This window comes from Nelumbo lutea, chromosome 1 (assembly GCF_056320005.1).
Source record: "Nelumbo lutea isolate HS-2025 chromosome 1, American lotus-T2T, whole genome shotgun sequence".
In the NCBI taxonomy this organism is placed as follows: Eukaryota; Viridiplantae; Streptophyta; class Magnoliopsida; order Proteales; family Nelumbonaceae; genus Nelumbo; species Nelumbo lutea.
In genome coordinates this window covers 76,093,676-76,204,244 of record NC_142684.1, presented here as the reverse complement: position 1 = coordinate 76,204,244, position 110,569 = coordinate 76,093,676, and the positions used below count along the sequence as shown (strand labels likewise).

General features: G+C 37.0%; 2 protein-coding genes across 2 annotated transcripts; one reads left to right on the top strand and one right to left on the bottom strand.

Moving 5' to 3' along the window:
• The first annotated feature begins 37,188 nt into the window (after positions 1-37,188).
• On the top strand, positions 37,189-39,062 carry LOC148875453 (early nodulin-like protein 9). Its single transcript, XM_088946387.1, has 2 exons — positions 37,189-37,509; positions 38,252-39,062. Exons 1-2 carry the CDS (start codon positions 37,302-37,304, stop codon positions 38,737-38,739), a joined length of 696 nt encoding a protein of 231 aa, XP_088802513.1. The 5' UTR covers positions 37,189-37,301; the 3' UTR covers positions 38,740-39,062.
• A 1,064-nt stretch (positions 39,063-40,126) lies between these two features.
• Positions 40,127-91,701, bottom strand: LOC148875452 (protein disulfide isomerase-like 5-4). Its single transcript, XM_088964767.1, has 16 exons — positions 91,432-91,701; positions 90,279-90,369; positions 89,539-89,633; positions 86,582-86,639; positions 73,812-73,996; positions 73,584-73,641; positions 66,071-66,111; positions 65,849-65,923; positions 55,692-55,748; positions 45,098-45,164; positions 44,458-44,604; positions 43,903-44,127; positions 40,958-41,119; positions 40,746-40,823; positions 40,538-40,670; positions 40,127-40,361 (listed from the first exon to the last, which is right to left on the bottom strand). The coding sequence occupies exons 1-15, from the start codon at positions 91,470-91,472 to the stop codon at positions 40,593-40,595; spliced, it is 1,458 nt and encodes a 485-aa protein (XP_088820893.1). The 5' UTR covers positions 91,473-91,701; the 3' UTR covers positions 40,127-40,361; positions 40,538-40,592.
• Between the last annotated feature and the right edge of the window lie 18,868 nt (positions 91,702-110,569).

Genomic DNA, 110,569 nt, shown 5'->3' with positions numbered 1-110,569 from the left:
CAACTTTTAGCTACCTCTAGTGGCTCCCTCTCAGAGACAAAAAATAAAGAGAACAAACAATAAATCTATTGTTACTAACCTAATTATCATGTTGATTGCATACCTTCATTTATATGATAATTTTATATACCTAAATATACGATCAAAACATAATTAGCCAATAAACTAAAGCAATAAAATGTATGAAAACAAATAGTGCCAAGTCTTAATGTACTAAATGGCCATAAGAAAAAGATAGGGAAACTTATACAAACCTTGTGCAGGTTTCCCTACCTTTTCTTTAAAACCAAACACAGCCTTTAGTTACTTACTGTCTCAAAAAGCTGTAGTTTTAAAATTGAAGTCATAGATAGAACATCAAATTGTCTATCATAATTGTTTTCATTAGTCAAAATTGAAATCTTGCACAGAAAATGCCATTAATTACCTAATATTGATCTTGCTATTTGGGGTCTTAGGAGGGGTGGACTGGATATAGACCTAATTTTCAACCTTTTTGCATCAATAATTTATCTTATAACAGAAAAGACTTCATCAAGCTAATAATCAATAAAAATATTTAGGAAAATTCATTTTTATAATGGGATTCAACTTGGGCAATTCCAACCCAAGGGTCCCAGCTTTTCATTTTGGATTAATAATAGCCATCTAATTTTTCAATTATTAAAAGAAAAGCTATCCATAAATAACGTAGGGCTTATCTAGATTATATGATAAGGCTTTTGGGGGCGAACTTTTTCTTTTATGAGCCTATGGTGGATAAGAACGCAATTTGCTAAAATACAACCAAAACCAGTCAACTAGATAACGAATGGTACCGGCTTGGTAGTTCAAAGATGTACAAAAATTGATAAAACCGATTTACTTTCAAGAAACCCCATAATTCAATTAATCGAAATGTGAGCATCTCTTGTTAAATCTAAATCTAAATGTATGTATACTTTCTCTCCCACCCCTTTCCTAATTTCTTAGAATTTTGAAATTTCTATTTTTTAATTCACGTAATTACTATGAAAGCCAATCACACTCGAGAGACATTTGGACTTCCAAAGCATCTCTTGCAGGTTTTCGTTTGGACTTCCAAAGCATCTCTAGGAGGTTTTTGTTTGAACTTCCAAAGCATCTCTTGCAGGCATGGTTCAAAGTATTGACACGATATGCTCGGTATGAGATGTATCGTAACGTATCTTTTGAAAAAGATACAATCCAAAATGCCTATTTTTAAGGTTTTGGACCCCCAATTTTTTAATAATAAAAAATATCTTATAAGTTTCCCAAAAAATTAAACTTTGAAAAAAACTAAATATATATATATATATATATATATATATATATATATATATATCGACCATTTCTAAGTACCGAAACTCGTATTATATCGATACTTTGAATCTTGCTTGTAGGTTTTAGTTTCAAACCTTAGGTATTTCAAACATCTGAGATTCTCCCTCTCTCTCTATCTCTCTCTCTCTTTTTCTTCTTCATGTTTGTTGAGATTGTTGCATAGACGGTTTCCAGATAGTTGCAGGGTTGGTTCCAAATGTATGAGATCATCTTCTTTTTTTCCCTCATGTTTGGTTTTTCTTCTCCTTATTCCAACTCTCAAACCAATTATTTTTTGTTACAGAATTCGTTTGAGAATATTTTTGCAAGGTTTTCTTCATTGGTTGCAGAGTTAATTTCTTCTCCTTATTCAAACTCACTTTCAGGTTTGTTTTTTCTTTCGTTGGATTAACATTCTTTTTCAGCTTTGTTTTTTTTATTTAGCATTAATATTGCAGGTTTGTTTCTTCAGGCGCGTTTTGGAGTTAAACTTTGGTTCAAGTTCGGTTCTGGCGTTAAAGTTGTACAAGAATAAATCAGGTATGATTTCTTCAATATATAACGTTATTTTGTGTTAAAATTAACAAAAAAACTGTTTCTGACATCCAAACCGGTTCATTATAAATAAATAATAATAATAAAAACAAACATAAAATAGAAAAAAAATAAAAATCGGGTTGTCACAAGACCCGTTTTAACGTGCGGGTGGAGACAATGAAAATGGGTTGTCCTTGACCCGTTTCGAATAACCACTCGAACCCTATAGCTCTGAACCGTGTAACACACAGGTTGCTTAATATGTTAGCAACCCGTGTAAAACACGGATTACTTAATATGTTAGTAACCCGTATAGTACACAGTTGCTAAATATGTTAGCAACCCGTGTACTATAAGGATTGGTTTTTATTCATTTTAATAAAACAATAGCAATAATATTATAGAAATAATATATTAAACTAATAATAAGAATAATAATTAATTTTTTTTGCAATTAATAAAAACAAATATTTGGAAAATTTAGGAAAAATTATTAGTTTTGTGCAATTAAAGAAAATTATTTAATATCATAATTAAGTTAGAATAAATTAATTTTCACAAAATTCAACAGAAGTCCAATAAATTAACTTAATAATAATTTTCAAAATTATAAAAGTTAAATAAAAATTCCAAAATTTTGGAAAATAAAAGATAAATTAGTATACTTTTGGAATAATAACAGTATTTTTTAATAATTACCATATTTTTAATAATTACAGTATTATTAATTTATTTAACAGTATTTGTTAAAATAATATATGTATTAATTACCAATATTTTATTAAGAAACAATTTAACCGTATTTATTAATAAAATCATCAGTATTTTCATAAATACTGAAAATTAATTATGGTATTTATTTACATATATAATGTATTCTTACTGAAAACATGTTTACGTTAGTTTTATAGTGAAAATTAATGAAAAATGACTAATAGGCAAAAAAAAAATGCTGAAAATAAAGAAACTTACAGAATAATATTGAAAAATACCAAAAATTAAATAAGAATACGGAAAATTCTGAAAAACATAAAAGTTAATTAAAATACTGAAAATAATAAAAAATAAATTAACAGAATTTTACTGCAAATTTTTTTAAAAATTATTGAAAAAATACTGAAAAGTAATAGTATTATTATTAATTCAGTACTTATTTATTATTTAATTTATATAATTAATTAACATTATTAATTCAGTATTGTAATAAATACAGTATTTTGAATAATTACAGTGTTATTCACTAATTAACAGTACTTAAATAATATTAATTAATAAATACTGTAATTAATTAACAATATTTAATTAAGTACAGTATTTATTATTTAACAGTATTGTATTTAAATATTTGGTTTATTAATTTGAAAGTGGTGTAGATTATTTGTGTTTTTGTTGTTGCCATCTATTTGAAAATGTTTGGATTATTTATGTTATTTATGTGATTGATGTGTAATTAAATTTTCGTTTGCTATTTTCAATTTGTTGTTGAAATTATTTCATAAAAAATATAATAATAATAATAATAATAATTTAAAGTATAATTAGTTGTTAGACAGTTTAGTATGCCCTTAGCTCCAATCAATTTGATGTACTTATGACATTTATTGTAAATGAATAAAATACATATTTGATTCATGTTCCAATGGTGTGTTTCTGAGAAATACCCTTAAACTAGACACTTATGAGACTCATGTTCCAATGGTGTGTTTCAAAGATTCATGTTAGTTTAGAACGTTCATAGCCAGTGGGTCGGTCTGAGAAGACCTATCTTAAAAAGGCTGACACTGATGTGCTGACAAGTCGGTTGAGGTGGCCTGTCTCTGCCACCAGAGTGAGACCCGAGGTACATGCAGTGTAGGATTAATTGAATCTTTGAACCGGACTAGATTTCTAATATTGCCTTGGACCTTGGAGATTGATGAATAAAACTAGAAAATTACACCTGACCCCTAAATTGGATTATGATACTGCACTAGGTGTCGGATTGGGCTGTCTTTGATATGCCAATCAATGAGATACATAACAGGGGTCAAAACCTAGGTATGTTGGGACGGTCTGAGAATTCATTTGAGTGGGTGATCATAGTGACAGGATCAACCCCTTTGTCGAACAAAGGTAATGATCGGGGATGCACTCTCTCTGATGGAAACCAAGACTACCAGCAGCAAATTTCAATCGTTGAGATTTGTTTTGCAAAATATATTTTATATGATATATAAAAGTATATATATTATAGTTTCCAGACATTTACAAAATGTTTTAATTCCCGGGATCCATGTGAGTAAAGAGTCCAGCACTGTTCCTCACAGCCGAGGGAGAGGTCCTCTCTTATCGGATAGTGTTTGGTCATTATGGGCTGAGAGGTTAAGTATAAGGCCATTGAGGGTAATACCTGATGGACTAATCTTGCATCTGCCCACAGTCCATGGGTGTTACAAGGTGGCTTGGCCCAAGGACCACTTAGGGTAAGTGTTGGGCCCATAGAGCCCATCTGATGGGTTTTAGGGGGTGCACTATCCATAACAAGTGTATTCGGCCAGGCCTTGTAAAAAAGCTGGGTTAAACCCATGTGGCTGATATGTAGATCAATGTTTGGGTCCCACGCCATACAAGGAAGCCCAACTGGGCAGCAGTTTGGAAGGCTAAGTGAGCACATAAACATATTGGGCCTAAAGCCCATTTCGAACTAAGCTGATTTGATCAGTTTAATAAGGAGTGAATTCTGAGATTAGATTAGCAAGGATTGGGTCTTAACCCTATCCACTCAGAGAGTCCAGGTCTGAATGTGATTTAGATATGGAAACCTCCTAATAGGATTAGGAGGGAGCTGATCTAATCTGCAGATAAGTTAAAGGTTTACCCTTATCACTTTAAGCTTATAAAAGGAGGAGGGGGCGGCAGGCTTTAGAAGACATACATATTCACATCATCTTCAGAGCTGAAATCACAGAAGAAAGAACTCAGCACCTCTGCGAAAATTCTTTCTTGCCGCCTCCTTCTTGCCGCCGCCACATCTACCAGTTTGTTCTCCTCTTGTCAGTAGGAGTGATCAAGATAGGATCTTGGTATTAGTCCTTTGTGAAAGGGCTGATTGCAAGTGGTGCTCACGTGCCATCCTATTGATTCTTACGAAGGATCCGGTTCTTGTGAAGAACGCTGCTGATTCTGCTCCATCTTGCACTGTGCCATCTTCAGTGGAAGCAGGTATATCCCTCTCCTACTGCTTTTGTTCAGATCTAGTTCGGTTCTTGGTTCAAGATTGATCATTGAAAAATATGATTATTCTAAAATAGGGAATACGATTCCTAGTAAGATGGAGAGAAATTTTTGAAATTTGCCCATTCCATTCTGCAAGATTCGGGCATCCATACGATGGATATCTCAATCCTTTAGTGGTATCAGAGCCAGGGTTCAAGTCTTGAATTGAATTGGATCAAATTTGAACCTACGCAAATGGGCAGAAGGCGTTCTACCCGATTTGCGCAGTTAAAAGTTTTTTTCTGGAAAATTTGTTTCTAGTTAATGGGTGACTGGTCTGAAATTAAATTTTATAAATCTGATAATTATTTAGAACTGTTCTTTATAATTTTCTTGATTTATGGGTTGTTCGTACACATGGAGATCGATTAATATTATCTGATCATTATTTCAGATTAACATTATCTTATCATTAATATAAATTTGATCATTATTTTAAAGCCCATAATATTAACCATTAATATTATCTAGGTATATGGGCCGAAATTAGGGTTGATCAATTTGGTCCATATAGCTTTATCTACGAAGTGGGCTTTTTATAGTTTTAACAATTTAAAACTAGGCCTTTACAGGTTGGGCCGAATTAAACATTTAATTAATTATCAATCCTTAGGCCCATTAGTGGGAGAAATAGTGCTGACATTCAGCTTTGGTCGAACCCTAGATTCGGTCCAACCGGTTTGGACCAATCTGGTTCGAATGGGTTTAGGATTTGATCTTTAATTAAATATTTAATTCAAGAAATTAATCTGAAATTAAATACTGAGAAAATAAAAAAAGGTCAGATAGGGTTGTTCGCACAATCCATCCTATAAAATAGAGGTCAGATCACAGTTTGCAGTTTCATAAACTGCAAATCACAAATAGAGATTCTCCCATCTGCGAAATCTCCTTCCTTGCACCACCATCTTTGATCCAAAATAAAAATAAATAGAAAACCTAATTTCTATTATAATTACATTAGATCGAATGCCTATACATTCAGTCTAAAAATATAAAAAAAAATTATAAATCAAGATTTCGATGCCTATACATTCTTGGTTATTTTATTACATTTGGTCTGTAATTTTTTTTTTATATTTTTAGACTGAATGTATAGGCATTCGATCTGATGTAATTATAATAGAAATTAGGTTTTCTATTTATTTTTATTTTGGATCGAAGATGGCGGTGCAAGGAAGGAGATTTCGCAGATGGCAGAATCTCTATCTGCGATTTGCAGTTTATGAAACTGCAAATTGTGATCTGACCTCTGTTTTGTAGGATGGATTGTGCGAACAGCCCTATCTGACCTTTTTTTATTTTCTCAGTATTTAATTTCAGATTAATTTCTTGAATTAAATCTTTAATTAAAGATCAAATCCTAAACCCATTCGAACCAGATTGGTCCAAACTGGTTGGACCGAATCTAGGGTTCGATCAAAGCTGAATGTCAGCACTATTTTTCCCACTAATGGGCCTATGGATTGATAATTAATTAAATGTTTAATTTGGCCCAACCTGTAAAGGCCCAGTTTTAAATTGTTAAAACTACAAAAAGCCCACTTCGTAGGTAAAGCTATATGAACCAAATTGATCAACCATAATTTCGGCCCATATACCTAGATAATATTAATGGTTAATATTATGAGCTTTAAAATGGGCTTTATAGATATTAATTGATTGGATCAATTCTTCCCTACATGTGATGTATGGATGTGTGATGTGCTACATTCATGAGCCATAAGTGCTTGGCCCATGCTGATTCGATAGTGGCTCTTGCGCACACCATGCCTGAATGCACATCATTGCCATGGTGTCCCTGTTGGTCATTGGACGACCTTCCATAGTGGTGGGCCCCACACCTCCTAAAGAGGATACATGCGAAACCCTAGCCGATTTGGGCCCACCAAAATTTGGCTTTATGAAAGTCAGTGGGAGCCACTTTGGTTTGACCTAAATCAAACTAGGGTGTAATTTTTCCGTTCCCTCCAGCAAATATGAGTGCATGTGATAGGGAGATTCATATGATGAACTCTCTAAAGGCCTTCCATCATTAGAATGAGGATGGGTCCTTCAGTAATGAGGAAACACACCAGAAAATGGGTTATTCATTTGCTATTGAGCTTGTCCGAGTGTTTTATAAGATGATAGGGGCGTCATAGACCGATGTGGGAGGGGCGTCACCAGAAAATGAGAACTCTCTCACGGTACCTTGGCGTTCATGAATATGATGGGTGAGCACTCACTGGATAGAAAGGTTTACTTGAAAACGGCTCTGAACCTTGTCTGATAGAGGCAAAAGGGAAAACTCATATGATGAGTGGATATGATCATTCACAGAAAGGTGGTGGGGTTTTGCAGCTGAAACAGTTGTCTCTATGCACCCTATGTGGTTTTCCACATTTCCAGAGACAAGTCGCAATCTTCGTCACTAAGATAGGAGGGAAATCTCAGAGATGAACAAATGGGAATGGAACATAGATTAAAAGCCATATCTATGTAATGAACATGAATCAAATTAGGTTGTGGACTAATGTTTGCTATTTTACCAAAAAATGGCTAACGGACAATTCGCCAAGCTTCTTGATGACAATAAACTTAAGGGCCCTAATTACGCTGACTGGTACCATAACCTCATGCTGGTACTAGTTTCTGAAAAACTAGATAAAGTTGCCAAAAACCCCGCCCTAGAGTGTCTAGGTGATCGGACTTTTGAGGCCCGCAGAAGGGACTACTTGGAGTGGGAGGAAAAGAACTCTCTGGCCCACTGCTATATCATAGCTTCTCTAGACAATCCAATACAGAGGCAGTTCGATCAGATCAAACTGGCCAAAGACATATTGGACAGTCTGAAAACTATGTATGAAGAGCAAAATTGTTCTACTCGGTAGAAAGTCTTGAAGCAGTTCATGACCACTCAAATGACCAAGGGACAGCAAGTGCATGACCATTGTCTTCAGATGATGGGATACATAAACGAGCTAGAAGCCCTAGGGTCCGGGCTAGACCACGTCACCAAGGTAGACACCATTCTGAATTCTTTACCTCCGTCCTACAATCAGTTTGTCATGAATTATAACATGAATAAGCTGAACGTCAGCTTACAAGAGCTCAGCAATATGTTGCAACGAGCTGAGGAATTGATTCGTAAGGATGAGCCCGCCGCCATACTTATGGAAGCAGGCAAGTGTGGCAAGAAGAGGAGGTCTAAGAAGAGCCCCACAAAAAGGGCAACAAATCCAAGAAATAGAAGAAGGATAAGGCATCCGATGCCTGTCACCATTGTCACCAGACCAGCCACTAGAGAAGGAACTGTCCTGCCTACTTGGAATCCAAGAAAGGTAATCCTGAATCTTGTGTCATAGAAACCAATTTGTTGGTTATTTTTGCATCCTGGTGTATTGACTCCAGGGCTTTGACTCATGCATGTAACACATTGCAGGGTTTCAGAATAAGCAGAAGACTGAGTGAGGGAGAGGTGACACTCTTCTTGGGAACTTCTACAAGCGTTGCAGCTATGGCCATCGGTAGCATAGAATTGTCTTTTTTGATAATGATCACTTGTACTTAAAGATTGTCTTTATGTACAAAATTTTAGAAGAAATTTGATTTCTGTCTCAAAATTGTGTGCTGATGGATATTCTGTTTTTCTTTAGTAATACGATTACTATTAAAATAAATAACAAATTCATCGCATGCGGGGAATTGGAGAATGGTCTCTATGTTCTGCATCCTTCTCAAGAATCCAACATAGTCGAAACTACATTGGTTAACGTTCCCAAGAGAATTCGTGATACCATTAGTCTCACGTGCCTATTGACCGAATCACAAGGTCGGTAAAGGATGGTCCTTTGGATTTTCTAACTGTAGAAGATCTTCACACTTGTGAGCCTTGCTTTCGTGGTAAGATGACAAAACGGCCATTCGGCTGGACCTGATACATAGTGATGTATGCGGGCCCCTGAATGTTAGAAGTCATAACCAACACGTATACTTCATCACCTTCACCGATGATTATTCGCGGTATGGTTACGTGTACCTAATGAGACACAAGTCTGAATCCTTTGAAAAGTTCAATGAGTTTAGACAAGAGGTCGAGAAACAATTGGAGAGCAAAATCAAGACCCTTTGTTTCGACCGAGGTGGCGAGTATCTCTCTGACGAATTTAGGGACTACCTAAAATTCAATGAGATAGTATCGCGGTTAGCTCCTCCTACTACACCACAACTTAATGGTGTTTTAGAGAGGAGGAATAAGACCTTACTTGATATGGTCCGGTCACTTATTGCACACTTGGAGTTACCCACATCCTTTTGGAGATATGCATTAGAGACTACGATTTACGTGCTGAATAAGATTCCAACCAAATCGGTTCCGAGCACTCTATATGAACTTTGGAGCGGAAAGAAACCAAGTGTCAAACACTTAAAGATTTTGGGTTGTCCGTCACACGTTAAAAGAACGAGCCCGGACAAATTGGAATCCCGAACTAGCCATTGCCTATTTGTAGGCTACCCCAAAAGCTCTATGGGCTATCTATTCTATGACCCAGGAGAACAGAAGGTGTTCTGTAGTCAGAATGACCATTTCTTGGAGGAAGATTACATCCTAAACAATCATCGTTAGAAAATTGTTCTTGATGAGGAGAGCTCAGGAGTAGTGGGAGATGTCCCACATGTTCTAGGTAGTGACCAACCTAGAAGATATACCCGGGTATCCAGGCCACCAGTCCATTTTTGTTATGACCAGGATAGTTACCTAGTAGAAGCCTTGACTAGTGAGGAGGATCCCACGACTTATGCGGAAGCTATGTTGGACATAGACTCCCTTAAGTGGGTAGATGCCATGAGAGCTGAGATTGACTCAATGGAAACCAATGGAGTCTAGACTCTGGTAGATCTGCCCCCTGGGGTAAAAGCAGTTGGTTGCAAATGGATTTATAAGAGGAAGAAGGGCCCCGATGGCAGGGTTGAGACCTACAAAGCTCGTCTGGTGGCGAAAGGGTACACTCAGAAAAAGGGCATCAATTATGAGGAAACCTTTTCGCCTGTGGCCATGCTTAAATCCATTAGGATCCTGCTAACTGTAGCAACATACCATGACTATGAGATTTGGCAAATGGATGTCAAAACTACGTTCCTGAATGGAGATCTTACTGAAGATATCTACATGCAGCAGCCGCAAGGCTTCATAGTTAAGGGTTAACAACACATGGTATGTAAACTAAATAAATCCAAGGGTATACTGATGCCGATTTTCAGTCGGATCCAAATGATAGAAAGTCTACATCTAGTTACGTATTCACGATTGGATAGTGTGTTGTTTGCTGGAAAAGCAACAAACAGGTGTCCACGGCGGATTCCACAACCGAAGCCGAATATATTGACGCAATTGAGGCTTTCAAGGAAGCCATGTGGGTAGAGAAGTTCATCCAAGAGTTGGGAGTAGTTCCATCCAGTACATCACCCATCCCGTTGCTGTACGATAATAATGGGGCTGTTGCTCAGGCTAAGGAGCCACGAGCCCACTCGAAGTCCAAACACATCGAGAGGAAGTACCACGTACTACGGGAAATTGTTGGTAGAGGGGACGCCCTGATTCAGAAAGTAGCTTCAGTAGAGAATATTGCACACCCATTGACTAAGCCACTCACACAAAAAGTGTTGGAGAAACACGTGGAAAGCATGAGACTCCGGATTATTCCAGATTGAACCTAAGTGCAGGTGGGAGCTATTAGACAGTTTAGTATGCCCTTAGCTCCAATCAGTTTAATGTACTTATGACATTTATTGTAAATGAATAACGTACATATTTGATTCATGTTCCTGTGGTGTGTTTCTATGAAATACCCTTAAACTGGATACTTATGAGACTCGTGTTAGTTTAGAATATTCATAGCCAGTGGGTTGGTCTGGGGAGACCTATCCAGATAAGGCTAACACTGATGTACCACCAAGTCGGTTGGGGTGGCCTATCTCTGCCACCAGGGTGAGACCCGAGTATATGCAGTGTAGGATTAATTGAAACTTTGAACCGGACCAGATTTCCAGTATTGCCCTGGACCTTGGAGATTGATGGGAAAAACTAGAAAATTACACATGACCCTTAGACTCTATTATGATATTGCACTAGGTGTCAGATTGGGTTGTCTTTGATATGCCAATCAGTGAGATTCTTAGCAGGGGTCAAAACTTGGGTATGTTGAGACAGTCTGAGAATTCATCTGAGTGGACGATCATAGTGATAGATCAGCACCTTTGTCGGACAAAGGTAATGATCGGGGATGCACTCTCTCTAATGGAAACCAAGACTGCTGGCAGCCAATTTCAATTGTTGAGATTTGTTTTGCAAAATATATTTTATATGAGATATAAAAGTATATATATTATGGTTTCCAAACGTTTGCAAAAGGTTTTAATTCCCGGGATCCATGTGAGTAGAGAGTGCAACACTATTCCTTACAACCGAGGGAGAAGTCTTCTCTTATCGGGCAGTGTTTGATTATTATGGGCTGAGAGGTTAAGTGTAAGGCCATTGAGGGTAATACCTGATGGTCTAATCTTGCATCTGCCCACAGTCCATGGGTGTTACAAGGTGGCTTGGCCCATGGACCACTTAGGGTAAGTGTTGGGCCCATAGAGCCCATGTGACGGGTTTTAGGGGGTGCACTGTCCATAACAGTGTATTCAACCAGGCCTTGTAATAAAGGCTAGGCTGAACCCATGTGGCTGATGTGTAGATCAATGTTTGGGTCCCACGCCATACAAGGAAACCCAACTGGGGAGCAGTTTGGAAGGCTAAGTGAGCACATAACCTTATTGGGCCTAAAGCCCATTTCGAACTGGGCTGATTTGATTAGTTTAATAAGGGGCGAATTTTGAGATTAGATTAGCAGATAGGATTGGGCCTTAACCCTATCCACTCAGAGAGTCCAGATTTGAATGTGATTCAGATCTGGAAACCTCCTAATAGGATTATGAGGGGGCTGATCTAATCTATAGATTAGATAAGGGTTTACCCTTATCACTTAAAGGGAATTCTGATCCAAATATGATTTGGATCAACAATTCCTAATGGGATTAGGAGCTGATCCCTTTAAGCTTATAAAAGGAGGAGGGGCGGCAGCCTTTAGACGACACCCATATTCACATCATCTTCAGGGCTGAAATCACAGAAGAAAGAATTCAGCACCTTTGCGAAAATTCTTTCTTGCCGTCTCCTTCTTGCCACCGCCACATCTACCAGTTCGTTCTCCTCTTGTCAGTAGGAGTGATCAAGATAGGATCTTGATATCAGTCCTTTGTGAAAGGGCTGATTGGAAGTAGTGCTCACGTGTCATCTTGCTGATTCTTGTGAAGGATCCGGTTCTTGTGAAGAATGCTGCTGATAGATCTGTTCATGGGCCGGGTGTCCCGATGGGCTTGAAAGGCTTTCTGGCCTGTAGGTTTAATCTCGGACAAAAAAGCCTGACCCGCATAAAATTCAAGCTGAGCTTAGGCTTTGCCAAAATAGCCCGGCTCGAGCCCGACCCGGCCCGACCTAGAGTTAAACCTAAGTTAAAACCCTATGTGATGCCCATTTGAATAAATTTTTTGATTTAAGAAGGTTGTTGATTCACTTGTAGGCCCATTGTTCATTTAAATAGGGGGAAAAACATCTGAATTAAAATAGATAATGTTCATTTGAATAGGGAAAAATTCAAATTTCTTTTATTAGGTTGGGCTTTGGGCTCGGGTTTCGAGCTTTTTATCAGGGTCGGGCTCGGGCCCAAGTTGTAGGCCCGTTGGTCGGGCTGGGCTCGGGCTTGGGCCTAACATTTTTCTGTTAATAAAGAGTAAAAGATCGGCCCGAGCTCAGCTTGGCCCGGCCCAGCCCATGAATAGGTCTAGTTGCTGATTCTGCTCCATCCTGCACTGTGCCATATTCACTGGGAATAGTTTTTGGTTTCTTCCTTGGGCGTGAACACCTCCATTGGGAGATACTATTTCTCCGTATCAGGCATATCCCTCTTCTATTAACAATAAATTATTGCAACTTAATAAATAAAATAATTGATTATTCATTTTATTTTATTAATGATTAAATGTTATAATGATTTTATAAGTGTTACTTAAATATTTAAAATATTTAAATATTAATAAATATATAAAGCTATGTTGTAGTCATAATTAAAATAATCTAACCCTGAGTTTGAGCCTTTGGTTGATCCTCAAGTCAACCCAATCCACCCAAGTTGCACACCTAAGAGAAATGTGGCATTCATAATTGGATTGAACCAAAATGAATAGAACCCTTTTATACATTACTTTTGGGGTTTAACTAATTTTAGATAAAAATTATTAATATTGAAGCCGAAGGAACTATGCGGGTTGTGTCGTGCCAGCCAAGCACGTCCCAATTAAAACCTCTACTTGAACCCACCCAATACTAGGAACGGGGTCGGGAAATTCAAGGATTCCCCATCCTTGATGAGGAGTGAGGTGCCTTGCCCCTGAACTCACCCGACATTGAGGAGTGGTTGTCTTGCCTTAAACTCGCGTGACACTTGGGACAGGGCAGGGATAGGGTAGAGTGTCTTGACTATGGGACAGGGACAGGGATGGGGTGCCCCAACTTGAACCTACCTCATTATCATTCCTATATAATTGTTAATTATTAGTGAAATTAATAAAAATATTAGGTTTTGTAATTATTTTTATTTATTTAAAATTAATCAAATTTTCATTTAAAAATAATAAAAATAATAACAATTATTAAAATTACTACAAATTATTAATGAAATTAAATTTATTAAAAAATATTTATTCATGTTAAATTAATTTATTTTTTATTATTAATTTAGTATTAATTAATAACAAATAAAATTATTAAATCTTTCAGATTTTCCTGTACATCACATGTTGCCCGCTAGTTTTAGTTATGATAAGACTGAATGGGCCATTTAGCTTGAATGGATATTGATATCATAATTTAAACCAAAAAATAGTATCATAAATGGTCGTTCATGGGTAAGTATGACAATATTCCTTTATTTGTAATTTTAGTAATTTAATGCACCAAGGCAAAAGAAAATGAAGACTAGAGAGAGAAAGAGAGGCTGTTAGACTTTTGGTACTGCGTCATCAATAGGGTAGGTAGGCACCACATGGATGGGCCCCTAGCGCGTCAAAGTCTAGATTGTTTAATTATCTTCTCTTTATAAAATATGTCACCTAAAAAATAGAAAGATAGGAGGTTCTAATAACATCTATTTTTTATTAGGGCAAATTACAAATACCCCCCCGGGCACTATGGGTATGTGACAAAGACTGCCGTGTGCTTTGTTTTGTGACGAAGACCCCTTTGTACTATGACCGTGAGACAAAGACCCCCTTCTGTTAGTCTTTCGTTGAAATTCATCATCACAATATTTTTTAATCTCCATACTACCCTTATAATAACTATTTGGAGAAAAACACTATTCATCTTCTCCTCACGATACACGAATAGCAGCGACGGTAGCTGTTACAACGGCGACAGACTTCCGAAGTCCTCCCTCTCTCTCTCTCTCTCTCCCCTTCCTCTTTCTCTCCCCAAAAGACCTTGTTTGTACAACAAGAAGGTCTTCTTCTTCAACTCCTTAGATACCGCCTAGTTCACCCTGTAATGCAACTCAGAGTTGAGACTGGCCCTCTTCTGAAGTCTTCCCTCATCACTGGGCCTGTGACATTATTCTCATTTAGGAACAACATCCTCAATGAAGTAAGGTTGCTAATGGCAGGCGATATCATCCCCAATAATTGTTGCTTCGAGGCTGATCATAATAACATTTTTCTGTGAATTGCAAGTAACAAAAGCCCAACCATGACATGCGTTATTACCAACCCAAGCTTCTGCCAAGCTCATGGGTAGCTGAAGCCGCCACGGCCATAGGGAGAAATACCGTCACCTGAGGATCACAAGAACCGGGCGTTTTACTACAGAAACGATTACTCGGCCCAAGATTAACCTCCACATTTGACATGAATTGGGGCAATGGACCCTGCATCATATTGCTCGATAATGACACGTTAAGCAAGTTGGACATCGACATCAATGTTTTGGGCACTCCTGTGAATTGATTGTCATGGAGCTGAAGATCGAAGAGCATCATGCACTTGGAAAGATTTGGGATTGGACTTGTGAACTTGTTTGATTGGAGCCACACCTGGGAGATCTGCATCATTGTTCTAAAAATCTCAATAGTCCCAACTAACCTAGATGCCTGATGGTTAAGCCGCAGGTCTTGGATCTTAGTACCGCCTAAAGGAGGCAAAGGACCCACTAGGTTATTGTAAGATAGCTTGAGAGGTAGCAAATTTGGAAATGAGCCAAAAATGTCTGGTATTGATGGAGGGTGATTTGGCCCGACCTCGTAGCACGGGTACATGTGGGCATCACCTTGCTCAAGCGATGACTCAGTGTGACAGCATAGCAAGCGCAACCGCAACTCGGTGGGAAGGGCTCACCGAGTTTAGTCTGGCAACTCGCCGAGAGCCGCCTGCCTTGTACCTCCTTCCCAAGACTGAGGCGCTCCGTGCTACCTCCGAGCTCGGGGCCCCCTGACCTTTCCTAATGCCCAAAATCCTCCCAGTGGATTTTAGGCCACTCCCAAACAGGAACACCCTGATCCGCCTCTAGATACCCCAAGGTAGAGACACCTCAGGCCAGATAGCTCGGTGTAGCTTGCCACAGGCAGCTCGCCACTTGCAGGGTAGCTAGCATAAGAAAGGTTCGACACATCACAGGAAGGCCTCCTGCCCGGCCACCGTACTTAACAAACCTAGAGACTGCAACCACGTCTCTCGTCAGGCAGTGTTGTGCCCGCCACCTTTAGAAGGTGTCCTACATCTAACAGGTACGTACCCTACAATGACGGCCCCATGCGTGCCACCTTAGCCCTGGCTGTAACGGCTTCAGCAAGATGATAGTGGCGGTTATACTTGCCCTGTTAGAGGTAGGTGGGCCTGATTCGACAGAGTTCTATTATAAGTAGTCCAATCCCAAAGGGTAGAGGTAACTTTTCAAATACTCGTGCTATCTGCACTCTTAGCTTTCTTCCTCTCTTCGCATCTTACACAGAACTCTAACTTAAGCGTTAGAGTGTACCCGCTAGGCAAGCCCCCGGGGATCCCTCATCTTCTCCATCTCAGGTACCTTTCAGGAGCCATGCAAGTGCCAGCTAGGAGTGACGGGATTGCGCACAGGGAACACTTCTAAAAGCCTTCCTCTAAGCTTTCACAGTTCCTTCTTTTCTGAAAACTCAGCATTCATGGCTTCTTCAAGCAATGCCAGACGTAACATGGAGATGGACATCGCCAGGGAACAACTCCCGGTCCCCGTGGTCTGCATTGGGCAGTTCATCATTCTCCTTTCGGTGGACTGAGTCCCTAGCCTGAACGTGTCACGACCAGTGGTGCCTGTGAGTGTTCCCCTTCCCCCCTCTGTAGAGATAACCTTTGCTGAACCAACTATTGTCCCTCCGATGATAAGCCAGAGCCAACTCGACAACCTGGTGCAGTCCATGTGAGCCATGCAAGCCCAAATGCAGTAGTTTTAGTAGTTCCAGCTCTACCAGCAGCATGTGCTGCACCAAGTCTCTCAATATCGCTATCAGCAGCAGTTCCCTTAGCTATCTCAGCCTCAGCCTTAGCTCCCTCCTCGGCACCTAGCCTCACAAAAAGCTAGGTCTCGCCACCAGGATGAATGCCCTTCTCGCCAAGGAGAGGCTTCCCAGAGCCAAGTCTCCTACCGCAGCAGAAAGGAAAGACCAGCCACTCTGGTCTCGCTGCAGGTAGTCAGGTTGGGAGGACCCCAACTCGCCAAATCTACACCACCCCAACAATCAAATTTCGAAGCCCAACTTCTAGAGAACCGGTTCGAGATTCTGGCTGTAGACTATAAGCAGAACCCCTCTGTCCATAGCCATCGCCAGTAGCCCGAGCTGCTTCCTACGCAAATTATTCCTGATAGTACGGAGGTGAACAACACCAATGCGGAGCCCTCAAAGAAGCAAAGACGCCGCTGCCGAGCTCCCCAAACTACCACCCACAACTTGCCTGAGCTTAGAGGCAGGGACCCCGTAGTGCACCTTGTAGCAGCCAAGAATGGTGTGACGCACAAGGAATTCAAGTGGCACATGGTTGTCAACCAGCTGGCAACCATAATTGAATTCCTCAAGCTCGTAGATAGGTTCATAGCCACGAAAGAAGAGATCAATTAGAAGGGCGAGAGCGCACCTGAGAAGAGAAAGAGAGAGGGAGAAGTTTCCAACCAAGGACACAGCCAAAAGAAGAAGGACGTAGCTTGGGGGCAAAGCCGAGTCAGCCATTCCGACCCCCTTTAGTGGACTGAACTGACTATACCCCATTGAAAGCTAAGCGGGCCAAAATCCTGATGGCAATCAAGGATGCCCTGTACGTGAAGTGGCCACCCCGCCTGAGGGGGAATCCTAATGAAAGGAATAAAAAATTATATTGTAGCTTTCATAGAGACCATGGTCATAGTACCGAGAACTGTAAGAATCTCCGCGACGAGATAGAAGAACTCATTCGTCGCGGATATCTAAGGAATTTTATATAGAATAAAAGTAATAATAATAATAAAGCAGGTCGGCAATGGGAGCACGGTAAGGATGTTCTCGAGCTCAGCAGCAGACTGGTAGAGCAGTCACAGAGGCAACCCTCAGAAGAGTGGCCAGTTCGGGGCACCATACACATGATAGTCGAAGGCTCGATCATTGCGGGTTGTACCTCAACGGTAGCTCGGACTTCAGTTCACGAGGCTGCCAAAGCAAAGCATAATCCTCCTAAGCGGTTGAAGATAGAGGAACCGATCTTCTTTACGAAGGACGATGCGCGCAGGGTCCACTAGCCCCACGATGACGCATTCGTCATAAAAGTAAGGATCAATGATTTTGAGGTCAGGCGTGTCCTCGTTGACTCAGGTAGCTCGGCAGATATCCTCTTCAAAGCTACGTTCGACTAGCTTCAGTTGTAGGGAAGTGATTTGAGGCCCACTAATACTCCCTTAGTGGGCTTCAACGGAGAAGAAGTCAGGCCCCTTGGCAAAATAACAGTATCTGTGGAAGTCGGCACATGGCCCGGCGTAGTCAGACTCAACCATGACTTCTTGGTGGTCGCGACCCCCTCCCTATACAACGCCATAATAGGCCGGCCGATAACCCATGTCCTACCGGCGGTGGTCTCCACTTATCATTTGGCAATGAAGTTTCCTATAGACTTCGGAGTAGGGGTAGCGCGGGGCGACCAGCTTGAGTCTCGCAAGTGCTATGTCGCTGCCCTCAAGGGAAAGACCAAGGTGGCTGACAACCTTGAACTGGAGCAACCTACGGAGCAAGGCGAAGAATGAGATGCACTCACAGAAGAAACAGTTGCCATTCCGATTTCAGCAGAAGACCTAGCTCGGACTCTGCAGATCGGTTTTTCAGTCCAGGAACCCTTGCGATCCGAACTTGTAAGTTTATTACTTCAAAACTTAGATGTTTTTGCATGGTCCGCAGCAGAGATGCCCGGTATAGACCCTAGTCTTATAACTCACAAGCTCAATACTGATCCTGTAGTTAGGCCCGCTAGATAGAAGAAACGCAACCTAGCCCTGGAGCGATGTAAAGTAGTCGACGAGGTGGTCGCGAAGCTCCTCGCAGCTGACTTCATAAGAGAAGTCCATTACCCGAGCTGGGTAGCCAACCCCATTTTGGTAAAGAAGTTTAACGGCAAGTGGCGCATGTGCGTCGACTACACCGACCTAAACCGAGCCTGCCCAAAAGACTGCTTCCCACTGCCCAGAATCGACCGTCTGGTGGACGCGACCTCAGGGCATGAGTTGTTGAGTTTCTTAGACGCCTATTCAGGCTATAACCAAATCAAGATGGACCCGGTGGACGAAGAAAAAATTGCCTTTATCACAGAATTCGGTCTATATTGTTACAAGGTTATGTCATTCGGGATGAAAAATGCTGGGGCAATCTTTCAAAGGCTTGTAAATAAATTATTTGAGCCATTAATTATCAGAAAAATAGAGTGTTATGTAGACGACATGGTCGTCAAAACTCAATTATCACACGAATTAATACAAGACTTGCATTCTGTCTTTCAAATTCTACGACAATTTAACATGAACTTGAATCCAAACAAGTGTGTCTTCGGTGTCACCTCAAGCAAATTCCTAGGATACATCGTTAACCGGCATGGCATTGAGGCCAACCCGGATAAGATTAAGGCCATCTTAGATATGAGACCACCCCGAAAGTTGAAGGAGGTTCAGAGGTTGAATGGCCGCATAGCCGCCTTGAGCCGCTTTATGTCCAAGTCAGTGGACCGCTGTTTGCCTTTCTTTAAGGCAATTAAAAGCAAGGGGTTCGAATGGACCCAAGACTGCCGGTTCACGTTTGATGAGCTCAAGAAATACCTCGCTAGTGTGCCAATCTTAACTCAACCCGAAGAGGGCGATGTTTTAGAGCTGTACCTCTCGGCAAGTGACGAAGTGGTCAGCTCGGTACTGATAAAGGAAGTAGATTGGGTCCAATGACCCATCTATTATGTTAGTAAAGTATTGTAGGGAGAAGAGACAAGATATCCAGAGATAGAGAAACTAACCTATGCACTAGTCATTGCAGCTCGGAAGCTTCGTCCGTATTTCCAAGCTCATACTGTTATCTTCCTCACCGACAAACCTCTGAGGCAAGTCTTACTTAAGCCTGAGGTCTCTGGTCGATTGACAAAGTGGGCCGTTGAGCTCAGCGAGTACAACCTTCGATACAAGCCACGAACTGCTATTAAGGCCCAAGCCTTAGCAAATTTCATTTTCGAGTGCACTTTCAGCTCTGAAGTTCCCAGGCCGGTTGAGCATGAGGCCCCCAGTCCTGGCGAGCCCGGTTTAGCACGTCTAGACCGAGCTAAAGGATTGTGGGCAGATGAGCTACCCAGTGTTCTATGGGCTTACCAAACCACGGAGAAAACTGCCACAGGAGAGACTCTCTTCAACCTCACTTACGGCACCGAAGCAGTTATCCCTACAGAAATCGAAGTACATACGCTACAACTGGAAGCATACAATGATAAGACGAATGAGGATGAGCTACGTACCAACCTCAATCTACTCGACAAAGTAAGGGACCTCGCGTACATCAGGACTGCAGCTTACCAATAAATAGTAGCTCGGTACTATAACGCCAAGGTCAAGAAGCGGAACCTCTACATCGGCGACCTGGTCCTTCATAAAGTTATGGTACCTGAGCCCAACGCTGGCAAGCTCGGGTCCAACTGGGAAGGACCTTACCGAGTGAAATGAGTGCTCGAGGAAGAAACATACGAGCTTGAAACCCTCGAAGGGAGACTGGTACCTCGGGCATGGAATATTGTCAACTTAAGACAATATTACCTGTAACAACTGAGTAGACTACAAGTCACTCCTAGAGCCTAAGGGCCAAAATGCCAAGCTAACATGACCTCGGCGCTATAAGACCTTGTCGCCTCTTCGGCATGGGTGAACTCTAGGAGAGCGGACTACAAGCTGCTCCCTCAGCCTAAGGGCCAAAACACCGAGCTAATGAAAGTCCTCAGCACCATATAAGACCTAGCTGCTTCATCGGCATTGGCTAAGTACTTGTAGTGCCTAAGGCGCAGGCAACTCGGGTATGAACCTTGTGATGCATAGCCCGCCCCGGCATACAACAGGTTGAACCTGTTAGGGACAACCGATGTCAACTTAACCCGGGTGCAGACAGGTCGGGCATATACCCTACTATGTTGCTCACCTCGGTGTACATAAGGTTACCCCTGCTAAGTACTGGGAGACAATTCGGGGTGACGACAGTCGAGAAACCCCCGCTTCGGGTACTTAGCTCGATAGCTTAACAGTTTGGGGTAAAATAATCACTTCAGCAAATAAAGTAAATTGCACAACACTTAGAAAAGTGTATTTTCATTACAAATATTCCATTACAAAAAGTTTGTTAAAAAAAAAAAGATCAAGCTTGCAGGTATATGGACCGAACTATTTCAGAGGTGCATCCCCTTTGCTAGGGACCTCCTCAGGGGCATTAACCAGACCGATGGCCTTTGCATTGTCATTGGCGCCTTCATCCTCAAAGTTTGGATCATCCGCTGACTGACGCACTATGTCATCAGTGATCCGCAAAGTAGTGATGGCACTCGTATCAAGACTGGGGTATATGTGCCTAATTAACCACTGACTGAGCTTGAAACCCTTGCGGTAGGCCTCGGTCATCACGTCATCGAACCTTGACGACTTAACATAGTCAATGACAGCCTGGACCTTGGTCTCCTTGAGGACATCTTCGAAGATCTCGATCTTCTCTTTGAGGTCACCTCTGAGGTACTCCACCTTGTGCTCTAGCTTTCCTTTCGCTTCCTTGAGGCCCTCCACCTCAAGCTTCAGAGCATCCTGTTCTGCCTTGAGGCTATCCATCTCGAGCCTCACGGCCTCTTGGCCAACCTTGAACCCGTTCACCTCGGCCCTCAATTTGTCATTGTCTTAGGCCAGCTCGCTCTTCTCCGCCAACAACACCTCGATGAAGCTCTTCTGAGCTGAGGCATCATTCTGCAAGCGGTGGATCTGACCGCGAGCTGCCCTCAGTTCAGTATGGGTTGCGTGGGATGACTTCTCAGCTTCCAATGCCCGTCTCGGATGCTAGTCAGATTGAAGGGTCAAGGCACGCTCTGTTGAGTTCACCTACAAAAAGGAGACCGGTAAAAAAAAAAGAAAAAATAAGAGAAGAGAAGAGGGTCCTTTGCAAGGAACTCACCACCATGGTATGAGAAGCAGCTCGGGCACCGAGCTGACTAGGAGTGAGATCAGCCCATTCTGAGACCTCCTCCAGGCATGCTGCCTCCTTACTCTTCTGAAGGCTGCACTGGGGGTTCAAAATGCTTTGACCCTCCTGACTCCCCGAGCTGGATACCGACATCTCTGCCGCATGGGTGGACTCCTTAGAATCTTCAGTTGCGACTTCAACAAGACGAGCTTCGGCTGTAGCCTCTGCAGGGCGAGCCTCGATGACATCTTCAGTGGCATCCTCGACAGTAGTCTCGGTAGGATTAGGTGTGGGCTCTACCACCACCTTGGGTCCCTGAGGCACCATGTCTCGCTCCAAGTCGATGATGGGTTGAGCGCCGGGGAGCTCGGGCTCAGAAGCCGGGGCCTATGGAGGTTGAGCCTCGGCAGAGGTCTACGGGGACTCGATGCGCGCCTTCTTGGCGATGCACTTCTTCCTCTTCATCTGGCGGAAGAGCCTCTGACTGTCTATCTTTTCCGCCTCCATGGGACCTGCAGTGAAGTTCGACGTTAGTAACCCTGAAGTAAGTATGCAAACAAAAAAGCCGAAGTAAAGACAAACCTACCCGGACTCAAGCTGGCCTGGATGAGTTTCTCCTCGGCTGTGAAGTCCTTGTAATTCAACCCAAGCTAAGCCCACGATTGAAGTGACTTCTTAGTCTTCCCATCAAGGATAACACCGGGGTCTTGAATGGCCACCCTCCAGTCAGTGGGGAAAGGCCACCCTGTGCTGCTCCGAACTATGAAGTAGTCCCGCTTCCAGGCCGAGACTTTACTCGAGAGCTTGTGCATGAAAAAATAGTAGGATCCATGTAATGGACGCCATGAAGGGTGCGGAATGGGTGGGCAAATTTCAAAAATTTTCCTACCTTCTCCCAACAGGGAATCATATTCCCTAAATTTAGAATACAATATTCAGGGATTCTACTTGAACCATAATCAAACCAGATTTGAATCAAAAGTAAAAGGGATAATTATACCTGATCTGGAGAAACAATATCTCCCAAAGTTGGTGTTCACGCCCAAAGAAGACACCAAGATCTACTCCTGCTGAAGATGACACAACTATGGATGGAACGGAACCAACAGGGTGCGTCCTACACACTGGATCCTTCGCAAGAACCCACTGGAAACTCTGAACTCCAAATCCTTTTCAGTCTTTTCTACAAGATTGATGTCAATAATTGATTTCTTGACTTCTTTCTACTACAAAGATCGAATTTTGCCAGAGGGGTTGGCAGCGACTGGAGGAGAACTCCTAGGATGAAGATGGTTCAGTAGCTTTTCTTCTCTCTAGAGTTTTTGAGATCTAATCTCTATACGCAGAAGACTTTCTTCTCCACTGGAAAAACTTGGTTCGAAATCTGGTATTTTCGAATTGGTTTTCTCCTCCTTTTTTCTTGATTAAGAAAACCTCCTAATTAGGAGTTATCCCAATCCAAATCAATATTTGGATAGGGGATAATCTTAATCCTACCTGCAGATTAAGTTAGTTTACTCCTGATCTTATCAGGAGGTTACTAGTCTGGATGTGCCAGCAGGGTGCGCCCTACTCACGTAAAATGTGACCAAGGTCGTGGATTGTGCCAGATCAGTCTGGATGAGTTGATTAAGATCTGGAGGGAGAGAACCGTTGAGAGATTTCTTGGGAAGGTTGATACCAGTGACTTGGTTGGGGTTGTCGTAGGTAAAGCCGGTCCATATGCAAGGGTTGTTGCTTGACTAGTTTGAAGGGCGCCTAGAAAGCGAGGTGGCGAGCTTTCCCATGATCGTGGCATTGTCAGTGACGGCTATAGAGACGAGATTGAAGATGGAGAAGAGAAGAAAGGGAAGATGAGAAATGGGTTTTCTCCATCCTCTCATTTTAGAGAGTTGGGAGAGAGAAAGAATGAGAGAGGATGGTGAGAGAGGGGAAAAGAAGAGAAGAAAGGGAAAACAATAGGTTAAATAGGTTTTAAGAGAAAAAAGGGAAAAAAATAGAAAAAGTTTAGTAGGGTATTTTGGTAATCTAACGCTTTCCGTCATCTGACTTAACGGTCAAGGGGGGTCTTTGTCTAACGGCTAAAGTTCAAGGGGGTCTTTATAGCAAAAAAAGTATAGGGGGGATTTTGTCACTAACCCCATAGTACAAGGGGGTCCTTGTAATTTACCGTTTTTATTATATCCTCTTATTGACTTGTTGAATTCTCAAGGCTCCCAGCCTTTATGCAGAAGTAGATGATAGAGGGCTTGTTTGGGTTGAAAGGACAGAAGCTTTGATTGAGCTACTTGCATGGTTTTATGGAATAGTTTGAGCTGTTTAAAAGAAACTTTATTGGAAAGGCATTTTGTTGAACAATAGCAAATTGGGCCTTTCTGGGTTTTTTTCACCAAGCATTGCTTATAGCGTAGTAACCGCTTGCATGCACCCACTTTTGTTGGGTTTCAATATCCTTGGAATGGATCTATGACCAACATTAACATAGTAGTTTTTTTAGGCAAATATCGGGATGAACCAAACCCAGTTGTACCAAGTGGGAACATTTTCTTCTCCCTCATACAGATTAACGGCGAATGTGCAAAGTATAAAACTTACATTTTGTATGTGTTTGCATTCTACATATTTGTTTTTTTAATCTTGCTAGTGAAAAATCTTATAAACAATACTTCTAAACCTATGTACAATGCAAATTAACTTTGTATACAATATTTCTAAACCTTATTTAGAAAAAAAGAGTACTTCTAAACCTTCTATTTATAGTGTACATATTTGTATTTATACTTTTTCCAAACTAAACCTTAATATGTACAAGACAAGTACGTACAAAATATAAAGGGGTAAGTTGCTGAAACTTCCCCTGAAGTTTCTGACCTTTGCTGAAACCTTTCCTGAAGTTTGGTAATTGTAATAACCTCCCCTAAACTTTTTGACACAGTCGCAAGTAGACCCCTTCTATTAGAATCCTCTAACATAATAAAAGGCATAAAAATGTCTAAAATACCTATGCAATTACTATTAAGATTGGTTTCTACAGAAAGAAAAAACAATACAAATTTGTAGAGTGCAAAACCTTGCATTTGTACTCCTTCCAAACTGAACCTAAATTTTTCATTAAAAGTACACTCTCTTTCTTGGTAGGGAGGGTGATAGATGAAATTCAATTGTTGTTGGTAGGGTTGCAAATTATTCAAGGACTTCATAGTGGGGATTGTCATCTCCGACCTTAAAAAGGTGCATGGCCTGAGCCCAGCCAAGGCATTGACCTAGTTTTCCCGTCCGGTGGTCGGTCAATGGTCAACCAGGTTGCTGCCATGCTAGGGGGCCAGGCTGAAAAGTCAGCCCGACTGGGGTTCACTAGTTTTTAATTTATTAGTTCATAAATAGGGTAATTTATAAAAACACCCCTTGTAATTTCATGAATTTATTAAAACCTATCCTATAGTTTGTATTTTTCTAAAACATCCCCTACTTTTTTGTAATCAACTTACTTCATTGACCTTCCATTAGATAAAAATAGAAAATGATAGTTTTAGCCCTAATATCTATTCAAATAAATTTGATTAAAGGAAACTTAAAACAAAAACACCATTTTTGCCCCTATTATAACACAAACAATCACTCTAATTTTCTCTATTTGGTCAATTTTGTTTTCTATACAAAAAAATGTGTTAAGGGTACTTTTGGAATAAACAATTATAGATCCATACCCTTGAACATTTTTCACTTAGTTTAGGGGTACTTTTGGAATAAACAACCATGGGCCCATGCCCTTGAACATTTTCCAATTAGTTTAGGTGATCATGTTACTATTTTCAGATGGAAAAACAAATAGTTCTTAATGAAAGGTCGATTAAGTAAATAAGTTGCAAATTATAAATGGTGTTTTAGTAAAATACATACTATAGGGTAGGTTATTTAAGTAAATTTGTAAAACTATAGGGGGTGTTCTAGCAAAAGACCCTTATAAAGAAATTATAGAAAGTAGAAATTAATTAATTAAACATACTTTCATAAATAAATCGAATTATGTGCTAATCCGATTAGCATATAGCATTTATTTAATCAAAGATTCAAAATGTCTCAAAATAATGATAAATAAAAATAGAGATCTATGTGTTTTGCATATTCCGTTATATATAAACTTGAAGCTATCCTTAAAAATGTAAGTGTACATGCTTGTAAGTACATATTGATTGTTTCATACGTAGGAAAAATGTGAAACTCAACCATCAATATGGCTTTCTTGTAAATATTAAGGCTTAGTTTGAGAAGAGTGAAAATACAAGATTTAGAAATCAGTTGCTACTTGGACAAGAAATCCAATGACAACTTGGACCTCTCCCTTGTTAAATGGAAACCACCTGATGGTGAGATAACCAAGATAAATTTTGATGACTCAAGAAGGTCGGATGGGCAGTGTCATTGCTAGTGATTGGCTGGGGAAAGTTTTTGTTCGTACTTTGTAGCAAGAAAGAAGGTGGGGGTGTGTTTGATACTTTGATCAATGAAACAGAAGCTTGGGTAGCGCACAAAGCTCATATAGTCGTGACAAAGTACCACAAAAGGAAGATCATCATCGAACGGGACTCCAACTTAGTTATAGAAGGGCATCAAGGAGTTTTTTTTTTTTTTTTTCACCACCTTAGAACATCACAATCATCATTGAAGAATGCTACAATGTCTATAAGAAGTTCAACCATAACGTATTCCCGTGCTTGTCATGAGGCCAACTGTGATACAGATTGGCTTGCAAATCTAAGGCACATGAGGAACCTTTCAACTCTAGTTTTCTATAATAGTTCTCTCGCTTATATTTATTCTTGCTGACGCTTGGAGGGTTGCTTCATCTTGTGGGATTTAGGTTTTTAGGTTTCTTCCCTTTGTATAAAAAAAAAAAAGAAAAAATTACCATATGGATATATAGGTCTCTTTCCAACAAAACACCATGTCAACACGTTCCAATATGATCTATCTCCACACATCTCGTGCAAGGTGGGTCCTAGTCTTATGGTGAGATGTGTGGATATAGATCATGTTAGAACATGTTAGGGTTGTTTTTGGTAGGAAAGTGATCCCAACTCCAACATATTTGTATATTTGCATTGTTGGACTTTTATCTCTCTAGAAGATTAAAATCCAATGGGGTTTGATTGATAAATTACATGGAAAACACACTTCACATGCACATTGAAAAACGGTTTTAAAATTTTCAACAAAACTATGTTTTAACTTGTTTTCTCTTCTTTCAAGCCTTGTCCCACATTGAAAGATTACTGAAACTGATTTGAGCTTTTAAGTAGGAGCTTGTTTACACTCTTTAAAGTTATAGAGATGAGAGTATAGAGGCTTGTTATAGTGCAACACGCTTGCATGCATGTGTACAGTACAAGGAGGTGTTTTAGAGGTGCATTTTAGTTGCTTTGCAAAATTTCAAAATTACATATAGTTTGAGCTGCACATAAGGGTGCATTTGGTTTGAAGGATTAAACATGACCATTGACATTTTAAGTTAATCCAACGGTCATGACTTGATCGGGTATGATCAAGGGACAATGTTTAAACATTAACGATCACTAACCGTTAACTAATTGAGAAGTCACAAAGTTTGAAATCATAACTGTACAAAGAGGCCATTCAAACCAACACATCCCTCTTCAAGATGATTCTCCAAATTTTATTTAAAGAGTGTAAACCACGTCGCTTAACACAAATTTTGAATAAGTTTCTCTCATTGAAATTCACCATTGTCTCTCTCAGTTCAATTTGCTACTGTCTCACAAAAGGTTTTTTCGAAAATTCTTCAACTTTGCTAGTTATAGTTTTTCACCCTAGGCTCTATTATATTTTGGGAATGAATTTGCCTTAACCCAACAACAAACTCAATGAAACGGAGCGGGAAAAAATAATGTTTTAAAGATAATGTCTTTAGATGTGTGGAGACATATCATGTTAGAACATGTTAGGACTATTTTTGTAGGAAAGTGATCCCAACTCCAATATATTTGTATATTTGCATTCTTCCTAATCTAAAGGAGTATAAATACAAATATGTATAGTAAAAATACATACAAAATAATACAAAATAAGAGGCTTTCTACATATTTGTATTTGTACTTCCAAATTGAGCCTAATACAAAACCTTGTATTTTTATTATTTTTTATGTATTTGCTTTACACTATACATATTTGTATTTGTACTATTTCCAAATTGAGCCTAACAAGCAAAATGGGGACAAATTTCAAGGCACCATGTTTACAAATTTCAGTATTGAAGGTGCTAAGTGGCTCGATTGGTAAGGCCTCTGACCAATTGGAGTGGAGACTTGTGACTAAATCCTACCTCATAAAGTTTGATCTTGTAAAAAAATAGTACTTGTACAAGTAGAAAGAACAAGGTTCCTTTACCCTGGTCAAGGAGGAAGCTTCCCTACATGATCTCATCAGTTTTTGCCTTGTGGACGAATCTTGTTGCCAATTCAAATTCTATACTGTCCACTACGTAGACTGATTGGGTTGGGCCATGTGTTCAATCCCATGTCCATATTAGCACTAAACTCAACCTTGTACCGAGTCCTACTATATACTTTATAGATTATCTATTTTTAATATAAAAGTTATTATTGAATTCTTCAAAATTTAGAAGGGGAGTTTTGATTGGTCAAAATTCTCAGTACCATACCTTTAGGCATCATATCTGCATGATATTATCATATTATCTCAAAACTATGCCTGGCCATTAATTTGAACTGTCACTGGACTTGGACTAGGCCTGCATCAAACCCTCATTGAGGAATTGGCCAAAAACTTGTAGAATTACAAAAGAAAACCGAAACAACTTGATTGGATCATTATTAACTAGTCTTTTCTATATATGATTCACATTTTTCTGTGTTGCTTTCCCTTGTTTTATTCAATTGGGAAAATGCAAATTAGCTTAATAATTAAACAACACTACTATTAGGATCAGACCAAATGAAGGGTTGCCGAACTGTAGAATTGATACTTTCATCAAAGGCAAAAAAAACTGATGATGATCAACCTATTGAAAATAATATGGATACATAACCATCCATGTTAATCAAATATAACCTTCAACATTGCTTTTATCCCCAAGAAAGAACATAGAAATAAAACAACACACCTGGTCAAAGACTGCAATATCCATTCTTATTTGATCTATGTCTGCTTACAATCGACATTACCATCTCCTACATTCTCACCAGCAATTAAGTCCTATTTTTATTTGCTCGATATGATGCTCAAAGGGGTGAAAGATTATGAATTTGAATTGTTAGAAACCATAGCAAGTGGGAAAAAAAGTCCTACTAGTAGATCTATGAGTCTTACTCCTTACCATCATTTAAGCCTAAACAAACCAATCTCTCTACACATTCGATTGGTAAGTATGAAGAGCATCAAAGTCCCTCATGTGCCTGCCATCATCACCATTATCATCCAAGCCTTATCTTAACTATAAGGGATCAGCTACATGAATCCAATTTCGCCATTTTATTATGTTTAATTTCAAAACTATTTGTTAAATTACAAGCACTTAAATCATTTTTTACTACTTCAATCCATGTCTTTTTTTTATCTGTGTAGTGAAAGAAAATAAATCATAGTATTAGAGGTAAAAAATGTATAATGTAAGAGATAAGAGAATAAAATGAAATAAAACTACAAGTATGTAAAGAAAATTTAAAGAGAGAATAAAGAGAAGCAATAATAATATACTAGTCAAGGGTGTTATTAGATGAGCGGAAAGAGGTAAAACTAAGAAAAGGGCATGGTGATGGGGTCATCCAACATGATATAACCATAGCAATAAGACAAGCCATAGATTAACACATAATGCCAATAAGAGAAAGAAAAGGTATCATTAGCATGAATTAAATTATAAACAAAGAAAAGAAATAAGTGATAATCATAATAAATGGTCTATACAAGTGGAATGGAACTTTCTATAGAAATTGAAAGTGTCCAAGTATCGTATCACCAACATTAAAGCTAAGATGCTCATGCATTGATAATAATAGCAAATCATGCATCTTTGATAAGTATGGAAATGACTTAAAAGTTGTAACGAAAGGTATTTGCAAAGAGATCTAAGTGGTGCAACCATGGTTGTCATAGTTTGTTGGTTGGGCTCATTTTGTGCAATAAAATAAGCAAAGGTTAAAATTCTAATTCCATGCGTAAAACGGTTTTAGTGTCATGAACAACTAAGGTGTAGCAATAGTTGATGCTTGAAAAGATATGTAGTGAAACAAAGAGTGTAAGCAAAATTTTAGGCACCCTAATTTATTCTTAATTATATAATATTTTGATTGCCAAAGTTCATTTTTATGGTTTTTGTTTGAAAATTTTGAGTTATCCAAATAAAATTATAAAATCTAGAAAAAATAGACTAAATGTCATAGGGGTTTAGGAGTGTTGTACCATAATTGTCCAATGGCTTATAGTTATTAGTATAATGGGTATAGGGATATTGTAGACTTATAGTGATAAGAAAAATGTTGAGAAAAAAATTAGATTACTGAATGTCTAATATAGGATTTAAATAAAATATGATAAAAAGTGAACAATGTGATTAAGAAAGTTGAGAATGCAAGAAGGTAAAATGCTAAGGGTAGTAATGGAGTATAGAAATAGTCTCTAGATGAGGAGAACTAGATTGTAAGGGGAAATTAGTTGGAGACCTTGGGGTGATAATCCATCTAAGAGGAAAAGTGAGTGAGCGAAGAGGAAGAAGCATAAGAGTGAACCATATGGATGGTATTGGGAAAATTGTTAATGAAATGTGTGTGGAGGTTAAAGGATGGATTCTTAAGTGGTATTACATGTTGGGTTATGACATATTTTAATGGAGGTTTATATGTATTGTTAGTAGGAAAAGATGAGGTGGTACGAGAAACATGGTATGTGGGTCTCTTAGGAGAAGTTGTAAAAGATTAAAAGAGTAATGTAGTGGATGTGGGATGAACTATGGAGGTGAATGCAATTGGAGAGGTATGTGTATTAGTATTTGATGTTTTAATTGATTGTGATGAATATTAGAAGTATATTTATTATTTATAACCTTGTTTTGGATTCTAATGGTGGTAGGAGTAGGCTCTTTGTTTTGCATTTTCCTTTTGGAGGTACAATTGATAGGATGAGAAGTTAGTAATGGTTTAAACAAAGTCTTTAATTCAAAGAGATATAGGGTGGATTATATGTGAATGTGAGCTAAAATGTTATTAAATATATTACGATGAATATTTGAATTTTGGAGAAGTTGGTGTAGTGAAATTTGTTGGGCTATTGGTTGGGTGTTTGAGAAAGGAATGTTTATCGAAATGGTGGATCTCTAAAGTGTTAATTTGGTGGGAATGAGGTATTGAAGTGGAAGAAAAGGGAGGTTGGGTCATATTTACACCAAACGGATAGGTAGGTAATAGGTTTGTAAAAATCCCTAAGTTAGAAAAAGCATTTTGTGGTGTGGTAGGTGGTCGAGTGGTAGATGAAGGGGTGTCAATTGAGAGTTTGTTTTTCTCAATTAGGTCTTGTACAAAATATTTAAAGGCACTACAATTTCCTGCAAGGTGTCCTTGTGTGTGGTGGAAGTGACAATACTAGTCTTCTCTATAGTGTTTGTGTCTAGGTGCATTAGATATGTTTGATTTTTGGGTGTTAGATCACGTTATGTTGGAGTAAACTATGAAAAGGTCAGTGTAATCAATGTTAAAAATTTTAAGTGGATTTCATTCATTATTTCTTTGGGTTGGTTTGTATGTTAAGTGTTGATTAGTGTTGTAAATGGAAGTATGGGGTTGGGCATGAGTGTTAGAAGAAATGCTACTAGGGGATCTAAAAGGAAAAGTTCCATTTGTTTTAAAGAATTTTTGGATGATTATACCATATTGGATGACTTTCTCAAAGATGGTGAAACAAAGTATGGATAACTTAAAATGAAATTGGGGGGATAAGTGCATGTATAAAAGTGGAAACTAAGAAATGTTCTAGTCGAGTACCTGGTAATTAACTTTTTAAGGTTTCCATCTATTATAGAATTGGGAAAAGGTTTCATTATTTTTTCTATTTCATGTTTGTTAAATCATCTAAGTTGACTTCAATTTTGAGGTTATAAGCAAGGTTACTTCAATTTCGAGGTTATAAGCAAATTGGTTAATAAATAAGCAAGATATCTGAAAAAAAAATGTGGTAATGGATTGGCTAGGGAGATTTGTAAACCATGCAAATGCAATGCCTATGAGACTTTGTGGGAAAAGTTATAGGAGTAAATCATCATTGTGTTGAATGTTGACATATATAATGAGAAAGGCTTTCATGTAAGTGTGGGGATTTCATATTCCATTCGTGGTTTTAAAAAGTGACAAAAAAATGGGACCGTTCTGGTTACTAGTTTTTAGGTCGATGGTTTGACTATCCGGTTCAAACGAACAACCCGTTTTGACCATAAAAATTAAGAAAATAATTAAAAACAAAAAATGACCAACAACCGTTGAATGGGTTGACAGTTCGACCACCTGTGTCAATTGGTCATTAACCGATTCAATGATTTTTTTCCAAAGACTGTGTTTGGGGAAAATAGAACCGATTGCCTAAATTATTTCCGAGCTGAATGGTCCGACTGTCCAGGTCAATGGCTATTCGAAAACCATGGTTCCATCATACAAAATGAATTGAGGGAAGATAAAGTTGGGAGGAAAAGAAACTACAATAATGTAAAGGGGAACAGAGAACAAAGATCATGTAGGGAAGAAGTTCTAAGAAGGTTTTTTGGTCATCTGACTATTTATGTATTAACTTGTTAACCATTAATTCAAGATTGTCTTGAGGTTTATAGGAAATAAAAAGAGTTTCCCCTGATGGAAATGATTGGGCAGTGGGTAGAGAGAGTGTAAGAGTGGGTATTGGTGAGGAAATGGGTAAGAAGATGATGATTATATTAACATCTGATTTGTATTGTACAAATAGTAAGTAAATAAGTAAATAAGCAACCAATGAGTAAATAAGCAATAAACAAGCTAATAAATAAACTAACAAATGCAAAAGAAAATGGATAAATTAATTCAAGCGATAGGGTTTTGATAATGAACAAATGAATTAATGAGGGTTGATGGTGTTAAATAAGTTAATGAATAGAATAAACTACGCTTCAACTCAATTAAGAGTTCAACTATACTAAATGTTTCAAATGGTGTTAGAAGGGGGATCATATATGTATGTGAAGAAATCTAGAATAATTAAACAATTACAGTAATGTAATCCAAGAGCCTTAAAATTAAACTATATATGACATAATGAATGAATATACCAAAGAAAACACCTAATCAAATCTCCCAAAACAAATTGAATTGAAGAAACGTGTATTCTGATTTATGGCAATATATTGGTCTTAGGGGTCAGCAAAAAAAGCCAAAAAATCGAACCGATCGGTTTGGTTAATCGATTTTTTGGTTTAGTTTCGGTTTGATGTTTTTAAAAAACCGAAGGTATTGGTTTGGTTTCGGTTAACCAATATAGAAAACCGATGATTAACCGAATCAACCGGTATACATATATTTTTATTTATTTTATAATTATTTTATATTTTATATATTATAAATTAATAAATATGCATTATATATATAAATATATATGTATGTTTATAATACATTATATATTATTTATTATTTAAAATATAATATTTCATATATATTTATAATTTTTTATTATATTTTTATAATATATATTGTAAAAATTAAAAACCAAAAAATTGACGAATTGAACCAACAGTTAACCGAACCAGTCAACCAATTAACCGACTAACTTCAGTTTGATTCTGGATACCGATTTTTCAAAAACCAATAATACTGGTTTGATTCCAAAAACCGAACCGTGAGCACCCCTAGTCTGAATTAGAGATGTATGTAAATATTGTGGTTTAAGATTCAAATCTAACAAATTTTCATCAAACATGAACTGGAAAAGACAAAAAACGTTTGGAACATACCCTTATGCTTGAATATGATACGTAGCTTGCCCTCTTAACAAAGATGTTGCATACATTGATTTTTGTCCGTCGGTTTTGAGGCGGATGGGGCCGATGGTGGCTTTATTGTGGAGCCGTAGGGGTGTGCCTCAAGGTTTATAAAATCTAATCGGACAACAAACTGGTGAGGGGTCCAGTTTTTGTGTCAAACGGTGTGATCATTTAAATCGAATGGACAGTTCATTTTGACAAAAAATAATAAAAATAAAAAATGGCTAAACTGTTAAATGGTTCAAATGGTTCGACTGTCCAATTCAACGATTTTTGGTAAAACAATAAATCTGAAGTAAGACGGAACCAGTCGTCTGACTGGTTCTCAGTTTTTCCGGTCTGACCATCCAGTCCGGTTTTGAAAACCATGAAAATCACCTCAACCAATGAGGTCGCCAGTATATTATTAAAGAAATAAAAAGATGAATAAATAAATGTTGCAAGATATTTGGAGTGTCGAAAGATTGATCGGTGGGAAGAGCTTGTAAGTGATTGTGATGGCCTTGTTATGGGATTTTGTGAGATTGATACATAGCTACCCCAGAGAAAAGGAAGAGAGCCCAATGGTTTTATTTTTTTTATTTGTTTTTTCTTTTTTAGAGGAGATCTACCACCTAGAGTCTCTCTTTTTTTTTTAATTGAGATACATAACTATCCAAAAAGGGTCCAAAAAGAGACGTTGGGAAGAGGGAAATAGGGAAGGAGAGAGATTATAGGAGGGAAATTAAGAGAGAGAGAAAACGAAAGAAAAAGGAAATGGACAAATCACAAATATGTGAGCATAGGAAAAGAAAAAAAAAGGAAAAAAGGGTGCATACTTACACTATGCTCTCAAATCAAATCAAATTCAAATCCATGTATGTCATATATGTGGGATCATCATCATCATTGTCTCATCTATATGGGGTCGGCTACATGTATATCAATCATATTTTATCATTCCATTCTCTTCACTAAGGTTTTTAAAGCCGATTCAGAGAATGAATTGGTTAGGGGTTGGGTTCCTGGTCGAATGGTTCGACTGTTCGAACTGAATGATCGGTTCGTTCTAACAAATAAAATTAAATTAAAAATTAAAAAGAAATGGTCAAAACCATTTGAACAATTAACTGTCCGAATCAGCAATTTACTAACCAAAATCAATGGTTTTTGGTAAAAATCTGGTTTTGGGGAAAAACAGAACTGGTCACATGACCGATTCCTGGTTTTTCCAGTCCAACCATCTGGTCCGGTCCAGTCCGGTTTTGAAAACGATGCTCTTCACTATTATACCATATATTATAAGATGAGTGTTTAAACCATTTCTTATTACTTCCACTCAAAGTCTTTTTTTATCTACCTCCAGCTCTTTTAGCCTCTTCACCTCTTCAACTTGTAAGGGAACACTTTCTAACAAGCATTAGAGATAGTTTTCCATACCTGTTGGATATCTGATCCTTAAACCCTATCTGGTTTTGAAAACATTGTTTTAAGCCTCAAACTTCTAAAGATTGTCAACAAGCCTTTTATAAGTCTAAAACTAACTTAGGCCCTATTTGAAAACACTTTTAGTAAGTACTTCTTTTAAGACACAGGACCACACATTAAGTGGTTTTTAAGAACTTATGGGTGTTTGGTAAAAAAGTGAGGAAAAAATACTTTATTTGAAAAAGTGACTTCAAGTTGGCTTTTTTTTACTTCTACAAAATATTAGGACAAACCAGTCTCTGACAAATTTGTATAATGACTAAAATACCCTCACGAGTTTATACCTCTCCTTTCTCCACTCATTCGATCCTCAAACCCTAGCAGTAGTAGTGCATCAGTTGTAGGTCCACCAGCGACGATCGATGGTGAGGAACCGTGGCTGGTGGACCTGCCGTTTAGCCTCTTTCCTCTATGCTTTGAAGCCAGATCTCTGAAACATAGCTTGTAGCTCGATCTCAGATCTTTGAAATAGAGCTTGTAGCTCGATCTCAGATCTGGTTCTCTTTTGTAGTCGTCGCTGCCATTCAGGTGTCGAAGAATCAAAAGAGAGACGTTCAGCCATCGTTGGTTCTCTTTTGGAGAGGAAGATGAACAGTGTCTTGTTCGTGGTTTAATGGTTATAGAAGAACAAAAACAAAGGAGAAGTAGAAAAGGAGAGAGAGAGAGAGAGAGAGAGAGAGAGAGAGAGAGAGAGAGAGAGAGAAAGACTAAGGAGAGGTTGTCGACGCTCTCTATCGCTCGAAGGGAGAATAGGGGAGTTGCAATGTTAACAACCCCCTATTCATCGTCTTATTATTATTATTGTTATTATTATTATTATTATTATTATTACTACTACTACTACTACTACTACTATTGTTAATTTTAGTTATTATTATTATTTATAATTATTATTATTATGATTATTATTATTATTATTATTATTATTATTATTATACTACTACTACTACTATTGAAAAGTATTGTATATATGTATGAGAGAAATAAGAGCTAAAATTGTCATTTGAATAAATATAAGCACTTATGGGGAAAGTAGCTTACCAAACATTCCCACCCCAATAAGTACTTAAAAACATAATAAGTGATTTGAAAAAGTAAGTTACCAAACAGCCTAAAGGGTTGTTAAAACAAGTACTTCTAAGAAGTACTTATCAATTGCAAGTACTTCTTTTAACAAGTACTTAATCATCACACAGGGCCTTAACCCATCAATATTTCTATAATTTAATACTCATTGGTTATTACATATCAATTGCAACTATATTAATATTTATTTGTGAAGATGCGTGTTAGATATTGCTTTAGCAATACTTCAATCCTAAAGAGTCTAAAGATGATTTACCAATGTCAAACTTAAACATGAATAAAGTAACTTAATTCACTGATCAGCACTCATGGCTGTCCAAAAAGTTTAACTAGAATTGTTGTTTCAACTCTAATAAAGTGCATCGGGTTGTTCATATTAACTTGAATTCCTAGAACTGACGGAAACTGAGCTTGAATTTGAACAGCCTTAATCGTGAGACGACTACTGTTCCCAGATCAATCTAACCTAAGATACAAGGCATGAATATTCTTAATATGGTCAAGCAAGGCATAACCTCGTAAACTAAGCTAAATAAGTAGAAGCAAAAGGGAATAAGAATAGCCCAGCTCATCATAAAGTGCTTCTCATATGCTTTGCACCAGTAGTTAAGATATTCAAAGTAAGAAGAGAAAAAAAAAAAAAAAAAAGAAGCGAAAGCTTCACTGAAACAGGTTGTAAAGGTCTTGCAGAGAAGCCTACAAAAACCTTAGCTATGATCACAATTCATATCAACCCTTCAACTCCAGTCCCCAGTAGTTGTTTTGGCTAGGTCCCCATCCTTTGAGCTGAAGACCCATCTGTTCAAATGGCCAACAACATTCTAAGATCAAATTACGAAGTCAGAGCGTTTCATGCTTTAAGTATCGTTGGTCTTTTGCTATTGATGCAAAGAGTTGGTGCAACAGAGTTCAAGGTCGGAGGCTCAAAGGGGTGGACCGTGCCCACTGATCCCAATGCACCCAGCTACAATCAATGGGCAGAGATGCATCGATTCCAAATTGAAGACTCCCTGCGTAAGTTGAAGATTTTATTTTTACAGGGAGATTGGCCATTCAAGCAGTATTGGTCTGACTGCATGGCATTAGTTCTAATTGCATCCATTGGATAAACTTAACCACGCCATTAATGGGATTTTTTTTTTCAACTTTGGTTAGGAATGCCTAGTATATGCGCCCCAATGCCCCATTGTTGGGCTACACCAATGCAAGAAGTGATTCACAGCCTGAACAAGGTGGTTCAGGTCCTTTTGGTTTTGAGCCGGTTTGGTTTGATCCTACCTGATCATCCAGAATTGGAATTTTGTCCTTACACTTCCTCACAGTCTTAGTCTCTTCCAGTTGTGCATTGGGAATATTTTCTCATAAATAAAAATATATAAATATGAAGATGTTTTCAATGCACGACTGCAAAAGATTGTATCGAAAAGATATGATATGAAAAGAGTTTTGACCAATCAAAACCCCTGACTAAGTCATTACTGATGAGTGATGAATTCCCAGTTCCCATACAAGATTACAAGGTTGAAGGTTTAAAGCGAAATAGCCTCGGGTAGGAGGGTATGTGGACGAGCCCATCGGCCAATTATTGATTTATTAATCAATAGTCCAAATTGAGGGTGAATCGTGACAAACAGGCTCCATGGGTTTAGCCAATTACTGTAAACAGGAATGTTTTGCTTATGATTTATGCTCATCGTCAAATGATTTGTTGGCAAGTTTGTAACTACTCATCCACTTTTTTTCACCATTAACGCAGTGTTCGTCTACCCACCTGACAATGACTCGGTGCTTCAAGTTAACAAGGAGGATTACACCAACTGCAGCACAGCACAACCCATTTCATTATTCAACGATGGCCACACTTCCTTCAAGTTCAATCAATCTGGACCCTTCTACTTTATAAGTGGGAGTATAGAGAACTGTCTAAAAAACGAGAAGATGGTGGTAGTAGTCATGGCAGACAGAAGCAACCGATCTTCAAGCTCAAACAGCACAGAACTGGCTCCTCCACCACCCAACTCAAACGAGACAATCTTGGCTCCTCCACCACCCAACTCAAACGAGACAAATCTGACTCCTCCCCCTTCGCCATCTGGTTCTATTGAAATCGTCCCGTCCCCAACTCCTAGTGAGACTCCAGCTTCACCTTCACCTTCCCCTCCAAGTGGAGCCTCTTCGGTGTTGGTGATTTTCATCGGTTCAATTGGAGCATTCGTCGGTTCATATCTTCTCTTAATCCTCTGATTCCTTTTGAGTTTCGAATATTTGTATGAGCCGGATTGGTTTTTCTTTTGTTTCCTTTTTTCCTTTTCACAATACTTCCTTTCTACTGATCCTTTTTGCACAGTTACCTCGGTGAACCCATCTGTGTCTTCAAGGTTGGCTTGGTCATGGTGTTTTATTTCCTCGTAAAAAATTGGAAAAATAAGATTTTAACTGCTTGGGTCGGTGGGAAATTTATCGTATACAGAGCAATGTAAATAAGAAATAAACGAGTTCCTTTATTGTATGATAACGGGTATCTTCTTTCTTAATCCTCTTTTTTTAATAAAATATTTGGTTTGTGATTTCTTGCTTCTTTATTCTCTTTTTTAGATAATAAATTTTCAGTTACTTTCTGTTAACATACGAAGACGCAGAAGATCATACCATACATGGGAATGGGATAGTACCTATCTACCTTTGAAACGAAATATGATTATTTATTTATTTTTTTGTATCAAGGGATGAAACAATCAACAATTCGGCAATGTCGCATTGTTTTCTCAGCTCAGTGTTTTTCCCTTTGCATCTGCTACGATTATAAAAAGTTAACCAGTGGAATCGACTTATCTTAATTTCACAACCTGGAAAAACATAAACTCATCTGTTCTTTAAAGCAGTGAAGCTGGTTGTCCTGAGAAAATATATAATTATATAGTGAATTTTTTTATAGTAAAAAATATATACTGATTGTAGCATTGTGCCTATTGAGGTAATAGCCAAATACCAAATCAGGTAAATTCACATCTGAAGCGTATCTTCACTACTACTTTGACCATGGATGTGATAATGCTATTAACTTATGAGGGAGTTCACATCTGCGCCCCACAAGGGGGTGCCCCACAATGCCCCACAGCGCATCCCCACCGTGTATTGGGAACATTTCCCGATGATAATACTAGACCCGATGATATCATCACTGGGAGATATTCCCAATGTAAGGCGGAGATGCGTTGTGGGGCGCCCCATCAGGGGAGCAGATCTGAACTCCTTATGAGGAGCATTCATTCATGTTATCTCCAATGTTCAGTTGCCAAGCAATACACTTTACACAATACAAATGCTTATTATCGCACAAATGTTAGGTCCATAATTACCACTTCCATAACACACGGATCAACTGAACAACCAGTACATAGATTTTCACTTTCAGGATCACCGAAATGCTAAATACTAGGATTTAAGATGTCTCCATAGTTCAAACATTAGAACCCTTGCTATTATATTTATTTTTGAAATACTGAACTAAGAAAAGAAAACAAGTATTACTGTTTCAAAACTTGCGATTCAAGCAAGACTTATGCGTATGTATGTCGAGTATCAATACTTTGAACCTTTGCTTTGGGCACCACAGAATGAATGATAGAAATTGCCTGAACGACGCCCAAACATCATTTCATTAATAGATCCAAAATTATTCAATAAACATAACCTTGTAAGTTGTAACGAAGCGGACAACTAATTAGTTGACATTTTGACAATCCAGAGCAAAGTGGCAAATCATGCCACCTGATACACATGAACTTGGTATAACCAACCTAAGAGGAGGCGGCCCCCATAAACCAGATTCTGGACCAAGGTGTACACGTCTGGAGTTAATCATACTACAAAAAAAGAAAAAAAAAAAAAACGAAATCAAAGACTGGTTAGCCCTGATCCATGGAACCAAGATCATTTCTTAAATCATGCCAGAGAGCAATAAGCAAGTTTTGCTTAAAGTTACATTTCCGACTCCCATTGGTCTTCTTTAAAAAGAAAAAGGGAAAAATAATGCTATTACCTCGAGAGAAGCATCCCCCCTTGGAAAGGGGATAAGAGAAATATACCCAACAGCGTCAAAAATTTTTTCCTAATTCAACTTTTTTCATTATTCTCAATGTGTTGTGTAATATCGAATCCAATATTCCAGCAACCTGAAATCCATTGAGAGAATATTCAGAACCAACAGCACTAATAAACAGAAAAAAACCAGCAGAGAAAATACTAACCGTGAAGATACCCCCAATAATGGCACAAACATTTGTGATGAAATGTGAAAAGGATTTTGCGTTTTCTGTAACCAGGACCTGGTTCCAGAAGGGGGTAAAAGTTAGTATTTTGTGTTACTACTACCCAGTTTCAAATGAAGGGGGTTAAAATAACAAGAGCATAGGAATCCTGTCTGCTATAATACAATAAAATCCAAGGGGTAGATGATAACCTGCATAGGTGACAGCTCAAAATGGAATTTAGCAACAGGGATGTTTATACTGTGAACCAGACTACTGTGGGCTGTGTATTCGTATTCCTCGACCAATTTATATTCTCGAGAAGCCCTTCTTGTTATTACTTCCGTCTTTACTACTTGAAGGTAGTGTTCAATCTGCAAATTCAAGTGTTATACATTTGCAAATCTACATCTAAGCAAGAAAAAATTACAAAATCTATGTACTGCTCATGTTACAGTAGTTCCTGGTGTATAGCACCAAAATATTAGTTGCATTCCAGGCTCCAGCAAATACCCAGATCTACTGGACTCTGAAATATTATTCCACAGGCTCTCCTAAAGGGGCAAAGACTCAAAGCAACCATGCTGGACATGCAATGAGGACCAACATTACATGAATTCTTGACAGTACTGGACTAGATTTTCCTTTTTTTTTTTCCATTCCATTCATTTGTTTGTTTGACATAAAGGAATATCCAAGCTCAGGGATCAATGGGAAGTAGTACCGTCATCAAATTTAGGAGTTGTGGAGGACCCATCAATGCTCTCCCCTCTAGCACGAGAAACAAAGGACCTCAGAAAATTTTCCCTATGATGTATAGATTTTTTTTTTTCTTTTGATAGGTAAATCAGAAACTTATATTAAACTAGAAAGATAGCTGAATTACAAGGCTCTCTATAGATTGGCGTGCAGACATTTGTGAATGTCCAAATAATAGTGATCCAATATCATGTGACGAGGTGACAATGCCAATAAGGTTTTAGAGATGAAAAAAGTATTCATTAATCTAGCAGCCTATAAAAAATGGTTCTACCCAACAACTGTACCACTATATACAGAGTAGAAATCAATTGTTCTACCCATTAAGTGGAGGCTTGGCAGTGATTTAAAAGGAGTGCCTGAGGTGCACCTAGGTGCATTTTAAGGTATGTGCCTCGCCTAGGTCCTAGGTGCAGCGCACGCCTGGTGCGCCTGATGCGCCTTTGCCTCAGCCCAGGCATGTCTTTTGAAAATTTGACGTTTTTTTCTTTTATTCAACTTAGCGGCTGGGCTGGGGGCTATGCCCCCAGACCCCCATACCATGCCCCTCGAGAACCCCCTATTTGCTAATGTTGTTCATTCATTCATCCTAATAAAATAACTTCTTAAAAATCAATTTAAATTATAATATCGTTATTTTTTTGTGTGAGAACTAAGAATTTAAGACCTAACATGGACTTGTTTGGGCTTGCCTTGAGGGGCGTGGCACAAAGGCGGCTCATAGAATCAGGAATGTAATATGTTTTACATCACATTAGCTACTTGAAGTAACGCAGTTGAGGGGCGTGGATTTTACATGCTTGAAAATGTATTATATGTTTGATTTTATTTTTAAATTTTCATTTGAATACACTTTACATGTTATGTTTATGTATTTTTATTTTATTTTTGATGAATGTTTATGTATCTTAATTTTAGATAATAGGTCTTTAAAACATTTATTTTGAAATTTAAGTTTATATTTTTTATTAATATTATGTTTAATATTTTTTTATTTATTTTTTATTTATTTTTATTTTTTAGCATTTATTTTGTATTTTGCGCCTTGCTTCAAAAAGGCACACACCTCACCTTGCGCCTCAGGCCATATTGGCCCCTGCTCCTTTTTTGCGCCTTACGCTTTTAAAACACTAAGGCCTGGTAAGGTCTAAAACAAAGGACACCAGATGTGCCAATGCCACTCCAATTAGTTGTAAAACCCACTTGAGTGGGAACACAGCTTCTTTCTATCATGTCTAGGAGAAATGGTGACAAATTCAACGAGTCAAACACATTTTCTGAGGAAAATTCTAGTATGCTACTTACCAAAAAGGTGTTGGAATTAACCTCATCCTTAGTCATCCATATACATAAAAAGAGGCTAAGTTTTGTGACAATGTACAAAAGCAGATGTCTTTGGACCCCATAAAGTGTGAAAGGAATAGAAGAAGTTTTGATAAGACACATAAGATGGAAGATATCATCATTCCATTCTGTTTAATGTCATATTCGCTTCTTATAGGTGCTGTAGGTTGATAAGACGGAAGGCATAATAGGTATTATTAAAGTGAAAGTGGCTAATTGTATCCTGACTAGGATACAATGGATTCAATCCTAAGGAACTGGTCAATAGTAGCAGGTTTTACTCAACAAATGCAGCAAAGACCCATTCTAGGTTGCTCCTAAAAGGGGAATGACAACTGATATGATAATTGCTGCTATGGTAACCCCAGTCAATTGGGAATTGGAGTTACGAGAAATGAAACTGGAGAATTATGAATCAATTCAAGCCCAGTAGGTGAAGGGAATTCTTCAAGAGCAGAAATGATTGCACTCCTGCAAGAACTAAGATTGGAAAATTCCTCAAATTACAACAAACTTATCACAGAGGGTGATTTCCAAGTGGTTAGTTCTTGGTTCATCTCAAAACCCTCAGGCCTTCAGATTTTCAGACACATGATAAGGGAAGCAAAAGCATTGGCAACAACCATGGATTGCTCATTCATTTGGGCCCCTAGATCTGTCAATTGCTTTGCTGATTCACTTTCTAGGGAAGAGTAAAAAGAGATACATTTATTTGAGGAGCACCAGGCCCATGGGAATTTTGTAAAATACTGATTTATTTTTATTGAAAAATAGTGGTTTTATACATACAACATAAGGGGTCAGCCATGAGCCTTGTGTTGCACTGGCTCTCTTATCCCTAATTTGGGAGAAGATTTTTTTCCTTCATAGCAATAAGTTTTTGCTTTGTATTCAATCAGAAAAAGTAAAGTTCTATTCCAGGTAATATTTCTACCAGAGACAGCAAGCCATTAAGTTATGGGAAACGGCTGCATATTCTCAGAAAAAAAAATTCAAAAAATGACTAACAGAATAATTAATGGTAAACAAAGATAAGGGAAGTCTTATAACTTACAGTAACATTTGCATTCGCATCCTCAACATGGCTAATGTATGCTCGACCATTCAACCGATCAATGCTTCCACCAATATAAGGAATTACCCGTCTCAATTCATTCATCACCCTGGGGGAAATCTTCTTTCCAAATGAAAGATGAGAGATCACATGCGACATGTTCATTTGAGAAGCATCAAAAGAGTGACTTGTTGAATGTGCTGAGATTACAAGGTTGCCTGGAACCTTCATAATGAAATGGAAGCTTAAAATCAGGTCTTTGTCTTCCAAGATAAGAATACAACTAGTTCATAGGTCAAACAGCCTGATCCTTTAGGTATTCAAGAAAAAAAAAAGTTGAGAGGACAAGGGAAAAATAGCGAGCTTCAAAGGAGTTAATTAGAAGACAACTTACACATAAGGCCATCCATCAATAATAACATGTTTTTTTCATACAAGCAAAGAATGTCAATGACAACAGGGAGTTGGTGAAAAAAAATAGACACCCAACAATAAATACTTAACATTTATTAACACATATAGTGAACTAAAAACTCTAAATGAAACACATTTTACCTTCTTAACACGCACAAAACCTTCAATTCTACATCCTCCTGCCAATGGTGCAGGCCTCTTTGCATTATCTGTTGTGTTGGAAGAATTTTTCTCCAAAGCAAGCCTATGAGACTCCATATGAAGAGGTGCAACCAAAACTTCCATTGCCTACGATGACATTGCAGGTGTATTCAGGTCCTACTGGGGTCAGGAATCAAATATGAAAGGAGATGCAACTTATTCTCCAAGGTTTGAGATCAGGAAGATCCTTGGGGTAATCGGAATCTCCTAGTGGAAGGGGACTCAGGCAATTATAAGTTAGCATAGAAAGAAGAAGATGGCACTTGACAACTTCCAGCTTAAACACTAGCTGCTTCTGGATCCCAAATTGGTAAATTCCATTGCCTACGAACTTTCTAGAGAGGTATAGAATAAATAGCATTTGTATTGGGGTAAATACCCTTGGGTTATCATGTTAATCTTGCTGATTGTTCGCTTGATGGGTAATGTGGGTAGTTCTTGGTAGCTTTATTGCACCTTAGGAAGGTACTAGGGCTATCTAATAAAGTTCTGATTAGCTACCAATAGAAAAAAGATTAACTTGTATGATATTATCAAACTTGGAAGGGTACTGTAAACTAGGACTAAAGATTAGGCATACCGTAACAAGACTGTCTGTATCTCGATCTCCATAGTAAGATTCATGATCATGGTGGCCATGAGATTCCCTACATCAGAAATTGGTGAGAATGGTATTTTTATTAAATAATGAAGTCCAAAAAAGTCAGTTCAGGACAAGAAAAAAGTGCACAGAGTAGCATATTAATCTTGCAAGGACTGAGTACACCACCAGAGAAAAGCATGGTTTAAAATGTCCATAATGCCCTAATATTTCCACTACATATTTCCATTTCCATGGGTATTGAAACAAAATATTACTAGAATTGACAGATTCCCCAATGAAAGCTACTGCTGCAATATGGAGTACAAAAGATAGTTATCATAAGTTGGTGACTTTATTTTAGATAATGTGGAGTAGCAGTTTTATTACTAGATAACGTGAAGGTGTGCCTCACGCCTCTAGGTAGTGGAACAACTCACGTCATGACTCCACATTTTAAAACATTGATATATATATATATATATATATATATATATATATATATTTGAGAAAGGTAAGGTATTAACTATTGAAAAAAGCAAAAAACCATATGAGGTGTATACTAAAAGAGCAGCTGAGGGCTATCGCAGCCATGACACTAAAACAAAGACCCAAAACACCAAATAAACCATATAAACCTAGAAAACCCAATAAATGTCAAGATTCATGCCAACAAGGAGACCAATCCAGGCCCAAGAAGCCAACAAACCAGATACCAATCAAGACAAACATGGACCAACTCAGCAAAAGCCCAATTGGAATAAACGCACCACACATTTCACAATGTAAACATAGATTCTATATATTTACATATTTCACAATGTTTCCACCATGTTTAGAATTTTTACAATATTTCCATATGGCATTTCCAACATGTTTCCTATATTGGGTGACCGATATTTCCACTAACACCGACGTTTGAAACCTTGGAAAAAAGTGGTACATAAAATAGAAAACTAAATACATAAGGTTTTTTTTGATAAATGAATAAATATTTTATTAATAATAAGAAAGGACGTGGACATTCACCCTAAGAGGAGGCACAAGATGTTACCTCCCCTTAGAGGTGAGAGCATAAAACAAATTCTTAACAGAATACAATCATAGAGTAGCAGAAAAATAATTCAACCCTTGAGACCCCTTGTTTTGCCAAAGAATCAACCATGGCATTTACTGATCTGCTGACCCACTGATAAGTGACTGACATGTTCCTTGTAAACCAATTAACTTTCTTAAGAATATCCCTCAATTATCAGATTTTCCACACCTAGTTGATTTGCAATCCGTATGCCTTGCACCAAAGCCAGTATCTCAGCCCTTGTTGAATCATCAACTCCCACTAGTCCTGAAAGATATCTCCACTCTATCTGTAGTCTATTCTTTTTGGGGATTGTGGAAGCCATCTCTGCCCAATTTTTCCAGAGATCATCAAAAGAATATCCTCTAAACAGATCTGAAGTTATTAGCCATTGAATTGTTCTTGTCAAAATGCACTTCTTAACTTCATCGATACTTCTTTCCTTTTCCTGGAATATTCTAGAATTCCTTTCCTCCCAAATACTCCACAAAATGGCTGCTCTGATGCACTTCCACATTAGTTTCCCTATCTTAGTTGGCTGCCCAAAAGTAGACAGATCAAAAAGCAGGTTTACTTCAGAGGGCAAGATCCACCTGCACCCAAACAACATAAACACCCAATTCCAATTATTAGCAGCAAAAGCACAAGATGACAACAAGTGATGGTGATCCTCGTTATGCATTTTAGACAAAATACACCAGTTTGGAGATATACAAAGAAAAGGTCTCTTCTTTTGCCGGTTATCCATAGAATTGATCTTACCATAATAGGCTTCCCAGCAAAAACAACTACTTTAGGGGGAATGAGCCTTGACTAGATTTCTTTGACAAGGAACTCCAAGGAGAGAGGGGCAGAATATAGGGACTTAAGATAAGAAGCACAAGTAAGGGAACCATTAGGAGTTAAGAGTCCAAATTCTTCTACCAGGTATAGAGAGGTCCAAACAAACAAAATCCAAAAGAAGCAAGAGATCAGAGACACAAGCAGATTCCTCACTTAAATCTCTACAAAACCCAAAATTCCAATTCAAAGACAAGGGGAGAACTGGGGGTGAAAGAAATCTTGGAACACGCTCATTATTAAAGAGGGAGATAGAGTACAAGTAGGGGAAGCAATCTTTTAGAGGTTGAGAGCCCACCCAAATATCGTTCCAAAAAATAAAATAATTACCAAAGACGAAATCATACCTTACATACCTGAGGAAATTAGGAAGGGTGCCTGAAATGGCCTTCCAAGGGGTTGCGAGTGAAGCCCGTCGAGATACCCCTACATCCCAACCAGTCTCAGAACAGCCTTGAATGCTAGCCACCACCTCATTCCATAACCTCTCTCTTTCCAAGGGCCACCTCCAAAGCCTACCTAGAAGAGCTTTGTTCTTCCTATTTGTCCTAGCCTTATCCCCCCTTCTTTTTTAATTCAGCTCAGTACTTCCCAGCTGATTCACTACTTCCTAGCTGATCAAGTAATCCTTTTTTTCCTTCCCCTAGCTCCCATAGGAAATCTCTCATCAATTTTTCAATCCTCTTTGCTTCCCTATTAGGTATCCTAAAGATTGACAGAAAGTAGATTGGCAGATTAAGTGTATCTTTTACTAAAGTCACTTTTCCCCCTAAAGGAATGTAGTTCCTCCTCCAAGCCGCCAATCTTTTTTCAAACTTTTCCACCACGGGGTTCCAAAACCAACTTTCCTTTGGGCTGGCACCTAGGGGAAGTCTTAGTTAGGTCAAAGGCCACTCGGAAGGTGCAATCTAAGCATGCAGCAATAATATCCAATACCCCTTCATCTAAGTTTAGTCCAACCAAACAACTCTTTTCAAAATTGGTTTGCAAGTTAGAGGCACTTTCAAAGAGGATAATCAAATTCTTCAAGTTTCTCACTTTCACCAAGTCACAATCCTCAAAAGATGATAATGTCGTCCGCAAACTGAAGGTGGATTACTGGAATTCTATTTTTACCTATTTTCTAGCCTCTTAATAACCCAACCCTATCTACTTCTGATAAAAGCCTACCAAACGCATCAGCAACCAAAGTGAATAAGAAGGGGGATAGTGGGTCACCTTGTCTTAGGCCCCTACCAAACGCTTTTGATAAAAGTCTACCACCTGTCCCCAAACCCATACTGCTTGAGCACCTCTAACAAGAAACTCCAGTCCACTAAATCATTGGCCTTTTCGAGATCCAATTTACAAACGAAGCCTTGATTACCCGATTTTCGCATCTCCTCCACACATTCATTTGCTATTAAAATTTGGTCAATTATTTGCCTCTCGTGAACAAAGGCACCTTCAGCTTCGCTGATGATTGAAGGGAGCACCTCTTTAATCCTCAACAACAAGACCTTGGCCAGAATCTTGTAAATGCTAGTCACTAAACTGATAAGTCTAAAGTCTTTCGAATGAATGACCTCTTTCTTCTTTGTAATCTGGGTTAGAAAAGTAGCATTAACTCCTCGACTTATTATTGAACTTTCCTCAAACTCTCTAAAGGCCTCTAACAAATCTTCTTTAATAATATTCCAACAATTTTTAAAGACAACCATAGTAAATCCATTTGGCCATGGTGCTTTAGATCTATCCATAGAGAAAATAGCACATCTAATTTCGCCCTCCTCAAAGTTCCTTTCCAACCATCCTTTATTTTCCTCATAGGCTCAGTTTGGAAGGAGTACAAATACATACAAAATAACACAAAACACAAGGTTTTGCGCTCTACATATTTGTATTTGTATTCCTTCCAAATGGAGCCATAAAGTCTTGGCCAAGTGACACCTTCCAACTCCACCCTATTACCTAGAGGCCCCTTAGAATAGATTTGAAGTGGGCAACAAAACAATTGGCCATCTCCTCTTGAGATTCGTAAGTTACTCCATCCACTTCAAGTTTATTCACTAGATTTTTCCTCCTCCCATTGGCCATCTCATGGAAGAATTAGTGTTTCCATCACCTTCCTTAATCCATTTGCATCTAGATTTTTGCCTCCAAGAGATTTCTTCTCGCAATAGTACCTCTTTTAGATCCCTCTTTAGCTTCCATCTCAATTCTCTCCCCTGCATATTCATGGTTCTTTGGGACTCCTTCACATCCAACTCCTCTATATGGGTTAGCAAAGTTGATCTCGCTTCCTCTAATCTCCCAAATTGGTCTTTATTCCACTCCTTTAGTTTTGATCTCAAGCTTCTCAATTTTTTGTGGAATCTCACCCCTTTCCACCTCACCCCACTTATATCTTCCCTGCACCATTCCTCAATCTTCTTCACAAAGTTTGGGTGTGTTAGCCACATGTTTTCAAATCTGAAGGGTCAAGGACCATGCCTGTGTCAACCACATGTTTTCAAATCTGAAGGGTCGAGGGCCATGCCTAAAAGGTTCCTGCCCTAATTTAATGGGACAATGATCGTAAGTGACTCTGGGTAGACCTCTAGCTACCAAATTCCTCCAATGACTTTCCCCACTCTCACTAAAAAGAAATCTATCAAAATACATAAGTATTAAAACCAAAGATACCACCCTCCATATCCTCGCAAAAGAATCCTTTCAATCCCATTAAGTTCCATACAATCCATAAGAAGCAAATCATCATATGTGTTGAGTAGAAAAGAAGAAGAAGAAGAAGAAGAAGAAGAAGAAGAAGAGAAGAGGCTGTAGACTTAAGGCCTCAAAAGAACTGCTTCATGCGAGTGAAGCATTTGTATTTATACTATACTGGCCATACAACACAAAAGGACTACAAAATTACAAAAAATATCCCTGTGGGCACTAAACCTGCGTACAGTACATATAATACACCTGTCAACACTCCCCCTCAAGTTGGAGCATAGATATCAATCATGCCCAACTTGTCACAGAGACCTTGGTGTCTGGAATGATTTAGCCCTTTTGTAAAGATGTCTGCTAGTTGGTCTTCAAAGCTGATGTATGGAGTGCATACTTTGCCTGTGATGATTTTCTCTCTGATAAAGTGCTTGTCAACTTCAATGTGCTTTGTTCTATCATGTAGTACCGGGTTGACAGCGATACTTATAGCTACCTTGTTGTCACAGAGAAGAGTCATGGGTTTATCAACTGAAAAACCCAACTCTCCCAATAGATTCTTTATTCACATACCTTTGGCTACTCCGTGTGCCATTGCACGGTACTCAGCTTCAGCACTGGATCTAGCTACCACGGTTTGTTTCTTACTCCTCCAAGTAACAAGGCTCCCTCCAACAAAGGTGTAATAACCACTAGTAGACCTTCTGCCACTTTGAGATCCAGCCCAATCCGCATCTGTGTAAATTTCAACTCTCAAATGTCCATGTTTCTGGAATAGTAAGCCAACACCCGGGAACTTCTTAAGATATCGTAGTATTCTCTCCGTTGCTTCAAGATGAGTGGACCTAGGTGCATGCATGAACTGGCTAAGGATACCAACCACATATGCTATGTTTGGACGAGTCATAGAGAGGTACAACAATCTTCCTACAAGCCTCTGAAATTGCTTCACATCCTTAAGAGGTTCACCTTGGCTGTCACTTAACTTATGGTTGGGGTCAATGGGAGAGTCAGTTGGTTTAACCCCAATCTTTCCAGTGTCGTTAAGCAAGTCTAGGACATATTTCCTTTGGGAGATGAAGATACCCTTTTCTGATCGGACAACCTCAATTCCAAGGAAGTATTTGGTGGGTCCTAGATCTTTCACTTCAAACTGAGTGGCAAAGAAGCCCTTCAAACTTTGAATTTCATCCTCCTAGTCACCAGTAACAATTATGTCATCCACATATACTATTAGGGCAGCCATTTTACCTTCTACCCTTTTTACAAACAGTGTGTGATTTGACTGACATTGCTTGTTATCCCCTCTGCTGAACCGCAATATGAAATTTGCTAAACCAAGCTCTTGGTGATTGCTTTAGCCCATATAAAGACTTCTTTAACTTGCACACTTTCTGTTCACTTCCTTGAGCCAAAAAACTGGGGAATTGAACCATATAAACTTCCTCTTCAAGGTCACCATTCAAGAAGGCATTCTTGATGTCGAGCTAATGTAGATCCCAATTCAGATTTGCAGCAAGAGAGAAAAGTACTCCAATAGAGTTCATTTTGGCAACAGGGGCAAAGGCTTCTGCATAATCAACTCCATATACTTGAGTAAAACCCTTTGCCACTAAACGAGCTTGATACCTCTGCACAGTTCCATCAGCCCCATGCTTAACAGTGAACACCCATTTACATCCAACTGGAACCTTACCCTTAGGGAGATCAACAAATTCCCACATGCCATTCTTATGAAGAGCATCAATTTCTTCCTTCATGGCATTTGTCCATTCTGGTACTGAGAGAGCTTCTGCCACATTCTTGAGAATAGGGATACTGTCAATGGAGGTAAGGCACAAAATGAAGGTGAGATGTTCTCATAGGAGACAAAGTTGGAAATGGGGTGTTTAGTGGTGCACAACCTAACACCTTTCCTGTGAGCAATAGGAAGGTCAAGATCATTAGCAACAGGGAGGTCAGGACTATCATGGGGAGTCAAGTTACCTGAGAGAGTATGATCTTCCCCCGAAGAGTTTGATGGCACTTGAGGTACAACTTCTGAATTCTCCATAGCTCTTGAACTTGGTTGGCCTTTATGACGACGAGAAAAAACACGGAAAGGTGGAGGATCAGGAAGAGAAGGTGGAGAAGAAGAAGGATTAGGAAGAGGAGGAAGAGAAGGGGGGGAAGGAGAAGGATTAGGAAGAGGAGGAAGCTGAACCAGTTTCTCCTCATGCCTACACTCCCCCTGAGGAGAAACAGGAAAGAAGGGCTCATCTTCCAAGAAGGTAACATCCATGGAGACAATGAATCTCTGAGAAGCAATATCAAAGCAACGATACCCTTTCTGAGAGAATAAGTAGCCAAGAAATATGCACGGGATAGTGCGAGAGTCCAATTTCCCCTGGATGGGAGAAAGGTTTTGGACAAAGCACCGACAACCAAAAACACGAGGAGGGATAGAAAGAAGAGGGGCCTTGGGAAAGAGAAGCTGACGTGGGGCTTTGTACTCTAACCAACGAGAGGGCATTTGGTTAATGAGGTATGTAGAACAAAGGACGACCTCAAGCCAAAAACGTTTGGGAACATTCATGTGGAGTAGTAAACCCCGTGCCACTTCAAGGAGGTGTCAGTTCTTCCGTTCAGCCACACCATTTTGTTGTGGCATACGGGCACAAGAGCTCCAATGAAGAGAGCCATGTGAAGCAAAGAACTCCATGAGGTCACTATGAAAAAACTCTTTTGCATTGTCTAACTGAAATATTTGAATCTCAGTCTGAAATTGGGTGAAGACCATCCGTTGAAAATCTTGGATAATTTTTGGTACTTCCTCACGGGTTCGCATTGGATATACCCAAGTATATCTGGAATTATCGTCAATGAAGGTAATGAAGTACTTGTAGCCACTCTCAGAAGGTAAAGTAACAGAGCCCCACACATCAGAATGCACAATGTGAAAAGGAAACTCAGATTTACTATTTCTTTGAGGAAATTGAGTTCTACAATGCTTGCTTAACTGACATGTTTGACAAGAAAAATTAGAAACAAACATTGACTTACACAGTTTTGGGAAAACCAATTTCAAGGTCTCAAAAGACAAATGACCCAGACGACAGTGCCACAAGTACATTTTACTCTTTTTTGAACTGACTCATAGACTATGTAACATGAAGAACAGCCGTATTCTCCAGCATGTAGAGTCCATCAACCATACGTCCCCTACCAACCGTCCTCCCCGAGGCCAGATCCTGAATCACACAATGGGTAGGGAAAAAAGTCACAGAACAGTTTAAGGAATTTGTAACACTACTGACTGAGAACAAATTCATAGGGAATTTTGGAACATGAAGAACATCAGAAAGAGTAAGGCCGAGGGGAAGAGAGAGAGTTCCTTGACCAGCTATGGAAGTGTATGATCCATCAGTTAGTCTCACTTTATCTCTTCCGGAAAGAGGGTGATAAGTTTGAAAGTAAGAGGACATATTAGTCATGTGTTTTGACACTCCAGAATCGATGATCCATGGAGAGTCAAGGTTGTGTGAAAAGGCATGGAAAGGTGTGGTAGGATTATTTGATATGGATGCAAAAGAGGTGGTGGGAGGAGCATCCATCTGGCGAATTGCTCTACCATAAAGCTCCAAATGGTCACAGTAGTTGTGTTGGCTATGTGGTGTTTGAGTCATAGTAGACGTGGAGGACTGATTCTCCCGAGTAACCATATTGGCCATGTGGTATTTCTTGATACCTTGTTGCCCGGGTCTTCTAATTACATCTGAGCCTTGCTTCTTAGATAAATCATGAGCCCACTTTGGTTTCCCATGGAGATCCCAACAAGTATCTTTGGTGTGCCGGGGCTTCTGACAATTAGTGCACCACAATCTTTCCTTATTCATGATTCTAGGTTTAGAAGTACTCAAAACAAAGGCACACTGCATTACAGAGCTGTTACAGTCCACAACTAGGCACTTGATGATTTTCGGTTTCACAGAGAACCAAACACAAACACTGCAATTGTAGTACTAGTTTGTATAACCTACCCTTTGTAGGAGTCCACAGAACAACATACGAACACTGCACTTGCAGTGTAACCAGGTCTAAATGACCTACAATTTTACAACTTTCATGCAGCTTCTCAGTAGGAGCAACAATACAAGTGTTGATATCCACACCTAATCGGTAGGAACAGCAATACAGCAATACAAGTGGTGGTTCACCACACCTAATCGGCTGATATCCACTTTCCAGGGCAGCCAAACAGTCACTTAGGGTTTAGGGTTCAACAACAGTCCCTTAGAGAGCTGAATAGAGCAGCACACAGTCGAAGGAGGGAGAAAAAAAAAAACGAACAGTCCCTACTCAGATTTTAGGACATTAACAGTCCATCGAAAGAGGGCAAGAAGAGAACCATAAACAGAGAAACTTCAGTTCAGTACCCAGATCACCCGAACTGTGAATAGGCAGTACACTAATGGACCCAATCTTCTCTGCAGGCCAGAACCCTTCTTTGTACATCTAGGATGTTTTTCCACAGTCTTCTTAGCCGAGCAACCCCAGAAAACATGTAGCAGAACTCTTTTCTGCGCTAGGAAGTTGAACAGTCAGCTTTCTTGTAGCAGAACCATACTCGGCAGTGGAGACTAACCGCAGCATTAGAGAATGCTTCCTCTTCCTTGTCTTCGAGCATCAGGACCATAGCTTCTACGCAGCAGTGAAGAGAGACCTCAGCTGGTTGTTTTCCAGGTCTAGTTGGTCCTGCTCTGATACCATGTTGAGCAGAAAAGAAGAAGAAGAAGAAGAGAAGAGGCTGCAAACTTAAGGCCTCAAAAGAACTGCTTCATGCGAGTGAAGCATTTGTATTTATACTATACTGGCCATACAACACAAAAGGACTACAAAATTACAAAAATACTCCTGCAGGCACTAAACCTGCGTACAGTATATATAATACACCTGTCAACAATATGTACAAATTAGTGACTAGTTACTCAAATGTCATATATAGAGAATATCTGTGGGGTTGATTGATCTTATAAAAATCAGAAATTCTCATTGGGCTTTAACTTATGATGAGTGGTATAGTAATTAGCCTTAATGATATGCTATGGAGGTGGCAAGTGGTAGCTAAGTTTCAGGCCAGGAGACAGCAAAGGACAGAATTATGGAAAGCCCCATCTCTGGGTAAATTAATATTCAATGTTGAAGGATGATGCCTTGGAAATCCAATAGAGCCAGGGGGGGGCAGGGGTTAGGGATCATTCTGGCAACATAGTTCTCAGTTTTTTTCTGGTCCCATTGGCCATGGTAATTCTTTGAGGGCTGAGTTACAAGCTCTGATTCAATGTAGTGGAGGTAGAGGGTGACTGCTAAACCATAACCAGCTGGGTGAAATCTCAAGAAGAGATCCCTTGGAAGTTTAAGCTGAGGGTGAGACAGGCTCAGGTCCTAGGCACCAACTTGAAAAGCCCATTCAGTCGGGTTCCTAGAAGTGCTAATGTCATGGTTGATTCTCTGGCAAGGGAAGGGGTTTGGGGTGGTCAAGGGCCAGGTGGCAATACATATGTATATATATTGTATTATTGGGCTCCTTTGAAGCAAGCTTGTATTTGGCCTGCTATTCACCTTGGTGACATTGTTTAATGAAAAGTTTCTGTTAAAAAAAATCTGTGCATGGAAAGAGATATTTCTTTCAACTACAGTCATCTATTGTTCTAAAAGAAACTAAAATTGGAACTATTCAAACATTAAAGAAGAATACAAAAAAAAAAGGAACAAAAAACCAAATCTGCTTTACTTTTTTGGGTGATTAATAACAGACAATATATTGAAATTGATCCTTAAAATAAAAGTACATGACCCCTAGGAAATATTGATTGGCTCAGTACGCTAAAAGAAAAAAAATAATTAAGAATCTAGGAAAAGTCTGATACACGGAGAAATGGTATACAGAGCAAATATGATTTCTCAATACATGTATATATTATCACAAGGACAATAACAACTTACCTAACATCACTTCCCTTACGAAAAATCCGAATCGACGGATACCCTTGGACATGATGCCTGCACACCCATTAAGAAGTTCATGAACTTGTAGAAGAACAAAATTAGCAACATAGTAATCAAATCTGAAAGAAAAAACATGGTCAGGAGTAGCAACAAGTTAGAATTCTCTGTACCTGAAAAGCAGGCTATTGGGAAATTTGCTTTGAAAATCTTTTTAACCAACAGACCTATAGGCCTATAGGGACAAGCTACTGCAACCAAATATGCAAAAGGGCCTAGAGGATGGCCTGAGAGTGGAAATTGCTCATGAACTGATCACAAATTATTCAACCAAAAAAAGCTGGTCGCCAATTGGGTTGGGTTGACCAGATTAGGGAGAAAAAAAAGTTCTGGAAGTTAGGACTCATGGTAAGCTATGCCCCAGTAAGGGCAGTAAATCATTTTGACATTTATGGGAATGATCAGGACTTGTGCTCAGCTGCAGAAGAAGTCAAATTCTGGCTCTAGTTTGAGGAGCAAATCAGGTGAATCAAATTGATGTACCCTAATACGGTAGATATCCTCAGGGTTTAGAACAAATTAGTGCTTTTAGTAAGGGCTTAGGGTAGGTTTTGAGTGACTAGCTGATGCAGTAGGGCTGCAACAAACTATCACAAGACAGAAAGAGAGAGGAAGAGAGAAAGAGGGACAAAGGAGAAAGGGTAGAGAAAGAGAAAAGAGAGATAAATCCCAAGGAATCACTCCATACAGCAAACTTGCAAGAGAACTCTAAAGAAATCTTCATTAGCTTCAAAAGGAAGAGAATACATCTATTTATAGAGTGACTTGTGTGGCCCGAAATATTGTTCACCATAATTACAAAAAGCCACTCCATAGAGTGACTTGTGTGGCCTGAAATATTGTTCACCATAATTACAAAAAAGCCACTCCTTGTCTTGTGCATCAAGGAACATAATAACTTTCTACCTACCAATGTTTTAAAAGTGCAAGGGGCAATTTGTGCCCGAAATGCAAGGTGCAAGGCGAGGCACATGCCTTTTTGAAGCAAGGCACAATAGTTTTAAAAATTGATAAAAAAATAAAAAAATAAAACCAAAAAATAAAAAACACTAACATAATATTAATAAAAAATATAACTTAAATTTTAAAATAAATAATTTCAAAAACCTGTTATCTAAAACTAAAATACATAAACATAACATGTAAAGTGTATTCAAATGAAAATTTAAAAATAAAGCCAAACATATAAAGAATTTTCAAGCATGTAAAATCCACAATCTCTTTTTTTCTCAATTTCATTACTTCAAGTAGCTAATGTGATGTAGAGCATATTGCATTCTTTATTCTATGAGCTTCCTTTGTACCACGCCCCTCGAGGCAAGCCCAAACAAGTCCATGTTAGGGTCTTAAATTATTAATTCTCACATAAAAAATAATGATTTGCCTATTAAGAAGATATTTTATTAAAATGAATGAACAAGATTAGCAAATAGGGGGTTCTTGGAGTTGGTGAAAAAAATTAGACATCCAACAATAATAAATACTTCCAACACCCATGGTCAGCTTGAGGTTAAATATTCTGATAATAATAAATCATTATTTGTTAATGTTGTTCATTTATTAGAATGAATGTTGATGCCCATCCTAGAGCTAAAGTGGTGAATGAAGAATGGTGATAACAAAATGTGACAAGCACCAATCATGGGACTATCTGTTAGGGACCCATTGATGAAGGCAGAGGTGTAAACCAGGTCGTGCCACCCATGGCCTAGCACGGCCCGTGGGCCCCTAGCAGGCTGAACGCAACCCGCCCGAGAAACTAGCTGTTAGGGACCCCCCTAATGGCTAGTTTTGACTTTTGGGGGGGAATGACAACAATGCCCCCTAACAACTATAGAACAATTAGTTTGGCGGGCATTTGGGTAAAGTGATAAATGACTTTATAATGACCAAAATACCCCTCACAACAACTAAAAAAATAATTTTTAAGGTATTTTGGGTAATTAAATTATTTTTAATTCCTATAAATAGCCCTATCCTCCACCATTCTCAACACACCAATTCTCAAACTCACTCTATACTCTCCAATTCTCAACTCTCAACTTTATTCAAGTTTCAATTAGAAGAAGGCTTGCTCAAGTATCTCAAATTAGCAATTTGGGAGGCTTGGAGGCTTCAACCGTTAAAATCAAGTTGAGATTCCAAAGTGGCAATCCGGGTAAGTGCAATTGTCTTAATTTTTTTTTTAGAATTAACAAAAATGGCCGGCCCCTCCTCCCGAAACCAATTCCCCAACATGTTCAATGTCGACGATATTCAGTCGCAACATGATAGTGTTAACATCGATATGGATGTCGCTGATATTGTCGGAGCTCCCACCCCTAGTACTGCTACTAGGGGAAGAAAAATAATGGCACTAAATTGACTAGCCCGGTCCAGAAAATATTTAGAATAGAAGAGGTAGAGGGGAATGGAAAAAGAACCGTATGCCAAATATGAGGCACGAGTTAGCAAAATATATCGTATATGCTGAACAACCATTTTTATTAGCTAAAGATACTAAACTTGTAAGATTTTTACGTCATTCTATAAATCCATAATTTAAATAAGTTCCTAGAAATACTATTAGAACATATGCTTTAAAAATTTTGTATTCATATAAACAAATTTTAATTTCTATCTTATCAAATCTTAATTCTAGAGTTGCAATTACTTCAAATATTTGGACCTCTAAATTTAATATAAGTTATATCTGTGTTACTGGTCATTTTATTGATGAAAAATGGTTTTTACAAAAAAGAATTTTAAGTTTGGGTCATTTACTAGAAAATCCCTCATAATTTCATAGATTTACATAAACATACCTTATAGTTTGCATTTTATTAAAACACCTCTTATAGTCAGCAATCTATTTACTAATTGATCTTTCATTAAGAACTATTTGTTTAGCCATATAAAAATAGTAACATGATCACCTAAACTAAGTTGAAAATGTTTTAAGGGCAAGGACTCATGGTTGTTTATTTCAAAAGTACCACTAAACTAAGTGGAAAATTTTCAAGGGTATGGATCCATGGCTGTTTATTCCAAAAGTGCCCTAACACTTTTTTGTATAGAAAACAAAGTTGGCCAATTAGAGAAAAATAGTGGTTGTCCATGTTTTGCTAGGAGTAAAATGGCAATTTTGTTTTTAGTTTCTTTTGATTAAATTTATTTGAATGGATGTTAGTGTTAAAACTGTCATTTTCCACTTTCATCTAATGGAAGGTTGATTAAGTAAATCGATTGCAAACTATAAGGGATGTTTTAGTAAAACAGAAACTATATGGTAGGTTTTAGTAAATTCATAAAACTATAGGGGGTGTTTTAGTAAATGACCCTTTAAGTTTCACTAGGCTTGAAAGGCCACATACTCGCCCAACTATTGTTGCAAGTATTTTAAATACTTTACATACTTATGGAATTGAAAATAATTTTTTTCTATTAGTTTTGATAATGCTAGTAATAATGATTCGGCAATAAACATTTTAAAATCTCAATTAAAACTATGTTTAAATGGTTAATTATTTCATATTAGATGTGCATGTCACATCTTAAATTTATGTATTCAGGATGCTTTAAATATTACTTCTCATCATATTTCTAAAATTAGAAATTGTATTACATATTTATATATATAAAAAGTTCTGAAGCAAGAAAACAAAAATTTAAATATTTATGTCAAAATTATGGTTTAAAATATAAACATTTTGTATTAAATGTTCAACATAGATGGAATTCTACCTATTCTATGTAAGAAAGTTGTATTTCTTACAAACAAATTCTTATTGATTCTTATAATGCAAAAATGTCGCAGAATTACTTCAGGAATTGATAAGTGATAGAGGTAGTGGGGGAGATAAATTCAGAAGCAGAAGAGAGAGAACTAGGGGACAAATTTTGGGAGTTGATCTTGGAACTATTTAGAATCAGAATAGAAGAGGAGCTGAATGTGAAAGAGAGTAGGGTTGAGGAGATTATTCAATTTCCCAGTATAGTAGAGAGAAGTGGATACAATGGAAAATCAAAAGGACAACGGAAAAAGAAGAAGGGGTCAGGTAAGAAACTAGAAGGAAATGAGGTGGAAGAGTCTAGTAAGAAGGTAGGAGAGTCGTGAGCTTTCTAAGAAGAGGAAGAAAAAGTTTGAGTGAGGTGGAGAGGTTGAAGAGTGGGGTGGTTTATGATAAAGCGAGTGGGGGTAGGAAGTATAGAAAAAAAGGAGTAAAGAGGGTGGTTTGGTTTGGGCTACCTGAAATGTTTGTCCATGAAGTTAATAAGCTGGAACATAAGAGGTTTGGGGAGTTCAAAGAAAAAGCGAGTGATCAAAGACTTCTTGAGAAGAGAAAAGCCAGATGTGGTCTTAATACAAGAATCAAAATTGTTTGAGGTGGACAAGAAATGGGTGAGGAGCATCTGGTCAACAAGAAATTTGAGTTGGGCCTTTGCACAATCATAGGGAGCTTCAGGGGGAATTATTACTTTATGGAGAAATGAAGACTGGGAGTGTGAAGAAGAATTAATTGGGAACTTCTCGGTGTCAATAAAATTGAAGAGAAAGGAAGATGGGTGGGCTTGGGTGCTAACTAATGCCTATGGTCCCACAAACCCCTAACGGTTTCTAGGAAGAACTAGCAACCGTTAGGGATTTGTGGGATGGCCCTTGGTGTTTGGGTGGGGATTTCAACGTAATAAGATTCTTGAACAAGTCCAATAACCCGAGTCGTAGGATTACATCTAGCATGAGGAAGTTTAATCTCTTTGTGGAGAATTTTGCATTGCGGGACCTTCCTCTTCAGCAAGCAAATTTTACCTGGTCAAACTTCCAAGAAAACCCTACCTATTGTCGATTGGATAGGTTCCTCTTTACAGTGGATTGGGAAGCTGAATGGGGGATTTTAGGTGTTACAGCATTGTCGAGACCTATTTTAGATCATTGCCCAATCAGGTTGTCTCAAGAAAGACTAGATGGAGGCCCGTACCCTTTTAGGTTTGAAAGCATGTGGTTACTTCATCCAGAGTTTCTAGCTAAGGTAAAAGAATGGTGAGAAGTGGACCAAGTGGAATTTCGACGGAAGGGGTATAGGTTTTACAAGAAACTACAACTCTTGAAAGCTAGACTCAAGATTTGGAATAAAAAGGTTTTTGGTATATTAGAGCAAAGGAAAGTGGAAATCAGTCAAAGAGTGCAAGAGCTAGATGGACTAGAAACTGCAAGAAGGCTGGGGGAAGAGGATAGGATGGAAAGATGGAATTTGAAACAGGAACTGGAAGATCTTCTTAGGAAGGAGGAGATCAGTTGGAGGCAAAAATCCAGGTGCAAATGGCTAAAGGAAGGGGACATCGATACAAGGTTTTTCATTCGTTGGCAAATGGGAGAAGGAAGAATTATGTTTCAAAGTTGGAGTGGGATGGGCAATTGTTGACAAGGGAAGATGGTATAGCTCAAGCTTTGGTTAATCACTTCAAATTAGTGTATAACAACCCAGGGAGACCTGGTGAGAGCTTAGGAGGACTTGGAGTGGAGGGTGGAAGATAGTATCTTATTGGAATCCTTGAAAAAAAAAATTTGAGGCCCGAGAAGTGAGAAATGCAATCTTCTCCATGGGTCGAGCTAAAGCTCTTAGGCCTGATGGTTTTTCGATGGCCTTTTATCAAGATTGTTGGGAGATAATTAGAGAGGATTTGTTGGAGGTTTTTGACGAGTTCTATTAGAGAGGCAAATTTAACTCGGGAGCAAATGCAACTTTTATTGCCTTGGTTCCTAAGAAGAAGGACACTCTCCAACCAAAGGATTTCAGACCTATAAGCTTAGTGGGAAGCATGTATAAGATCATCTCTAAGGTCCTAGTGCTAAGATTAAAAAAGATCCTCCCGTCTCTAATCTCACCGTATCAAGAAGCCTTTGTAGAAGGAAGACAAATTGTGGATCAAACACTCATTGCCAATGAATGTGTTGAGGTGAAGAGGAGGAGAAAGGTAAAGGGGTTGGTTTGCAAATTGGATCTTGAAAAGGCATATGACATGGTGGATTGGGATTTTTTACTAGAGGTTTTCAAATAGAGAGATGGTGCAGTTGGGTAAAGGGATGCATTTCTTCATGTCATTTCTCAATATTGGTGAATGGTGTAGCTAGGGGTTTCTTTCCTGCAAAGAGGGGTATTAGGCAAGGAGATCCATTGTCCCCATTCCTCTTTACCCTAGTAGTTGATGTGTTGAGTGCCATGATTTCAAGGGCCGATGCTAACAATTTGATAAGAGGTTGGAGGATTGGTAGGGAGGAGGTGGTGGTCACACACTTACAAATTGCAGATGACATCATCTTGTTTTGTGACGGGGAGGAAGGGAAATAACAAAACTGAAAGAGTCTAGTGCTTTAATTTGAAAGGAAATCCAATCTTAAAGTGGACTGGGGAAAAAATTGTGTCAGGGCTCAATTTAGGGGAGAGGAGGTGGATTCCCTAGCTAGGATTTTGCGGTGTGAAGTGGGGGGCTGGCCTTTACAATATTTGGGCCTACCACTAGGAGGGAACCCAATGGTTAAGAGTTTTTGGTACCCTGTAATTGAAAGATTCTCCAGGAGGATAGCAAATTGGAAGAGGAATTACATCTCTTTAGGGGGTAGGATAACCTTAATCAAGTCAACCTTAGCCAACCTGCTAGTTTATTTCCTATCTACCTTTAGAGTACCAATGAAAGTAGCTAACTAGTTAGAGAAGATAATGAGGGATTTCTTGTGGGAACCAAGGGATACTAAGAAGTATCACTTAGTGAAGTGGGAGGTGGTTTCTAGGAGTAGGGATGATGGAGGCCTTGGTTTAGGAAATATAAGATTAAGAAACACGGCTTTGTTGGGGAAATGGATTTGGAGACTACCGATGGAATAGGACAGCCTTTGGTCTAAAGTGATTGTTAGTATTCATGGATTGGCAGATAACGACTGGGATGCAGGACTCGACCCTGGGACTTCTCAATGTTCTCCTTGGAAAGCTACTCAAGGTATTTTGCCTCTTATGCTTCCTTATTTCAAATATGATGTCTGCGCTGCTAGAAATAAAGTCTTGTTTTGGGAAGATGTTTGGGTTGGTGAAAACTCCCTTATAGATAGATTTCCTTCTATTTACTCCTTGTCTGAAAACAAAAGAAAAGTGATCTCTTCAATGTTTGTTGATAACTCCTGGGATTTGGGCTTGATAACTCCTTCCTCGAGTGTGGTGAACCTCTTCGATCCAACTTTTTAAAAGCAACCAACGGTTCGTGGAAGAATCATGTGGAGAGCCACTAGAGCTGCTGTATTGTGATCAGTGTGGGAGGAAAGAAACAATAGGATCTTCAAAGGTAATTGCAGATCCAAGGAAGAGGTTGTGGAAGGAATAACTATTAAGGTTATCCATTGGTTGAAATCCTGTGATCTTTTTAAGGATTTCTCAGTTGAAGACATTTATAGAAGTTGGGGTATTGTGGCATCTACTACTACTTCCAAAGCTATGATACAGGAAGTTTGGTCCCCACCGGCACAACAAAGGATGAAACTGAACTTTGATGGAAGCTTTATAGGTAATCCAGGCCCATTTGGTAATAGGAGGTGTTTTCAAAGATAATGAAGGCAAGATAATGGCTTTGTTTTCAGGTCCAATAGGAGTTGGAGATTCCTTAAGAGCGGAAATCTTCGCACTACATCAAGGTGTAAAACTAGCCAAACAATTGGGGCTACAGCAGATTGAGATAGAGGGAGACTCCAAGTTGGTAATTGGGTGGGTGCAATCAAGGAGCTGGGAATTTGGCAATATAGACAGCTGATAAGGGAAATTCTTAGCATAACAAGGAAGGTGAGTGTTTGGTTCAAGTGGGTAAGGAGATCAGCAAATGGTTTTTCTGACGCCCTAACAAAACAAGGGACTATAAGGCAGTCTTTATTGGGCAGTGTTATAATGTTTGATGTTTATTGGATCAACCATTTCTAATAAGGGTTGAATTCTGTATATTATACATGAGGAAGACAAGGAAATGACAATTTGTCTATAAGATTTTTTACAAAATTTTTATGGTGCAACTAATGAATTTTTGGGTATTTTTTACCCAACTAGTTGTATTTTAGTTAATCAGTTATTTATGATTAGTGAATGCTTTGCAAAATATAGAAAAAATTCACAATTTAAAAGTATTATTGAAATAATGGAAAATAAATTTAAAATAACATTTCTCTTTTTTATTGCTTATCTACAACTTTAGGTCCTAGGATTAAGAAAGATGGTTTAGATGTTTTACTTGAATCATATTGCGAAAATATGAATATTGAAATTGAAAATAAAAAAGAAGAAATTAATAATTTATTATTTGAAATGTATAATTTATATGAATATCAAGTGATAAAGCATAGGAAAACTGCAACATGTACATGTGCAACTTCCACTTTTGTAACTATTAGTTCTAATAGTGGAAAAGAAAAATTTTGGTCTCTAATAAGTAGGAGGCATAAATCTACTGCCACTTGATCAACAAGTTCATTTGTTGAACTTAATTTTTATTTACAGCTCCATTGGAGGCATGTGATCTACTAACCCCGCTAGTGTCTACAGCTCCATCGGAATCGTATTTTAGTACAAGTATTAGGGTGATAGGCAACAAGAGAAACTACATGAATGATGAAAGTCTAGAGATGTGCATATGCTTGGAAGATTGGCTAAATGCTAAGGATAGACTACAAGACAAAGGTGGGCATGACACTACACCTGATGTTTCAGTGAAGAAGATGATCAAAGTCAAGGAGATGGAGATGCATGTGGAACTTGAAGAAAAATGACGAAGTCAATATTTTTTATATAATCAATAATTATGTAGCATTTTTTTAAATTATTATAAATTTTGTTTTTCAATTTTATTTAAATTATTTGTTATTTTTTCAACAATGTAATTTTTTATTTTCAATTTATAATTTTATTATATTTTATTCAATTTTCCATATTCCATTCATCCATTCATCCATTGTATTGTTCAAATTCAAATGAAATAAAATTCATACTTCTTTTCCAATTTGTTGTCCATTTTGTAATTTGTTAAGTATTTTTTCATTTTTTGTTAATTTTTTTATTTATTTTTCCAATTTTCTCCCAAAGTTAAGTATTTTACTCGACAAAAAAAAGAAAAAATCAAAATTAAAAAAAAAAACAAAAAAACAAACTAATCCGATACAGGTTGCAGCCCGCCCGATCCAAAGCTCGTGGCACAGCACGCCCGCATAGACTCAAGTTGTGGGCCATGCTAAGCCGACTCCTTAAAGTATCCTAGGAAAGGGAAGCACAGCCCGATTTACACCTCTAGATGAAGGTAAAAAGAAAAAAAAAATTAAGTTTCATCAAGATCTAGTCTTCCCTCCAAAGGTGGACAGAGGCACATCCAAGCGTGTTAAGATGAAGAGGGCAAGATGGTAGGAGCCTAGAGTGACATAAAGGTAAGAAGAAAGTGATTTATCAGGAGTGGTTTGATCATGCTTGGGGTGGTGGGTTTAGCAAGGTTGGCTGATTATTTCTTTGGAGTTACTATTTTTCATTGGTATTTTCTATCACTGCTTGGAGAGGTATTTGATCCATGGCTATTGGTCATTTTCCGTGGACTAATTTGTATAAGCTTCAGCCACAAAGCTTTCTTTGCCTCTGTATCTTGCTACATCTTCCTTTCACCCCCTACCTTGCCAACACATCATCCCTACTGTTGACAAACAATGAGGACTAAGGAAACCTATTGTTAACAGTACAAATCACCAAAAGTAGCAAATAAGCTATGTCAAGAATGGATTTTATATGCATTTTGAAATTAAGACCATCCAAGAAGAACAATCAATCCAGAGATTCCATACCATGAAATTTGCACATTTAGACAATACCTAGATATGTAAGGAGTTTAACATATGTGAGAACACATGTTCAAGTCTCAAAGCAGCCACTTTGTGCAGGGAAAAAATGCCAAAGGTTGGATCATATCCAGTCTACCCCTCCAATGACCCCAGATAGCTGGGCCCAACATTGAGTAATGGCCTTTAAGGAGTGTAGCATGTGTTTATGGTAACACTACCAAGATACAAATAAGAAATTCAATTTACTAAGGGATAAAGGTTGTAGTACCTTCGACACAATTCAATTTGATCAGTGCAGTCAACCTTGCCCAAGAGGATACGCCCATCCAATTCAGGATCATATCTGGAAAGACAAAGGTAAATGAAAATCTCGGAAACCCCTAAAAAACTAAAAGGAAACCCATGTCATAAGTAGGAAGCTCCAAGGGTAATCTTTAGAAATTCCATCCCATACGAAAATGTAATAGAAAAGTATGCGACCACAAAGTACCTTTCTCTCATTATTTTAGCAGCCTTCTCCCAGGAAGGTCTCTGAAACCAATATCCAACATTAAAAGGCACCATGCACAAAAATTAGTCCTTAGAATGAAGAACCAATCAACCACTATAAAATGAACTACTAGCAAGCATGTTTAACTAATGAAACAAGAAAGCAATTCAAAATTATCAAACTATACGTTAGAAATTTAGTCACAACACAAAAATGCAAAAGTTTCAGCATTCTTGTTACAAAACTATCAGATGCAAGCAATGAATTCCAAGTGGTTAACCAGAAAAACTAAAAAAAGGCATTTTTCCATATCAGAGAAATATAAATAAAGATAAAAAACCAACATAAAACTAACACCCAATTACTCTGAGGTTGAAGCAGATAACTCTTCTTAAATTATTCAATATATTATAGGTGCTTTCTCTGTCCCTTACAATCAATGAGATGTTTTTTCATCCTTCCAATTATAAGAGTGTAAAAAGTGACTCTTGATGGTATTAAAAACACAAATTATGAAGAAAGTATTACAATTCACCCTTGAACCAATTTTAAAAGTTGATATACATCATTGGCTGGTTCCTAGGCCCACAGTCTTAGTTCCATCAACTCAATTGAGAGAAATGATGTTATCATGTTTTCAACCATAACACACCACACCCCCCCCCCCAAAAAAAAAAAAAAATCAATGCAGAATGAAGATGATAGGCCACCTATCATAGTTCTAACCCTCTTATTAATTTACCATATTTCCAACCATGGGAGACAATATATTTCCAAATGATGAGACTCCCTGCTTGTATGGCCAATACTATGGTTGTTTACACCATGATTTTTTTTTCAATAACAAAAACTTCATTGAATTCGATTAAGAAAGGATTACATACAAAAAGAGGGAGGTAAACTATATTAACTCCCCCACAAGCAAAGAAAAATGTAAATATAGAATTAGAAATAAGCCCAAAACATAGAATCCATATTCACCCCTTGTTTGGCAAGCCCATCAACAAAAAAATTTGCAGTTCGCTTAACCCAACTGTACTTTATTTCATTATCTTTTGCCAACCAACTAAATTTTTTCCTCTCATTCTTTTATTTCCACATTCCAGGCTTATCATCCTTTAACCAGCTTACCACCACCTCCGAAACCCCTTCAATAATCAGCCTCCTAATATTCAGGTCCCTTGCTTTTTGAAGCCCTTCCAAGGCTGCTGATATCTCAGCCCTACGAGAGTAACCCTCTCCAATTGGGCCAGAGCATTCCCTTCCTCATTTCTGAAAACTCCCCCAATACCTTATTGCCCTGGATTCCCAATGCTACTGCCATCAAAATTCAACTTTATATAACTAGCAGGAAGGACTTGACCCTTTTAACCTGGGTTGAGTTTGTTATTTCTTTCCAACTTCTCAACAAATCATCCAAAGAAAAGTCTGTAAACAGATCCATGGATTTCAACTAGTGCACTACCCTTACGTGGAACAGCTCTATTAAGTTCTCAGCGACCCTCTCCTTTTCCGAAAAAATCCTGGAGTTTCGTTTTTCCCACAAAGACCAACATACAACAGGCTTAACACTCCTCCAGTAGGAAAAGTTTGGATGATCTGTTTTGACATAAAAAAGGAAAAAAAAAAAACTGCTAAAGAAAGAAGAAAAGAAAGAGAAGAAAAGGTTTCTGCTGAGAAAGAAAGAGAAGAGAGATAGAAGACAATGGAAGAAACCAAAATTAGGTCTGGTCGCCCCTTTGATTAGATTATATACTTTTTTCTTTTCTTTTGGATCAATAACAGATTCATTATATTCATTGAAACATCAAACTAATTACAGCACGGAAGACAAACACTCATATCTTCCGAATGCAACTTAAACCCTCCAAAGAAGGAAAAGGAAAAAAGAAACAGTTAAGTTACAACTTAGCCCAAAACAATGCTTCCCTTTCTATCCCTTGTTTAGCTAACCCATCAGCTAAAGAATTAGCTGATCTCTTAACCCAGCCCATCCTGATTTCCATCCCCCGCACCAGCCACCTGAATTTCCTCTTCTCATTTCTGTAGTTCCATAAGCCGCAGCTGTCTTTAATCAGCCACCCTATCACCACCTTCGAGTCCCCATCAATTAAGAGTCTTCTAACATTCATCTCCTTGGCTTTCTGAACACCTTCCATAACTGCCAAGATCTCAGCTCTAAGGGAATCCCCCACACCAATTGGGCCTGAGAACAGGGCAGAGATGATCCCGTTCTCATCCCTAAAAACACCTCCAATCCCTGATTCTCTAAGATTCCCCCTACAGCTCCCATCAAAATTTAATTTTAAGAAGCCAGCAAGTGGGGGAGTCCAAGACACCCTTATTATTGGTTTGATCTGTGTGCAATTTGCAATCTCACCCCACTTTCTCAACATGTTTTCCATTGTGTAGTTTGTAAATAGCTCTAGTGGCTTCAGCCACTGTACAGCCCTTATATGGATCACGGCCATCAATTGTTCAGCCTCTCTCTCCTTTTCTGAGAAGATCCTAGAATTTCTTTCTTCCCATAATGACCAGCATACTGCAGCCCTCAGCCCTCTCCACATAGTCCTTTCCCTTTTCATGTGCCACCTGAAAAAAGAAGGGGAAAAAGGGCTCTGCAAGTCTAATGGAGGGTTCCACCTGCAGCCAAAGAGAGAAAAAGCCCACTCCCAAATTGACTTCGCAAATTGGCAAGACACCAATAAATGAAAACCAGTCTCCCCATCCGCTTTGCAAATAACACACCAATGAGGTGACAAGCAAGTATTGGGTCTCTTCTTTTGGAGCAAATCCCCAGCATTGAATCTCTCCAAATAGACTTCCCAACAAAAACCACCAACCCTAGGAGGAATTGGTCTGCACCAAACCTCATTAACCGGGAAAGGAGAGGTTGCAAGACCGGTGAACTGGCAAAGGACTTTGAAGAAGGAAGCACAGGAAAAAGAGACCGTGGGGGTAGGGGTTCAAATTCTAGAGTCCACCTTAGAAGGGTTTAAGAACACGTTATCAAGAAGTTCAAGGAGGCTCGAAATACTTGGGTCTCTTCTTTTGGAGCAAATCCCCAGCGTTGAATCTCTCCAAATAGACTTCCCAACAAAAACCACCAACCCTAAGAGGAATTGGTCTGCACCAAACCTCATTAACCGGGAAAGGAGAGGTTGCAAGACCGGTGAACTGGCTAAGGACTTTGAAGAAGGAAGCATAGGAAAAAGAGACCGTGGGGGTAGGGGTTCAAATTCTAGAGTCCACCTTAGAAGGGTTTAAGAACACGTTATCAAGAAGTTCAAGGAGGCTCGAAATACTATCAAGGTCTGAATCCCTCCCAAACCCCGAACTGGAAGAAGAATGGGTGATGAAAGAAGAAATTGGCTCATGTTTAAAATCAGAAAGAGAGTACAGAGACAAGTATGCCTATAGTAAGTCAGCTACTAATAAGAACTAAATAAGCATTCTTAACTTAAAAAATAAACTAATGGACCTAAGGCCCAATAACTCCCTAACTATGCTATGTAAATAAAAAACAATTAATATCAGCCCAAAACTCAATACTCCACATGATCCTACCCCTTTTCACTAATCAACTAAAAAAATGATGGAGAAAACAAACTCTATACATTCAGTGGGGGGTTCCAACTACACCAAAAAAGGGAAAAATCCCAATTCCAAACAGCTTTTGAATAATGGCAAGACACTAATAAGTGGTACCCAATCTCTCCATCATCTTTGCAAAGAATACACCTGTGTGGGGATAGACAAGTCTTGGGTCTTTTTCTTTGAAGTAGATCACAAGTGTTGATTCTTTCCAAGAAAGTTTCCCAACAGGAGGAATAGGCTTGCACCATATCTCTTTAACAGGGAAAGGCACCCCAAGGGGAGCAGATTGTTGAATTAGGGATTTGAAAAACGAGGCACAAGAGAAACAACCTGAGGGGGAGAGGTCCAAATTCTGCAGTCTTCCTTTAGAGGGTTCAAAAACACATTTTCAAGGATTGCCAAAAGAGCCATAGTATTTCCTAAACCATGAAGTTTGGAATGGTGACAAGTTTGCACCATCATGATCTGCCTTGTGCATGTTGTAATTCTCAGTAAATATTCTGGCATATTCAATTTATCTCCAACAAATATGGCATAGTATTATCATAATACAACCATCAATTAGTAGGATCACAACAACTAAACATATAAAGCATAGAACTTAAAAGCATAGAAACAAAGATGAAATCATTTTGAGCAATCAAATGTAAAACTTAAAAAACAGTTAGTTTTGAAAACAGAGAAGAAACAATAATTTTCTAGGTGCCATTACTTGGTATAATGATAAAATCTCAATCTGGCAAGCACGAGGATGCAAGTTCAAGTCTGAGAGTTAGGGGTGCAACTTGGGTGGGCTCAGGTTGGGCTTTTGTCAAAATTTTAATGGGCCTAACCCAAAGACCCAAGCAATGTAAAATACTAAATTGGGCCAACCCAAGTTGCACCCCTACTGAGTGGCCACTTTGTGCAAAAAAAGGATGTCAAAGGTTAGGACTTTATCCAGTCTACCTCTCCCAAGACCCCAGATAGCCAGGACCTGATGGCCTTAGGAGAAACAGTTGTTTTCTAACAGGAACTCCCCAATAATGATACATAATCGACATCAGAGTCACTGGAAAACCCAATAATGATACAATATATATATATATATATATATATATATATATATATATATATTTGTAAAAGGTAATGTAATTTTATTCAAATCAGAAACTCAAATACAGACTGAAATTCAGACCCAAGAAGGCAGTCTGAAAAACAGTCGGGTTTACAATCTCCACCAAGAGCAAGACTGAAACAAATCGGACAAACTAAGATCTCTGAACTCCACAGAAATGGAAATCCAAGAAATCAACTTGCCCACTGCTCTCTGAATTACACCATCAAGACCTTTAGATCTATTACAAAAAACTCCACTATTCCTTTCAGCCCAAATGGACCACAAAACAGGAGCAGGGATTGTCTTCCACATCAGCTTCCCTCTCTTAGTTAGACCTTTTGATTTCCAACTACAAAGGTGCTCCTTAACCGATCTCGGCATAACCCATAACACCCAACGCTTTGAGAAAATGCATCCAAATCTGAAAGGAGAACGAACAGTGAAGACACAAATGATCTGTAGTTTTTGTAGCAGTCCCACAAAGAACACAAGCTGAACCCAGAATTTTTATGCCCCTCCTTAACAGATTGGACCTGGAAAGGCATTTGTCTAGGGCCATCATCCAAACCAGAAAATTAGATTTAGAGGGGCTTGTAGAATTCCATATCTGTGTAGCTGGGAAATCAGTATGTCCCACACTGCATAACTTAGAAGCCATGGAGTTCACAGAAAATACACCATCCGGCTTCCATTTCCAGCACCACTTATCATCCCCAAGCACAACTATCTTCTGCTTATGAAGGAGAGTCATCAGCTCCAAAAATTCTTCCAACTCCCAATCAAACAAATTCCTCCTTATGAGAAGGGACCAAGACACTAAATCCTCAAGCAAAGAGAAGTAATCAGCCACAGTAGCCTCTTGGTTAACAGCACATCTAAAAAAGAAAGGGAAGGAGCCAGCAAGGGGGCCATCCAAACACCACGTATCCTTCCAGAATTTTGTTCTATCACCTTTACCCACATTCAAAGAAATCCCTTCCCAGAAAAGGGGAAAATTCTTTATAATTCCTTTCCAAAGAGAGTTGCCCCAATTTGGAGAAGGAGCTCTAGTTCTCCAGTTTCCCCATTCCACCCCATACTTGTCAGCAATAAGGGATCTCCACCAAGCATTCCTCTCGGCCGAGAATCTCCAAATCCACTTGCACAAGAGGGCAACATTAAAATTCTTCAACTTCCTTATTCCTAAACCACCTTCAGCTTTTGGAAGACACACTTGGTCCCAATTAACTAGATGAACCCTGTTCTCCTCCTCCCAACCCTCCAAAGAAAATTCCTCTGAAGCTACTCCAATCTTTTAGCTACTCCATTTGGGATATGGATCAAGGAAAGGAAATAAGTTGGCAGATTTGAAAGGGTACCTTTTGTCAAGGTCACCCTTCCTCCAAAAGAGAGGTATTTAGCCTTCCAAGACTAATTTCCTCTCCAATCTTTCAATGACTGGATCCCAAATCAAAGAAGAAAGCCGATTAGCCCCCAAAGGCAAACCCAAATACTTCACAGGAAGAAATTCAGTCTTACAAGCCAACACCACAGCACACTCCTCTAAGTTACAAACCTGCCCCATTAGAATGATATGGCTTTTGTTCAAGTTCACTTTTAGTCCAGAAACCACCTCAAACTAGATTAAGATTCCAAGAATGAGTTCCAACTGGGACGGAGAAGCATCCACAAAACATAGAGTATCATCAGCAAACTGGAGAATATTGACCTCCGCCCCCTCCCCCCCGGACAGATAGCAAAGCCTTCCCAACTGCCAGCATCGGCTGCCTTCTTACAAAACAAGGTGAGGATTTCCATAACACAGATAAAAAGCAAAGGGGAAAGAGGGTCACCCTGCCTCAGCCCCCTAGAACTCTCAAAAAAACCTGCTACTGGCCATTAATCAAGACTGAGAACTTAGGAGAGGATGTGCAAACTTTGATCCAGTTTCTCCATTTCTGCCCAAAATTCATATGCTGCAACACCAAATCAATGCACCTCCAGTTAACATGATCATAAACCTTCTCAATGTCTAGCTTACAAATTAAACCTGGGACCCCCTCTCTTCTTCTTGAGTGAATTAATTCATTTGCAATGAGGACCGAATAAAGCAACTGCCAACCAGGGACAAAGGCACTTTGATTGATTGAAATAACACTTCCTAACACCCCTTTCATTTTCTCAACAAGGACTTTAGCCAGAATCTTATAAAAACTGTGAAGGAGACTAATTGGCCTGAATCTTTGACATTAACAGCCCCTTCAATTTTTGGGATGAGAGTGATGAACGTGGCATTTAAACTTCTTTGGAAAGAGGCATTATCATGAAAAGCCTGAAAAACATTCACAAGGTCTTGCTTTACAATGTCCTCCAATATAAGGGAGAACATAATATCCAGAACTGACATAAGACATAAAAACTCTTTCTAAATATAGTTTCAAAGAAATTACACATCCATTACTATTTACATCTATCCAAAGTAAAATAGAATATCAAGACATACTTTAAGTTCTACCAAAAAAATATCCAAAGTAATAAAATCAAGACACTTTACCTAATAAAATAATAAAAGGAGCAAATTTCCAAACTAAGGTAGTAAAGAATAAAGAAACAGTTTACTAAAAGACGTCCATAAATTTACCAAAAAGGCAAAACCAATATCATAGAGGAAAATTCATTCAAAGAAATTTCTTACGTTAGATAATTAGAAGATCACTAAGCAAGTAAGCATATGAATGCATTTATGCATCATAAGCAGATCTGAAAAGTTAAGGAACTAATTTCATTAATAAGAGAAGTTTTTCAAGATAAAGGCAAAAAACAGAGTGGAAACAGTACCAGGCGAGTACTCCAGGTGCACCAAGGGGCATAAAAGTTGACAACTAAAATCTGATAGCTGCAAAAGATATGTTTATTGCACAGCAAATTGGGGTATCACTAAATCACCATAAAAAAATAGACAGCCTTACATGTAGATCTAACCCCTAACTCAAAAGAAAGGAGGAAAAAAATCCAAACATTACAAATTACTAATTCAAAGATCTGGAAAAGACTTGATCTACTTACTTATTTGCATATTTGTCAAAATTAGCAGAAGTTAGCGGGAAAGAACCTTCAACCAATGCTTCATCAAAATCATCCCCATGTTTAATAACCATGGGAATTGGTGCTGCGTGAAACTCAGAGCCAGTTGGATTTAAATGGGAATCTATTGAAAATTTATGGATTGTTTTTGTTATATTCAACCTATTCTGCAAAGGAGAGAGGAAGGGTCTAGATTCAGGACATAATCAAGCAGGATTGAATATTGAAAAGATAGAGAAATCAAAGTATCAAACTACTAAAATGAAAGACAATTTGCAACTAGGACCACATATAAATGAACAATCGACTGAAAAATATTTCAATTTAATTAATGTATGCAGAAAATAAGATGGAACTTATATTGACTATAAGTTCATCTCACAAGCCAAATCTTATACCCCTCTTTCTGAAGCATGGTCCATCTTTATTGTGAGGGCAGAAAATGTAATTTGAATACTATTATTCAGTTCAATTCTCTATCATTAAGTCCTACATTTAAGGTATTAATTTATATTCTCCCTCATTGAATCATATATTTAGGGCCTTTTTGTTTCTCATCATTAAATTCTGCTAATTAAATCCATACATAATAACTTTAATAGTATAAAAACTTATATTTTTAATATTGACCCAAAAACAAAACCGTATTTTTGTCTAGGTTGTGGTAAGAAATTCAACCATTTCGAGTCAAATGGGCTAACCCATGATGCCACAATTAAACAATAAAAATTCAAAAATAGATAAAATACAAAATATATAGAAAATAAAGGAAATTTGTAAAAAAAATAGAGCACATTTTTAATATTATGTATCTTTCAAGTTAAACAAAAATAAGTATGATAAATAAGAAATATTTTATTAATGATGAAAATTAATTTTTTTGATAGGCAAGCTGATATTCATTCAAAAAGGGAGGGCAACCTGCATGCCGAAGCATGTACCCAAAAAAAAAAAAAAAAAGCTTTACAAGCATATCAATAATTCCCAGTTATAAATTCTGTGATACTGTATCAAAAATCAAAGAACTCCAACTGTTCAAAAAAGCTGTTATAGGTATATCTTCAAACACCTTTAAAACCCACACCCACCGAACCATCAACCACTTGTTGATTACAGCTTCAATAGGTGTAGGCCTGTCTTCAAAAACTCGACTATTCCTCTCCTCCCCCCCCCCCCACCCTCCACCCCAAGTAAAGGGCCAGATGAAGAATCTTCCAAAGGATTTTCCCTCTGGTGGAAAACCCTGCTCTAGGCCAAGAAGCTGTGAGGGCAAATTAGAGGGTGTAAATATGGAGGATAGAAATCCCTCACTTTCCACAAGTCTATCAAAATAGCCATTGAGCCTGGGCAACCCGAAGTTATAAATTAACAAAATGGACCCATAACTTTGTTGAATGAATATAATGATTAAGCAGGTGGAGAACTGATTTCAGCAAGGATTTTTTTTTTATCAGTAACAAAAAACTTTATTAATGATGTGAAGCTTTGTGAAACTTTAATTACAATGGGGGGAGGTAAAATGTCTTAACTCCCACCAACAGAATACATTGGAAGAAAGTTAAAAATTAGCCCAAAACAGAGATTCCCTATTCACCTCTTGCTTGGCTAACCCATCTGCAAATGAGTTAGCAGTCCTCTTCACCCAGCTGTATTGCACCTCAATGTCCCTACTCAGCCAATTGAATTTTTTTCTTTCATCGGTATAGCTCCACAAACCAATGTCTTCCTCCTTTAGCCATCTAATCACCACCTTTGGGATGTGATGAAATGTGATGATCAATGGTTAAGCCTTTATTTATGCATGCTGTCCACATGAAGAAGGCAGACTTTTCTCAGAATGTGGAGTGACCAAATCCATCTCCAAGGAAAACAGCATCAGAATATTATTCATCTTGTCACCTCACCTGTAACAAGTTGATTATTCTCTCCCTTTTCTTTCCATCCTATAATTAGTTTTAGTTTCCATTTCAATAGAAAACAGGCTAATTTATCAAATTAAAAGGAAAAACTAGCTAAAATTTTCCTAGCTTTTCTTGCAAAAACCAACAATGCCCCCTTTCCCCACTAGTTTACCCTTATGCCTCGAAAATAATGATATTATATGGAAAATTGAAACAATATATTCAAAACACCTGATCTTACATTTTCATAACAGAAAAGGAATTTGAGATTCTTCTTTTTTATTTTGCAATGGAATGAAAGATTCTGATGACTTGGCCCCATGAATCAAAGTAAGCCTTACTATCTTTCCCTTTTAAAGCAAGGAGAGCATTTTTTTGTAAGAGAAGGTAAAATATTTCACTATACTGATAACATAACACAAAACGTATATAAAGCCCTGCACAATAAGGCACTGTGCATGGCAAGTATTTTCTTTTTTTTTTTTATCAATAACAACAGATTTCATTAAATAGTAGTAAACTTACAAAGAAGAGGAGCTAAGGTATCTTAACTCCCCAGAAGTTGGGAATGCACCCAAACTGATAAAAATAACAATTACAACTGAACCCTGAACCCAGAAACCCTGTTAACCCCCTGCCTAGCTAATCCATCAGCAAAGGAGTTTGCATCTCTCTTTACCCAAGTACACTGAACTTCCATATTCTTGATCAGCCATTTGAAATTTCTCTTTTCATTACTGTAGCTCCACATCTTAGAAGTGTCTTCTTTTAGCCAGTCCACTATGCTCACAGAATCTCCCTCTATAATCAATTTATTGACATTTAGGTCTTTAGCCCTTTGTACCCCTTCTCAAGCTGCTAACACCTCAGCTCTCAAAGAGTCTCCCACTCCAATTGGACCAGAGAACATAGCTATTACATTACCTTTCTCATCTCTTAACACCCCCCCCAATACCCGAAAGCCCTGGATTCCCCATGCTACTGCCATCAAAATTCAGTTTGATAAAACCAGGGGGTGGAGGGTTCCATGTGAGATTCGAGATTTTCTTAATTGAGACTGACCTAGCAATTTCTTTCCATTTTCTTAACATATCATCTGTCGAAAAATCTGTGAACTCATCCATTGCTTTCAGCCAGTGTATTACTCTTATATGAATCACTTCTAGCATAGTTTCCAAACCTCTCTCCTTTTCTGAAAAGATCCTTGAATTTCTTTCTTCCCATATTGTCCAACATACAGCAGCTCTCACACATCTCCACATGATTCTTGATCTTTTTGTTGGGCAGTCAAGAGAGAAGAGGAAAACAAGCTTTGCACATTTGTTGGGGAGATCCACCTGTACCCAAACAAAGAAGCAAACCATTCCCAAATATTTTTTTGTTGGGCAAGTATTTTCTTTTTACAAACCAAAAACTATGTTTCAATCAACTAGATACAAAAAGATTACTGTAATAAAAAATAAATAAAAAATAAAAGAGTTCTAAGGTATATCCTTGAATATCATGTTTGCTGCTGCCCAAGAGTATATTCTGCCCCAGACTCCAGAATGACCACATCACTGCTGCTGAAACTACTCCCCATAATTTTTTTCCTTTCCAAGACAAACCACACAGATTCCAGCTCCATAATAATTTCAACAGATATTTTGGAAAAAGAAAACTGTACTCAAACAACCTCAAAGACTTCAACCACAGCTCCCTTGGCAAACTTGCAATGCATGAAAAAGATGTTCCACCCCCTCATTATACATTATACATTTGCTAGGTTCCACTTTCATCCCTCTCTTCAATTGGTTTTCAGCTGTTAAACACTTCTCCAGTGCTGCCACCCACATAAAATAAATAAGTAAAACCTACACTGAGAGAAAGCTCTCCTACTCTTCAATACAGCATTGCTAAATGCTGTATTGAACCCTCAAAGACTTTAAAACCTGAACCAATATAAATAAGGAAGAACTTAAAATTTTATCTAATCAACACTTTTTATTTTCTTCTTTTCCTATAACAAAAATAAGGGTTCAGCCCCTATATTTTTTGAATTTTCTTTTCCTTCTTCTTTTTCTTCTCATGAATATGTTGATTTTCAATATTTCAACATGAACTCTATACTTTTCTTATGAAAATTATGTATAATTATTAAGGAAATATGACTATGGTACATAGGGAACTACCCTAGGATCTATGTTTTCTACATAAAAAATCCATCGCTTGGTGCCTTGAAAACTATGCCTGTTATAAAAGGACTTTACCATGAAAGTGCCTGATTTCTCCCCACCCAAAACCTTTTATCACTTCTTGATCTATCCACCCTCACTGTTCCCATTGTTCAATCTCCCAGCCATTTATATTCCTTCTAAAAATGGGACACTAAACTCCTACCCTCCTCCTGTGAGAACTGTTGTGGAACTTGACAGTATGGGCCTTGGCCCATTTGTGTTATGTCTTCCTATTTCTTGTTGGGCTATACTTCAGTTATTTAACGGGCTTGGCTTCCTTATTTTAAGTTTCTCCATCCCTTACTAATGGGGGGTAAAGTTGTAATCTTATGTATTTTAATGTTGCCCTAATATAAATATAAATTTGATGGGCTGGATAGAAAACAGCCGCCCTATTCTAAATTTCTTCTTCTTTTCCTTCTGCTTCTTCAATGAGAGTACAAACATGGCATCAGATCATTAAGTCAATCTCATTCTGCTCGCCTATCTTCTTCACCTCATCTTTTGTCTTAAATTTTCTCTTTTATTGTTGGATTAACAAGGAGTTCTTCTACTGGTCATGGTTGGCTGAAGGTTTTTTGGAGTTTGTCCTTGGAAAAACTCTAAGGAGACCCAGAATAGTTGCTGGAATTCCCAGGTAGGGCAAGAAACCGTGGAGTAGTCGAATGGGCTAATAGAAAGACCCATTTAACAGGTCTAGCCACTGGACTTCTAGTAGTATCAGTCTAGGAGTTTAGTCCACAGTCCAGCCAAGCTTGTTTGGGAAGCTTGAGTAAAGGGGAGTGTTGTTAGTTCTTTTCTCTTGTTGTTGTTCTGAGTTCTGCTGAGGTAGTAGTCGACTACTAAGAAATCTCTGTGTAGTAGTCAACTACTAGCAACAAGATACTATTAGTAGTCAACTACTAAGAAATCACTTCGTTTGGGGGAGAGTTAAGTCTTTTTACCACTCTCTACAGTGCTGTAATTATTTCTCTAATTAATTAATATAAAGTGTTATTGATCAAAAATAAATAAATAATTGATTACTGTTGGAATAATGTTAAAATAACTTAGTTGCAGTTGTTAGGGCCTGTTTGGCTAATTAAAGTGTTTTTTATTTCGTTTTTTATTTCTGTTATGTCTGTTAATGTACTCAGGGGCACAAGGGTCCTTTCCCTTGTTATTTCTGTCACCCTATATATAGTAAAATAAACACTGGCGCCGCCAATACTGTTACATTGCAAACCTTCTCTCTTCTCTCCTCTCTTCTCTTCTCTTCTCTTCTCTCCTCTTCCACTTATCTCTGGCCGGCTACACTGCCAAGATGGTATCAGAGCAGGAATGATGATTAAAAGAGAGCAGATCGATCAACCCTACTGTCAAGAGAAGATCGATCAACCCAAAGAACAGATCGAACAAACTAGCAGAAAGGAAATCTGATTCTGGACTACAGAATAGCTATGACTGGTACAGTTCTCCCTATTTTTTCTCTTCTTTACTCTCCTTGGTCATGTGCCGAGTGAAAACCCTATGAATCTGGGGCGGCTGAATGCTGTCGAACCTGTGTAACCCTAGTTTTCTTGGATCGTGTGATCCTGTTCATGTGTTAAGACAATTGTAGGTCAATGCTGACTTGTCTTCTCAATGGTTTGAGTTGACTATAAGTAAGAAGGATCTCTCCTGCTGATTATTGGCTGTTAGACATTCTGGAATTCTGGTAGGTGGGGACTGATAAAATTATACAGGTCTAAAACTGCCGAATATTACCTCAGTTTTGTCCAGAATTTGGTACTATTTGTGCTCAATCAGGTTGGTAAACCTGAGTGTGTGGGTGTGAACTGAATGGAGCATTGTTTTGTGGAGTAAAGAGGGGTCCTAAGTCCGGTGTGTGAGACTGATTAACTGCTTGACCATGTCGACTGAGAATTCTGCTACTTCAGAGATCTCAGGGAGCCACAATGGAGTGAGTGGGGGAATGGATATAAGCTTTCCCATGGCTGTCATTCCCTTTGATGGTCTGAATTACCTTGAGTGGTCTAGGGGGATAAAACTCTACATCACTGCTAGGGGGCGAATAGGATACATCAATAGGAGAGTAAAGAAACCGAAGTATGGAAGTGTTGAGCATGATAGGTGGAACCAAGAGAACAGTATGGTGATGTCTTGGCTCTTGGTTTCAATGCTGCCACAAGGAAGACTTTTATGTGGGCTGAAACTGCTGGTGAGATATGGGAACAAGCGAAGTCCACTTATTCAGAACAGAGACACTGTGCCAAGATATATCAACTACAAGCTGAATCTTCTACTTGCAAGCAGGGGGAGAGGAGTCTCTCGATGTACTATTCTGATTTGACATCAATATGGAAAGAACTTGATCACTATCAGAATGTGAATTGGAAGTGTGATGAAGATGCAAAGGCCTATAAGTCACTTGTATCACAGCAATGCGTGTTTGCCTTCCTCCTAGGGCTGAATCCGTCATATGAGTCCATCAGGGTACAGATCTTGGGTAGTAAAGACTTGCCATCAGTCCAGGAGGTGTATGCCTTGGTGCAGTCAGAAGAAAGCAGAAGAAGTGTGATGAATGGTGTAGAAGGGGAGTCAGTTGCCCTAGTGGTCCGGGGAAATTCAGATACAAACGTCGGAGGTGGCTTTAAAAGGGGTGACACTAAAAAAAAATCAGAAGATAAAAGCAAGCTTTGGTGCACTCACTGCCAGAAGACACGACACACTAAAGATACATGCTGGGATCTCCATGGAAAACCTAATTGGGCATAGGATTTGGGTAAGAAGTTAGCACCGGATCAAGGCAAGAAACTAGGCCAGTAGAATCAAAAAAGGCATAACTCAGCTAATATGGCATCGACAGAGACTAGTCCTTCCATAACTCAGGAGAGACATCCCGTTTCTGACCCTAAGAAGATATTATCAACTCCTTCCGTGAACATTTGGAATTGTATGGTAGGACTCTCCGCCAGGTGGATTCTGGGCCTACTCCTACATCATTTGCATCTACATCAGGTAATGCCACAGCCTTCCATGTGTCATCTCATACTATTGATTCACCTTGGATTATTGACTCCAGAGCCTCAAATCACATGACCGGTAAGTCAAATTTGTTCCAAACATATAACCTTTTCTCTAGGAGAGATAAGGTAAGACTGGCTGATGGTTCTTTTTCTACCATAGCTGGTCGAGGCACCATATCTCTCCCACTTGGCCTTACTCTTCCTAATGTCCTGCATGTTCCGAAATTACCTATTAATTTTTTGTCCATTAGTAGTATTACTCACTCTTTGAACTGCTCAGTCACCTTTTTTCCGTCTTCATGTGTGTTTCAGGATTTGACCTCAGGGAAGACGATTGGTAGAGGAAGCATGGTGGATGGTCTCTACGTGTTGGAGAATAATGCTGGTCTAGTGGCAACTGAGTCCACAAGTTCGTCGAGTGAGAGTCAGGCCTATTTATGGCATAGTCATTTAGGTCATCTTTCTTTTGAGTCGTTAAAAGTTATGTTCCCAAAGTTGTTAGAGTCCTTGTCAGTGAGTCAATTACAGTGTCAAACTTGTCAGTTGAGTAAGCATTGTAGAAGTTCTTTACCGTTAAGAAATAAAAGATCTGAATTTCCATTCCATATAGTTTATTCTGATGTTTGGGGCCCTGTTACTCTACCTACTGCGGCTGGCTATAAGTATTTTGTTACTTTGATTGATGATTATTCTCGATACACTTGGGTTTACCCTATGCAATCTCGAGATGAAGTGCCACAAATTGTGAAAGATTTTCAACGCATGGTGTTCACTCAGTTCCAAACGAAAATTCATATTTTCCAGTCGGACAATGCAAAGGAATATTTCCATAGTGATCTCACGAAGTTCTTTGCTTCGAGTGGGTCACTTCAGAGAAGCTCTTGTGCCAGGACACCCCAACAAAATGGTGTGGCTAAACAAAAAAATCGTCACTTTCTCGAAGTTGCTCGTGGCTTGCTGATTCATATGAATGTGCCAAAACAGTTCTGGATGGATGCAGTATTGTGTGCGACATATATCATCAATTGCATGCCCTCTCGGCTACTAGAGTATAAGGCCCCACATCAGCTCTTGTTCCCTACAGCCTCGTTGTCCACCATTCCGATGCGTGTTTTTGGGTGTCGTTGTTTTGTCCACAACCTATCACCTACTCGTGGTAAACTTGACCCTCGGGCTATTCCTTGTGTTTTTCTTGGTTACCCTTCATCTCAAAAGGGGTATCGTTGCTATGATCCCATTGCCCGCAAATACTATGTTTCCATTGATGTCTCATTCTTTGAGAGTCAACCGTTCTTCTCAGTTTCTCCTCAGGGAGAGAGTAGGGTTGAGGAGAAACAGGCGACGACTCAAATTCAACTACCTCCTTTACCCGATCCTCTTCCGTTCCGAGTTTTTCATCATCGCCATAAGAGCCAGCAGAGTTCATCAGCCATGTACACTTGCTCCCATTGCTCCTTTAAATGTTGATTCACCTGTCCCCAATGATCTTAATATTCCTATTGCTAAGAGAAAGGGTATTAGATCTTGTACCACTAATCATCCTATCTCTAACTTTGTGTCCTATGAGCATGTTTCACCTTCGTACCGTGCCTTTCTCTCTTCTGTGGATAGTGTTCCCATCCCTAAGACCGTGGCAAAAGCTTTGTCAAAACCTGAATGGTACGTAGGAGTTGGTAGATCTTCATGAGGGGAAGGAACCAGTGGGGTGCAAGTGGGTGTTCATAATGAAACACAAAGCTAATGGAACTGTTGAAAGGTACAAGGCTAGATTGGTAGCAAGAGGCTTCACACAGGTATATGGAGTGGACTATGCAGAGACTTTTGCTCCAGTAGCGAAGATGAACTTCATCCGGATTCTCCTTTCCTTGGCAGCAAACCTTGACTGGGATCTCCACCAATTGGACATCAAGAATGCCTTCTTGAATGGTGACTTGGAAGAGGAGGTATACATGACCCAACCCCCAGGGTTCTGTGCCAAAGGCAGTGAACAAAAGGTGTGCAGGTTGAAAAAGTCCCTATATGGGTTGAAACAATCACCTCGGGCTTGGTTTAGTAAGTTCCATTTAGTAGTCCAACAGATGGGATTCAAGCAATGCCAGTCAGATCATACCCTATTTGTAAAAAGAGGTGAAGGTAAAATTGCAGCTCTTATTGTGTATGTGGATGACATAGTGATCACAGGAGATTGGGAGGCTGAAATCCAGAGACTAAAAAAATTCTTAGCCACTAAATTTGAGGTGAAGGATCCAGGCCCCTTACGATACTTTCTTGGAATTGAAGTTGCCCGCTCTCACAAGGGCATCTTTATTTTCCAATGGAAGTATGTACTAGATCTACTAGAAGATACAGGCAAGTTGGGGGTAAAACCATCTGATTCACCTATTGAACCTAATCACCATCTGGGAGACAGTCAGGGAGAGTTTTTGAAAGATGTAAAGATGTTCCAGAGACTTGTGGGGAGACTCTTCTATATTTGTCTATGACCAGGCCTGATATTGCCTATGCAGTGGGTGTCCTTAGTCAATTCATGCACAGCCCGATGACAACTCACTTTGAGGCTGTAGAGAGGATCTTGAGATATCTCAAGAAGTTTCCTGGAGCTGGTTTGTTGTTCCAGAAACACAGTCACTTAAAAGTGGAAGTATATACTGATGTAGATTGGGCAGGAGCAGTCAATGACCGAAAGTCTACCAGTGGTTATTGTGCCTTTGTAGGAGGAAACCTTGTCACATGGAGAAGCAAAAAACAAAGTGTGGTGGCTAGATCCAGTGCTGAAGCAGAGTATAGACAAAGTTGCCATCAATATTGCTGCTAATCCAGTTCTGCATGATAGGACGAAATCATGTGGATAAGAAATCTGTTAGGTGAACTGGGTTTCACAGTAAGCAATCCTACGTCACTCTACTGTGACAATAAAGTTGCCATCAATATTGCTGCTAATCCAGTTCTGCATGATAGGACGAAACACATTGAAGTGGACAAGCATTTTATCAGAGAGAAACTTAAAAGTGGAGAAGTGTGCACACCATATGTCAGCTCGGAAGAGCAACTTGCAGATATCTTCACCAAAGTCTTCATCATGTGCGGCACAAAGATTTGTGTGACAAGTTGGGCATGATTGACATCTATGCTCCAACTTGAGGGGGAGTGTTGGAATAATGTTAAAATAACTTAGTTGCAATTGTTAGGGCCTATTTGGCTAATTAAAGTGTTTTTTTTTTTATTTTTGTTATGTCTGTTATTGTACTCAAGGGCACAAGGGTCCTTTCCCTTATTATTTCTGTCGCCCTATATATAGTAAAATAAACACTGGCGCCGCCAATACTGTTACATTGCATACCTTCTCTCTTCTCTCCTCTTCTCTTCTCTTCTCTCCTCTTCCACTTATCTCTGGCCGACTACACTGTCAATAACAAGGGTCCTTTCCCTTGTTATTTTTGTCGCCCTATATATAGTAAAATAAACACTGGCGCCGCCAATACTGTTACATTGCATACCTTCTCTCTTCTCTCCTCTCTTCTCTCCTCTTCTCTTCTCTTCTCTCCTCTTCCACTTATCTCTGGCCGACTACACTGTCAAGAATTACTAACAAGTAGCAGTCGACTACTTGCTACAGGATATTACTTTGAGTGAGTTCATAATGTCTTCTAGCACTATTGAGGTATCCTCTGGAGGCTCTAGGGCTGTTGACAATGTTATTCACCTTGGAAATCCTATGGTACAGATTACTAATGTGAAGCTAGATGAATACAACTATAGGGAGTGGGCCATTTCAGCAAGATGGTCCATAGTGAATCATAGACTACATGGCTACATCAATGGGAAGATTAAGGAGTCCAAGGATGATGAACCAAGTTATAGGACTTGGTGTAGAGAAAATGCAATTGTGATGTCATTTCTCAAAGAAATACTTTTTGGGAATTGAAGTAGCAATATCGAAGAAGGGTATTTTCATTTCTCAAAGAAAATATGTTCTTGACTTGCTCCATGATGTTGTTGGGGTGTAAACCAGTTGGAACCCCAATTGACCCTAACCACAAGTTGAATGCCGCAGATGGAGATGTTCTTCCGAATAAAGAGGTCTATCAAAGATTGGTTGGTCATCTTCTTTATCTATGTTTGACAAGACCAGATATATCTTATGCAGCCAATGTGGTTAGTCAATATATGCATGAGCTCAAAACCTCTCACATGTAAGCTATCAAAAGGATTCTCGCTTACTTGAAGAGGTGTCCTGGAAAAGGAATGTTATACTCAAATCATGGGCATTTGAAGATTGAGGCTTACAGAGATGCAAATTGGGCAAGGTCAATGGACAATAGAAAATCTACTTCTGGTTATTGTGCCTTAGTTGGGGGCAATGTGATATCTTGGAGGAGCAAGAAGCAATCTATTGACGGAAATGGGATTTTCCAAAAGAAAATTCTAGGAGACTTTATTGTGACAATCAAGCAGCTATCATTCAGCATGACTGTACAATAGGCATTTCATCCAAGAGAAAATTGATAATGGAGAAATTTGCCTACCCTTTGTAAGATCTGAGGATCAACTTGTTGATTGCTTTACTAAAGAAGTTCACAATCCGAAGTTCAATAATAACCATAGTTGTCGAGGCGACGCCTAGGCAACTAGGCGGTTTTTCATGGTCGCCTCACCCAAACGCCACAAGTTTTGTATATTAGGCGCCTGCCCAGAGACTTAAGTGGGCGCCTAGACGCCTATGCGGGCACCTACATTCATCTAAAAAACTATTTTTTTAATTTATTGTTTTGATATTTTATTGGATGTTTTATTATTTTAAAATAAATCTGGTTACATGATATCATTTTAGTATTGAGACCAAGTATACAGCTTTTTTTTCTTTATGTCATAAGGGTTTTTTAGTTTGATTGGAGAGGAGGAGAACCGAAGGCTTCTTTCAAGCCCCTGCCCAACTCCATTGCACCTCAGCTCCAGCAGGTAAGTTCTTCTTCTTCTTCTTTCTTCTTTTCCAGATTTCGGACATTTTTTCCTTTTTTTTTTCGAAAAAACAGGGGTTCCACCAGTCCTCCCTTTCTTCTTCTTCTTCTTCTTCTTCTTCTTCTGCTTCTTCTTCTTCTTCTTCTTCTAGGCACCTAGGCGCCTAGGCGCCCCATGGTCGCCTAGTCGCCTTGACAACTATGATAATAACCTAGGCAAGCTGGGCATGATAGATGGGGGGAGTGTTGAGAATATGCAATATGATGAAAGGGCTTTTTCAGGTTTTTCATTTCCTCTTTGTATTTAGGTGCCCAAGTAAGGGCAAACTTGTATTTAGGTGCCCAGGTTTTTCATTTCCTCTTTATAAAGTTTTTCTCTGGTGTGAACAGTAACTCTAGACACACTTTCATAACTTTCTTCTTCTTCTCTTCTTCTCTTCTTCTCTTCTTCTTCCTTCATTTTCTGGTCTTCACCTTAAACAACTATTTATTATTTATATACCTTGTATTTGCTTGGTCAGTGTTTAGCCTATGTAATATGTCAAGCATTGGTCCTAGTGCATTTTACCAATCATTCTATTAAAGTTAATGATATTCAAAAAGAACATATCACCTTTTTACAAGGCTCAATTAACTAGGTTATAAATATACTGAATGCCAAGAACTTACAGTTCCCAAGACATCACTAACATCAACAGATGCAAATTCACATGAGAGAGCTGGGAAACTGCAAAAGAAGAAAGAAGAGAAATCAGACTTCTCAAGAACAGGAGTAATAATAGTAATATACAAGTACAACCAAATTATATATTGCCAAGAAAAGCAGTAATAGTAGTACGAGCATAATATACTAGTACAAACCCTTAAAAATCTAGTACTACTATCAATATTAGCAACAACCAAATTAAATATTGTCAAATGATATGCCCAGACAATCTAAAGGAAATCCACCAAATGATAACATCAGTAAATTAATAGACTAACTGACTAATAAATATTATAAATGTTGGAAATTAAGAAGCCAAAATTGTTTATATTAAAATAATGGCAGGAAGAAGGTCTTTATATGTAAATCCTACAAACTTAATGATAAAAATACTACAAAAGTCTTCTACACCTTTTTCTTTTTTGTTTGTTTGTTTGTTTGTTTGTTTGTTTGTTTGTTTTTTTGTCCGGATCAAAATATGCTTGACCGGTTTTTATGCTATGCTTCACCATACCTATCAAAAATATATTATCATGCTTCATCTCCAAAGTTCTGCTTTTTTTTTAGAACAATCTTCTGCTTTTAAGTGGGTTTTTTTATCCAAATTTTCTACTTAGGAAGTTACCCTCAAGTTCCATACCAAGCAGCAGATAGCTCATTCTTGATTATCCTCTGAAAATTCTAATATTAATATGGAGATCCAAGAACAATCAGTTATAAACCATATTTCCAGAGAGTTGAAATGGAAAATCTGGACACCAGGTCAGACCACTCTTTTGAATTACATAAGAGTTTTCTACAAATTGACATAAATCATGATTGACTATAAAGAACATTCAAAAAGGATTCATATTACCTAGAATAGCAGAAAGCCTCGAAGATTTCAGAGATTTGCATGCTGGAAACTACCATTTCAGATGCATAAGGCATATAAGGAATGTTTAAGGCAAAAAGGACATCAAGAGTTACTCTATTTTGTTCAATCCTGAAAAAGGTTTAATTCCTGAGTACTTTTAGGATGAGACACAGAATCTAAAAGTATAATGGAAGAGAAATAGAGAGGATCATCTCTCTGTTCAATTAAGTTGACTGGTTAGCTAACGACTAGTCAATCTAGCCAATTATAAAGTTATGTTAAATCTTTATATTTTTTATTGTTTTCTCGAATTATTCAAAACAATATCATATATGCTTTTATTTATTTTGTTATATGCACGCTAATTTCTTTAAGCATTTGCAATGATACATGGTTGGGTGATGTTATAATAAATAGAAATAAGGCATTTAATAAAAGAATATGGTGGAGTTCTTTTAAGTTTTCTTCCAATCAGTTGTATACTGGTATAAAGAGATGCCACAAACAAGGAGGTACAATAAATAATCAAGTTTGTATTCTTTCTTGGAAAACTGTGAATCCATGTCCTACCCTATCTACCTTACAAGGCAACACCTAGGCAAGTGCCTATGTGTTGTCCAATCAACACATTGAATATTATTTCTTCTTTCATCCTTTCTTTTCTTCTTTTCCTAGGACAAAAATCAGGGCTCAGCCCCTCTATTTTCTGAAGTTTCTTCTCTTTCTTCCATTTTTCATGAATATGTTGATTTTCTATGTTAAATATTATAGACATTTGCTAGTAAAAGATGGTTGTTGCTTGTTATAGAACCTAGGAAACAAATATTGTAAACTAAATATTCAAAGCCATTCTTTTATTGCATATTTACATTCTATATATGGACTGGGATTGCATCAATATCTTCAATTCATAGCATTTTTTCCCGGTCAACTAATCAGCACCTAGGCATCAATCAATCATCAGATTGACTGGGGTGGCGAAAACAGCTAGTTATTGCCTCAACACATTAATAGAACCATTGATGATTCAATAAAGTTTTCCCATTATTGATATAAACAAAAATTCTCATCATTAAAAACAGAAAAATCTCCTTGAAAAGGATGCCTTTCTACATTTAGTATGATCCTTTTCTCGTTCAAATGTAAACAGATATCTGGTTCTCTATTTTATCAATCTATCAAATTCATAAAGGATTTTGGCCTTAGCCTCTTCATTTGATATATGGAAAGAAGAAAAAGTGCTGCACAGGGATGGACACAGGAATGGAAAGTCAATACATGTCCAAGAGTCATACTTGGCAAGATGAGAAAACATGGCCTCGCAGGCATGTCTATGGAAAAGTATATACTAATAAAATAGTTCAGATTTTTGAATTTTAAAATTATATGCCTGCAAAAAAATGGCATTCATCTTGTACATTTAGCTGTTCATTTATGACAAATAAACCAGGAGATAAAAATGAAATGCTATGTAGAACAGTAGAAGTGTCCTCAAGAATCTGTGGAGTGGACTTTAACATCTCCAACATGGACACAACATCCATTTAGGAGAGTCCATGCAACACTAAGGAAAACACATGGTACATAAAGAATAAACCGCTGTTATGAGAGGCAGTTCACCTAGTATTAGGCAGCTCCTTACAACCACCTAGGTTATATCAAATCATGCATAATTTGCCTAAGCATGATATTCTACAAGGCTATTTCCTTGTTGTATATTATGCCTGGGGGTGATATAAGCTGTTCCAAATAATTATTAGTACAAGCATATATGCATATCATTTAGTAAATTATGTCAAAAGAAGATGTATTATATTACATATTTCAAATGATCAAATTAGTTAAAGTTGTCTTCTTAGAAATATACAACTTTAATAACCACTGAAATGAACCAAATATCCAACTTATTTTAAACCCAGAGAATCTAGGCAGAGATGCCAGCTAAATCCATTACCAGGTCTCACTAAACATTCTGAAAACAATATGCAACAATGCTTAAATGCAAACATGAAATTGAAAGGTCATTGCAAATCATTGAAAAGCAATAAGTGGAGACAACTCTACCTAATATTAAATTCAATGCGCAAGAACTCCCCATCCGAACTCTTATCGACAACAACAGATGTGGATGTGCTAACCGTCAAATAATCATTTAGTTCCTGACAGACATAAATCATTATTTACTTCTGAAATGGTAAAAGAAAACTTGATGGCTGGTACATGACTAGGGATGCCAGTGAGTTTGGTAAATGGTAAACCTACCTTAATCTGACCTTATTGGGTTGGGTTTGTGGAAGCCTTAGCAAGGTGTAGGATCAGATTTTGATTAAAAGAATCGACCCACATCAGGTTTGGTTTTGCCAGCCCAACCAGTCGGATCATTGTACCCCTGTATATAGAGGGGTTTTACAGCTGGTTAGGTCCTGTGACCCTTTATTTCAGGTTTTATGAATGTCATAGGTCAATTTGGATTGGGTTTTGGTAGCAGGTGTCTTAGGATAAGGTTGAGGCAAACCCATACCAAACCTGACCTATTCACATCCCTGTACATGACCAGCATGGCTTGACAAGAAAGAACAGTTTACTCATTATATATGATGGGATGCAGCAATATAAGAACTGAAAAGTGGCTGTGATGTGTGAAGTTTAGAAAAGAAAACAGAAAGAGAAAGAGAAGTTTCTAGGACAAACAATGCAGTATGTAAACAGAACATTGGCCAAGCAGAAATGACAGGAATTAAGAATACAACAACAACCCATGAGGCCTTGAAACCTGCAACATAAAGAGTTGCAAGAAAACCTACCATTCCAAATAAAAACATCATGGAAAGGGCTGCTATGATGGATAACCCTGCACCTGACAATGATGCCTCAGTCAAATCTCTAGGAATTTTCCTGCAGACAAAAGAAAAGGCAACGTAACTAAATAATTCATGATTGTAGGTTTATGATCCACAAGGAGATATCAAACATAAAACATGGTCTTTTATTTAAAAAAAAAATGAATAGGTTATTCAATTCAGTCAGTTCTTTAAGATCTAGTGCAAAATGGCATTCCCTGTTTCTTCTTGAAGATGGCCTGGTATGACAAGTCTCATAAAATGACATCATAGAAGGAATCATATGAAGCAAAATCCGACCACCATAAATACCAAGTATTTAAAGCCTATCAGATTTATCGTTTATGCAGTGTTTATTCTGCAGTGAACCTTCTCTCCCTTTGCTAACGAAGAAGGAACAGCTTATTTTAAATAAATAACCTCTCCCTGCATTAAAGCTTTGGCAAAATGCTGGATAACTTCTTTGGGGTGTTAGATACGCTCTATCGGCGAACTTAGATTTTCTATGTTACAGGTTCTTCCACACACTTCCACGCACTGACCATAAGGAAGTATGAACTATGAACAATGACGAACATAACAATAACATTACTACAGGGAAGAGAAAATGAAAATCCAAAGTGCAATAGATATGTACGACGGAGAAAATAAAACACTGAATGCGTTTGTAGGAATGGAGAGAATGTATACCTTTCTCATTCTCAAACATGCATTCTCTATCAGAGATTTCACATCCAAAGTAAAAGATTAAGCAAATCCTTCAAGTCCGATATAATTCTTACAAATAGAAAAATTGCAGTCTTCCATGTGAAAAATGAAACTTTCTTCGTCGCAAAAAGTAAATAAAAAATGAAATACCGGACATGTAAATATTAATGTTTTCTTTTTTGGATCAATGACATTTAAATATTCATGTTCAAATTAAAATAAAAGCAAAAGTATACAACGTACGCAAACTACTTCCAATTCGAACCGCTTTAAAAACCAGATCTTATAAGTAATCAACCAGATCACAGGGTCGTTTTTACGATTGCAAAAACAAGCAGCCTACATTTTTAGCTTTTTACGGAGTATCCAGAAACCACAGAAGAATTGAAGATAAAAGCAGAGATGTTACCTGTAAAAATCGAGTGATTTGATCTTACTAGACGAAATCATCTCTGATAACAGCTGAAGCCCTACAAGTTCAGGGCAGAGAGATCCAAAGAGAGCAATCAGTTCAGTTCTCGGCTATTTTTTCACTCGGATGCATGAATAGTGAACGAATTCCGGATTCGCCGGTCGCGAACGAGTCGGTTTTCCGTTTATATGGACCCCGGGGGGAGTTGCTCCGTCCTTCAGTATCTCCAAATGCGTATTTTAATTCGAGGTATATACCCCCCCCCCCCCCCCTTCCCCTTCAACGCACGCAGAAAAAATGCATAAAATGCTAAACGTGACATGTGGATCTGAAAACGGGTTGGATTCTAGCTACACTCTCATCCGATCCGATTATCAAACCTTTGGATTGATTCCAATCCGAAATCTGATTGGTTGGATGGATCGGACTCGAATTTAATCCACATCCGACTTATTGTGTTGGACAAAAAAAACTAAGGGCTCAGTTTGGAAAGAGTATAAATACAAAACTAGGAATGACCCCGACTAAGTACACGACCATTAATACTTTTTATATGTTTTATCTAGAGAATGACCCTAAGGGGCAAATACAGTATCATTTAATTTAAAATTTACAATTTAAGTATAAAAAAATTAAATTAGAAAAATTAATATGAGTCTTACGTCTTTCTAATTAACAATCTATTCTGATCTACTTTGTTTAAAAATCACTATTATTTTATATTGTTTTTAATATGCTTTAAGAGATTAAATGAGGCCTTATTTGTAAGCGGTAACCCACTTTAATTGGCATTTTTAATTATTTGATAAATTTATTTTTAAAAGCTAAATTAGATTACGCCACCCAAAAAAGTTAAATCTAATTTGCAATTAATAAACTATTTCATAAAACCCACACCATCTGTATTATTTGTTTGGTCATTTTTATGAATTTCATTTATTTTTATTTTTATCCATTTAATATTTTGAATAATTTTAAGTTAAAATATTTGTTTAATTGTTACTTTTGAAATGGTTGCATTTGAATAAAATTCAGTTACTACCATAACATTTGAAGTGGCCACTATTTAGGAATTTGGATGCTACATGTGTAAATTTTAAGAGAGTGGAATAATCACTTTTTTTGTGAGTGGATACTTTTTTAAGAGTGAGAATTTAACTTATTCTAAGGTTCAATCTATTGAAATTTTACAATGCCACCTATTTGAAGGGTGGGGGCTGTTGCTTGAAGACCTTCCTTGAATATATATATATATATATATATATATATATATATATATAAATACAAGGTTTTGCACTCTATATATTCGTATTTGTACTCCTTCCAAATTGAGCCAAGGGAGCATTGTAGAATGTGAATTGTTTTTTGGAAAATTCCAAAAACAAATCAAAAATTCAAAACCATCTTATTTGAAAACAAATTGTTTCTTAAAACAATAACACAAAAAACATGTTATTAGTTGTGTGTACTGTTTTTTTCAAAAAACCAAAAAAACATATTCTTGAATATGGTTTCAAAAACATATTTTCATCTGATTATTCAATGTCATGTTCCATATATCATATAATTTCTATACAAGAAAATTTGCTTTTTGTTTCAAAAACCAATATTTTTTTGGTTTCAAAAACATGTATTGTTTTTTGAAACAAAACCAACTTGTTTTTCCCTTTGAAAACAAAAACAAAGTTCAAAAACATGTTTTTGTTTTTTATTTTATTTTATTTTATTTTTTGTAGATGTGGTGATTCCAAAAACAAATGAAAACACAAACATTCATGTTGTAAAATGCCCCCTAAAAAGTTTTTTTTTTTAATTAAGAAGTGTATAAATATCTATTACCATATTTTTTATCAAAAAAAATATCACAAAACATGTCAACATCCTTCTCCTTGCTCCCTTACCCTAACTTAGGATTCTCCTTCTCTCCTCTCTCTCTCTCTCTCTCTCTCTCTCTCTCTCTCTCTCTCTCTCTCTCTCTCTCCTCTTCTTTATGCTCTTTTCTAACTGACTTAATTTGCCACCTCATGAGTAGGGCTCTCCTTGCAATTCCAACCCCAATTCAATCTACAATAGGGCTCTACCATGATTCACAAATAGAAACTATCCAAAAAATAACCATCCCTTCATTGTGAAAGCCTTTTATTCACTTCTATCTCTTCTTATCATTGTTTCAAATCTTTATTTTGGACGTCAAAACACCATCAAAAAGGGCTTCTTCTTTCTCCCTTCTATTCAATGTTTTAATATTTGTTTTGTACATCAAAATAGAGGCTCCGCCTCATTCTCTCCACCTATCTTTCCAGCAACCTTTTAGTTTTTCTTTTTCTTTTTTCCTATGAGACTTATTGCAAACATTGTCTAAGATTTCATCTCTTGATCTGACATATCTTCTTCAACACCTTTTAATGGAAACACCCTCAATTTCGTCATTTCCACTACCAACAATGGGCAACACTTCCCATGAAAACAGTCTCTCCTAACCTCAGAGCAAAAATAAACTTTAGCTCTTCTATATTAAAGGGTTTAAATTTTTATGAAGGTTCAAAGTAGAGGTTGCAGAAAGATGGATTTACCAAGCACTGTCGGGGGGTTATGCTAAAGTTTCTGATGTAGAGTTCAAGAAGATTTGGTGGGGAGGAACCCACATACAAAAATGCTTAGAATTCATGGAATGGCTGATTGCCATTTATTGGGATGTTTTGAAAGCTTTGGTGTTGTTGAAAAGTGATGAGTCAGTCTATTTTGCGGGTATTTGATATTAATCGTGTGGAAGTATTGGTTGGAAAAAATATTAAAAACATATAGGTGCAAAGTCTACAGTTCTCTTGCTACAAAATATTGCTCCATTTCCACAAGATAGGAAACAAAGGTGGCCAGGTAGTAGATTTGGATATTTTAGTTACCTATGGCTAGGGCTATCAATTGGACTGGATTTGGTCCAATTCGATTGGGATCTACAATTTTAATTTCTAATAGCTTATTGTAAATTTTAACAAAAATATAAATAGTTTACTCATATTATGACAATTGTATTTCCAAAATACTTCACCAAAATAATTATTTAATATGGGTAAAATGTGGGTCCAAACCGGACCAGTTTTCATTTGGGTTAAGGTAAAATATGGGTCCAAATTGGACCTGTTTTGATTCCAAACTAGAAAGGACATATTTAGTTTTGAACAAGTTAATTAGAAAATGAGTTGGATCTAACCCATATTTATCATCTTCCTAACCCGTCTAAGAGTTACAGATAGTAGTTGTTCTTTCATGTGTAAATCTAATAACCGACTGATGTTGAACATGTACAGCACCTCTAGTTGCCGCCGGTAGGTCTACATAGTGCCAAATTAAGTTTTATATAATAAATCGATCAAGTTAGGGCCATACCTATGAGTTATTCGAGATGCACATTGCTTGAACAGAAACAAAGTAAATTTTGTACATAAATAGAGAATGATTTGAGTTGGTCCAAATGCTAGTTTTTGTACACAAACAAATTGTTTCCAATGCCAAGTCACTAATTGTCAGCATCCAATTTTTGCTCAGTTTGCTGTTTGAACCTCCAATTCATCTCAAACATCTAATCAGACCCTTCCAATCTCTCCGAAACACCCAAAAACCTAGAAAACCCAAATTTCACCCCGAGAGCCATCGTATCCACCGTTTAATCTACTCGATACCTATCTAATGGCACCGATCGACCCTCACTTACACCTCAACCATTAGATCATACACAACTGTCAAACCTGAGACATCCCAAAATACTTATCCATGAAATTTGAACTCAAGATTCCTTCGTTCACTCGTCCATCAAATAAAGATTCCATTTTAACCATTTTTGCACCCACAACCCATGTCCACTTCACTTGATGGAATACATCAAAAAAAAAAAAAAAAAGAAACACCTCAACCATTAGATCATACACAACTGTCAAACCTGAGACATCCCAAAATACTTATCCATGAAATTTGAACTCAAGATTCCTTCGTTCACTCGTCCATCAAATAAAGATTCCATTTTAACCATTTTTGCACCCACAACCCATGTCCACTTCACTTGATGGAATACATCAAAAAAAAAAAAAAAAAAAAAGAAAAACCTTATTTATGAAATTCTAGCCCCAAACACCTCAATTTACCCTCAATCATACTAAGATTCAATTTACAATTCTGCCCAATGGAGGCCTCAATCAACCACCCAAACCTCGTGCCATTCTCTCTCTCTCTCTCTTCTTCTCCTTCCTGCCATATTTTTCCTTCCATTCTGTCACTGCCGCTGTTACTTGCAACGGCGATAGATCTGACCCGTCCTCCATCACACACACACTCTCACTCTCCTTCCCTTCCACTACGTCCTTCATCGTTGTTTACTACCATTCTGGATCGTTGGTTCAATCCCTTGCAGCATATAAACTTGTCGTTTGAATCGAAGAGGATACAACAGCAGTGGTTGGCGACCTCGTCGCCAGTTTGGAAATAACTCGCAGCTGTTACCGGCGATCTCCATCACTTTCGCATCATCTGCACATAGTCTCTCCAACATTTCTATTTCCTCAAACACGTAGTGGAAGCTCTATCATGCCTCCCAGTCCAATAATAGTTGGATCATTTATTGTTTCATCAGAATCGTTGCTCCATTCCACCGGTTTCTTGGAAATAATCTCCTACAATTATGGCCGTATAAGGATAGGTATTCGGGAGTGAAGAAGTTTCTCTCTTCTGACCTTTCTCATCTGTTGAACGCGGAGAATAGTAGCAACGCCGTTGTGTCTCCAGTTCTAACGATCACTCCTTATCAATCTCTCGTTTGCAGCAGTTTATCACGATCTTAGGTCACATCTCCATCTCCATTAAGTAACACTCAGTCTTTTTGCTTCTCCTACTACTAATTTTCACCCGTTTTCTTTTGGTTGTGCCGGATTGTTTTCTTCATATCTCTAGCTGAGAGGATTGAGTTCGAGCTATTTCAAACTCTAGTAAATCTCGGTATCAGCCTGGATTGGTTTATTCGATCACTTTTTTTTAGATATACAGATTTGTTTGAATCAGTGGTTTTATTTTGTTTCTTGATTTTTATTTTTTTTAGTATTTTGTTTTTTAAATCGAATATGCTAGTTATTGTTAATTCTATACCAAATTTCAAAGTTCTTTCAAGTAGGGTAGTTGAAAATAATGAATAATTTGATCATTCGGTTCCATCTGTTCACATGTGTTTATTCTTTTTTTTTTTAATCTAGAATGGCTAGTTTAATACTAGATTTTGTTATGATGATTGAGTTAGTTGTACGATTTTCATTTCTGAAATATATAAAATAAGGTTTGTTCGTCAATGGCAAAGTGATCAAAATGATAATAGATATACAAATAAGTGGTGTTTGATTCTCTTGTGTTAGTTCAATCTTGTTTTGCCTCACTTGCTAGCGTATTTGTAGTTATTTGAAGTAGTATTTGTTCATGCTCATGTTTGAACGGAATTAACATGTGGGTCCTACCTATTGGACCTGGGAGAGGGGTGTCTAACCCCTTTCCTCTCCCATCCGAGTCTTACTCGGACTGGTTGAGATCGATGCCTTAGGTTTTGGAGTCACTATTAAAATAAAACATTTTAAAAATCATTTTCAGAGGTCCTATCACCTCTAGCACAAATGGCAAGTGAGCCGTTTTTTTTACGCTCACACTAATGCCATCCAAAATGTTGTCAACGGAAAATGAAATGAGGATTTACCAAAATGAATAGAGAGCTTGCTTAAACCAAAGCTCTATGTACACAGACTAAACGAATGATTTAATTGAAAAATATGATTTCTATTACCCATATATAAAAATGAAAATGAGACAAGTAGAATGGTCGAACACCATGATTTTGCTTTTCCAATATTACCCCTACAAATGCCTATTTATCCCCTTCTCATATATTATTTAATTTCTATTTATTAACTAACCATATATAAAAATTAGAAATACTCTTTTAGTTCGAATTATATTCCTTCATTTTTTTATTCCCACCTATCACAGTTATTCCGTCTAAGGCTGCATGACAGGAGGCGAAAAAGGGTTAGTTTCTTTTTTACACCTATTTTTACAAAATGAATGCAAGTGCACAAGTGTTCTCATTTTGCAACCTCATTCAACTATTGGTTCAATAAGCACAAAGAAGCCATTACTGACCATACAAAATAACCCATGTCACACTTTTCTTTGTTTTGCAAGTTCATTAAGCTCAAGAAGTCTTTGTCGACCATATAGGAGAAACATTTTGAGATATGTATCTTCTTCTTTTCTAACACATAGAAAAGTTCTCCATCATTTATTTTCTTCATTTTTCTAATAATAATATAAAGTAGCTATTTTTATAAGTTTACTTTTAAAGAGAATAGACATATGTAGAACCAAGTAGCTAGATGTATTGGAACTTAGAAATAGTGACGAGGAGGACTGTTGTGCTTTTGTTTTGCAAGTTCCCCTGTCACTCTTCACCTCTTGGAACTGTTGTAGTAAACCTAAGAAACCAATGCTGAAAATTGCCCTCATTTCATTCAACTACCAAGAGTGGAGGATTAATGTTTGATGATGGTACACCCACAATTTTATTAGTCTGTTCAGGCCTAATTGAAATCACCATCTCCATACTCTAGATGGCAATCAACCCCCATCCGACAATTTTATTTGTCTCTTCTACCCACTAGAATTGTCCATATGATTAGAGCTATCCCTCTTAAGAAGCTAGACTAGAATGTGTCATAGAAGACAAGTGGGTTGAGGGGTCAAGTAAGGATGGCAATGTAATAGTTAAATCAGCCTATGAAGTTTTCTTCATTCATAAATATGTTCAATAGGACTACTTTCGTTATCGAATTTGGAAACTACCCTGTTCTTATTAGATTCAACATTTTTTATGTGGTTGCTAATTCAAGGCAAACTTCCAATATCCATTAAACTTTATCACAGAAATATCATTCAAAACCATGTTTGTCAAATATGTAATGAGGGATTAAGTCATTAAGTCATCGAAGATGTTATTAAAAGAGTGGTTAATTTACTTCTAATCATTAGTAGTAATTATTTTCAAGGATTTTAAGCAATGCCAAAACAGAAGATTGGTTACGAGTGGCTTCTCCTTCAATTGACTCATCTCTATATGTAATGTTATTCATATCATTGATATGGTATATTATTGCTCCAATCTAATGCATTTGCATCTGCCTTTATATTCAAGTTATGAAAAATCAAATCTTAGTTTTTTGTGAGGACTTTTTATTTTTTTTATTTTTTGCATTGTATTGTATAATTGTGTGAAGATTTAAATTGTATATTTAAACTTTCAATATTTGTGCCCAAAATATTAGAAGTACAGTCAAACATTACCATCATTGTCATTTTTTCAATGTTGCATTGGCATTTTAATTTGGATTAGAAATGACATTAAAATTTGATTTTAATTTTTAAATTTTTAGTATTTTTTGTATTAGAAAGACATTTCACCTCACATGTAAATTTTCTATAACTTTTCTGATTAAGGAAAATTCTACCCATATAAGCATGTTCTTTCTCCCCACCCCCCCACCCCCACCCCCACCCCCACCCCCTTTGAAAAAGATTCAAAACTTCATACATCGTACCAATCTCCTTAATTGTAATCAAGAAAAAAAAATAATAATCTAAAAGCATATATACTTGATTTGTGTTCATCAAAGCTGTTCAACTTGAAATTCTCAAATGATTGGAAGCTATTACATTTGAGGATTTCAGGTTATAAAATTATCAACTTGGTATATGTTTGGCATCGATGCTGTAGCTACAACACCATGCTGTTGATGTGTGGGTTACAAGGAAAATAGTGTCTTTTTTTCTTTGTTTGGAAATGTTGTTGCCAGGTAGGATGTTTCTTAAAGCAGTAACAACGTTTTCTGTTTGGTACCAATGTTCTAGGAAACGTTTTCAGCATTGGTATCTATTATCCAATGCTACATCATATCCCCATTGGCAGCAACAAACTGCAGCTCCAGGAATTCCAAATTTGGCATTGCTCCAAACCATGCCTTCACGTTTTTATGAAAAAATGGTTCCAAATAAATAGATGTTTCCTAAAGCACTATTTTTTTTACATGGTGCTGATGTGTCACTATTTTCTGGAGCAATGGCAACGATGTCAAACAAGCACCTTGGATGTTATTTCATTTGAGTATTTGAAGTTACAAAAAGTGGAAAAGGTTGGGACTCCACCCCTATGCACAGTGAAAGAACTATTTTAGTCAGTGACCATTAATAGCTCTTCCACTTGGTTGACTACTATTTCATTTTAGGATTTTCAATTTACAAAATGATCAGAATTCGATGGTCGTGTGGAAGAACTCAATGGTTAGAAAACATACCTAGGAGGCAATATAGAAGAAATCGATGCCCCACCCATGTTCTTTGGTTGAATCAAGCTTAGTTTTGAATGTCAATGATATTCAAATTCTAAATGTCTACAATCTATCTCAACGATCAAACTATATTCTATTGGGAGGAAAAATGCTTTAACGTTAAATTGGGTTGCAAAGAGAATGGATTCGATTGGAAGGGAAATAGTTTTTCTTCTTAAAGTGGGTTACAAAGAGAAGAGAGAAGATAAACAATGGAAGTAGTTTGTAAATATCACAACTTAGAATTGTGTTTGATTCTAATATGACTTTGAGGTTGTTTATTGGAGCCTTGGAGGTAGGAAAGTTGAAAAGTGAGTCGTTTACTTTACTTAATTACATGGAATTAAAAATTATAAAAATTCAAAATTTTGTAAAATTGGCAAAGGGGATTTTGAAGCAAAAATTCAAAATTTTGTAAAATTGGACTGAATTGCTTTACAATAATTAAAATAATGAAATAATGAGTATACAATAGAAAAAAAAAATATTGACTTCATCATTTTTCTTCAAATTCCACCTTCACTTACATCTTCATCTAATAATCTCCTTGATTGTCATCATCTGTGTTTCAGGTGAAACATCAGGTGTAATGGCATACCCTCCTTTGTCTTGTAATATATCTTTAATATCCAACCAATCTTTAAGGTAGATGCACATCTCTACACTTTTATCGTTCATACAGTTTTTCTTGTCGTCCAATACTTTAGTACTTACACTAAAACAAGAACTTGATGGAATTGTAGACACCAGAGGGGTTAGTAGATCACGTGCCATGGCGACAATGACAGGATAGTAATTTTTTCATGTCCTTTCCACCAAGCTAAAATATCAAAATTATCCCATCCTTTATTGTTGCAGGAATTGTATAAAGTAAAAATAATTGCTTGTAAATAAAAATTAAGTTCATAAATGAATTGGTAGTCGATTTCTGCCTCTTGTGTAGTATAGACCGAATTTTGTATCCACTATTAGAAGTGGAACTTGCACCCGTACAAGATTTCTTATGCCCACCCACTTGAGATTCATATAAACTATACATTTTAAATAATAAATTATTAAGTTCTTTTATTTTATTTCCAACTTCAATATTCATATCTTCACAATATGATTCAAGTAAAATTTCTAAACCATCATTCCTAATCATAGGATCTAATATTATAGCTAAGCAATAAAGGGGAGAAATTTTCTCCCAATAGTTTTTAAATTTATTTTCCATTATTTCAATAACACTTTGAAATTATGGATTTTTCCTATATTTTGCAAAGCATTCATAATTATAAATAATTGGCGAACTAAAAGGCAACTAAGTTGAATAATAAACTCCTGAAAATTCATTAGTTGCACCATAAAAAATTTGTAAAAATTCTTTTATACAAATTGTCATATCCAAATCTTACTCAAGTATAGGATCGTGTGACATTTTTGGATTATAAAAATCACTAAGAATTTGTTTGTAAGCAATACAACTTTCTAACATAGAATAGGTAGAATGTCACCTATGTTGAACATCTAATACAAAATGTTTATATTTTAAACCATAATTTTGACATAAATATTTAAATTATTGTTTTCATGCTCTAAAACTTTTAATATATATTATACGATTTCTAATTTTAGAAATATGATGAGAAATAATATTTAAAGCATCTTGAATACATAAATTTAAAATGTGACATGTGCATCTAATATGAAATAATTTACCATCTAAAAATGGTTTTAATTGAGATTTTAAAATATTTATCATTGAATCATTATTACTAGCATTATCAAAACTAATAGAAAAAAGTTTATTTTCAATTCAAAAAATATAAAAAGTATTTAAAATACTTGTAGTAGTAATTGGGCCAGTATGTGGCCATTCAATCCTAGTAAAACTTAAAATTACTTTATGTAAAAGTTATTTTTCATTAATAAAATGACTAGTAACACAAATATAACTTATGTTAAATCTAGATGTCCAAATATCAGAAGTAATTGCAATTTTGTAATTAAGATTTGATAAATAGAAATTAAATTTTATTTATATGAATAAAAAAAATTTAAACTATTTGTTCTAATAGTATTTTTAGAAACTTTTTTAAACTATGGATTTATAGATTTTTCAAATTTAGTATCTTCAACTAATAAAAATGGATGTTCAACATGCACAATATATTTTACTAATTCTTGCCTCATTTTTTCTTGGGAATATTTGAAAGTACCAAAAATCTCACTTCCTATTTGTGCTTGTGATATTTCTTTCCCTTTTTATTCTTCTTTCATCAAATGGTGTTTCAAATGTCTGCCCAAGTGGCCAATACCACCACTACTACTATAGCTAAAGTCACTCCTCCATTTTTGACAAATGGTTCTCTTTCCCTTCCCTTCAACCTCCTCTATTTTAAATACTGTCCAAACCAGGCTAATCAACCTAGCGTTCTCCTTTTCCTTTCCCCTACCTCTAGTAGTAGTAATAGGGGTGGAAATGTCGGCAATATCAGCAGCATCCATTGCGACACTAACACTATTTATTGCAACTGAACATCGACATCGTCGACGTTGACTAATTAGGGAATTGGTGTTGAGAGAGAGGGGAGGTTCCAACCATTTTTTAATTATAAAAAAATAAAAATTAATTTATTTGCACTTACCTGGATTGCTAGTTCGGAATTTCAACTTGATTTCAATGGTTGAAGCCTCCAAGTTTTCCAAATTGCTAACTTAAGATACTTGAACAAGTCTTCTTGTTAAAACTTGAATCAAGTTGAGAATTGGAGAGTAAAGAGAATATGAGAGTATATGTGAGAGTATGATGTATGAGAAGAGATTGATATTTGAAAGAGTATAAGAGAGTATGAGAATTGGTGATTGGTATGATGATAATGGTGGAGGATATGGCTATTTATAGGAATTGAAAATAATTTAATTCCCCAAAATACCTTAAAAGCTAGCTAATTTTTAGTTGTTATGAGGGGTATTTTGGTCATTATAAAGACATTTATCACTTTACCTAAATACCCCCTAAACTAGTTGTTATATAGTGATTATGGGGGGCAATATTGGTATTTTATCTTCCCCAAAGCCAAAATACATAAATATCCCTCTATATAGGGTATTTCTATAAACCCCCCCGAAAAGTTGAAACTAGCTATTGGGGCGGGGGGGGGGGGTCTCTAGCAGCTAGTTCTTTAGACGGGCCAAGTGCAACCCTTGCGAGCTTGTAGGCCATGTCGGCCCAGCCTACTGACCTGAAACTCCAAGCCTGGCATGATCCATCAACCCATACAATTGTATAGGGTTGAACCAGCTCAAAATCATGCCAGGTCATAGGCATCATGGAACTAAAATAGAAATTGAAATAGAATGGACATAATTACACTCTTAAGTCCCAATGTTGCCATATGGGTACTAACTACAAAGAAGTAACCCATGCATTATACATGTAATTCAAACGTAGAACTGGTAATCATTGTTTACCATGATTATTCTCATTCTCCTTTTGGTTTCCTCTAATAAAGTATATATTTTACAAAAAACTAACCTATTAACTCAACCTCGTATATTGTAATTTGAAAATGGGTAAAAGGACCTATTGTTGTCATTTTGTTTCACCAAAATTGAGAAAGATTACATAAGAATTGTATAAGAACTAAAACATGAGATACAAAATTGAAAAAAGAGAGAATCTAGCACAGAGACAACATGAACTTTGAAACTAAAAATCTGAATTTGACACATAGACTACAAAACTATAAAATTTGATTCAAACACAACCAATGTATAAAAACTAAAAATGAAATGTAGAAATTAATAAAAAATCTAAATCAAACTAGCAAATCTAAAAACATACTTTGAATTAGTAGCCACTAACCTTCAAAGTTGGTGTACCATGCAATCTATATGAAAAAAAAAATGTTGAATAAAAAACATGAAAATCCAGCCACTTGCTTATTGCACATGACTTGATCTACACAACAAACATCTCCACACACGGAAGTATCACACTTTGTAAATAAAAATGGTCAAATAAAGACAATTTTTGTAACTCAATTAGAATCATGCCTATTGTACACTTACCAACTCTTTTTCTCCCTTATTTTCTATTCATAACATGCAATAGTAACATCTAATAATTATTTTTTTCTCTCTTTGATATGAATGTAAAAATAATTAATGGAATCTATAATTAATGAAATCATAATAATAAAAAAACAAATTAATCAAATAATCTATAACTGTCCACCCTCTTTTGCACTAATATTAATTGAATGATCGCAAACTAAACACCTGGAAAAATAACTTATCTTCCTTTTCAAGAACTTTCAGAGACTCAAGTAATGGAGATTCAAAGCCCACAATATCTTCAAGCACTTATCCCATAAAAATAGAGTAGATTAAACTACCACTAAAGGAAAATAGAAATCAAACCTGTCTCCATTCAAACCTGTCTCCATTTAAATTCCATGGTTCATCTAAATGAGCAATAGATGGAGTATGAAGAAGAATTCCCGCAAAAAAAAAAAAAAAAAAACATGAGTATGGAGTTAGGAAGGGGAGAGAGAGAGAGCTTAGAGAGAAAGAATTTAGAAAAACATTGATAAAACTCTAATAAGTTTTCTATAGGAAGTAAAAGGATAGATAAACAAAGCAAATGCAAATCTATGGTAATCTAGAATTTAAAACAAAATGGATCAAAATTCTAAAAGCCATAGGTTTATTAATTATTTATTGTAATTTAAAGCAAACTAATGACAATAAGTTCTTGAAATTAATAATGAAATTATTAATCATTAATTACTATTATTATTAATTTCTTGATTATCAAATATATGTTATAATTAATGATAAACCTAATTTCGTTAATAATTTATTAATGATCATAATTAGTAATAGTTATTGAAAAATATCATTAATTATCACTAATTATTATTACTAATTTCCTAAAAGTATTAATTAATTGGTAACTAATAATTATTATTCTGAATATTAATGACTAATACTTATTAATTTCCTGAAATTAATTTCATGAAAATTAATTATAGTTAGTTTTTTTTTTTAAATTAACCAAAAACTTATTATTTTTGTCATTGGTTTAGTTTTTCTAAATTAATTAGTTTTGTAAATCTATATTATATATAAAAGTGGGAATGCAACATGAAACTTTTTTTTGAACTAAAGTTACCCTCTATTTATTTGTTTGAGAAAGTATTAAAGTCAATTTATTACAATTTTAGTGCCAGCTTTTATGGCCACATTTAATCAATCTCATTAAGTCTTATACTTCAATTATTAGCTCTCATATTCTCTTATTAAATCATATATTTAAGTTGTTTACTAATAAATGCTACTAATTAGATCTATGTCAATATTTTTAACAACATAAAACCATATATTTTAAAACTGACTCAAAAACAAAACAATTCTTTGTCCAAGTGGTGGCTAAGAAATTTAACCATCTGAATCAAATTGATCAACCTATGAAGTCATAGTTAGGTAATAAAATTTTTAAAATAGGAATTAATACAGAAAATTACAACAAATTAGACACATTTATGATATTTTTATTAATCAAATTAAAACAATAAGTGTAAAAACAAGAATTATTTTTATTGATAATGAAAATGGAATACATAATTTAGAATTGACTAAAAATGAAATTATTTTATAGTTTGGAAAAAATCAATAGTTCAAATTTTAGGTCAAATGTGATAACATTTAATAACATAAATAAATAATAAAAAATAATAAAATATATAAATTTTGCAAAAAAACATTTAGGAACATGTATAATATCATATAATTATCATATTAAACAAAAAGTATGCGTGATATATCAAAATTCTTTCTATACAAAAAATACAAAAAAAATATAGAAGAAAAAAAATTGAACACATCTATTATTCTATATTTACACTACTATTAAAAATATGAATAAGATTGTGTAACTTTCTTTTGACTAAAATACTCATTTTTGGATTTAGTCCCTATTTAATTGTGATGTTTAAATTGTAAATTAAACTACTATTATTCACATCATTCCCCTTAATTTAAATCTTATATTTTTTTTTGATAAATGAAAAAAAAAGATACACCATAAAGATAAAACATTACAAAAAAAATAATAATTTAGCAAATCAGGTAAGCCTATCAATGATACTTGAAACTTCACAACTCAATCTAATTATCACATATTTGGATGATGTGTTTATTTAATTAGATTTCGATTTTGCAAATTGCACCCGATTAATAATAAAAATATATATATTTTAAAAATTATGGATATATTATTATTATCATTATCATCATCTAAAATTGTTATGTGCAAAGCACATGCACACTTACTAGTTAATGAAAAGGTAACTATAATTTTCATTATTATTAATGACCAATAATGAACCAAAACTACACATAATTTTTGCTAATTTGTGTAATTTAACCAATAATTAACCAAACATTATAAATAACATGTAAAATAGGTGGTTAAGTAGACCTAGACCTGACCCATCAACCTAGATTCAATCATCTTATTGACCTGAATTGTTATTATAGTCTTCACTTGGAAGAAAATTGACAATTGTGATCACAGAGTGGGCTCCAACAAAATAGATGGACTTATGCCTCAATCTATCAATCAAGGGGTGTCTTTTTTGGAGACATTGTTTCATTAGGAAACAATCCTAATACTCTGTTTCAAACACAATGATCAGAATATGATTGTTTACCAATGAACAAAACTTTATAAAGCCTGAGGTGGACTAGATTAGCTTTTAGCTCCTTTTGATAAGGAAAAGAAAAACAAAAAATAAATAAATAAAATAATGAAATTACTCATGAAGTCCTTTAAAAACCAATAAGGAAATTGGATTCTTTAAATCAAAGTTAGTAGTAACAATAATCATGAGTATCCAGCCAGCTACAAAGATCAACTATATTAGGAACTCGTAATAGTAAAAGGAAACAAAAACCTAGCATTTCAAAATGAAAAAAAAAAAAATAATAATGATCAGATTCCAAAACAGCCACAAAGAATCCAAAACAGTGTTAGATATGTACATGCAATTACAATTAAAACAAACAACCGGTGAAGATTTTGGTCATTACGCCTCTCCACAAAAGCTGAGTCTGACGTTCATTCTCTCAAACACCACTATAAATATACCCGGTTGTCACAACATTCCCCTTGTTTTGACATTGACAAACTCTTAGAAGATGCAAAAAGGTCTTGTATATACATGTAGAAGAATTTTACATATGCAAGGGAAAGAGTCCTTGAATCGTGCTATTAGTGATGTATCTACTGTTAGAAAAATACAAAGGAATTCAAATTTGATACGTGATTTTCAAACGTAATTGGGGTGGGATAAATATAGATAGACTTGCGAGAGACATCCCAAAGCATCTCTCCTTGTCATTGGCCTAAATGATTATTAGGTGGAATTAAAAATAAAAAAATTCAAAAAAATGAGAAAAAAATATTAGATTGCTTTGTTTTAATGTGTGCATGTATACACACACACACACACACTAGCTTGTGCGCTTCACGGGCTTTGTTAAATAAATAAATGGATACTTACGACATTTTCAATTGGACAGATTAAAGGATCCTTATGAGTTATGACATTTTCAGTTGGGCAAAGTGAAATTGATTCCAACTTCAACATTAATTTTGGGTTATGTTTTGTCATATCGACTTGTATTAATTTTTCTTTTAATGTCTATTAATTTTTACTATGGTTAAATTAGTTATTACTTTTTTCTTTTAAATTGAATTTAAATGAATTTTGTTTATTATTATTTTTTGTTATATAAAGTTGTTTTGATCATTAAACTTTTATTAGACTTTATTCATTTTCATCGATTTTAAATGGAATTTAAATATAGGTTCACCAAACAAATAATCTTTTCAAATTACATGTCTAGTTTAAATATCTAAAGAAATAGTACAAATATATGCTTAGTAATACTTGTTAGCTTCGACATGCAAGATTAGGGGCTATAAACGAGTCAAATTTGGAACAAATTCAACAAAATCTGAGTCTAATTCTATTATTAAAAACTTGCATCCAAATTTGATCGGATTTTATGACCTTGGATTCGAATTCGAATCCTAATGGACTTGGATCATATTCAAATTTAATCTAACTCTACTTTAATTTTTTATATACAAAAAAAATTAAAATTTATTTACTTTTCAGCTTTTATACATATTATAAGTTAATATAAATATTACTAATTGTCGACACAAATTTCATGTATAAATTCAAATACAATAAAAATGAAGACAAATTCAAAGAAATTGATTTTTTTATATATTTTTGAAATATATGGGATACAAACTCTTCATATTTGAAACTCTTACAAAAGAGATAAAACCTCTGATTTTCTCTTAGTTGTGCTTCTTGAAACATTAAAATTTGGATTTGAGTTGAAGCGAGGGTCAGATGATGTGCTCCCGTACTTCAGACAATGATACAGATTACTTCCTTTAATTGGGCTTTAAAAACTTGATCAAGAGAAGGATTTTACGAGACTTCAAAAGTGTTATTGCTTTACTCTCAAGAAGATGGTGTATGTGTTTCCTTCTTCCCAAGAGCCTTTTTACTTGACTTAGGCATTGTTTGATGATTAAGTATTTGTTAAAAGAAGTACTTGTTTCAAATCACTTATTTTAACAACCACTAAGGTTGTTTGGTAAACCACTTTTCAAATCACTTATTATGTTTTTAAGCACTTATTAGGGTGGAAATGTTTAGTAAGCTACTTTCCCCATAAGTACTTATATTGGCACAAATGATAATTTTAGCCCTTCCTTCGCTCATACATATATACAATGGTTTTCACATGTTATAATATACATTTCAACTGATAGCTCACGTGGACCCCCATGTGGGCTGTCATGTGGATCCAATTAATAAAAAAAATAATAATAAAAATTATTATTATAAATAATAATATTATTAATATTAATAATAACAAGTAATATTAACAATAGCAACAACAACAACAACAACAACAATAATAATAGGGGAAGACGACAGAGAACAAGTCTCCAAGTTGATGCAAGACACCAATGAGTTTGGCCATGGCGACGCCTTGAAGTAGCGCTTCAGGATCATCTTTATTGGCAAATTTGTACAGCTTCAGATCGGCGATGCTATACTCATTTCTTATTTGGTATATTGTAATGGGCATTTCGTCCAAGTATCACAAACCCTAGTTTCTGAAGTTAGTCTCCACTCTAATTTCACCACTACATTTTCCGCCATTAAAAGCCCCTAACAAATTTTCATTAGGTAGGGAGAGAGAATGGCAATAGGGCCTATAGAAAATGCAATACGCAAATTCATAAGTATCGAAGATAGGAATTGCCATTGAGAACAATTATAGTTCGCCAGAATCCTGATTGAAACTAACAATGTGATGAAGATTTCGACGCTACTAGACTTGCTCCACATAGAAGAAATGTTCCAACTAAGAATTGGCATTATAAAAATTTATTAGGGACTAGTTCGTCCTATTTTTTTGGAGAAGTACTTAAAAAAAGCCAACTTGAAGTCACTTTTTCAAAGAAGTACTTCTTCCCTACCAAACACTCATAAGTACTTAAAAAACCACTTAATGTGTGGTCCCATGTCTTAAAAGAAGTACTTGTTAAAAGAAGTACTTATTTTAAGTTTTCTCAAACACTACCTTAGCTTTTCTCTTCTTGACTCCAAAAGTCCCCTCCTTCTTGATGGGAATCCCTATTTATAGATTTCCTAGTCTAATATCTTAATCCCTTTAATTAAGGATTTGATTAGTTCTCCTTACTCTTTTTAAAGAATGAAAGGTTGTAATTACTCCCATTCTTGGAGAGAATAATTTATCATCCATTATTCTCTCTTCAATGGATAATTTTCATATATGGGAAGATATGTCTTGATTGACTAGAGATTTGATTGGCTCTAATTACCTTTCATAAAGAAGAGAGTTGGCAATTTATCATTTGTAGAGAGAACAATCTTTAATCAATTATCCTCTCTTTAATTATTGGCTAGATTTCCATCTTTAGGACTTGAGATGGACTTTAGTTGGATTATTTCCATAAATCAATAAGATTTGTATTCAACTTTGAATTTGAATTTGACTTCAAAGTGGGTTCTACATGGAGCCTTCCACAATGATAATGGATTTGTAATAGGAAAGCCCAAATGTTAGGACCATGCACATATTTTAGAGTATGGGGTATGGTCCAAATTGAATGAACCATATTGAGGTCCATGAGCAAATTTCAGTTTGTGGGGGTAGGACCCCTTTAGGAGCCCATGAAAATTTTAATGTCTATAATAACATATTGAATTTATTATATATATAAATCCATATATAATATAATATATATAAAAATATATTTGTATAATTTTGAATATAATTATACAAATTTATATGCTAAAATCAAGAAATATTCTAATATAATTGGATTTGGATTTTTATCAGATGGAATGAAGTCAAATCTGAAACTATTTGAATTATGTAAACACATTATTCGATTTTTTTTGCAATACAAAAATAATAATAATTAATTTCAGCTAGGATAGTTCATCAAACTAATGAAACCGACCAATTCGGCCTAACTTGACTTGAGTTGGTTAGTTTTCTAGGATAGTTCATCAAAAACAATAATAATTAACTTGACTTGAGTTGGTTAGTTTGACCAAAATCGAACTGACCTGACCATATATATATTATATTATATTTTAAATATAATTTTTAAT

Bases quoted from the DNA above. Each gene is read 5' to 3' on its own strand.
- LOC148875452 (XM_088964767.1), bottom strand. From the start codon at position 91,472: ATGATTTCGTCTAGTAAGATCAAATCACTCGATTTTTACAG. The intron at 89,634-90,278 runs GTAGGTTTTCTT...TATGTCTGTCAG, and splicing joins TGATGTTTTTATTTGGAATG to GAACTAAATGATTATTTGAC. The intron at 44,128-44,457 runs GTAAAATGTGTT...TTCATTATGAAG, and splicing joins GTTTTGTGCGTGTTAAGAAG to GTTCCAGGCAACCTTGTAAT.
- LOC148875453 (XM_088946387.1), top strand. From the start codon at position 37,302: ATGGCCAACAACATTCTAAGATCAAATTACGAAGTCAGAGCGTTTCAT. The intron at 37,510-38,251 runs GTAAGTTGAAGA...CCATTAACGCAG, and splicing joins CCAAATTGAAGACTCCCTGC to TGTTCGTCTACCCACCTGAC.